The sequence below is a fragment of the Pieris brassicae genome, chromosome 11 (assembly GCF_905147105.1).
Source record: "Pieris brassicae chromosome 11, ilPieBrab1.1, whole genome shotgun sequence".
Classification (NCBI taxonomy): Eukaryota; Metazoa; Arthropoda; class Insecta; order Lepidoptera; family Pieridae; genus Pieris; species Pieris brassicae.
In genome coordinates, this window is record NC_059675.1 from 12,890,680 (window position 1) to 13,019,819 (window position 129,140).

Sequence of the window (129,140 nt, forward strand, 5' to 3'; positions counted from 1 at the left end):
GAACCACCGCGAAAGAGTGGGCCCATTTTTCATAGCATCTTAAGGGCTCGTAAAGCGAATACCTCGAATTTTTTCTTTAGTTCTTGTCTAAGTCAAAGGGCGCTAGGTCAGGACTGTATGGCGGATGACTCATTATCTCGACACTTGCCATAGACAAATAGTCAGCCAGTCAATGCGAAGTTGTTTCTGGTCGTCGGTTAAACTTTGGGGAATCCATTTCGTATAAAGCTTCCTGACGCCTAAATGTTCGTGGAATATTTTATGAACTTGACTCATACCAAGGCTTAGGCATAGGTCACTCTCTTATCTTCCTCTATCATGCTTCGCACACCACTGATATTATCTTCAGTAGTCGCTGTTAAAGGATGTTCCCCACACGGATCATCATTGAGATTGCTACGTCCATGATTGAACTTCTTAAGCCAATTGTAAAAAGTGGTACGACCTGGGGCTTCATTAAGAAATGCTAATTACAGCCTATGCAGCTTTGTTGTTGAGTAAGCCCACAACGAAAATCATAATAAAATATCATTTTCACGCGTAACAAGAGTTTTAGATATGCCGCCAATTCACAAAAACAAATGACAAATGAATGCAATATATTACCAAAGAGTTCTAAAATTGAAATTCAAAAAAGTTTACATTAGCAACGTTTCTAACTGGCCAGTTCTAAACATTTTCAGTGTTATCCACGTATATGAAGGTATCAAAAATTCTAAACAGTTGCTTTTCTCGTTACGTCCGGAGTGCTATAAAAATTTACTATGAATATATCAATGTGTGAATTATATCAACCTTAAAATTGTTAGTAATTCTGATTTATTAAAGGGAATATATAGAGCGTTTTGTCTTAACTGTTTTTCTATTGTACACAAGTATTTAAAATACATAATACTAATGCTGTATGGGATAATAAAGATAAGAATTATATAAGACTCCTAATTGATATTACACCAAGAGATCTATTAAAACATCTGTAAACTTAAGGTAAAATCTGAGGTCCTTGATTTGATTCCTGGTAAAAATCTGTCTTTTATCTATGTAACACGAATTACAAATGATACGCGCATCAAATGTTTGGCCTTTCCTCTCTACACATTCTGATTGTAATAAAAGTTGTAAGGTTGAAATTTCCGTGTATCCAACTATAGAGGGGAACGGTCGGTGATCGCTGAATTTAATTACATACATCACAAAACACAAAAATGTACAGTATTTACAATATTCTTAACCTACATAGTGATAATAATAATAAAAAAGTTTGATCCCAGTGCCAGTGTATAACGCTCAAAATAATATTTAATTTAAAAGTAAATAATAAAAGACGGTTTTTTGATCGGACATGAAAAACCTTTGTGTGTTATGCTCCCAATGCCAAAATTACCCTTTCATCGACAGATGCTTCCATCTATATTTATTTATGCGGAATGAACGTTGGAACTCTTTATACGCAGTCAAACAAACCTATTTCTGAATAAAAAAGCCCGTATAGCCTCATAGTGAATATTCGAGCGACGAGTCTCGCAAGACAGTACAAAATTCACTCCGTAGCGATCGGACGTGTAGAGCTTAAAGCTTATTTTTGTGCGTAACTTTAAAATTGTGTATTACGTGTTGTGTTTTAAAAAATATTGTTAAGTTTATGTGATTTGTCGTGGATGTTTCATGCTAATTGGTGAGTTTTAAGGTAACTATTTTTTGCGTGTTGCGTTGATTTAACGTGTTATTTATGATTTAATAAAATTAATACGGAAGATGTTTTGACGAAAAAATTGCTTGTTTTACAGTTTATTATTAATATATAATACATTTTTATCACCCAAAATAACATGAAGTAGTGAAACTCGTTTTATGATTTATTTTATAAAAATATATTTAAATACTAGAATTTATGATGGAACCTACAAATGATATTAATAAAACAAAGGTTGTTTTAAAGAATTTAGTATTCCATAAAACTTGTTTATTGAGATATATCCGAAGAATGCTAATGTATTCGTATTTATTATACTTTAGTTTAAATATTTTAAATTATACGTTTCTACGTCCACTCTTAATTGCTATAATTATTGGCAGGTTTCATGATTTATTTGTGTTTATAATTTTGCAAGTTGCTTACCTAAATAACCTTCGATGTCATCTGTATTCTAGTTTTACCGAGAATGTAAGCCGTCCTCTGATAGGTCTATCACAATTAACTTCGTTAATAGATAGGTGCAGATTTGACATTAGAAAAGGACATTTTAAAGTAATGTTTAAAATTAATAAACGACTCTGAGTTTGCGTCATGATTGGTGCTCGCCCAATTAACAGTGTTTGTCGATGATTCAGACACACATTTTGCGTTTCTTTACATCTTAGTTTGGATATCAATTCCGAGACATCCGGGTTCAATGCATAGAATTGCCGCTCATGTTTCATTTCTATCTTCTTAATTCATCTTATATTAGGTATGGGATCTCATTACTCTAAGGGTAAGTTGTAGTTAAAACCAGATATTTCTTAGATTAGGATTAGGCCTTTTGGAAATTCGTGGAATTTTAAAGCACGCTGAAGATTTGGGTATTTGTTTAAATTAGTTTTTACTTCGGGAAAACGTTTGCAAACAAAGTGAGGTCAGAACCGTTAATAGGTTTGGTGTACATTTAAAATTATTTACGATAGGTAAAGATGCATATCATCTTGTATATTAACTAACTTACTGTAGAATAATAATAGTAAAACCTAAATTATACAAATAATTCTATTACTTTTGCCTTGTTTTGACATTTTTGATGATCAAAATAAAACCAGTATCATAATCGCCTGCATAGGTAATTTCAATCGCTTTAATTCTTTGTGTCTGTTATTTTTCGTTTATCCAATTTCTCATATCACCATCTTGGCCATGGCATGGTTGCCTAAAAAAACAAATTTGTCATCTACTTGCTGTAAAAGCTCCTCTCCGTAAAAACTTTGTCCGCCCCATGCCCCAATACATTAAAAGTCTGTGAACTATGGTACCTTAGACTTGGTTCAAACTTTTTCGACTGACAGTTAATCAGCTGAAATCCAACCTTTATTTTTGAGTTGATTTGCGAGTTAATCACACTCACTCTCTGTTTAACTATATGTTATTTTTTTTAATGAAGAATAATGTTAAATCTATAGTTGAAATATTTGTGAATATTTGTATGTATCTACATGATAATTTAGTTATCTGCTGCATTTAAATCACCATGCGTATTATACATAATTGATATTATTATTATCAAATCAATGTATACAAAATATTTTTTATTTAGTTTGCTCCATTTTCTCCTTATGAAACTTCCCTTTGGAAGAGGTAACTAGAGTCATTTTTTTACTTTGTAATTTTTACTTTCAAAAGTGCCTTTGAATAATCCTAATTGAAAAAATGATTGAAATAATTTATTTTTGAGTTGATTAACTCACAGCTCACACTCTGTTTAACTATATGTCATTTTTTTTAATAAAGAATAATGTTAAATCTATAGTTGAAATATTTGTGAATATTTGTATGTATCTACATGATAATTTAGTTATCAGCTGCATTTAAATCACCATGCGTATTATACATAATTGATATTATCATTATCAAATCAATGTATACAAAATATTTTTTATTTAGTTTGCTCCATTTTCTCCTTATGAAACTTCCCTTTGGAAGAGGTAACTAGAGTCATTTTTTTACTTTGTAATTTTTATTTTCAAAAGTGCCTTTGAATAAGCCTAATTGAAAAAATTATTGAAATAATTTATGAAAATCATGGTTTCACAATATTTGGTACTTGCCCGCCATGGCCGATAAACATTAGATTTTACTTCGATATACGATTGCTATCCTTTTATTATTCTAGATAAAGGGATTATCGATTGCTTTGTTTCTAAATAGCATGGCAGTCTTGATATTTATAAAACGAGCCATTGCAGATGAATTAATTATAAGTTGGGAAAGGACTTAGCAACATTAAAGAGTATTTTGTTAACATGGCTTTTACAACTTAAGAAAACACTTTTTTAAACGGATTGAAGCTATGTATTATTATTATAAACTTATAATTATGTATATAATTTTAAATTTTTTCGACGTTACGCGCGCTTTACGTGCGTGGTCATCGGTGGTGTAACTTAACATTAACATTAGTCTTCTTTTCTTTGATATCTCCGCTTAGCTGTTAATTTGATGCTGCGTTTTCAATTTCTACTGGCATTTAAATTAAAACAGATGCATCACGCACATAAACTTACAAATGAACTGCTTAATGTGTTATTGAGGTCGAGAAATCGAACCTAAGACCTCATGATCAGCAGTAGATCATTCTAATGCTAACAAATGTGTTGCCTATAGCCTTCTACGGTTCCGAAGAATTCAACGAAACAAACAAACGAATGAACTTATCAGCCTTACGAAATTTTTGCGCGTTTAAAGTTATTTGGGGCAAATGTAGGTCATCAGGTGTTTTATTGGTTCATCCAATAGGTATGGACCTATACGGGGTCTTCTAAAATTGGTGGTCGGATATTATAATTCTACCGTTAACGTAAACATAGTTATTTAAGGATAACAGAAAATTTTATTTTCGTCGCTTCCTTATTAAGTGCCGGGTCCTAAATTTAATTACCAGTAAGCAATAGGTGCTTTATATCGACACAGGCTGATCGCCTTTTGTCTTCTTAAAACCCTTCGAAAAATCTTATACAGCAATAATGCGCAAAGGCGATGAGAACTCGGAAAGATCGTGGTTGGTCAAAAGATCACGTGGCGGTTCACCCACCAGATGGACCGATCAAGTGAAAAACTCATCTTCCTTAACACTGTAGGTAAGAGAGACGCTGGACAGAAACTGGTGAAAACAGATAACGCTCTCGATGCTTCATTGGTGACTCAGAAATGAGCTTGATGAATTTTAATTAAATTACTTCTGGAGACGGACATAAAAATCTTCAAGCAGAACTGTTCCTATGTCTTAGCAAATGTCGCAAGTTTTCTTTGTATATATTAAAGTAGTTAGTTGCGTGTGTCGTAAAAAGTAAAATGTCGCACACAAACATTTCTTTTTTATATTATCTGTATAGCGTGGTATGGCTTTATTTTACCTTAGAAATTGATAGTGGCTATATTTTTAGGACGCAACTTTTTGCATGCATTTGCGCATATTCTGCCCCGAAGAGGACACGGGTATAACCTTCGGGAAGTTCCGCCAAGGCCAAGTTAAAGAGGGTTGCTCTTGCATTCTACCGAGGCCTTAACAGTATAACTCATACACTCAAATCCTCCGGTACACAGAACGAGAACGAGGAACGAGACAGAGGGGAGAAATCTCTAGGGTCACAAGATGAGGATAAAATAGAGAAGATATACATAGGTATACAGGATAGATACCACTTATGTAGCGTGTACACTATACCTATGTATATCTCCTCTATTTTATCCTCATCTTGAGACCCTAGAGATTTCTCCCCTCTCTCTCGTTCCTCGTTCTCGTTCACTGTCTCTTTCTATAGCATTATTGTGGATCATTTTTTGGATAACGAAAAGAAATAGATATTTTTCTTTCGATTGCCTGCGTCCTTAAATCACGTTAAATATACAGTACTTATCTGGCACGCGATACCGATAATTGTATGTTTACAGGTGTGTAGCTCCCCTGTTTTGATACTGTGTCAGATTACATGTAATTAGCCAGTTAACTAAGCAGGAATAATTTATGTTTAGTTGACTTTTCATGTGCTTCAGTATACCTTATTAATTAGAAAGTTTAATATTAAATACCTTTTCTAAAATAGTCGTGAACTGATCGACTGAGTTTAATATTAATATTGTGTTCAGTATTCCATCAAGGGCGGATTCATGGCTGATAATGACACCTGGTGAGCACGGTTGGGGGTTACTATCTTAATAAAGAATACTAGAGTACACAATGTTCTTAAACTTCTAATGACTTTGGCTGACACCAAGGATTCCGGCCGTGATAAATGTTTTATTTTTAATTCTTATAAATCACTTTTGAATCGTCAGCTATCGGTTCAAAACATATGTTTTACCGATTAGACGGTGTTCTATTATTATTAATGTTGTATTTCCAACCTTGTAAAAATCGATTTTTACAAACGTGTTCAGTAGTGAAAAGGTTAGTTTAAGGATTGGAACTCAAATCTGGGTAAATACGTCCTTAGCTTTAGGGGGTTCCTTTCCATCGGATTGCCTTGTGCACTTTTATTATAATTAAAGTTTTATTATTCATATAATAATGGTTTTGATTATATTAGTTGTGATAGTGTAAAGTAGGTAGCGACATCATCTCTTGCCTACATCAATGTCCCAGCCATTTTAAAGCCAGCGGGCTTCGCTAGAGACGATGACAAGCGGCCGGATGGTATGTCGTTGATCCAATGAAGGATGGGACGGGCTTTGGTATGCGACGCTACTTGTGTGGATACTTTAGTACTCTCAGATCCCTGGGACAAGCAGAAAAGCTGGGGCAGCCGCAGAGCAGGCGGAAAAAATAAACGGCTCAAGTACGGCGGTTGTAAGAGTCTTGTTCGTGGGGTTCAAGTGCACAGGCGCTAAATAAAGATTTAAGTTGGGGCCTGGTACCGCTGAGCTTGTGCTTTCCTCCCTGAACGAATAAGTATCGCAATAAATGGTGCCAGCGTTAAAGGTACACTGCCACGAGGACCAAACTTTTAAATGTATTTTAATTTCCTATTCAGTTCTAAAAATAGTTTTTAGTGTTTTATGTCTATGACCTCTTTTAGCGTGAAAGCCTCCTCCATATTTTTCCATTTCTCTTTGTCTTAAGGAATATTCATCCAAATTGACCGTGATAGTTATATTACGTCATCCGTCCATCTTTTCTTTTGTCGTCCTATACATCGCTGTCAAAAAGTCCAGTCCATTTTGTTGTTTCTGTCCATCTTTTATCCCGTGCTCTAGATATGACCATCCCCTTATGTTCCTTAGCAATATTTTATTATATGTTTTACTTAGTGACATATCATTTGAAAATGAAGCTTTGAGAGAATTTACGTCCTATACATCGCTGTCAAAAAGTCCAGTACATTTTGTTGTTTCTGTCCATCTTTTATCCCGTGCTCTAGATATGACCAGCCCCCTATGTTCCTTAGCAATATTTTATTATATGTTTTACTTAGTGACATATCATTTGAAAATGAAGCTTTGAGAGAATTTACGTCCTATACATCGCTGTCAAAAAGTCCAGTACATTTTGTTGTTTCTGTCCATCTTTTATCCCGTGCTCTAGATATGACCAGCCCCCTATGTTCCTTAGCAATATTTTATTATATGTTTTACTTAGTGACATATCATTTGAAAATGAAGCTTTGAGAGAATTTACGTCCTATACATCGCTGTCAAAAAGTCCAGTACATTTTGTTGTTTCTGTCCATCTTTTATCCCGTGCTCTAGATATGACCAGCCCCCTATGTTCCTTAGCAATATTTTATTATATGTTTTACTTAGTGACATATCATTTGAAAATGAAGCTTTGAGAGAATTTACGTCCTATACATCGCTGTCAAAAAGTCCAGTACATTTTGTTGTTTCTGTCCATCTTTTATCCCGTGCTCTAGATATGACCAGCCCCTTATGTTCCTTAGCAATATTTTATTATATGTTTTACTTAGTGACATACCATTTGATAATGAAGCTTTAAGAGAATTTATTACACAAAATTGCGAAGATTCATTTGGAAAGTTTTATATTGTGTTTTACACCTGTTGAGGAAAAGCACTCACCAAACATTATCACTCTGTTTCGCCGTCAGATTACATTCGAAAAGCTTACTTTTAATGGAGCTTTTATCGGTTTATATTCTTATATCTGTTGATGAAATATACAAAACATATTTTTAAAAACAAAATAAATTTAAACCCATATATATGTGTTCAGTTGCATAGCTGTGTAAAACTAGTCAAACATTATACAATTATAATTTAATATGTGCGTGAATATACGCGACTCAATCTAGTAGTATTCTGTTTACGTGAAAGACTATTTATAATACAAAACCAACTGAAAAATATTTAATAATTTAATTAATCTTTACAATTTACACTGATGAAACATTTTAATTATACACGTCCGTATTGCGTACAATTCTAAAGGTGTATGTCTTTTGAAAGTCATAAGCTATTACAAAAATCTCTTTTTATTTCGAGACGCTACTTAGTAGACGACTTAGGAGACTCGAAGCATGGATAAACGCAGAATGAAGCTTGTTTTTGTATTGTTGTACGTAGCTGTGATGCTGGCCAGTGATAATTAGTATAGCCATAGATATAAAAAGAAACCATATTACTACATTTGAATTTAGAATCTATATTGACTAGTCATTATTTATATTAGCGCCAATATTATTTCGTGAATTGTTTTGGGGTTCGCAAAATAAGGCAACCAGTGTGTCAGTTATAAATGTTGTTTGTTAAGATGTGTGTGTACCATACTGATTATAATAATTAGTCTTTAATTGTATTCAATATTCATACGTGTTCAATTTCAAAAATCAAACATTTGAATATGCAATCTGGAATTATTAAATAGTCCTGTTTTCTTATTATAGTAAATCAAATAATTTTGTGATTTATGATATGAGTGGTGTTTGGTGACATGGAAAGTACATCTACATTAGTACATTTAAAAGCAGGTATGGAATTGTTATTTTTGTTATATTTCTTTTATCGCGTTAGGGAACTATTATGAGAGTAATTTTTTACGATCCGTGCACAGACAATTACAAAATACCAACACCCTGAAGTTAGCATAGTCAATATGTTAAAATAAAAAAAAATCCATTTCTTTAATATACAGAAATGATATTGTGATATTTAAATGAACTTTATTCAACTAGAAAATGAAACAATTCTTTTGTTAGTGTAGTTTTATTCTACAAACGTAGAATAAGGCGAAACATAAAAAAAAAGATTTCTATCTTATTACGCCAAAGAAGTACAACTTCTAACGGGTTAACATAAGTACACACACATGTTTTTTATCATATACGTCATATAAACCGAATGCTTATGTAAATAGGTACAATGAAACAGTGGCAGAACAGACAGTGCCACCTAATGTGTAGGGACATTAAAAATAATCATGATTTCAGAGAAACTCCATATGAACGATCTCACGTATTAAAAAATACTTGGGAGTTGCAAACTTTATTGCAAGCTTTACAATGCCTATTCTTAAAGCCTTAAGGTCTTTAAAGCCTTTCATAAACATTTTTTCATAGTTAGGACAACAAATAAAATAGAAGTTTGTTTGCTAAGCAAATCACAATTTTAACGCGGATTTTTATTTTTTTATTTCTTGACAACCAGTATTTTCATACAATTTTCGTGGTCGATCTCTTTGGTGGAACAATATCGACATTCCAAATTCAAATGGCCTAGGATTCAAAAAGCTATTTAAATCATTTATAACCACCGATGCTCTTTTGAATAGATGTCATAAAAATAAATTAAGGTAGACAATTTTTTAAAGTCCTAATATAGTTTAGACAAAACACTAGTTATTTATAATTAAAAGCTAACCGGTATACTTGCACTCGAAACGAGACATTTAAACAAACTTTACATTAATGAAATTGTGACTGTAGTGTACGTTTAATAGAGTCGGTGTTCTGTTAATGTATTTTATTTTATTATTTGTATTTTATAAAGTATTCAGCAACAAAAGACTTCGGTAAATTTGTCGAATCACGGCTCAGCGTTAAAACAGCTCATGGCTCATGTTCTTTAACCCTATAGAAATTAATTAAAACATCATGATTTGTGAAATTAATGAAAGGTTTTTTTTTTGGCTTTTACCTAACTTCGTCGCAAACGCCTCTTAGAATTAAAATAACCTAATGTAATGTAATTCACTCGGAGACAATATTATTTATATCATGCATGTAATATTATTAGTTTTTTAAATCTTTCCAAAGCCATGCGCTTCCTTCAAATTATTACCCACCTACCTAGGTAGGTACCTACTACAAAAAACTCGTAAAGAACGATGGAAAAAAAATGATTTAAGATACAGCCCTGATTCGACAAATTTACCAAGACTTATTTGCCAATTATCAATTAGATTTAATTTAAATATATTTAATTGTTTCATAATAAGCAGTTAAATTAATTGATTTTATATTAACAAATATTGATGAACTGTAAATTATCAAATATTCACTAAACAGTAGGACAGATCATCTCACATATAAGAATTCATAAATTGTCCAACACGATGAGGGCATGTTGTGGCCGGAGGATCCGTTCACAAAATGTCTAACAATTTCTTGCAATAATTAATTATATACTATTATTATTATAATATATATATACACACTTGGTTAAGTAACATAACCTAACTTAATCTAATTCGTCAGTTTTACCGATTTTGGTTATCAGCGTGTCCTTTGACACGTCGGCCTCTTCCAGCTGCTTCCAATCTTTTCTAATGTTAGCTCTTCTTGACCAAGTTGTGCCTCCTATTCTCTTTATATGGCCTGTCCATATTATTCTCCGTCTCATTATTTTCCTCGTTGTCATTCTGTAATAATTTTAGTCCATTTCATCCTGCTATCTCTCGTCATGTGCTTGGTCCAGCGTTTCAATTGCCTTATTTTCTTTATAACGTCCTCTACTTTGGTCGTTAATCTTATCTCTTCTGATCTTTTGCGATGTCTCATTGTTATAACATATGTTATATATAATATTATACAAAAATAATATTACATATAACACATAGAAACGGATTGTTACATTAACAAATAACGAGCAGTGTTGTCCTGGAATCATCAGCGTTCGACTCTCATCGCTGAGGCCTTCCTTAGATCCCTCCGGCTCTGCACCAACATACTTTTTTTCTATGTTCACAACTTACATTGACAAATAGTGAAGGAGAACATCGTGAGAAAACTGCCTTGCCTTAGTTCCAAAATGTCGACGGCGTGGCACAGACCTAAAAAAATTACATATATGTAATTTTTATTTAATTCAATAAATGTATTTTTAATGTGAACTTTACGGCATTGTATATCACCATTACTACCTATGATTACCTATATTACATTGTAATGTGATATGACACTGTAATGTTTTCCTTTAATTTTATTGTATACAATATTCTCACGCGTGTAACAATTTTATTGAATGACAACTTATAATTTGTGTAATTATTTTGTATGACTCTACCGATATGGGTGACCATATACACAGGAAACATAATAAATACTACAGAAGATACAAAGACCTCGGTTTGTTTGTGTGGGTGTGTGTAAATAAGCAAGTAAACTTATGTTTTTTATCAGATGTTTTTAACTTTATGTATTCAAGTTCAATTCCTATGTTATATAACTGTAACGAGAAGGAAAATATTTATTTTTATCCGTCTTGATTGGGTGTGGCCTTTCATATGCATCACTTGAGGTGGTTCAAGGCTACAGGTTAATGTAGATGTATAACGAATGAATAAAAAATAATTACAATATTTCCGAAATTTGTATTATAAGTCTTGGTAGTTTTTTTAAAATATTATCTAATATTTACCTTAAATAATATGAAATTCATCGATTGATTCACAGATTAAGGTACTATTGATTTTTTGACACCGTCATGCCAGATGCAAAATATTAACGTAACATACCATTTTTTAACAGTTTAACGTAATCTATTTAAATTTTAACTAATCCTATTCTATCAGAAAAGGTTCTTCGGATATACATTTATATTCCCCATTTACCCAAGGAAGTTAAGACAAATATTTTGATAAATATGTTTACGGTTTCGGTGGAATGATGGCCGGGAAAACCCTACTTTAGAATTTTAGTTATTGCCTTAACGAAATATCCTACAACCTCCCTAATGAAAGTTTAGTAGGTTAAAGCTTATATATATTATTTTTCTTGTTATTCTTCCTACCATTTATATATACTAATTATGTAATTTTTTTTAACATTTCCATACGAATTTAAAAACCTGTTTATCATATATAACTAAAGTCTTGCAAGCTAAATCTAATCTCTAATGTTTTAAAATTTTAATTTTAGAATTGTAATAGTTGTTTGTTTGTTTTTTTGCAAATAACAACATAAGATCCTCGGAAATTGAGTTCCCGGACTATAAATATATGATAATCAAAGGCTGAATAAAAAAAATATCAATTAATCACACACAGAAATGTTTGCTAGTTGCTAGGAACTGTACAACATAGACTCTTAGTGTTACACATATAATGTGTTAATAGGTTTCCTTATCTTTTAATAAGAGACAGTTTTTACGGGCTTAAAAGCCAATGCAATAATTTAAATTAACTCTTTTTACTAATGCGAAAAAATAACTTTATAATTAATGCATAGTATCACTTTACCCCACAGACAGATACCTGTTTGTTGTACTAAAGCAAATAAAGTGATTGCAGCATACACCTGCGCATTGTGAACATTGTTTCCTAGATTTGAGCAGAAAAGTTTTTAAAAATATCTTTAAAAATTCATGAAATACTGCCGCTGCAATGAACGGACGATTGAAACGAAACCGAATTTTTTTTTACCCATCTGCAATCAGGTTCTTGGCTTTTATTAGATTTTATGATTTTGAAGCAATTTGGCATGCAAATACAATAATTTAAGAAATTTTTTTTAAACGGATTGAAGCTATGTATTACTATTATAAACTTATAATTATTTCCGACGTTTCGCGTGCTTTACAGCGTGCTTGGTCACGGTTTAAAAAGTGTTTTCTTAATGTCGAAAAGCTATGTTAACAAAAGACAATACTAAATACAATAATTTGTTTTCCCTCCGTATCAAACTATCATAGTGCGGCAAGTCTGGCCCTTCTCAGCAACACGCAGTCCGCCGTTTCCAAAATACCCGAAGCTAGGAGGTTGACGTGTTGCTTAAGTCTTCTTTTGTATTGGTCGGTTGGTCTTTTCATATCTTCCTCAACAGTCATAATTCCAAAATAAATAGAATCGACCTCAAAAACACATTATACTGTAATAGTTTTCATCTTGTACTTATATTAATATGAATTTAAATTACTATGTCTGGAGATAAGATTATTAATTACTTCGCGGAAGAAATATTTTTTTATAGAAGTATGGTTGGACATCGTCAGGTCTTTTTTAATAAACGTTTGTTATCGCAACGTAAAATTAAACAACACGTCTTAAAATGTGTATGTTTTCGACTATCATTTCCTTTCAGTCGTTTAATCATCATTTACTCTCTCGATACATATACAATACTTTGATCTCATTTATGTTGTAGCTGTCAGCTGTTGATTCCGGAATCTAAAGGTAAACGTCATGTAAGATCAAAAGATAAAATAGTTATTTGACAATGTTTACGTTACGTTATGCGTTCCCGCATAGACCTCCCCATTTACCTATATAAAAGTAGTAGTAATAGAACCAACCTACTGGGGAGACAGCGCTATGGTAATACTCGTAAATATTACGCTAGTTTACGTCACGCCTCGTTCGCCCGCTATACGTCTTAATAAGCTCTTTATCCCATCCATCAATGTTAATACCCTAATCAAGGTATAGTCAAATATACAATGCCACCAAATTGAGAAACCGGAATAAATCGAGATAGAACGAGATACACGAAACATGACCCAAGAATTCGCTGGAGATTCTAAATATGATTACGTAACAGTAATACGGGAATGCATTTTCGTTATATACACTCGGGCTTCGCACAGGTTGAAAAATAGATGACGATCTCTTAACAGACTTTTTAGAATTTTTTACCTTCGATATAAAGACACACATACATAAGAGCTAGAACTGGTGTGACAGACATTCTGACTAAGATAGACAAAATGAAATGGAGATGGAGAGGTCATATGTTATGCAGCCCCCATGAAAAGTGGAGCAAAATATTGACGGTATTAGAGACGGACAATGAACAACAGGCCGACAACGCATAAGAAGGGAGGACGAACTCAAATTAACAGCAGTCTGCAACCGGAAAAGAGTAGCAAAGAATAGTGAACAGTGGAAAAGGTTAGAGGAGACCTTAGCCAAGAGGCTCACCGAACTCCGAGATACACTGTAATGAAAATATTAATAATTATAACATATCACCATATTATACCTTCGACATTTAGTAGACATGTTTTGTTGAACGGAAGATTTATATAAAGATAAAAGCTAGTATAATTTAAAAAATATGTCCGTCATATTTTACGCCATTTACGAACAGTAATAAAAATCTCGAAACTGACTCAGATAGGCTAGACTGTCAGAAACCCATTGGGAATCCAAACCAAGGCTTATGACTTAGTTCCCTACTACAAAAAAATTATATCTTTGGATATAATAATAATATTATACCCAAAGATATTAAACATACTAAGATATAAAAATCATATCTAGGTTATGATTTAGCAATAATTCATAAAGATACAATCCAAATAAATAATATTGACTCTCCCGAGTTTACTCAACAAAATTGCTTATCAAAATATAATGTGAAATACAAACTCGAAATGTAAGCAAATTGAATTGGGAACATGCTTTTAAGGTATCAAAGTTGAGATTTAAATTATGTATTTGGTATGCATTAGAGGTACTTAGAGGAATTATTCGTTGGTACGGTTTTCGGATCGTTTGCTTGGTTATCCTGTCAATGCCAATTATATAAATTTTCATGTTTTTGGAAGAGCGATTCGAATCGTCAACGACCAGTCATTTTCTGTACGACTTGATCCCTTGGCGTTGCAAAGAGATGTAGGGTCTTTCTGCATCTTCTACCGCATTTACCTTGGAGAGTATTCAAAGAAGTTGTACGAACTAATACCTGCATTTGAGTTTAATCATCGGACGTCAAGGCAGAATACGAAATTAAACCCGTATCACCTCGTCGTCCGTCGTTCAACTGAGCGTTTCTTAAGGCAGTTGCACTTGACGCGCGCCACCACTATGTGGAATCAGCTGCCCACTGCAGTATTTCCGAACCAATTCGGCTAAAAATTATTGATTCACTATCCCATTGCTTAAAAAAGATTAAGTGGAAATGGGGGGGGCGACACCGTTTGGGCCACACCCTTCGCATGAACAATGGCAGATGGACAAACAGGATAACAAGGTGGAAGGCCTACCAGGGAAAAGAAAGAGACGTCGCCCTCTTACACGGCGGGCTGACGAGGTTAAAGAAGTTGGTGGGGAAGATCGGGAGAAATGCTCAAGATAGCGAGAGATGGAGCCAGTTTGCAGACTCTTTAAGAGGTTCTTGAAAATATAATATTTTTGTAAGTTTGTAATCTACATATAATTCATCCATATTTACTTTTCAGCCACAAATCTACCTGATCGCGTGCCTACTATGTCTCCTACATATATCCTATAAATAAAAATGGATCGATGGACTTTTTAAAGTGCCTAAATGAAATGGTCATACGGTGAAGGAAAACAACGGTAATTTAGCGAAACGTGTCCGAGGTTTAACTGTCAGAATTAGTTTCTTTCTCTCTTTCAATGACCTTTAACAAATTACTTTTTGCGTGATATAAAAAGTTGTGGCCTAACGGTTTTAAAATCGTTACTTGATTGGTATAAAATTGCCGATTCAAATCATTACACAAAATTGAAAGAAAAAGTTCCTCGCAAAAACTAATTTACACGATGAAAGCGCGATGGGGACAATTTAGATTTATTAGCTGTTTGATGTTGAATAATTCGTTTAATATAATTAGTGAACAAAGACAGGATCTGCTTATCTATTGTGTTTTGTATTGAGAAGATTTAAATATTTGTGATAATGCTGGGTATATTTAATCATATTTTTTCTATAAAGACAAGACGGCAGGAGGATCTCCTGGTTGTTAGTTATATCATCACCCACTCTCAACGGCAGAAGGCGCGCGAGTGCGTTGCCGGCCTTTTAAGAATTGGTACGCTATTTTCTTAAAGGATTTGGTTCGAAAATACTTCAGTGGTCAGATAGTTGTTCATAGCGATAGTACGCTCTCCCTTAAAAACGCTTTGTTGTGAAACAGCGGCGGCGGATGATGAATCTTTAGCGCAACAGTTTTTTTGCCAATCTTGTTAATACCAAGTAGTTCATAGCTTTTTAGTTGACCCAAGAGAAACAATATGAAAATTCATTGCATTAGTTTAAACGCACGATCGTGGACTATAGTATACGAGTATAGTATAGAGTACGCTTGCAGGAGCAGGCGATATACTTACTAGGAAGTAAAAAACTGTTTATCCTAATTGATTCATACACACTTAGCCGTAAGTAAAGGTGAATTGGTTTCTCTAGAAGTTCGTTTTCCAACCATGGTCCTATGTAAGTCACGTGAGTTATGGAAGATATTTTACATAACAACAAAAGCATTATATTTGACAGCTATTGTGTGTAAATATACAAAAACTGAATCAGGGAAATCCGATCACAATTTTGAACACTTACCCACCATTAATCATTCGCTTAATAGAATTCGCTGACTGCTTACGAACCTTTGTTAAATTGGACTGGATCGTAGATTTTCATTGAGTTGACGTTCTTAATATAACTATTTAAAGCGGGTATTTTAATTGACTGCTTATAGTTAATTGGTCAAGTTAATATTTTCATACGTCATACGGGCAATTCCAACTGAATTATTTTTGCTCCTGTCATTCTTGTTGACGTTGCATTGGAATAACATTAGTATAATATTGTTATAGTAGAAAGGCAAAGGATCGATGCCTTTAAAATGTGGTGAACGATTAGAATACCATGAACTTTGAAGTGCACCAACCAATACGTCGATCTTGACCAAACTTCGCATTCGGACTCGCCTGTCTACTAGGCATATGGCCTACAGCGAATCGTTTCTTATTTCGGCTATACAATGCGCAGAGGCAATGAGAACTTAGTGAAACTGATCGTGGTGGGTAACACAGAAAGCAAAAGATCACGATGAAGAGCACATGGACCGATGAAGTGAAAGACGCATCATCCTCAAAACGAGGCGTTGGACAGAAAACGGTGGAAACAGATAGTCCACTCTAGATGCTTTGTTGCTTACCCAGGACGCTCTGAGCGTTCATGAGCTGTCAATTAAAGAGAGATATTGTTATGCTGCTTCATTGTTATATTATATAAAAATAAAACACTTAGTTGTTGAATATTAAAACTGCATTGACTTTATATTTACTTTTTAAATTGAAGGCTAATGAAAACTATTCACTTTTAATTAGATTGCTGTGTTACTGATTTTTGTCTTAAGACGCTCAATCTTATTTAATTAATTATACTTCTTAAATTTAAATTAAAAGGTTAAAGTACACTTAATAAGATAAAAGCCTATTTATAAATATATAATTTGTGAAGATTTATTTCTATCAAGGCGACTAGACTTAAATAAACGTTTGGAAATCTATTTCAAGTAGTTCAAATCCATGTAACACTAATTTAATGGAAATATTTATGAGTGTGTTTTTAAGCACCTCAGCAAAATATCGGCTTTTGAATTAAACACTTTAGAAAACGAAACGTAAAAACGTTTAATGAAATAATTATTACGTAATGACCTTTACGTTAAAGATAATAATTATATTCTTATTTATTAGCCTACGATTATATACTTTTTACTAATTTAAATTATTGTATCCGAATTTACTTATAAATATAAAACATTGATTATATATTCAGAATTATCATTATTTAATAGACTAGAAGTTAGACTGGTAGTTAGAACGATACTTTCAACTAATTCGTCAACTTAAATACAAATTATAAGATTTTGTATTCCTAAATATGACCTTAGTTAAATGACCTCTGTCAATGATGTAATAAGGTTTAACTTCAACAAAATATTTTTTGCTATAATCATAGAATTGATCACCCACCCACCTAATATGTCTTGTCAAGTGGAATCCAAAGTAGACACCAGTCATTGCCCAATGAGATCATCAATGGCTCATCAAATTTTGCCCAAAGGCTGGGTTTTTAGATTGCGTCAGATTGCGTCAAATTTGATAAACAATTTTTGACAGATGTCAACACGATTAAGAGTACTTAAAGTCAAATTGACTTTATTGTTTTTATTAAAATGAACATTGTTTGAGTCATACACTATACTAGAGTAAGTTGAGAAAGTTTGAAAAAATTGGTCCATATATTGTATCATTGTTATTTAGCCTTTGTACATTAACGATTTGCAGGTGGCCAACGAATTATAGTCATTGTGTGTTTTCGTTAAATTTTGTTTAAATTACAAATAATTATTCAGATCAATATTTTAAAGATTAAGCGATAGCAATAAATATCCCATGGTCAATATTGTTTATAAGCGTTTTATTAGGACGCCATTTAACGTTGAAATACGACTAAGTTCTTGAATATTCTAATCGGTGATGTCCCACTTGGTCACGTGGTATAAATACTCAATATTGTAGTTATAGAGTACAGGCACTGTTCTAAATTTGAAATTTCACCTACTTTTATACACTAAATGCGACTCTTGAATATTTAGTCAAAATCTCGTTTCGAGTGACAAAACTTATTAAATTGGATAAAAATAGCACGCTTAAATAAGTATAAGTTTCCATTCTCGATTTTAAATATGGAATTTTCTGAAAACATGAGTAATTGATAGAGTTCTCGACACACTGATCACAAACTAACAAAGTTTCAGTGAAAAACTCTACTAAGAGCTTTTGCAGAGCTTTAAAAACCGAGTCGTATTCTCCTATGATGTCTACATTATATCTACGTTATTATTAAACTGAGAGATGGCATTCAGTCTCAACCGAAAGACTAAATTACGCAACTCTATTTAAATGCGCTTGATCTCTATCTCCCTCAGCCAAACAAATTCAAAGTATAATTATCAATTACTATTATAATAAAACAATATTCCCAAACCTGTTCTAAATATATTGAGAGCTGGCGTGAAATAGCCAAATCATACACGAGATTGATGTCTCCTGAGCGCACTTAAATAGTAGGGCATACCTATGAGATCTGCAACCATTTTCAGGCACAAACAATGTGTGAACAGGCCAAAGAAGTATGTTTTACCCTTTAAAACAATTAGTTCAATTTTAATACAAAGGGACGATTCTGTCTTCCGCTTTAGCTTCTTATCAATCAGATATATCCCTCCAAAATTTGAATTAAGAACAAATAAAATTCAATCAGTTGTTTATTTAATTAAAGAGACTTCATCTGGCCCTTTTCATCTCACCGTAAATCAAATTTTATGTATAGATACGAAATAGTACTTTAGTTTAAAGAGTAATGTAAGTGGCACTTGAGAACCTTCCCAAAATTATTATTTATTCAATGTTCCTAATAAAATTTAAAAAAAATCAATGTCGCTACAACCTTTTTTTTTTAGGTCTTGGGCTCAGATTCTGTATCTGTTTCATGATCATTTGTTAATCGAATAGGCAAGTAGGTGATCAGCCTTCTGTGTCTGACGCACTCCGTCGACTTTTTGGGTCTAAGACGAGCTGGTTTCCTCATTATCATCCTTCACCGTTCGAGCTAATGTTAAATGCGCACAGAGAAAGAAAATCAATTGGTGCACAGCCGGGGATTGAACCTACGACCTCTGGGATGAGAGTCGCTTGCTGAAGTTACTAGGCGAACACTGCTCTAATAAATAGCAATAATTAAATTATTATAATTGTGTATAAAAATGAGTCGTTAATATTTTATTTTGCGTTAAAGATAATACAGTTCTTGTCTAGGTATTCATTAACCACTTCTGTGGCAGCTAATCGAAATTTAGTAGTTCAACGAACTGTATATATAGGGTATTTTTTCCGCGAAAAAAGTACGATATATATATATATTTTCGAAAACACTCTTCTTGAAGCCACAGCCAGCATCGGAATACTTGGCGTTGACATATCGAACGACGTTCAGTTTCGCGGTCATTTGGAGGGAAAGGCTAAATTAGCCTCCAAAAAGCTTGGTGTGCTCAGCAAGGCGAGACGGTACTTCACTCCGGGCCACCGCTTGCAACTCTATAAAGCGCAAATACGGCCCCACATGGAATACTGTTCTCACCTCTGGGCGGGGGCTCCCCAGTACCAGCTCCTTCCACTTGACCGTATCCAACGAAGAGCGGTTCGAATCGTCGATGACCAATCCCTCTCCGAGCGGCTCGATCCTTTGGTGTTGCGTAGAGTTGTGGGGTCACTCTGCATCTTCTACCGCATTTACCATGGAGAGTGTTCAGAGGAGTTGTTCGGATTAATACCTGCAGCTGAGTTTCATCATCGGACGTCGAGGCAGAATACAAAATTCCACCCGTATCACCTCGACGTCCGCCGTTCCACGACTGAGCGTTTTTCAAGGCAATTTTTGCCGCGCACCACCGCTATGTGGAACCAGCTGCCCACTGAAGTATTTCCGAACCAATTCGACTTAGGGTCCTTCAAGAAAAGAGCGTACAAATTCTTAAAAGGCCGGCAACGCACTCGCGAGCCCTCTGGCATTGAGAGTGCCCATGGGCGGCGGTATCACTTAACATCAGGTGAGCCTCCTGCCCGTTTGCCCCCTATTTTATAAAAATAAATAAATAAATAAGTATACAGTTGTCAATATACTTAACCAAATTCTCAAATATGAGCGTTGATTTATCATACGTTAATTTTCTTGTCAACATTTTAGAATGTTAGTAACAATTTGTTATAAACCTAAACATAACAATCAAATATACAATATTTAAAATTTTCATAACCTAACATAGTAGTAATAATTAAAAATTACCAAAAATAAAAATTGAAACAATTTAAAAAGTTTGCTCCCTGTGGCAGTGTACCTTTAACGCTGGCAGCATTTTCTCACAGTATTGAGATACTTATCCGTTGAGCGAGGAAAGCATTATCTCTATGGTCACTGGTACTATCTACCAAGCGCCAACATAAATATTTAATTAGTGTTCACTTAACCCACGGCACAAGAATAACTCCAAAAGGAACAAAAAATAAATAAGTTTATTTGAATTTCATAAAACTACTAAATTTAGTTTTCTTAACAAAAACATTTTATTAGATTTTTTATTATTCTACGACAATATTACTTAAGTTAGTACAATCCAAAAGTGCTTTCTAAATAGTTAAAGGCGCTCATAACATTTTCATTAAATTTTTTATTGACTTCAATTAAAATTTAAAAAAACAATGTATTTTAAAATAGGAACAGTAACCACTCTGCTTTAGAATTAATCCAAACGTAAATGTACTATTTAGAATCTGTGTTAGAGAAATTTGTTTTAAAATATTGATTTATCTATAAAATATTGATTCAAATGTTTATATAGCCGATCTGTAGCTGCAGTCTCCATAGACTTCTACAAATACAATTATTTATTGCTTGACAATGTGTTTTAATATGAGTAAAGTTTATGCACGAGCCCTATGTTTAAACAATCTGTAGTTGTTTGTAAAAAGAGTTTTCCTTAGGTTTTTTATTTGTAGAAAGACAAATGAAATCAATTATTTCCAGCTAGGAATAGTTTTTATGCAACTCAATTATCATTATAAGTATTTTTTTATGTTTCCTTACCTGTACTACCACAAATATTTCAAAATCCTTATAATTATAAAAACCATGACGCGTATAGCTGAATTGTGATTGGTTAATTGGAACGACGGCATGTGTTGAGTGTCTGTGATTGGATTAGATAGCTGTTGATGCCGTATCATTGTTAGTTGATCTTCTAACCCTCCATGACCCAACGCGCTTCGGAAAATGGAAAAAATACATTACCACGATTGGCTATAACTCATTCGAAAAAAATTGTATGTGTTAGTTTTATATAGACTGAGAAACGTTTTGATGTTTCAAAAGAATACCACCGAGATTCGCGCCGGTTGTCGGTTGAAATTATTTCCCAAATTTGACGCTTCAAAACTGTTTTGTAAGAAGATTATTTGAATAAAGTTTGCTTTGGCTTCGACAATACAGCTGCATATGCTGTAAAGCTCCACAATTTCAAATTCAAAGTAAAGTGTAAAATTGACAATCTCAATTCGGTAGAGGAGCTTATTTCCTTTGAAATATTAAATATAATAAATTTAATTTTGATATATTTATCAGCCACACCTGGCTGGAAGTATTCGACTGTACGCTTTACAAGCCATTTTCTTTTGCGAACTAGCGAACTGTGGAATCGACTCCCGGTGGGGGTCTTCCCTGGAAGAAACAACTACCTATTGCTTAAAGAAAGAGGATATCTAGGATCCAGTCTGGATTGTGGCCCCCTATCATATAAATCTTTACTTAACGCAACTTTTCTTATTTACAGAAGTGGTCATAATTTTATTAAGTAACCTTAAAACATAACCTTTACATAGCAAATTACTTAACCACTATACATTTTGTGTTTCGTGCTAAAGTTCAATAAATATGTCTGTGTCAGCTCAAAGTGCTCTCCGCAGTCCATTAGACGTGTCTCGAAGGTTACATTACGTTCCACCATATCATCTATTGTTATTTATTCTGGACTTAATATTTTGTTACATAATTATTATATACGTCCTCTTTCTACAAAATATAAAAGCGTTATGATGTACATAAATGTAGCGTAGAGGAATTCTCAATAAATTATACAATTAGTTAATTGTCGTGTTATAGTATTGTCTTTTGTTCGTTTCTTCGTTGTTTGTTTCGTGTTATTCCAAATTACTTCTGATTCTTCAACAAATATGTTAACCTGTTCGTGTTTCTATGTTCTTTAAAAACCTTTTTATAATGCATCACAATCACCAGGAAATATATTTTAGTTCAGTGTAAAAATTTTACGTTTTAAATCATTTTACGCTTGTTATTTTATAATATGAAATTAATATCAAGTAACATATGTATTAATAAAAAATATTCGCAATACTTCGCGTGAAAACGGGAATTTCAATAATTTGAAGATTAACTATCACTGAGGTACAAACTACAAACTTTTTAGGTCTGAGCCTCATTCTGTATTCGTGATCATTTGTCAATCTAATAGTCAAGTAGGTGATCGGCCTCCTGTGCCTGACACGCATTCGACTATATAGGTTTAAGGCAAACTGGGTTTCTCACGATGTTTTCGTTCACTGTTCGACCGAATGTAAAATGCGTACATGCGTAAGTCCATTGGTGCCGGGGATCGAAACTACGACCTGAGGGATGAGAGTCGCAAGCTGAAACACTAGGCCAACACTGCTCTTACTCACTGATGTAGCTTTCTCACTTAGCTTTATGTTGTGTAATATATATAAAAATTGATTCCAATTTTACAAACTCCATATTATCGCTTTAAATATGTAATTACGAATCTTATCAATAGCGTAATAGAGAAAGTATATATAGCTGTTCCGAAATCCGTGGAATTTTTCACGTAGGATCAGGCACTATTACTGTCCAAATTTAATCTCCCAGCTCAGCCGACTGATGAATCAATCAGGCAAGTCTTTTTGCTTTGCGAATCGGAAATTTCGCCTGCGCCTGGAATGGTTTTGTCTTTGTTCTCTATGAAGTGATTCTATGGAACTTTTGGTACAGGCTATTTGTAGTACACGTTCATAGAAATAAAATGAACAAAGCTTGTATTACTTACCAGATTTTTACAAGAAACATAATTACTTTCGTGTCAGTTAATTTTTTTGGTACTATTTTTTTTTAATTCTGTAATATCTCTTAAAAATCTCAAGCAAGGGAAATTCTGTATTTTAGTCAAAAAAACATCCTAAATATTAATATTATTCTTTGACCGCTTGTCCCTGGAAAATAAAAATCAAAAGTTTCACATCAAAACTAGCAGACGACCCGCACGTAATACATCATAGAAAAAGTTTATTATCATGATAAAACAGGTTTTATTTTAGGCTGATTTTTTTATGAAGCATTGTAATAGAATCACAAATCATATAAGACGAACCCAAGGCTGTCAATAAATCATCTCACTAGGGAGTGCACTGTTTGTCCCAATAAGTTTTATTTTTATAAAATAGGTTGAGAGCTTTCGTAAAAGTTCAAATCAAGGCTAAACAAACGGTATTAACGAGCTTTGGCCCCGTTACGCACAATTTGTGCCCTTTCATATCTTTGAATTTTAAATTACCGAGGATTTATTTGACAGTTTGTACATCAAGAGGTTACGTGGAACTAGCCCTTTCCGTATCTATCGTAACTTAAGTTATATAATAAAAAAATAATCATTTGTTTCAGGATAAGCACGGTGTTGACTACTAAGCTACGAAGGCCGTCTGCATATGTACGTAGAAAATTATTGTTACTAATTTATATCCATATTAACACTTTGACATAATTGCTCCACTGACTTCTTCGCGATGCTTATTAGTGAGTCGTACGGTATTAATTAGTAACAATTACAAAGATATAAATTGTGTTATAAGATTAGTGCGTTAAATTCGTAATCCCAAATGCGTTCTAACGGTTTTTATTTCTATATATACAATTATCCTGGTAATTACATCGTAAGTAGACCAACATGTCACACGACACAAAAGCTAACAAAAGCTATCCAATTTGATTATGAAAAAAATATGATTAAACAAATACAATCTGAAGCTAAGTCAAGAATAATAATATACATAACATAATTTAGTACAGTTGTATGATGATGTGTTTATCTATATTATTGGTTATGGTAAGGCAATCGTCTGTACTTCTTCGACGGTTCGACGCCCAGTCCCAACTGTTAATCTGTTATTATTTGTTTCTACCACGCCATAGAGGGTGTTAGCGTTCAGCTGATTTTCATCAAGTCAAGTCACGATACCATCCGTATCACCCCGTCTGTCACACCTCAACTGAGCGTTTTCACTATGGGGAACCAGCTGCCCAGTGTAGTATTTCGGAACCAATTCGACTAAGGGTCCTTTAAGAAAAGAGCGAACCATTCCTTGAAAGGCAAGTGTGTTACCGGTCAAGCATTCTGGCAATTTGAGTGTCTATGAGATATCACTTCAACATCAGGTGACCGTTCTGCCGATTTGCCTCCTATTACAAAAAATAAACACTTCAAACAAACAAAATTAAAAAAGTGTTCAGTTTGTATTTGATTGTCTTGTTTATATAAAATTGAAGTTTCTATAGAAGTGAAATCCGATTGTAAGCAATAATCACGATAGCGTGGAAAAACTTTTAACGCTCTGCAAGCTGTTTATTGAGTATAATCACGACAGCCCATGATAGTTGCGAATGATAAGAATGCGATGTGATTAATTGCGTTTCGTTCGTTTGTTTAGCAATAGCTAATAAAATATTACTACTGTAAGTTTAGATGTTTGTTTATTTATTAACACTTCGTTGCACGTAATATAAAAAGTTTACATAACTAAATTAAAAGGAGTGCAATTGGGGGCTTTATCGCTTCCAAGCGAACTTTTCCAGGCAACCACTGTGAAAAGAGAAAAAAAATTATTAAATTAAATAAGGTAGGCAAGAAGTGCAAAAATACATATTACACATAGTTATTAAGACAAAACTAAACAAGAACAAAAAAAAACGAACTAAACTATAAAAAGGATACATGAAAAATAAAAAATAAAAAGTGCATATGAATCACGATAATTTAAGATCAGTCTAATGTCAATTAGTAGTTAGTTAGTTAGGGATACGATGTGGACCGGTAATGTTTGTACATAAGAAATTTAAAGGAAGACAGTTTGATGTTTAATTAATATAATAAAACTTTTTTTTTGTCAGTTATAGAATATGAACTGCATATAATTTGATCTTCACCATTACTGCCCTGTACAGACCTACACGAGTCAGGATACAGGATATCACATCATCACATTTTGATAATAATCCTGGGGCCAGCTGAGAAATTTAAAACAAAGAAAGAATTTCTTAGCGCTGCTAGGAATTCCGTACCGTAATCTTTACCGATTAAAATACGTAACTATGAAATAGTTTATTTGAAACCTTTCCATCGGCTCTCATCCTATAAATTGTTACCCATAAAACCTTATCGTGGGCGTCTTAGCTCAATTTTTTTTTGGCTTTGGATATACCAGTTGGGCCATATTTTGCTCACGAAATAAAATAATAGTCTTAGATTACTGCCATTTTAAAATTTTATTAGCCAATACTGAAAAGCTGATCATAAACATCTAGAATTATCGTTTGACATTCTTTTATTCTATAAATAAATCTTGTCTCTAAATAGGTATAAGAAGCGTCCAAGGTTGTTTAAATTTTGACGTAAGACTCTCTTAAAGGTTAGAAGTATTTTTCGGTAAAAGGAATGTTTAAACTATTTTTAAAATATATGTTTAATAAAACATTCGTTACTTGGCCTCAACACGTCTTGAACGTGTTCAAGACATATTGAGGGACAGAAGGGCTTGACAAAGATGTATCGCAAATATAAATAATTCATAGTTCCTACCGTCATGAGAATTCAAATATTTTCAATTCTCGAATACTATTTATGCATATTTGGGTCAATATTGTCCGCATGATAATTTTTTTAGAAATATAGATAACAAGATTTTTTTACCTTAACAAGGTAAAAATCTAATGGAGGCGTCGAAACCACGTTTAGATTTTATTGATTCCCGTCGAAAAGGGTTTTTTAGTAAAGGGATCAATGAGCTACCTATAAAATGGCAAAACTGCATAGATAGTAATGGTATATACTTTGATTAATTAAATATTTATATTAAAAGTAGATTTTTTGAAATAGATTAAAAATATCTACTCTTCGTTTCTCCCATATAAAACGCCAAATTCATATGACCTTATATTTTTGAGTGACAAAGCAGTTTATTGAAATTTCTGCGTTTATTTATATTCTTTATAGGCAAGTATCAGCCTCCGCCTGACATCCGGTGGTTTTTGGATGACGATTATCTTGTATAAACAAGTGATAGTGTAAATAAAAATATCATAGTTGGGGTTTGAACACGTGACCACACGATTGACAATCTTAAAGACAAGGATGCGACATTTATTATAATCCCTGTGCAAATCCAAAATATCTATATTAGATATTGCTGTTTCCATATCATATTTATCGATATAGATTTGTGATAACGTTCCTCAACTCTCATTCACCAACGAATGGTGACCCATATAACCAGTGATCCTTACAAGATTGCTATGTAACGTAGGAAATAGTTAATATCGCTGTTGGAGTGGCTTCAAGCCCTCCGTTAGTGGTTTCAGTGATTGGCTCAAATCATAAATAACGGAATGAAATTGATTGAACCTTTTGGCAGGTTTAATTAAAAAAATATATTTTAAAATTAAATCAATATGCTGTGTCATGTATACAGTTGTAATAGTGTATGTAAATTAAAATAAATACTAAAAATCCTTTCGTCTTTAATCAAAATTTTCACTAACGTTTCAAAATGCACATTACATTCACTAAAAATCTTAAACAAGGTCCTATCAACCTTCCCTGAAACAGATTTTTTTTTGTGCAACTATAATTTGTTGTGTAGAAATTATTGTCAAGTACATTTAACATATCAAAAGAGAATGCCGTAAGACACAGTGGATTACCTAGGTACGGTTTTATTTTACCTAAATATCCCTTGCGTATAATAAAGTTATTTATTTCTTGTATCTAGTACATACAAACAATACATTTTGTAATGCAGTACGCAAAGTAAAGAAAACATATTAATATATGTCGTACAAAACTTAAAAGAAACTCTTTTCCCGAATTAAATTCGCATTTATTGTCAACTAGAGTTCCCGATAGCCTGAAGCAGGGTCTTCTCAGGGTAAGCACAGAGTCACTGTGTGAGTTACTATAATACAATATTATGATCACTATTACATTATGTATATTATTTGAGGAAATTTCAATTGGTTCTCAGTTTTCCCCGTACAATGATAATTAAAACTGGTTTCATTCAGATCCAGGTATTAAACTTAGAAGGTTGCTAAGTTCAAACAGAAATCCGGATTTGGAGTGGCTAATTTAAATCGATTTCATTTTTCACTACGACTTTCCGAGCGCATTGAGATAAAGAACATTTGCCAAAATCTGATGAAATTTATGAAGCTGACATATTCTAATTAGCTGTCAATATCATAGGTTTAACAGACAGAGCTCTGTCGTCATATTTTCAAAGGAATTACAGAGTAGCGATTAATTCCTATATTATAAATATTTCTATAATTATTATATATTCCATGTTTATTTTATAGAACAGCCACAAATGGGCTGGAGGCTCACCTGATGATAAGTGATACCGCCGCCCATGGACTCTCTCAAAGCCAGAGGTCTCGTGCGTTGCTGGCCTTTTAAGAATACCCTCTTTAATGAAGGACCCTAAGTCGATTTTCTTCAGAAATATATCAGTGGGCTGCTGGATCCATATAGCAGTGGTGCGCGGCAGAGACTGCCTTAAAAACGCTCAGTAGTGGAACGACGTGCTAATACGGATAGTATTTCGTTTTCTGCCTAAACGTCCGATGATGAAACTCTGCTGCAGGAAGATACAAAGTGACCCATATCTACGATGCAAACTTATGCGTGGTAAAAGCTTAATGAATGAACATCAAGATATCTAAATTCAATAGCTATTATGTATCAATATATAATAGCTATTGAATTTACAGGAAAGCCGTTTTTTATCCGAGTACGTCACACATTACACTGTATTTTAAAGTTGAAGGTAAAAGGTACCCATGATCTCAAGTGAAACATTATACGCTCATGTTAATTACTTAAGACGTCCATATGGGTTTTTATTTGTTTACATTTCACTATCCCTTAAAATATACGGGTAATAATAAAACCCGAGTCATGTTTGATCTAAAACAATACATTTTGTGATGCAGACGGCTTTGTAAAGCACTTTCATTCTTTCTAGAGAACTATTATGTTGCTCTCTGAAAATAAACAAAGGCGAGCACTTCTTAAGTAGGCCGGCGCAGGTGCTGTGTGAGAAATTTTTTTATAAATGCGTCTTAATTAGACAAATTATATATGAGAGAAAAGATTTAAAAAAGTATGCAATGTTTAAGTTTCAAATAGATTAGATGGAGGCGAGGCTTTGATTTCTAATTGAAAATGTTTATAGAAAAATAAAGGGTCTAAAATCAGCTTTTAGGTAACAAATGACGTTTTCTTCAAAAAATATTCTGAGCACGTCTTTATTATGTACAGAAAGAAAATTCATACAAATACAAAATATGAATAATGTACTTTGGCAGACAAAGACTCTCCATAAAGTTATCTTAGAGCACTTTCCCGACAAAAAGAAAAAACAGTTGAATAAACATCCAATGCCAATTTCCTCCTCTCATATTGAAGTCAAATAAATCATATCTATTATAATATAGTAGCGACCCATCTTAGCTTTCTGCGCTATTGGAAATAGACAAAATCTTTGGGGATTATCCTACTATTATATGCTATCATTAAGCTACTGTCCTTGGGATAAAACATGAATTTGTACTGGATGTATTCTACCACAATCATATAACAATCTACCATTAAATATAGTTTCGTTTGGTTCTGTTAATGAAGCAATAAGATCAAGATTCCGTCCTAATTAATTGAATATGTGCAACGTCTACATGGGTTAGTAGAAATTTTTAAAAATTCACGGCATCATGACGAAGTAGATTGGCTAACTATGGAACAAATTCTGGGGATACCACGAAGTACTGAAGGTACTAAAATCGCCAAGTCGCCCTTTTTTCATGGTGGGCTCACAAGCTGGTCAAAAATGCTCAAGATAGTGAGTGAGCCAGTTGAAAGAGGCTAGAGAATTGGCTAGCCTGAGTAGTGATAGTAACTACGTAAATTAAAGAAGTTCTATTAAAAATACTATTATATAATATAATGTCGCTTTAGAGAAATTCTGAAAGATCTGAATTAATATGGAGGTGTGATGTGTCTGCGTGAAGTCTAAAAAATCTAAAATTCGATAACTTTTTCTTATCATAAAATTAACCTAAAATTCATTCAGTAGCCTAAAACTCAGATTCGAGATTTAGCACGAAGTATCACAAAAACACATTGACCTTTGACAGGATCGCGCGCGCCAACTGTTAGATATTTAAATAGTGTAATAAATTAGCGATTAAGATAACTCAAATGGTGTTAACTAAAGACAATTACCGCTAAAAATTATTATTTACCAAACGTTTGCAACACAAATCTAATAATAACATAGAATCTGCTTAATATCAACTGGTTATAAAAATTCGTTTGACGACCTCATTTGTAAACTCATGGAACCGAAAAAAAATAACAAATATATTTTTATCATAATCAATTTCCGCTTGACACAGCTTTATATTTCACACAGCAATAAGTAAACAAATATTTATTCTTGCTAATATTTGGCTTCACATTAAAATTGCTCCACATTTTTTTCTACATATATTATATTAATCAGTCGGAAATAGTGTACCATGCAATAATGTGGTGGCGCACTCCCTTTAACCGCATATAAATTAATTAAAATGTAATGATTTGTGAAATTAATAAAAGAAGGTACCACAATTAAAATTAAATAGAAAAACAATTAAATGGTAATTAATTTTTTATATTTTTTATGGTGAATTTTAACTTTAACCAAACCTGATCGCAAACGCCACTAGAATAAAAACCTAACTTAACGCAATGTAATTCACTGGGAACTGAGACGATATCATTTACATCATGTATGTAATATTATAATTTTTTAAGGGGTTCAAAGCCATGCGCCTCCTAAATATTACTTATGAATTACATAGAAGGCGTAAAGAACGATTTTAAAAAAGCTCCAATTTTGTTTCTATCACCTTATTTACTTTTTTTCACCTTACGGTGGAGCCGTGATTCAACACATTTACCTTATTATTTTTTTTATAATATTTATTTAAATCAAACTCGTTTCCGGTGCTTTGCAGCATTCGCGGTCAGCTGGGATCTCATTGTAAATTAAAACCTCAGATACGACGTAACACATAACATTATATATGCACATTATGTGGAGGCATAACATATTCCAAATATAAATACAGGTACCGGCAAACTTCTTGAGAATTAAACATGGGAGTGGGGGAGAGTTTGGGCATTGTACACAGCGCGGGACACAAACGTCAACTGATTTCCAAATCACGCGATCGACACGTCACCATCCCGCCGCCGCTCAATTTATGCAATGTGCAGTCTTACCCTCAATGTTGTAAGGCAACCTTATCACTTAGTATTCACAAAGAATACATCAATCCAATTGTACATTTTTCACTAAAGCAATCATCTATCTGTTTTCATCACAGCGTAAACAGAATTTGACATAAATAAACGAAAGAGCGTTTTATTAAAAAAAATGAAATTGGACTGATTTAGCTGTTTTTATAAATAACTTAAAAATCGACTACGTGTGTCGGGCGAAAGAGTTATAAAAAGATGAATATATCAAAGAATCATTTTTACCTAATCCTTAGATATTTTTTGTGTAATATCATATCATATAAGGTTGGCTGGTGTCAATTATTAATACTGTTAAAGATATTTTTTTATAATAATAGTTACTATTATTTCTACTATTAATAATAATAATTATTATTATTTTTGGATTACGCGTCACATTTTTCCGTACCGTGCCATCTTTTTGTTGTCCCTACCACGGTTGATTCGAAGAGATTCGAAGCCATTAATAACAAAATATATAATAACGATAACAATGATAGTAATAAATCTATTACAATTAATCAAATTCTGTAATAATCTTCGTAGTAAGGTAAGGTAAAATGAAATAATTGTATTATTTGTATTCAAGTCTATGATAATAAACTTTTGTTAAACTTTATCTAATTTTATTTTATTTAACCAATTTCTGTACAGTTGCATATAGTAGATCATTTTACAAAAAAATAAGGTCATAAAGAAGTTTCACTCCTTACGTGTGTACACTAGTACACGCACACATTTTTTTTATTTACTACTGACTAGAGATCGAAGAAGATAAAGGACTTTAAAACATTTCAAAAAGTCGTAAGTGGAATCGTGTAGAAAGAGAAGGAATGTAGTGTACATCAAGTTATTGCTTATCATCTGGAGCTTCGAATGAATAAACGCCCAAAACTGATATCGGCCGTGGCGGACATAAAGATGTTTACTCAACGTATGCGTTATTGTATCATAAGTAATTTTAAGATAATTAAACGGTATGGACACTCCCCTTTTTACTATATTCTATTAGGTAGTGTAGTTTCATTCAAAGGCGGTATATGAAAGGCCATAATATTTGTAAGCACGTTACATAAAAGTTGTTTTGTGTTACGCTGTGAAACAGTTCGTCCCTTTGTTTCATAAAAACATTACACATGGATAAAATATTGTTTTCAGCGGTATGTAAACAGTATGTGAAAAAGTATGTCGAAGCTCAAAACAACATGCAAAATAAAAATAACCGGGAATACATTTTTGCATCACCCAAAAGTTGGAAATTATGTAAGCAGATTTATCTACGTTGAAGGTGTGATGGCCACTTTCAATTAAGTATATACTATAAAGAATTAAAATTTATATCTATACGGACATAGCTTTAGCAAATACACTTTAAAATCAGTCAATTATTTTTATAATTGTTTGAAGTCGAGTTAAGTATACTTTTGGATTTTTTATCCCTAATGAAATATTATTTAAATAAATTGATATAAATTTTTAATATATACGTTTAAAAAAAATGAAAAATTTTATAATTTTTTTCGTGTTAGATATTTATTTATTTATTAGTAAACTTAAGATTAACATACATGTCATAAAATAAAACACTTAGACAATATACAAAGCCAGAACATATTACATATATAAACAATATATATGAAATAGAAAACATAAGTAAGTACATTAATAGACATAAAAAAATTAAAGGAAATCTGAAATTTAACACTAAACAAACGACAATTAACACTTAATATTCAATGTAAAACTAAATTGTTACTGCTTAACAGATTATTAATATATATAGATATAAAAAAACTAATTTCTATTACTACACAAATAATCTATATGAGAAAAAACATTAGACTATATTATTAGCTACACTTCTTACTAATATAACAAAAAACAATATTGATTTTAAGTTGAAAAATTATTACATAAACAAAACAATTATAAATTATGCATAACAAAAATTATGCTAATCAGACATTATCGTCATTTAATTCATAATCGAAATACATCCTGTATTCGAATGAGAATTCTCGTCAAGAACAGGTTTCTTACATCGGCCATCAATGGAGCGTCAATGTTTCAATTGGTTTATGACGTTTTAGATGCAATTTAATGGTTATATTGTTAGAGTATATATGTCACTGGCCTTAGTATATAATTAAATTATATAAATATGTTCGACGTCCTGGTGGACAGAAAAACTGTGTCCAGTTTGTGTTTCCACCACACCAACTTCTTTTCTATTTAAGATTATGTATACAGTAACTAAGTTAAATAAAGTCAAAATCTTCCCGCCTCTTTTAATATATCCTCACTAGTGAGGTGGAAAATATCAACATACTTAGTGTTATAGTTAGATAAAACACGAAACATTAATGGCGAATTATGCACGTAATTCGTGTTCGTACGAGGCACATGGACCAATTGTGAGCATCTTGTCGTGTACGGTGGACGGATTCTAAGAGAAATTAACGACGAAACGAAAACGAAAAGATATGTCCGTAAATATACCTTAAACCCGTCGTTAAAATATATTAGCATTCCAGGCAACGTTGGCAAAGTTGCCAGTTTGTTGTTTTTCAAATAGTTACAGCGGGAAGCTTGGCAAATACTAGGGTTAAATTTAAACGCCATATCGATTACGTAGAGAGCCATTAGAGAAGCCAATTACCATATCAAGTTGCATCATTCCGGATACAGCCGAATGTCAATTGCACTGTGGTGCCGCAAATAAGCGGTTCGTTGCTGTGTTTGAAGCAGTAATTTGAAGCTTTTTTAATGTTATGTTAAATCAGTATATCATTTATTCATGAACGTCAGCTAATAATATTAACCTAGACCTATCAATAATCAATCCGACACCCCTTGTAATCGCTTCAGATAGATCAGTATCTCTGTTCTAACAATATGACAGACTAAACAGAAGTTGAAGGAAAAACAAATGAGTGTGATTTTAGCAGAGAACGAAGACAATATGAATAGAATCCCTTTTTACTCTTGTTTAAAAATTCCTTTAAACAGTGGTACAGTCAATCGTGTGATTCTCCACTCCAGGTCGTGCTTGCATGTCCTTGACTGTGCACAAATGAATCTTCTGGCATGATGTCTAAAAAGAATTATGAGAAACAAAATCCATGCAAAAATAGCAGTCTTTGTTAATATTCTTTTAAAATCGCACGAACAGAATATGTCAGTTCGTAGCGGGACAAAGCTTAAAGCGATTTAATAGGCAAAAACTGCAAATATTAATGGCATGTGAAATGCGGAGTCGGCAACATTAAACGTAGAAAGCATATCTCGGATGATGCTTTAAAACAATATTTCTAATTTTATGTTCGCATTCACAAAGACGACGTTATTTTTCAATATGATGGTATTCGCTGTGCAAATGTATTTTGAAGCAGCCGCTTATGCTTGGCTAAATAAACCAGGTATGTAGTTTTATAAGGTGTCGTAATGATAACACAACTTTAAAATAGTTTTTGCTTGAACATATAAGGACGCGGCTAGTCAATAAAAATACACAAAAAAAATAAAGGTTTTTTGGGTACAAACAAGGAATTACTTCGCTATTTTAGCTAGACCAGCGAGTGAGCAGTCTTGATTTTAATTTCAAAAGTAGCAGCTCCGACGGATGCTATGTTATCTTTTTAATATCGGCAACAACCTCATACAATACTAGCAATATTTTATTATTGAAGCGTCGACGACCAATGCCTTTCAGAGCGGCCTGATCCGTTGGCTTAAAGATGTTGGGTCTCTCTGCATCTTCTTCATTTAGCATGGACAGTGTTTAGAGGAGTTTTTCGGATAAATACCTGCAGCTGAGTTTCAAGATCGTCAGACGAGCAGAATACGAAATACAACCCGTCTTGACGTCCATCGTTCCAGAACTGAGCTTATTGTTAAGGCATTTTTTGCTGCGCACCACCATTATGTAGAACTAGCTGCCCACTAAAGTATTTTCGAACCCATTCGACTGAGGGTCCTTCAAGAAAAAAACCAATTCTTAAATAGCCGGTAACGCACTCGCGAGCCCTCTGACATTGAGTATGTCCATGGGAGGCGGTATCAATTAACATCGGGTTACTTCGCCCCCGTTCTCGTTTAAAAAGAGAGTAATTCGGTGTGATTCTAACAATTTTATTTTGTCCTGAAATTTTACTGTTAATAATCTTGAAATATATACGATTATTTCGACAATAATTATGGATTAGATACCTTATAAATCTATAATGAAAATTCATCTTTTGCAAGCTTGTACCGCTACTAAATTAGTCGATTTTTCTCCTATAAAATTAATGAAGTATAAACGTATAAGTTAACGCAACTTCATTGCAAACGGAATATCACGAATACCAGCTAAATGTCAACAGATGGCGATACCGAATACCTCACAACTTATGTGTGCCTATCACAATTACTGAAAAGCACTTTTCTCAGGTCTACTTATGTAAACAACATAATAACAATATAGAAAAACACTTTTTTAACCGGATTAAAGCTATTTGTATTATATTATAAACTTATAAATATTTACATAATTTTAAATTAAATTTTTTATGCTGTTAAAAATCGACTAAAAGATGACGATATCAACTCCGGGGAAACAAATTCAGATTCAGATAAAATCAACTTTCTCTACTGCTGTGATACTTTTGACATTCAACGCCTTTTGTCTTCAGTCACCGTGACCACGCACGCTGTAAAGCACGCGTAAAATTATGTAAATAATTATAAATTTATAATAATGCAAATAGCTTTTATCCGGTTAAAAAAGTATTTTTCTTTCAATGTGTAAGAGCTATGTTAACAAAAGACAATAATAATAACAATAAAATTTTTAAATCAAATGAAATACTCAAAGTTTTAGAATAATACATTCCAAGCAACTTAGACTAATCGTCGAAAATACATAATTCCTAGCGAAAGAAGCCTACTTATTTATGTTGTTAAAAATACCACATATATATCCGGTTGTATCCGGTTTCGGTTAACCCTAAACGTGTCGGAAACGGAAACATTGAAATGTGGACACGACTTAAGGCTTTAGACACTTTTACATTTATTGGCTAAAGGCAGAAATATTCATAACAAAACCAAGTAGTTCTACGACATATATATGTAAATCACGTCAAATTTGCCTTGAATGGTTGCCTAAAATGTAAAATTTGGCCCCTCAACTTAGATGGATTCATATTTATGAATATAATTATGAAAATTTTATGACCTAGTACGTGTGACCTCCGTTTTATCATTAACAAATACCAGTTGCAACACATAAATGTGTTATATATATAAATTATTTTTTTGCACGTGAAATTAGTTTAATTTTGTACTTTATTATTATCAATTCCACAATTATTCAATGTATTGAATGATTTCCCCAGTATTCATTTTGTCAGATGGTATCATATTAGGTTAGTAATCCTGGGATATAATTGAAACTTCATTAATTTCATATGGACAAGGAAGAAAGTTAGTAAATATTACTAAAGTTGTTACTTTGGTGTAGTCCAGTGTCTCCATAAGTCCGAGCGCTGTACATTGGCTAACAAAAGCCAAACACACACTTATGCTTCTAAATCGTGGTGTAGGTATTTTAGTCCTTGCGTGGCTTGGTTTTTAAATCCGACATCTATAACTATAAACTGTAGAAGACAAAACAATTTGGAATACTAAAACATACATAGCAATTAATATTAGAGCAGTGGCTTCAGTGCGACTCATCCCTGATGTCATAGGTTCGAACCTCGGCTGTACCAATGGACTTTCTGTCGTTAACGCACGTTCGTACGGTGAAGAAAACCGCCATGTCAAACGGCAGGCACAAAAGGCTGATCAATGACTTGTCTATTAGAAAAAAACAAATTAATCACGAAACTGTTACAAATATCTCATACCTAGACCTAATTTTTTTTATTATTTTTGTCTTAATGACGAGCTATACGTCCGATGTTTAAAACTCTGCGATGAAAAAAAAAAAAATATATATATATATATAAAGCAACAGATATCATCCCTACACGCCGAGATGTCTCAGCACAATAACACTATCATTATACACTCGTAAAGCAAGTTTTTACAGCACAGATTAGTATTGACGCGAATGAGTTTATTACGAAGATTACACCTAGCCTTGCCGACCTAATGATGTACACGGTAATGACCATTATACGCTTATACGCTCATTCAAAAAAAGCTCGAAAACTGCGCCCGTACTCCGAACCTCTCAATCGCAATTGATACCTATAACGAAGTTAATAATTGGCAGAATGTAGTCAACCTTGGGATGTAATAATAATTGGATAGACGACATTGATATGTGCTAAGTTTATTTTTTTAAATCTTAACTATAAATATTAGACTATTTTTTAGAAAACCTTTTGCTATCTATTAATCTTTTCCGAGTACATTTTCAAATCACAATATATTACTCTCATACGCATCACAAAGAGTCGAGCAAACTTTGAAGCTGCAAGTAAGCAGGGAATGGGAGTTTATTAACACAATACACAACAAAAAGGTTATGTTTCCACGTGTTGTCCAATTGTCCAGAACATAGTCCCATAATCTCCAACAATTATGCGCTTTCATCATTTGTTTTTCTTAATAAACTAGGTGATAAAATTCCTGTGCCTGACAATATTAAAGACGTCGGTTTCAACGAGTTGTTTTTGCCCAAGCGCAATCTATTGATGCACAGCCGTGATTCGAAAGCCTTGAACTGAGTATTTAGAAGCGCATGTTGAAGCCACTAAACTAATACTGTTTGTGTATATCACGTGTTAATAGTCAAGTAACCGAACATCAACATATTTTGGTTATACGAGATAATATTTTATTAACATAAATGTTTTGAATGGTGTTTGAGTAATTCAAGTTACAGGTGTTTTATTTTAGGGATATTTCGGCCTGTGACGTGAGCTTTTATAACTTTGACGCTTACGTGTAGAAGTTTATAAAAGTTCGGTCAGGTTTTAAACGGAGTTTTAACACAAAAATAAACATAATTTTCACTTGTTTATTTTAACCAACAATGAGCAGTGTTCAGCGTGCGACTCTCATCCCTTAGGTTCGATCCTCCGGCTGTGCACCAATGGACTTTCTTTCTACGCATTTACCATTCACTCGAACGGTGAAGGAATACATCGAAGGGCTTGCCTTTTACCCAAGAAATCGAGGACCTGTGTCAGGCTTAGGAGGCTGATCACCTACTAGCCTATTAGATTGACAAATGATCATGAGACAGCTTCAGAAATCTGAGGCCCAGACCTAAAAAGATATAGCGCCACTGATTTATTATTTACTTTAATTGCCACCATCGTGTTTATTTAAATAATCAATTCTACCAAAACGTATCAAATATCAATACGAATGTTCTGTGTAAAGTGATTAAACATAAAAGGTTTTCGAATAAAAGATATGCCTAAACAAATATCGCCCTCACATACACGAATAAAAATACCTCTTTTTCATACATATACACTACATAGTAATTTACTGCAGTACGCTTGTAAATGCAGTTGGATCGGTGTTACTAATCTAGCAATTATTTGTTATGTATTCAACTTTGTTTCACTTGGGTATGATAGGATACAAGTTAGAGGTAAGGAGGGACCTTCAATCAAACTTTTTTTAAGTTTCTTAGAGGTGGAATATATAATGCGGAAATGTTAGACAGACTAGGGCTGCGGGTGCCAAATAATCACACTCGGCGTGGTAAGCGGTCGCAATTGCTTGCAGTGCCTTAAGCGCGTACAAATTTACTCAGAGAAGCACCATTTATGCGTGTCTTGCGCCCCAGAATGTTATTGCATGTGTGACGGACGGCTGAATTCACAACAATTGCATTATGTATAAATAGTTAAAGGTATACGTTTTATGTTTTCTTGTTTTGTTTATGTTATCTTTTGAGTTTAATTTTATATGAATACGGTGTCCGTTAGTTACTGTAAAAATAGGAAATAAATAATGAAAATTAAAATAAATTTGTCGCAAAAATAAGTCCCACACTAAAGTCACCTGAAACATTATAAAATAATAATAATTTTCCAAACCGTAACGTAATATCGTAACACCATTGCTCGTGAGTTGGCCTATACTCTTGCAATTCATTTCTTTATTTGCTTCTCAGTATTCATTCATTCATTAAACAAAAAAGCATCAATTATATGTTGTTATAAACTTTCTACAATTTATTTGTACAACGTATTTGGGATATTTTATGGCAATTCTGTACCCACGCAACGCCATTTCCTCGCCATACACAAACACTATTATATAAAAAATTTCAACACAAAAGTAATGCAGTGTAATCGATATTTTAAGCACACATTTTTTTGAAAACAAAATAGATGACACACATTACATCATAAAAACAATAAATTATATACCGCAGAGGACACACTGTTTGATATGATTTTTTTTATGACTACCAGTCGTAACTTTGTACAGCTGGCAATTTAAAATTTGTAAATACTATTTAGTAAAATAATATTGCTTTATATTTCTTAGGGATAAAGAAACATTCTAAGAATATTTTTTGTAGAATCGTAGTTTGTGATTATTCAATACAAATCATGAAATATTTAGACAATTTTAGTATAGATGTAGATTATGGTGTAAATGTCTCTTTTCCTACGCTTACTACTTAAAAAAAATTAAACAAAGTCAAAAACATTTATTCATATACGTAACACAAATGATTCTAATTTTACATATACGGCCAGTTCTCAAATCAAGGGCGTGAAACGAAAGAGAAGAAGTAGCAATGAACTCTCCGCCACTCTTTTTAATCGCCAAGTTTTTAGTTTTGTACAATGTTTGTAAGGCTGCAACCATTAAAATACCTAAAATAAATCTCTTTGCACCGATCTAAAATTGCACAACACATCAAAAGAACACAAGATAAATGATTACAAAGGAACAACAATAAATAATAATAAACAACACACAAATCTATAATTTCTTGTCAGCATACGTCTCTTAGAGGCGCCATCTTGTAATCGACGCAGGCAGCTCCCTCAAACGTCAGCATACTCTTGTCGTTTGTTCTCTTAAAAGTAATAAATAAACAATTAATAAATAACTAAAATTTATCATCCACTAAAACGACATGAAGACACGAAATATTAAAGATTTTTTATTTTAAATTAAATTTTAAAGACAAATGGGCAGGAGGCCCTTTCAAGAATTGGTACGCTCTTTTCTTGAAGTCGTATTGGTTCGGAAATACTTCAGTGGGCAGCTGGTTCCACGTAGTGGTGGTGCGTGGCAAAATTACCTTATGAAACGCTCAGTTGCGGAACGACGGACGTCGAGGTGATACGGATGGTACTTACTTTATATTTTGCCTTGACGTCCGATAATGAAACTCAGCTGCGGGTAGTAGATTCAATTCAACAATGCGAAACAGAACAGCCTAACCTCTAAAGCGATAAAATGTATCTCTCAAACAATAACAGATAGTTTGTACGAGTGAAATTGGTTTATCTTAATTGAATATGAACTTGTGGGATTGGGGAAATTAATGGAATCGATTTATACGTGGGTTAGTTTAATTAATGCAATCATTGTTTTAATACCTTTCGAACTGATGTTTGGTTTGAACCTATTCTAGTGTCTGTTAATACAGAATATTATCATATCATATTCTCAATAGAGCATATTGTTCTGAGCTAGGGGATCGGATAGAAAATGCCGTAGATTTCTTCAAGGGTTTATTTCTTGATAAATTAATGAGCACAAATTAATCGCAGAAATGCACTTATAAACACAAAAAACAGTCACTAATTACTTAATTTGCACAATTCACACAGTACTTTATAGCTTCACTTTATTTGCACTTTATCGCTTCGATGTTTATCTCTTGATATCGCATTCGAAACTAAACTAAAGCTGGTCGCTTTTAGGCTCGCTTATATATCTCTGGGAATAATCTTACTCGAGAACTCTCGATTGCACAATTCTAAAACGTCCGTACTCTTTGTCTCTTTCGCACATCGCTCGTTCCTTGGCGTACAGCGTTCTGGAGTGCTCGGCCTAGCTTCGATAACGTTCCGATCTTTCCTCTCTCTCGTGTATCATTCCGTCCTTAGAAGATTCGGTCTAGAATATTCCTTCATCAAAGGGGTATAACTAGGCCTGAAAACGAGTCTCCTGAAAACTGCACCATTCGACTACACATATTCTGAAACTGTCTGAAAAAATGTTTCAGCTTCCTGAAAACTAGGGTAACATTATTCAAATTACAATTTTCTAATATGTGATTGACCCTCTCCTGAAACGGTCAGAAATCATATTTCAGCCTGCTGATAAGCTCTCTAAGTAGTGGGAAAATCTAGAAACATTGCAGTCGATCCGTCTTCGTAACAATATTTGTATTCGAAACAATCAAAAATGCCAATACCACTTTGATGTCTTTGTTGTTTTGCCAAGGTTAATTTTATTAATTACTAGCTGCCCCTGTGAATTCGTTTCCTCAAAATGAATTTTTTTCTTAGACTACCTTTTTAGCTACATGTGAACAGTTTGCTATGTTAACACATAAACACTGTTCGCTATTTAACAAAAACATAAGTACTGAATAAAACTATACTTTATATTTTCCGATTGTTTCTAGTTTTATAACCCAAAATTAACTTAGTTACACATAAATATTTAGTTACTAATTAGAATCATAAACATAATGTAAACAATCATCACACTTGAAGCCAATATGCTTTTACCACACTTATAAATGTATTTTATCATTTTCGTTTCCGATAATGACCAATAAGTGTCATTTATACTTATGAACCCTTACATAAGTCAAGTTTGTTTTGTTAGCGACGCAACCACCCCTAATTTTATGTTAGTTATAAGCTTATATTTGAAACCATTACAGTCAGTTTGTAGCCAGCTTCAAAGAGAACTTAACTCTCTCCCTATTTTTTTTATCAGACTTCAAGGTATAAATACAATCAAATACTCGAATTGGTCCAGTCCAGTACAGGCGATTGACTACCGCGAGACGCCCATGCGCAAGTCGCGGGAAAAATGCCCATTCCGGCCGAGCTACGCTCGTAAAAACAGCCCGAGCTGCTGGATAATGGAACTTATGGCCAACAGCGAGATTCCATAAAAAAATCGTTAGCAACATATTTTGTGATTAATTTTTTTTTTGAATTGGTAACGTCTAATTCATATAGAGTTAAAGGTTCTGCGAACGTTTTGTTTTTCTTTAATGTAAGGCAAAATACATAATAGTGTGTTTGTGCAAACATAAAGTTACAGTTAAGATGCTCTTGTGAATAAAAGCTTAGTTTCAAGAGCTTTTCTTATAAATTCAAGACGATTGTGGCTTGAGATTGGAGGAATACCATTTGCTAAAATTCATTATCTGTTGGATCTTTATTTATAATTTTCTATATATTTTATTTGGGAAGTTACCCCTAAATTGTATTTTACTAACGATTTTAACAACAATTATTGATTTTCCGGTAAATGAACGTCGTACGCCACAATAGTGTTTTTATCTAAACACTAATTAAGGCGTGTCTGTGAATCCCATTTTCAAATATTGAATATTTATGAAGGCACTTTATGTTAACTAGTGTTCACATGAATCTGTCACGTTTTACAAGTTTATCTCTAACAGTATATAGATAATTATATAAAGTTGATAGAAAGAGGCGCTGTCTTTTAATTTTTATTTTATAGCCTGGTAACGAGACCTTTAAGCCAAATCTTATTTACGGTCACAATTTTTTTTTGCATATAATTTCACATATCATTCTAAGGTTCCACTTGTTTTCTTAAATCATTCCAACTGTATTTTTAAGGTTAATATAATGCAGAATAACACTTTTTATTTTTGAGCAAATCACCAACTGGCGGCGGGAACAAGAGGCGAAGTAGGACCTTTTATAGACATTAGAGGTTAATAAAACTAATTAGACCGTTAAAGTTAAAAGTTGTAGTCAGGGTCATTAATCGTTAACGGTTATAATTAATAAACATTTAAATTAGTACATATATTAAATCGGAAGCTGGTTACAAAGATGACACTCCCTTCTTAATTTTGTTATAACTAATTAGACATTAAATTCGTGAATTTACAAAATCGATACATACTTTATATACTTAACCTTAAGGTAGGGAGATAATTAATTCTGTCTTTTTGAAATATACCCTAAAGTAACCAGGAAGTGATAAGAATATAAAACGACGGGCAAAACGATTTTTCGCTCCTTACGGTTGTAATTTGTCAACAGCGTCTTGAGCCCAATACGCGTTAACACGGAATTTAATATGTCTTAATGATTGGACAAACTGACGTATCTTGACGTATTTAACTAGAGATGCTGGTGCATTTCAATCAAACTGAACGCACAGTTTAGTCTTTCGGATTATATTCTCAGCACGTATTTACTTTCATAAGTTACGCCGATACTTATTTATTTCGTAATCATACAGTTAACCACAATTATATTTAAAAACCAATAAAATTAAACCAATAAAATAATTTAGGTATATATAACTAAAATATCTATATTTTTAGTATGTATAATGATCCAATACATCATATTAATAAAAAGGTTCAAACATTTACATATGGGAACAAACAATAAAAATATTTAATATATTAACTAAGCAATGGTGTAAATGCAAATGTATGTACGTGAAGATGTGTATGTGTGGTATGCTCTTGATGCAGGTGATTTTTCGCTATGGATATTCTTAATACTCATTTTTACCACATTCCGCGATACTTTAAATAAGTCAAGGCTTAAATATTGGTCGTTGTATATCCGGGTTGCGCGATACAAAACTGAGTTGTTTCCATAGTTAGTGTTGATATAAGGAACATGAAACAAAACACGACTACGAATCTTGTAGGTAGGGACATGGAAGGGATTTTTTCTAGAAATAGGGTGAAATGAATTTTATTTCAGGTATTGTTATTCGTCAAGATTTTAGAGTATCAATTTTAAAATGTATATAATCCTATGTTTTATTAATTTACCATTATATAAATTTGATGGTATATTCTTAGGACAGCAAAAGTCTAATTAATAAAACTATAGTTATAAATTAGATAAACAATATTTATTAATAACGATCGTGTTCTTGTTGGCTCCAGACCTGACGCCCTTTTCCAGTAGGAATCGCTCGGCATTGTTCCGAAGTGCTGGAAGACCGTTACAATTGATCCCTAAAAAAAGCGATCAATCTGGTCCATCCAACTATTGCCTCTCTAAATTAAGCGTATCCATTATTAACGGCCAGCCCCTGAAATATCTACAAGATTAGTAATAATGAGTACGGCCTTCCTCGTAATCACTCAGCGTCAGTAAACGAGTAGGTCACTGACTGATATAGTGACGAGCTTCTGACGTTCAGTTTCGCGGTCATTTGCAAGGGAAGCTAAGTTAGCCTCTAAGGAGCTTGGTGTACTCAGCAAAGCGAGACGGTACTTCGGAACTCCGAAACTCCGGGCTACCGCTTGCAACTCGGCTGCGCTAATTCGGCTACACATGGAGTTATGTTCCCCTAAACCGTATTCCACGTACAGGTATTCAGATTTTCGATGCTCAGGCGTTATACGTCCTTCGTTCAGCAAATTAGAGTTTTAATGACAGTTGTTACCACTATGTGGAACCAGCTACCCACAAAAGTGACAACGTGAGTGATGGTATCACTTAACATCGGTTCAGTCTCCTACCCATTCACCCCCTGTTATATAAAAAAATAAATAAAATACTTCCAGCTTTTCATAAGTGAAAAGTTTTTGTAACTCGTCTAAGTCCAGAGAGTGTCTCAAAGCTAGCTTGAAAAGAACTTACGCAGATCAATATGGCAACAATAGAGATCTTAAAATATAAGTTTTTAAGGAAACAATACTTTCCGTATACTTAAAGCCTTTCAAGAGTTATAAGGAGACTACAACGCAGGCCTTCTTTGTACTTACGATAGTTGAGTCAATTCTATAATTTCAGATTTTGACATCTCGAACGTGTCGACATTCCATAGATTTTGTATGCACAGGTAGTCTATTACAACGATGAATTTTCGCGCTTTTTAATTCCAATTACGTCCACCGAGCGTATTTTAAGTTTTCTATATAAACATCTATTATGATAGGTTCGTTTATACGTGGTCAAAAAGTTAATTGCCGCTTGTGTATTTGGAATTATTTGACGTAAGAATAAAAGCCTTCCGAACAGTTTTTTTGTAATAAAGCTTGTGACGTTATCTTGATGTTAGTAGTTTAATATTACATTATTGGGGTGATTAACGACTGTTAAAAATAACTACGGTTTGTGTAAACAATTATTATGACTACGGTCTAGTGGTTGTGACCAATCTCAACGTGCACCAGTGGACGATTCTTTTGATATGCACATTAAGAATATAAACTACTCGAATAGTGAATCAAAATATCGCAATGAAACATGGTTAAGAAAAAATTTTCGGCGTATGACAGGCAAGAACAATAGTTATAGTATAAAATTAGTTTTCATTGATTTTATTGTTGCTTGAACATTACCTTGGTGCCCTACAGGGAAGGTCTACAACATTATATAAAAAATAAAAATCGAGCCTGCGTGATGCCCAAAAGCTGTCATTGCAGTCCATAGAAATCCATTCTAGTGGGTGCGTTGCCGGCCTTTGAGGGAGGAGTACACTCGAATTTTGAACATTTGGAGGTTGTATATCTTAGGGATATATCCCCCACCGGGAGTCGATTCCACAGTTCGCTAGTTCGCAAAAGAAAATTACACAAACATACATAAAAAGCGTTTTCTTACCAAATACATATAACATCTCATAACTCCGCCTTTCTTGGCGAATCATTTAAGGTCTCTGCAGTTAGGCTATGGAATTCACTTCCCGTCCCTATTCGCTCCTTCTCTATCATCCTTTTTCTTCTGTACAAATATTACCTGTCCACATCGTATCCCTAACTAACTAACTACTACCTGACGTGAGAGTGATCTTAAATTATCGTGATTCATGTGCAACTATGTATAATATGTATGTGTGCACTTCTTGCCTACCTTATTCAATTTAATACATTTGTTTTCTCTTTCCACAGTGGTTGCCTGGAAGAGATCGCTCGAAGGCGCTGGTTACCCTACTTTTAATGTTCACTTTTTATATTATGTGCAACGTGTTAAGTGTTTAACCTCCCAAACATCTCTTAAATGTATTCCACTCCTGTTTTTACAAAGTAATAACTTTAAAGGGTACTATTGCAATTTTTAGGGTAAACAATAGTAATACGGTAAACTATTTAAAATTATCCATACTCTATATTTGCTCGGACTGTCCAAAGTCTGCTTATAGCTCCCGTATGCGTTGAATGTTCGACACTGCTTCGAAGGGCGAAGTCGAAAAAGTATTCCTTGAGAAGCGAATATCGATCTTCTTAATGGATTACTTTTATTCCAAAGTGTCTGAGTGTACCAAGCATTATAAATTTAACTGTGCTTTATAAAGTTACAATCAAAACCGTTTAGACATCGTTTAGAAGAATATACCAGTAATATTCCCGGTCCCAGCTGAATTCTATTGTATTAGGTACAAGTCTATATTACTGTGTCTATTTCAAGGGCTGTGCGGTTCCTGTCTCAATGAGATGCTTTAACTCATTTTCACTCACCCACAAAGAAATAGTAAATGCTATGCTATGCTTATAATACTGAATAGAGTGCCTGCGTCTGGATATACTCTCATCGTAACTCCAACGATTTAGATAATCGCCACGCTTATAAAACTAAGAAAGCCGCAGTAAGCAAAATGCCTTGGTTCGGTGGTTTTTATCACAGTCAAGTGGATAATTCCGTTTCAAAATATAACCTTCATCAGAACTCAAGGTGTTTTACAATTACCAAAATATAATACCAATTTATCTTTTATCCGCAAAAAAATGAGGGTAGTTATATAGAAGTATTAAGTTATTGTAATTATAGTATAAAAACTTTATACTTCTTTAGAAACATAGGTCATAATGACTCTAGATATTTTATTTATAATTGAAAACCACATCATCAAATAACGCGCCTTGGCACTTCCTCTTGCTATAAATGCAATTATTAACGTTAATAAGAATCTTTTATGAATCATTGTATAAGGAAATCGGTGGTAGTAAAATATTTTTATGATAAATTGTATGTAATATTCACGTTGGTTTACAATAATAGACATTTTAAGAACATAACAGATTAACAAGAATTTATTTAAATATTTTCATAATAAATGTTTCTAGTGATTTTCAGCAATTATTCGTCAAAATATTGTCTAATCTGATTTATTTGAAATTAATTAATTTAATTAAAAATTTATTTGTCTTGCGTTCCCGGATACCAGGAACTGAAAAGTTGGGTAGTTTTGGGAGTGTTAATAATAATTTTATACACGTAATTCTTTCAGGGTTTTGTAATTTGTTAATAAAGGAATATGTATCAGAGTTACTAAGTGCATAGTTACGGAACTGAAGATACCTTTGTAGTTCTTAAAATAAATATTTAGGTAACTCACGATTCTCTTACGATAAGATCTAAGTCAAAAACATGCCATACCATGTATTGTAAATGTGTATAATGTTATCTGATTAACATTTACAAATAGTAATGTCATTGGGCGTACATAAAAATATCATAAAGCCAAAACAAAACATGCATGGTCATTAATAAATTTATTATAGCCTTTAAATTCAGATACGTTTACATTTAAACACGTTTCTATTACAATCTTGTAGGTATCTGTGTTCCGTAAGGCCTCCTCAAATTCCCGCCATTCCTTTCTACACTGTGCCACTCTCTGCTTTTTCTTTAATTTGGTCTAACCACCTACTGTATCTTGGGCACCAGTTCCGTACTTTTTTCTGTTCCTCTTGCTATGTGCCCCGCCTTTTTCCACTGTACTTATTTATATTCATTGTAATATCTGTTAGTTGTTTTTCTTAAAGCCGTATTGTGCTGTACGTCGTTGTATGGTGCGCTTTAGCTCCTGTTTGAGATCCATATGTTAGTACTAGGAGTATACGAGAATTGAAGAACTATCTTTAGTCTATAAGTAAACGAACTCGCAATATGTAGATTTTGTTTTATAATATTGATATATTAAACTCACACTTGATATAAATTTAATAATTAATTAAATAAAAATTTACACTACAGCCTAGTTCTTGTCTAACGATTTTAGTGTAACTGAGCGGTCACAACCACTACAGCAAAGGTAATAATTACTGTTTACACAAACCACTTATTAGGTATCGTACTACGTCGTAGTTATTTCTTAACAGTCGTTAATCACCTCAATAATGTAGTAGGTATTAAACTACAAACAACAAGGTAACGTCCAAGCTTTTTGTATTACAGGAAACCAATTCCTTTTATTTTTACTTCAAATCGTTGCTAATAATTAAAATTACGTTACTAACACTAAACAGGTAAACGTTTGTAATAATATTCATTTATAATTCCAAATATCTAGAGGCAATTAGCTTTTTGAGGTCTGAGCGAGGACGAAACGTATAAATGAATCTATCTCTATGTTTGTATAGAAAACTTAAGAAGCTGTACGGGATGTATTAGGAGACGAACGAAAACAACGAGATCATAATTAAGACTGCCTTTTATTAATGTTAAACATTGATTAAATAGGTTTTATAATTAGGTTACACGTGTTACATAAAATATGACCTTAAAAGATACATGGATTATTCATACACTACAAAGCGTTCGGTGGTCGTAATTGGAATTAAGTAATATCAATAGTAAATGTAGGGCTTACAGACAGTACTATTATACTTCTAATTATTAATAAATTAATTTGTTCCTTCGATGTTTAGCCCAGGATACTCCGAGTAACAATTATTCGCACTATTCTTATCATTGGTTTTCGATTCATTTAGCCAGAGCAGTGTTGGCTTAGTGGCTTCAGCGTGAGACTCTCGTCCCTGAGGTCGTAGGTTCGATCCCCGGCGCTGCACCAATGGACTTTCTTTCTATGTGCGTATTTAACATTCGCTCGAACGTTGAAGGAAAACATCGTGAGGAAACCGGCTTGCCTTAGACCCAAAAAAGTCGACGGTGTGTGCCAGGCACAGAAGGCTGATCACCTACTTGCCTATTAGATGGACAAATAATCATGAAACAGATACAGAAATCTGAGTCTGAGGTTGTATGGCCATTGATTTTTTTTTATTCATTCTGTATGGTATATATACAACACGTATTCTTCTCGACCGTTTCTATGTATTGTCTGTTCATTATACATATCGTCCCTCCTTAGAATATAGATATTTCTCTTACTTAAAACGTCTCATACATTCTTAATACCATTCAATTAACAGAACAATCTTGTTTTAGATCCGCAATAAAAGAAATGGGCGGTCATTTCCCCTCATGAGATAATAGTGCAAAGGCATGGATGGACCGTAGAATGCGCGTCTCTTCGGCGCTCTTAATCTTCATCGCCACATTGTCTGTGATAGCTGCCTTCGTGCCTGGAGCTGATGGTAAGAATTTCTCGCCATTTACAGATGTACCAATTCGGTACAGTAGAATAATTAATGTTTAAGAATTCACCACCAAAATCAATATCTGTTTTACTATTTAACACATCAAAACCATATTTTGTTCAATTTGGTTACTCTTATGAACGTCAAACAAATACATAATGAATTCTTCTAATTTTACATCTACTGCCAGTTCTCAAATCAAGGACGTAGAACGGAAGAGAAGAACTGGCGATAAACTCTCCGCCACTCTTTTTAATCGCCAAGTTTTTTGTTTTACATAATGTTTGTAAGGAGCTGCAGCCATTACACCATGTTCCACAAGACATCTTAAGTAATTAATTGTTAATCAATAATAGTAAAATAAGTTTTGTTTATTATTTTTTTGTAACGAAATATGATGATGTGGGGTGGGACAAAAGCAAATACAAAGACAATTGACGGATAAAAAGGCTAAAAAAGACAAACTGGATAGGGAAGGAGAACTAGAAGCAAGGAAGCACGATCTGCATTAAAAAAAAACAGAAACTGCAGATAAATTTCGAGTCCACTTTATAATGCTTTTGCATGGTTCGACCGCTCAATCCAACTGAGGTTGTCACGAGGTTTGTTAAATTCGAATATATGGAATCCTTCTTTATCTTATGAAATTAAACATTATCTAATCAGTTTGTAGGCAGTGTACTGCATGATATATTGTAGATGTCAAGTCTCTATAGTCAAGGATAATCTATATAACTATACCACCAAAGTTATACGAACAAGATAACAATGCCGTAAGTTGATTAAAGTATGAAGTGCAAAGGAACTTCAAAGTCGTTACGTTATACAGAAATGCAGGACTGTATGACATTATTAACCACAATTTGACATTCCGCTTCTTACTTGAACTGCCATTGCAAACTTGTTCAATTATGACTCTCTTTGACACAAGTTATATTAAAGCGTTGAGTGCCAGAAATTAAGGAAAATATCTCTAACATTTTGTTGATTATGAAGCATTATTATAAGATTAAATTATGTAAAGCCTTCCTAAACTTAGATACTTATTTTATTTTTTGAAGTGAAATTTCTTTAGGCGCATGTGAGTAAAATTTTGACGTAAACGTCACGAAGATGTGCAGCGTTTTTGTCGAAGAAAAGGGAGAGAGCGATTGAGACCGATTGCGAGAGAGTGAGAAATGGCGAAGGTAGCATGAAGCAAATAGCCATGAAGCGAGAGTAGGGAACAAGCAAGTGAGAAAGAAGAGAGAGAGAGAGAGTAAGGGAGATCGAGAAAAAAACACGCTATTGGTTGATGTATTCATTTAGAAGTTACATATTAGAACTTTAGATGGCAATTCTGTCGCATTACGTCTTGTACAGTAAATAAATCCTGGTACATAATTATCTATTGGGGCTTTTTTTACCTTCTGAATAATTAATTTACAAAGAAGTTTCACTGCTGACATGTGTACTTTGTATGCGCGCACTTTTTTATACTTATTTTATATATTAAGTAACATGAATACAATTAATGCACAAGAGCATGTTGGCCTAGTGGGTTGAGTGTGTGACTATCATCTCAGAGGTCGACGGTTCAAACCCTTGCGGTGCATCAATGGACTTTTCTTGCTGTGTGCGCATTTAACATTTGCGCAACGCTGAAGGAAACCCGTCTTAAAAATCCACGACCTAAAAACGTCGACGTAGTCGCACGTCAGGCAGTTTCATTACAAAAAGACTGTGAGGCTGACATCTGAATCTAAACCTAAGGATTGTAACGCCACTGATTTTCTTAAAAACAATCGTAAGATTTTATTCAGCTCTTAGACTAAAGAGAAAGTACTCAGCAAAGTCAGTCATTACAGGCTTGCAAAATAGCAAATACTGAAAACATACGATTGTCCGTAAATGTTGTGTACAAAGATATATAGTTATTTCCCATATATTTCACAGGGCCAGTGTCAAGGCAGGATGCTCTGGAAGGCGGGAACACCACGTTGTATTGTGACTCAACTCCAGATACGTCTGATGATGAATTGATGCTCCTTGTCTGGTATAAGGACAATTCACCAATTTACAGGTGAGTCTAGATGAACTGTCACGGCCAGTGTTTTTTCGCTTCAATGTTCGATTCCAAAGAAAAAATCTAAATCATTTATTGATATGTATCAATTGTGTATTTAATAATACGTCTTTAAAAATACTTAGAGAAGAAGGCCAGAACGTAGACCGGACGAGAAGAACTGCACTCTCCGTCACTCTTTTATACCATGTTTGTGTAAAACGTTTGTATCATGCTCCTCATCAAATCTTAATCCTCATCCATCATCTAACTTTTCAGCTATGACGCCCGTACCGGAACTAAGTGGTCGAGTATCTCCTTCAACACCAGCAACAGGCTGCAGGCGGATATACATCAGCAGCCCACTAGCCTTTTGATAACTGACTTGAGAGGGGATGACCAGGCACTCTACCATTGCCGTGTGGACTTCTTACTAGCACCCACCAGAAATGTTGGCGTAAATTTAACTGTTATTGGTAAGATGCTATTTTATATACGTATGTGTTTTTTTGTAAAGAGTACAGAGTAAATTGGTATTGTATAGGTCGTGAAATCTCAATACATGTTACAGCGGATCTGTTTTATCGTGTAAATATACAACAACGCATCGACATAAAAAGTGTAGATTCACTATAACTTTTTGAGTTTTTATTTAACAGTTTATTGACAATCCACAGATTTTAAAGATTATTTAGAATGTTATACATATATACAAAGAACTACTAAAACATTATGTACCAAGACACATATATAATTATAATATAGGTTTTATATTTCGAAACTGTGATCTGTGATCTTTATTATCTTTTGTCGGCTTCTTCTTCGTTTTCCATCTGTAGGGTACCCACCACTCCGTCGATTTATCTATTTACTAATAGGTTATTGGTTGAGGCGAGTGTTGGTCTGTGTAATGTGTAAGGGTGTTTTTAAGTGTTTTTATGTGATCTTAAAAATCCATTCGATTCGCTTATCTCTTGTTAAAAGACGCGTTTGGAGATAATATGGAATAAGTCGAGACTCGCGTATTATATATATTAAAATACCAGTTTATACCAAGGTATATGGAACAGGTCAGAATGACGAGAGATCGGGTACATTTCAGTTTAATATTTTAAACAATTCAGGGCGGTCAATTATTCTATAAACAAAGAGAGTTGAATGTGTTTCCAAAATAGTTTTTGTTTAACTAGACGGCGTGTACAAGGTGTTCATCCATCTACAGCATAGTAAAAAATTAGGTAAAAGAGTTATATTACGGAAGAGAAACTGTCGAAGACAAATGCTTTATCAAGTAAACGTCAAACCTTCTTCTATTTTCTTAATATTTAAGTTTAGATATTTTAGGCTAATCATCAGAATTGATGTAAATATCACCTAAAAGCTATAATATATCGTAAAGTGCTATTATTATCTGGCGCCTTGGAACTTGTTTCGTTTTAACCTCATTTTCCCTTTAAATAGTTTCGTTTACATAAACTCGATTGCTCTAGATTTATTGTTAAAGCTAAAATCTTATAACGTAAAAGTTTGTTTCTTAAGTAACTTTAAAATTTGCACGCGTATAAGCACATTATACTTGACTAATATAGATACGAGAAAATCAAAATACGACTGGTAAAATAGCTGATCAATCAACACAAGATCAAAACCCCGGGCTTGAGCCAGATAGACAGACGAAACTGTGATGATGGCGGGGATAGGATGGGGGTAGCTATAAATTAAAAAAAAAAAGAATTGGAGTCCTTGGAGGAGGCTTTTACCTCAATATAAATATAAATACAACATTTTATTACCCGCTTTTGATGTCTTGTGTTGTATATAAATTAAGTTCATTCAATGATTTTTTATTCACCGCTATTACATTAAAGGCAGACAACATTATCACACGACGCACAAATTAGCTTGACGACAGCTATATCATGAACTCTCTGTCACTGAAACTTCATATACTGCCCATACAAACATAATTGCACAAATACTTATAATTTTCTTTTGTTAATTCCATCGTTATATGGAATTGAAACTTCTTAAACACGGTAATAGAAATTATTCTCGCGTTTGTAATTTCAGCACGCTTAAGTTGCAACGGAGATTGCGGAACTTCTCAAGTAGACAGAATAAAGCAGAAAATTTATAGACTCGCTGTATAATAATTTAATTACGAATAAAATCTTGGTCTTGATTTTTGTATCTGGCAAGCAATTCTATGCCTTTCGATTTTTAGGTTTAAGACAGTGTCCTAACGATGTTATCCTTCACCGTATGACTGTTTAATACGTTCTTAAAAAGACATTCATGTAACCGTGATTTGAACGCACTGCTTAAGATTTGAGACTCCAACGTCCATACCACGTTGAATACACTGTCCGATCACCGAAGTTAAGCAGCGATCACTACTTTTGCTCTAGTTTAATTATAAAATAAATGTAGAGTTGTTTTGAATGCTGGGCTCAATGAGTCGTATTGATTTATAGGCATAAGCCTTCTGGGCCTTCCAATCGTATCTAGGATACGTACCGGGTCTCGGTTATTTAAAAATATCTATATAAATTTTATATGAGTCATACAAAAATCACGCATCAAATATGGATCTTTCAGCGCATTTTAAATTTGAGCACTCAGAAACCCATGGCTGCTATTTAGGCAAACAATAACTTCGACTTCTTCTAAATACCTCAAGTACTTAGAAGTAGAAAAGTCAGTTTTAAGAGCTCCAATTTCACTTCATATGTCTTCTGATATTTCACACTTTGAAACTATCTAAACCATGCATTACGTAAATAAAAATTTTCGCTTAGCACTTCATACAAAATAGAGCTTCTACAAAATTCAGCGGGCTGTGAACCCCGAGGGAACACCTTGCCAATTATATTCTAAATGGGTCAAGACCAAACTGCTTCCTACAATTTACAATTGTTTTAAATTGCAAGGGTTAAACAAAACTTGGAAAGAGTGTCCTGAATGTCAAAAAGATTAGTGTAGTTTTAACTCTGTACTATTAACGGCTTTTTTAAGAATACGTTAATAGGAACACCAATGGCAGATACAAATACAGCCTTTTAGGCCTGGGCCTCAGATTTATGTATTACGGTGATCATTTCTAATAGACAAGTAGGTGATTAAGTTTTCCTCACAGTGTTATTCTTTATGGTTAGAGCGAGTGTTAAATGTGCACATAGACAGTAAGTCCATTGGTGCACAGCCAGGGATCGAACCTACGACCCCAAAGATAAGAGTCGCACGTTGAAATCACATCTACTGCACAGGAATACAGGCACATTATTATTGCATTATGTGTGCATGACTCAGTTAACATACCGTTAAAATATAAATGGCAATATTCAAAAACACTGCATAAAATCCAGGTTAATATGAATAATTAAGTGGCTCTATACCTCTCGACACATTAATTACCAACAAAATGCGATAAAATTTGTATCTTCAATCTTTATGCTAAAACTTCGCTATATTCCGCATTCAAATTTCGCGCGAAATTATTTAATATTTGAAATTTGATTAATAAAGACAATTTATTATTATACTGATTTATTTCAAGTACGAGGAGTCTATTAAAGATACTGCTTCTCTCGTCCAATCACAGACAATCGTCACGACCTAAATTTGACCAATCACAGACAATCGACATGTGGCATTTTCTCGTTACATTTCATATTCTCAATCATGACTTGTAAAGAGTATTTAATAAAGCAAGCTATAAATGTATAGCTGAGTTGTACGCGTATAAAACTAGTCTTACATATTTTAGTTTAATTATACACTTTACACGTTCTATAGGTTAAAATAACTCGTAATAGGTTGTTTCAATCACACTGGATCGATAAACATTACTCGGCGATTTTATATCCACTTAGGTATTAATTGCTTTGATTACAAATGAAAATGGCCTAAATATTACTTTACAATTCAGTCATAAAAAGAGACACATCATTTGATTTGTGAAAAATTTGGTACTTTCATTTCCCGTATTTAAAGAAAAGCGATTCGAATCGTCGACATACAGTCACTCTCCGAGTGGCTTGATCCCTTGGCGTTACGTAGAGATGTCGGGTCTTTCTGCATCTTCAACCGCATTTACCATGGAGAGTGTTCAGAGGACTTTTTCGGTTGAATACCTGCAGCTGAGTTCATCATCAGACGTCTATGCAGATACGAAATACCACCCGTATACCTTATTCTAGTCCGTCAGTTTCACAACTGAGCGTTAAGGCTGTTCTTGCCGAACTAATTTGACTTAAGAAAAGAGGTGCTAGTTCTTAAAAGGCTGGCAACGTACTTGCGAGCCTTTTGGCAATAGGTAAAGATGTAAAGAAAAGTAGTTAAAGAAGATGCCATGTCTGTCTAGGCCCTATTGGAGATATCATTTATTGCTAATAGTTTTTACTGAATTTCCATAGTTAATAATTATTTGAATGACTCAATTACATAGGTACGAGACCTTAAATGCATGAAGGTATTTGTAATAGGTTTTTGATTATGGCATAAATGTACCGCGTTATTATATTCGCATAAAACAAACATTAATTTTAACATTCTCGTGTGTATTATTCATATGATGTATTTATAAAATACGAAAATGCATATTTCGACTTCTGAAACCGAGCGAAGTGTTATTGAGGTAGTTCCAACTTATACCATGTTTAGATATTATCATCAATAACTATACAACCCCTCGTGGGCCTTAGCCTCCTCAAGTACATTTTGCCATCGCATTTGCTTCTTGCGTCGAACTTCGAACCCCTATTGTTTCGATGTCCTTGACAATTCCATCCCACCAACGCAGCCTCGGCATTCCAGGTTTTCTCTTACCACCAAGTTTTTAGTTCAGTAAGGACTTTAGGGTTCGGTTTATAATACTAATAGTAATTATAATACCAGCAATTACACCAGAATGGTTAATATTATGAACAAAAATAATTACAAAAGTTTTGATTCTAAACAGAAACAGCTGTCTCAAATCAATTTCCGTTGTTCATCCCACCCAGTGTGATGATTGACACGACAAAGAATCTATAATGATTCGTTTTCCACGTTCATGCGATATCCAATATCAAAATCCATCATAAAATAAAACAAACAATAGTAGCACTTCCAGAGTTCCCTCATCTGCTCACAAATCAAGCAGTCTCGTAACTCCTTTTATCTTTTTCTGCAAACTACGAGTTTGCGGATTTAACAGATGCGAGAAATCCGTGGTCTGCTTGAATTTCAAAACTTATTAGGCCAAACCTAAATTACAGACCGCGCAATCTAGGAAAGCCGGTTTTTTTCTTATCCTTCGTGGCACCGTTTTGAACTCGGAATCACCTCGTTTTGCCATCAGCCTTCACTTACTCCCCTGCTAAATAATAATAATGCTGATAAAACTGCTAACTGTCCATGTTTGGCTTTGAAATAAGTAGGCTTGGAGACCATAGGCTCCATTGCCGAAAGAGTGTAGATCGTTTTTCTCACCACGCCGCTCTCTTGCCTCTGTCAATGCTCCAGCTATTTTGGAGCCAACAGGCATTGCTAGAGACGAAGGTAAGCAGCCGGATGGGACGGGCTATGGTATGGGATGTTACTGTTTGGATACGTTAGCATCTTCCCTCCCTTAGACAACTACAAAATCTGGCGCGGCCGTAATATCGCTCCATTTTTGATTTGTTTCCCTTTGATGTAGAGACGGGACCAAAACGCTAGTTAAAGATTTAAGCCGGTGCCTGGTACCTGGATGGTACCAGTGACCCCAGAGCTGGTGCTTTTCTAGCTCAACAAATAAGTATCGCAATACATAGAGGAAATGCCGCCGTCAAAGGGACATGGACTAAACTATTTAAATTAGTTAAATTTTCCATTTATCGACTTTTTTAATATATAATATTAATTTTAGTACATTGTTTCGCGAGTCATCTATAGAAACGTTATAAGCCCTCGGCCAGTCAAAAATGTACAAATGTTTTACAATATTACCGAACAATATAAATGTGTTTTGGGTTTATATTGTGCTTAAATGTCATTCTTTTTTCAGTGTTACCAAGTCAACCGTTTTTTCTGGACGAATTAGGGAACAAAGTTGAGAATAAAATTGGCCCGTATCACGAAGGTGACACTTTGGTGTTAAGTTGTCTCGTTATTGGAGGTAAGGGATTTTCATGCTACATAGAAAGTTGAAATGTTTTCTTATATGTCAATCATTTCTGACTAATCACTAGTTCTTTGATAGTAATCATTGTAATTAGAATCAGATAATACATCTAAGAGTTTTAATTGTTTAAGCGCAAATGCAGTGAAGTATTGCATACAGTTTTAGGGTAAGATTCATAAACAAGGCTTGGACCGAACTATAAATTCCGTATGTTTGGTAGGTATATACGGATCCGTTTAAACATACATACTTACTAAATAAAGCGTGCATAGTTTTAATTACGTAATTATACATAACTTAGCGCTTTGATAGGACAATCTTTCCATAGCAGAGTGACATATGAATTTGTTAATCACCAATCAATCATGAAAAATCATCGACATAAGTTTAAGCGCGAAAATTAATCTAAGACATGCCTTTTTGGGCGTTTAGAGCCGTTTTTGTTCTGAATACAGTTACTTTAACAATTTTATGGGTTTTTTAATATTTTGTAAGTCAGCAGAACATTATCGATCAAAGGCAGATCGTATCTCCTTCCGTTTGGTCTTTGTGTTATAAAATCCGCAAGTCATAAATAGCGAAGTACTTTTGGACCGTGAACATAATATTGTAATGGCACAGTAACCTTACAAAAAGAAATTGTTTTCAAAGAATAATACTTAGCGTATAAAAATAAGCGAATTTACACGCTCATTTTCCCTGCAAGTTCGACCGTAATTTATCTGTTAATTAAGTAAATTAAGGGTTAAATTTTAAATAATCTAAAATGCCAAATAACATCTCTTATTGCCTGCAAACTTATACGTGTCTGCGTCTGTGTGTACAACTACATTTCAAAATATACACAAAACTGACAGGGCGTTTTAACAAAATGGTTATAAAATTATAAACGAAAATGGCTAAAAATGTTTACGCATAAAAAACTGTATTAAGCTATGAAATTCACTTTTAACTTTAAATCTTCAGGCAGACCTCCACCTCGTATTAGTTGGTACTCCGGCGAGGATCTAGTGGACGCATCAGACGGTGTCAGCGACATACCTGGGGTGAGGGAGAACGAACTCTATCTGCCTCTCACTCGGGACAACGCTCGGTCTCTCTCTTGCAGGGCAAGCAACACGCATCTAACACAACCTGTGATATCTGGTCTTAAGATTGAATTATATTGTAAGTAAAATAAAGAAAATTTTCAGAAATCGATTAGTTATATCGCAACCGGATTATTATTGTATAGACATAATAATATTATCATTCACTAAATTTACTTAAGATAAAACTGCTAACAAAAAATCCGGCAGCATACTGCAATTAGCAACATCGTGACAATACCATGATATGGCAACATGTTAATACGGCAATGACGTTAATATGGCAACGTGTTTATACGGCAATGACGTTAGTATGGCAACATGTTAGTACGGCAATGTCGTTAATATGGCGACGTGTTAATACGGCAATGACGTCAGTGTGGCAACATGTTAATACGGCAATGTCGTTAATATGGCGACGTGTTAATACGGCAATGACATCAGTGTGGCAACATGTTAGTACGGCAATGTCGTTAATATGGCAACGTGATAATACGGCAATGGCGTTAGTGTGGCAACATGTTAATACGGCAATGACGTTAATATGGTAACCATGTAATACATTAATTAATGACAATATCAAATATCAGCACCACACACAACAGTATGAAGCACTCTCTCGCTGACTACGATTACTGTCGCTGCGCAGTTGAAACGTAGTTACATAAATAATGTAATAAATTTGCGTTATTATCCAATAAAGCAATTTAAAAACTTTATTGAACTTTTATATCTCTTTACATTAGCCCAATATTCTTTTCAAGTTTTAATCAAGGTTATCTCTGATATAGAACAGTATTGGCCTCGTGGCTTCAGCGTGCGATTCTCATCCCTGAGGTTGTTGGCTCGATCCCCGGCTGTGCACTGCCACTGCACTGCAATGGATTTTCTTTCTATGTGCGCATTTAACATTAGCTCGAACGGTGAGAGAAAACATCGTGAGGAAACCGGCTTGCCTTAGACCCGAAAAGTCGACGGTGTGTGTCAGGCACAGAAGGCTGATGACCTACTTGCCTATTCAATTCACAAACGATAATGAAACAAATACAGAAATCTGCGGCCCAGACCTAAAAAAGGTTGTAGCGCCATTGATTTTTTTCTATCTCTGATATATCACTTAATGATAAGGCCACATATAAATTAAGTTAATTAAAGATGGGAATATCTGGTTTCTGGCAGAGGCGATGCCCTTGACAATTTAATCTGTAAGAGCTTCTAATGTCGTCAATCAAGTCATTAATAGTGTAATTATTGATTGCACCATTGGCCTAATGGCTTCAGCATGCGCCTCTCATACCTGAGGTCGTAGGTTCGGTCCCCGGCTGTGCACCAATGGAATTTCTTTCTATGTGCACATTTAACATTCGCTCGAACGCTGAAGGAAAACATCGTGAGGATATCGGCCTTAGACCCAAAAAGTCGATGGCGTCTGTCAGACACTTGCCTACACAGATACAGATATCTGAGGCCTAGACCTAAAAAGGTTGTAGCGCCATTGATTGTTTTATTTATTTTAATTATTGATTGCATAATTAAAAAATTACGAAAATCATACAATAGCACAATCTTCGTGAAACTCAACGTGTCATGTAATGGCATTAAATACATAAAGGTGTAAATATTTTCAGTGCCTGCCTTCAATGTTTCAATACACTGGGTTCGTGGAACCAATGGTGATGCTTTGCAGGCCGGCAAAACCGCGGTCGCGAGGTGTATAGCACATGGGTCCTACCCGTCCCCGGATATTATTTGGTGGCTGGACCATCGACACTTGTCACAGCATAGTAATCAGGTCAGTATATACTATAACAATCACCTATACTAGTTTTATAAAGAGGAAAGAAGTGTATAATTATAGCAAACAAACTACTGGTTCGAATCGAATGCTTGATGATAAAAATTCTTTCATGGGAATGCGTTGAACGTTTATTGAAAATTGTATTAGCTTATGTTGTACTACCAATCTGCCCCGAATTTGCACAGGTAGAGTTTTGGGTGTTGTTGAATCGCAGTTTGACGCGTTGAACATCTTGGCAAATACCTTTTTCAGCTAGGGGTATACATTTTTGGGGTTTCAAATATGAAACCTCTATAATATTAATGCAGCGGCCACCTATTACAACAAATATATATGTACCTATTTAAGTATTATGACCCGATTATAGTTACATTATTATATCGGACATTTTGTTATTGAGATCAATAACATTGTCGCATTTTTCAAACAAGTGTATAATGTTTCTCTAATGTTTATTTGTATAACTGTCAACTGTTTAGTAATACGTTATTCATATAAAAATATACGTTAATCTGTATTGTAGGGGAACATTTATACTACTTAATAAATGTCATTAAACTGATTTAGTTTTTTTTGGTATGTAGATCATATGTACATAATAACCACAAGTTATTAAAATAATCTCAGTGTATAATTATGTCCAATAAGAAAGAAATAATGTTTTTCAGAGCGTCATTAACTCGTCCCGTACGGCTGTGTCGTATTTAGAATTAACGCCATCTCTCGGCGACCACGGCGCAACGCTTGCTTGCATCGCAACGAACAATGCAATGGCGCCTGACAGAAATTCCAAAGCTGATGTGGTTGTGTTAAATGTTACCTGTAAGTATTTTCCCCAAAAGATGTCGCTAGTAACCATCTGAATAAAAATGCTTGCACATTGTCTCTTTTGTTCATGAGAACCTGTAGTAACTTAGCGGCCGACAACTAAATGTAACTGTAATTAAGAGCTCGAGTTAAACTGGCAATTAAAACTGGCAACTATTATGATAAAGGAAAATCTATATTTTTTTTATTTAAAGACACGTAAAAAATTTCAAATCGCAAACGTAACTATATAAGTCAAACCAACAGTAAATCACTAATGTACACTCACAATACCAGAAGGCTTCTATCGTCTTTACAGATATTGGCACCTTTCTTTACGATAAGAGTGATACTCAGAAACGAGAATTAACGCTGATTGTGACTACCGTATGACAAACGCTTTTGACGTAGGGGAATTTAATTTCCGAATATTACTCTAAGTTACGTTTACGTGGTCGATGGCCTATAGTTCAGAAAACGGAGCACAATACTTGTACAATCGCTAGGTGGAGGCACATTCACAACAAGAGCCATTTTTTTTTTACAAGATCTTGCCAACGCTCGGCAAACTCATATATTGCTGCATAAGAAAATAATGTGTGCGTGTACTAGTGTACACACGTATGACCGTATGACCTTATTTTTTGTAAAATGATCTACTGTATGCAACTTTACAGAAATTGGTTAAATAAAGTTGAAATTAGATAAAGTTTAACAAAAGGCTTTTATTCTCATAGACATGAATACATATAATACAATTATTTCATTTTACGTGATTACTACTAAGATTATTACAGAATTTCATTAATTTTAAAATATTTATTACTATCACTAGTACACGTACACATTGTTGTTATAAATCGCTTCGAATCTCTTCGAATCAACTGTGATAGGGACAAGAAAACGTGTAACGGAAAAATGTGACGGTAATTTTTTTTCCAACGCCGATAAAGAAGTTTCAATAAAATACAATATCCAATATCTAATAAAATAAAAATACGTCAATTAATAAAATATAAAAAAAAACTACTGAAAATTGGATTTCAAAGTGTTAAGCAATTTATCAGAATAACAAAAAATTAGGAAATTGAAACTTTTGCAGATAGTCCATTAGTAGAAGTAATAAAAGATGGAGATGGAAGACTGAATGAGGTTTCAGAACTGGACACTTTGCATTTGACGTGCGAGACGAAGGCAAACCCACCGGTTGACAATTATACATGGTATTTTAATGTAAGTATTTTCGTATGTACATTAACCTTCTTAACCTTAGAAATCCTGACGGTCGCTGCACTAGTTGATATGGAAATTCCAATACTTAAGGAAATTCCAATATTGTTGAATGGTATTCCCGTATCTAAAGATAAAGGCAAAGTTTTGTATTATTTAAGTATACTTATATCATTTCCACGTTATGACTGAATGATTAGAACTGTGGCTGAAGAAAGGTGTCGTGCTGTTCTTCCAACCCAAAGGTAGAATCGTCAATCAGTCGACTACTAACTGGCCCGAATACCGATAAGTTTTATTAGCAGTCGAAATACCTTCCTTTTGAAATCATCGTATTGATTGTAGGTGAAGAATTTTTAAACAGTAGAAAACCCTGCAGTCTTGGTGATTTGGGTTTCAACACTCACATATAATACTGTAATATATACACTTAATTTGCCAATGCTTTTGATGTGAAACATCTATAGCCGCACGTAAAACCGATTTCTGGCGTGATGACGCATCGCCTTTTTTTTTTTGAAGAAGGAATCTCGCTGTTGGCCTTAAGGGCCTTTACAGCTCAGCTCGGGCTGTTTTGGCGAGCGTAGCTCGGCCAGAATGGCGTTTTATCCCGCGGCTAGCGCAAGGGCGTCTCCTGTGAGACTCGAACCTCGGCTTGGGCCGTCGAGGGGTGGTCAATCGCCTGAAGGGCAGGACGGAAGCTCACTGGAGTGAGCGAAGTGCGAAGTAAAGGTCCTCGCCTTCCCCGGTGAAGGCGGTTTTTTACCCTAATCTGTGATTGGCTATTTTTATTATTTTTGGCCGCGCGGGCGGCTTTTAATTTATCGTTTGCTACGGTAATTGGATCATCCGGATCCGTTAGTATGTGTCGGGGCCTCCTGCGAGCCTTTTTTGTCGGGAAGGGGTAATAGTTGATGCTATTACGCACCAGCGGATTGGGATGGTGTTTAGCCTTGTCAAAGTGGCGTGTGGACGCCAACTTCATCCATTGGGCTACGCATCGCCACGCTATACGATGGTATATATATACAGTCTATATGCAGTAGTGTGTACGGTGTGGCGACGCGTCGCCATGCGCAATCGACTGTGCGATTCTCTCCCACTCGATCTGGCGTAAGCCATCTTTCTCGCTATACTGAGCTCCAATACCTATAGTGTATACTCCGTAGTGTACACAGCGTTGTTTACTACAGTAAACATAACCTGTGTTTTACTTGAAAACATATTATTTTTCTGATAATAAAATGTCTGACCGTGATAATTTAGAGAGTGAAAGTGTCAATCAAGTCATCAGTAAGATAATTAAATTTTTATAATTAAAGTATGCATTTATCTGTGCATTAAGCATAAGTACCTAGTACAAGTTAAAAAAAATCGTAATATTTTATTTTATCATTATGACATATTTAGTTCCTATCACAATATGTTCTTTTCTGCATATTACCTTTAATAATGTCGATGTTTCACATCTGCCAGGCGTCCCGTGACGGCGCACATTTTTTTGTCCTTAAATATCTTTTATACAAAACCTAAAAACAACATCTCCCATGGATGAGAGATATTTTCCGAGGAAGAGAGGGTTTTCCCATGGAAAGAAAATGATAGTAAGACGGACACACAGTGTTCTTTTGGGGTAAAAGCAAGAGTTTTAACGCATGCCTTGAACAGTATAGCTACCAGTTTACATTGTTTATCACTAATATTTTCAGAATATAGAAATAAAATCAAATAGTATATGGGGAAGCCAAACCAAAGCCCAGAGTCTGACAATAGTTGAGACTGAGAGGAAGCATGCGGGACAATACTCTTGTGCAGCCGCTAACGGCGTCGGTGAAACCAGATCTGAAGCGATTACCATTATTGTTTATTGTAAGTGTTATAAAGAAGTTGCTTTTATTTCACAAAAAATAACCTCAATGTCTTAACACGGACGACTTCTGAACGGAAAGTTCTGGGTTCGATTTCTGGTAAGAGTTGTGTATCGGGATTTGCGAGACTTCCGAATTGTTGTCTGATATTGTTTTTTTAATTTAAAATTGTTTAGTCAAGGCACATTATATTTGTCTAATTGAAATATAGGGTACAGTATCAAAAACAAATATTTCTAACATACAAACACTACAAAATAAATGAATAAAAACACAATGAATCTACCAAAATTAACACGATTAAACAACTATATGTTTATTACATACATTAAAAACATTTTAAATATATCTCGCCATTCAGGTTATTTTATAATTGAAACCCATCACTGGATGCAACTCGTCTAGCGTTGCTTATGTTGCGAAGACGCGAAAAAAATATTTGAAAAAGTCTATTAAGTATAAGGATGTGCAATTATTTCATAAATAACCGTTTAAAATGTCTAATGTAACCGTATTTTACCAATTCAAAAGGGCATTAAAATACACATCAGAATGAGCTTAGTGGTTTAAAACTAGAACGACTGTTATGACTGACTGACTGACTTTTAAAAACATAACATTTTAGAAATGAGAAATAAAGTTCTTTAAACATTATTTTACTTTAGTTCCCTTAAGCCATGGTAAACTGAGAGAGATCTGTATTGTCAAAACTCAGTTTTACAACGACCAATATTTATGCCTTGTTTAAGTTGTCGCGTAATATGGTTAAAAGGAGTATTAAGAATATCCACAGAGCAATTTTACACCATCACACAACACATCAAAATTAGGTATTACTTAATGAAATGTATTGAATAATTTTTGTTTCTTCCCCTTTGTAAATGTTTGAACCTTTCTGTAGGCAACATTATGTATTTCATATTTGGTTATATTTTTTGTGTACTTGTTTGTTATTATATATAATCTTTGTTAGCTGTAGGATTACTAAATAAATAGAAGAAACTTTGAAAGTACCTATGTAAGGATATTGTTGTCTCGAGTTCGCCAACAACAATCAATCCGTAGTTTAAAATATCTTAGGGGGAGACTACGGTCTTCTTTACTATTAATCAAAACTTCAATATCATTGGAGATTAACCTACGGACAGCGTAAATAAATTTGTTTTATAATACATACATAATAACTTTACCGGGTAAGACTAATTATGATTTTACAGATCCTCCCGAATGCACAAATAGTGGGATCACATTGGTCAAAGAAACTCTCAAATGCAGCGTACGAGGTTTACCAGAACCAGATACGTTTTTCTGGCACATTCAAACATCTGGCGAAGATGTACAGCACCTTACAACTGGCTCAGCCATTCTTCCCTTAAGCCAGCTAACGGGAAGCCTTTCAGGGCTTCTGGATGCCAGTTGTGAAGCTGGTAATGGCGTGGCATCCCAGGAGAAGCCGTGTAAGAAGGTCTTTTCGCTGGAACAGCTAAGACCACCACAACCGCAGCAGTGTGACTTGGCCTATGAGTATGAGGAGTTTCAAATGCGATGTGTGCCAGGTAGTTACTGATTAATATAACACAATTTTTTTAATCTTTATAATTAGGGTCAAAAATAATCATAAGGAAGTTAAATATACTAAGAAATACCAATTAAACTCAATGTTTATTACATAACATTTTCATTTTTAGTGGAAAATGCAACCTACTATGAAGTATCAGTCTGGAGAATATCCACATCCAACGCCTCAATGTACTTGGAGAAGCGTGGTTCTATGGGGTTTGGAGTAAGCCAAGCGCTGGCTCAAGGCGGTGGAGTCCCTTGGCTGGTGAGAGGTCCTCTCGGTACCCTGAAAATGGGTGACGAGGCTGCAGCATCAGCTTGCAACAGATATGGATGCTCAAGAGCTCTGCTTTTAAAACCAACTGAAAATTTACTAGACGCAGCAGAAACACCGTGGTGGAAATGTAAGTGATATATCTTTTATGAGACCCGGTGCTTTTGTTCTTGTATAGAACTAGTCTGGCCATAAATACTGTTACATACAAACTCTTCTTTTCTTCAACTTTTTAAATATTTTCAACTTGGGACACGTCTATTATTTTTTAAAAAATATTTCGAGTTTGCCCCATGCCACACATTTGCTCATTATCAAATTACAATATGGAATGGGGAGTTAATAGGTATGGAGCCGTCGGTCATATTCTAGACACTTGGTATCAGCCGAATGTTCGTATATCGTACCTACTATCAACTCATACAACAACACTTCGTCTGTCGAAGACCAGAAAAGATCAGGGCGGGCCCGTGCTGTTAGAACTACAATGGCTGTTAATGATGTTAAAGCCAAATTTCGTCGAAACCAAACAAAGTAAAAATATCGTGACAAATGAAGATCTGTCTGAAGGAAAAGAAGATGGATCGATCAAAACCCCTTCTGTCACGATACGCAGGTAAATAGTACAAAAGTATCCTCTTTACCGATGAAAAAAAAATCACGATTTAAGAACAATAAGCATAAAGATAAATGTATGCTCACAGTCGTAAAAAAGCTGCTCAAGTGGTCGGAAAAGTATAATCATCCTGCGTAATGGTTTAATGGGGCGTGTCTTATCAAGGTGTCACAAAGCAGCACACAGCAGGACCTAGTCACAAGGCACGAACTACACAAGTCTGGCTTGAAACCAATGCTCTGGACTTTATATGAGCTGAAGACTGACAATCACAAGATGATTTTACCAGTTTCCCAGTTATTAAAATAAATTTTTGAATATAAGAGTGACTTGGCATTTAACCTGCATTGAAGGAAAATCAAGCAGGAAACTGGCATGCCTTAAACCTGAATCCCAATAGGCAGATCAGGCACGTAAGGCTGACGTACAATATGCTTTTTAAAAACTTATTACCAAACCGATACAGAAATTTCAAAAGACTGTAGTGTTTTTTTTTAATATAGCAGTTATATTATCCTCTTTGGAGAAAGCAGAATTCGTATATAATATAATAGAATCAATATGTTCGTTATGATCAGAAACTTTAAGTACCTAATAATTGGTTTCATTAGACTAAGCTAACACACGTTGCGTATATAAAAATACCGTAGTCTGTGCTAAAGAAAGGTTTTATTGCTGCACTTATACTATTGTCATTCTAGATAAGGACGTCGGAATCTCAATAGGTGCCCTACTTCTGGTTATCGTCTTCATAACCTCCACGGTACTTCTGGTGCGGCTGATTCAAAGATCCAGACGTAAGCCAGTCCCTGTTATACAGGTCTTGCAGCTGGATGATGTCGCAAGAGATTACTTGGATACTATAGGAGGTAGGTAAGGACTTAGCCGGTGTATGTTGGTGGTTGGGTTGTAGATTTGATCATTTCTTTGTTAAATAGCGGCACAGATTAAGTACACAACTCAAACCAGCAGATTGGTTAGTAGGCTTTCTAAAGAGCTTTCTTTGAGCTTTTTACTATTGTCACTTTGTATATGTGAATACGATGATATAATTGTGTATTGTATTTGAGTATTTAGTATGCTTCTATTTCGTTCCATACTAATTACGTTTACGTTAATCATTATGTTAGGATTTGACGTATTGTGCTTCATAATACCACAAACACCAAGCAAACAAATAGATTAACAATTACACAGATAAATAATTCTGATTTAGCGTAAGTGGAGTTTTTTTTAGTTTATAAATGTATTGTTATACCTACTATGCTTACGGTTAGCCATCAATACAATAGTATGTGTACGCATAAAAATAAAAATAAATTTATAATCCTATAGAACTTTTTATAAACAATGAATTCAATCCATTCAAAAAATGTATGATTGACTCACTCTATATTTTAATTGAAGTTAACAAAAGCAATAGTCATGGTCAGAGTCCAATATAATGTAGAAATATCTTTTATTTAATTGCAAGACCACCTCAGAAGCTTTTTTTTTAATATAAATTTCCCAATATCCTCGACTCTTGTGGTGTATATATATTAGTATTCCCATTCTGTATATATTTATCTTATTTTCAGAACATAAAATCCAAGCATCGCGAAGTCTTCGATCCTGCAGTAGTGGATACTCGGACGGTTCCACCGAGTCGGGGCCCCCCGTAGACCGACGATCTAAGGCACGACTGAATTGGGAGTGGGAGCCTCCACCTCCAGATGTCACTTTAACCCTTCATAGGGAAAGTGCTGTTTAGTGTCAAAACATGAAAGAGTTTACAAGGAATGAAGTGAAAAAGTGTAAAATATTTTCAAAGTGTCACTGGGCTGATATGTCACCGTTAAATTGTATATACATATTTATCTGATCTATCAAATTAAATGAGTAGATATTTTTTAATTACATATTATTATTTTACTGTATATATTTGTATATTGTTGATTGAAAACTTTTTGTGGCAATGCTCTTTTACTATTTTGCCCCTGTTTTTAAGTTCTACCGTACGATTAGCAAAATATTAAAACCTACATTTGTAAGAAAATACGGTATGAAGGACTTAACTAAGAATTACATAAAAGTAATTAACGCCAAAGCTACTTTGACGAATTTACATAATTTATGACTTTTTGGTAGCTCGTTACAAAGAGAATTGAGAAAAGGTTGAATATGCTATGGTCGGTTTATATTTTGTACGCAGATCCACCATGAATTCTGTATCACAGACTTGTAGCTGTGGCGCATAACATGGCGTTATGCTGGCGGCCCATATGGGCCTATGGGTAAAGCTCTGATTCAAGACTAGGTGCTTAGTATGATTATCACACATCAAAAACTTAGAACAACGAATATCTCTGAATAGTCCTGTGTGTTCCAATTGTTGATTCCTTTTCAAAGCTTCCGTATAATAATAGTAGAGAGTTGCTGTCTTTGTAGAGCTGAACACTGAATGCTTCAGTGCTTTGATGCTTCTCGAAAATTTGTCAGATTTATTTCATTTTTCATCTTGTATTTGTAAGATTGTTAGGATGGAAGAGTATAATATTGTATAAAGTGTGAACTTCATAGTCAAGTCAAGACCACACTGAACAGAATTCTCATCTTTCAACGTTTTTAACTAATTGGTGGCTTAGTCTTGTGAAATATTATTAACTTAAAATGTCTCAGCCCATGGGACCTTGTAAAAGAATTTAATATTATATTTATTATAATAAATTGTTGAACTGCTTTTTGTCTTTTTTTCAATATTAATACATCCCCCGAAAAGTCTAAACAATATTAGTGATAATCTGATTTTAGGATGTATTTTAAATTATTAAGTTGACCAACACAAATTAAATGAAAAACAAATGAAATAGAAAAAGCCAATGGTATGACTTATAGTATAGTAGTTTTTTAACTTTAGAAAACCAAGTACATATAATATATAATATGTATATTTGAAAAACTCGAACGTTTTTTTATATTTCAACACAAAAAATATGTTTTGGAACCCCAATAATATATGACGATAATTGAAACTATTTCCAAAATATTAACGATGTAAACACTAAATAATAATGACTTCGAATCAACCGTGGTAGGGACAAAAAATATGGCGCGTAACGGAAAAAATGTGACGCGTAACCGAAAAACGTGACGGTTAATTTTTTTTCGAACGCTGATAAAGAAATTTCACTCCAAATAATTTAAACGGGAAAATAAAATGTATAATGATTTATGAAAAATCAAGTGCACCAGTAAAAAGCTGTGTAGTAAATTTGAGGTCAAAGTGGCCAATACGAGATAACGTCAATTTCATATTTAAGTATTTAAAATTTCTTTAACACCTCGATAATAGAAATTATTCTCACGTTTGTAATTTCAAGCTTAAGTTGCAACGGAGATTGCGGAACTTCTCAAGTAGACAGAATAAAGCAGAAAATTTATAGACTCGCGGTATTAAAGAATATAGTTTCTTTTTTTTGAGAAAGAAATTAACTTTGTCACTTTGTATCTACTTAATAATTTATTGTTGATCTGAGTACATGGTCTTATAATTATTAAATCAATGTCAACAAAATATTATAAAATCTATTTTAAAAGAGAAAGTTTGGAGTTTCTAACCCATTCTTGTCCATATGAAACTTCCTTTTGGAAGAGGTAACTATCTTTTTTAAATATTTGTAACTTATAATTATGACGTTAAAAGTGCAGAACTCTTTGATCTAAGGTGTGTTGCCAGTTTCCTCACCACGATCCTTCACCGTATGACTGTTTAATATGTTCATAGAAAGACATTGGTTCTACCCATTGGTGTTTTTTTTTTAATTATGATTGGAAATGATTCTAGGTACAAGGGAAGGCTTTTTGTTTGCCTTCAGATTATTAAAATTCGCCGCATTATTTTTGTAAATAGTTCTCTATTCACTTACAATCATTTTTTACCCACTTGTCTGTCTTGTACGTTAGGGAATCATGAGGTATCAGATTTAAATATAAAGCTGCACATTCCTCGTCAAATATCGGGACTCTTCGTTTGTACCTACAATTTATGGTTATGTTATTTCTGAATAGAGATACGTCACTGGTCACAATTGAAAGCATAAATAATGTACGGATGATTATAATTTATGTAAATCCGCGGAATCCACAAATATTTAATAAAATAAGTATATATTATTTGATACAATTTCCAAGTCTTAAACATAACTTTAAGCGGTATTAATTGCCTCTAAGGTGTCCTGAAATGGTAAAACCGTGATTACGGTCACCTCCCGATAGCATAAGCGATTGCGATATTGACCGAACGATCCGATGTTGAGGAAACACCTTCATCCTTATTAAAAGATCGTGAGTACGGGCGAAAAGCTGATTTGACAATTATTAATGTAATTTAAAATCTAAAAACTTGATAGACCCAAATGTATTTGGTGTCCCCAAATACATTATATATTACATATTATAATTTAGATAACATTATTATTGCCCCTATATCAATAAATATCACGTGTGACTCAGGTTCCGAGAAATTTATTGACACACAAAACTTACATAAATGGATATTTATTAAATATATTTCTTTATTTTAAATAAAAAAATAAATTTACTCACATACATATGTACCTACTTTTAATGCTTTACATAAACATAAAGTTAGCGGTTAATTAATAAACACGACTGATGAATCTTATTTATATTTATTTTCCTCAAAATATTGTAAACATTTTATGTAGAAAATTTATTCAGTATGACACGTTTAGAAAATAAACAAACAAAATTCCTTTTTATAATTAATAATTTTATTTTGTTCATAGTAACTTTATTTCCTTTATAACTTTATTGTTATCGTAAAAAAAATATAGCTTTTACTATATCAATAACCAAAACATATAATTATATCCATCACTTTAATTTAGTATTATTAACTTTGAAATGTTTGAGAACTTTCATTAAAAACGTTCGTGAAATTGTGTAACTGAACGACGATTCTTTGTTATAGAACTAATCTGTAATATTGTCCAGTATCCAATGTATATATTTCGTTACATCAGTGTAATAGCCTGGTGTATCAGAACCGCATCTCTTAGGTCCATGAGACACGACTCCATATTGGACATAGCGGCTCACGTCTTTATAGATGTTTTTAATCATTAATGGACCACCAGAGTCGCCACTGCACGAGTCTTTCCCTGATTCTCCTCCACAAATCTGATTCTTCATAGTTTTCATAGTTTCATTCCATTGTGCATTAGGATACTGGTTCAGCATGTTTCTAAAGTACATCTTGCAATCTGAGTTGGATTTTACAGGAAAATCGACTTTCATCAGTTTTGTAGCCTCTCTGCCAGTTTCCGTCATTCCCCAGCCAGCCACTGTACCAGTCTTATGGTCCAAAACTGTATTTTGAAGTTCAGGTGTTATTGGTAGACAAATTGGTTCAACATTAGCTGGAAAAATACAAATATAGCTTATTTATGATAACAAAGAGAAAGATGTTTGACGATTTCCCTTAACCTTGACTTTTATCACCACGTGAGTAAAATATTTAATTAATTTAAAAAAAAACCTTGTTTCAACTTACTAAAACTAAGGTCGATCTTGTCTTCCATTCTTAGCAAAGCAATGTCATTTGTCGGTGGCATCGGGCGATACTCGCTATGGGGTATTGCCATTTTTACACGCATGTCCTGCGGGAGAACAAGTAGCATAATTATCGGATCTCGATTTTTATCAGTAACCTATTGTCAGCGGTTTGTTACATGAAGGAAGTCATGCAGGCTAACTTAATAATTTATTGAAATGTCGTAATAAAACAATGTATTTTATGTCGCAACCAACTACCTTAATTAGACGTTCAATTAACAGCCTAGCCGTTTAACTAAACGGCGCCATCTAACTAACTACCACCGTTAGCAGTACCAATTTCAGCCGCTAAGAAAAGTATTTATATTATATACGTATATTAAGACAAAACCCCTTTATTTTCTACTAAATGGGATCGTCTATTTTAGTGTATCCCTTTATTTATATTATCGCGATTAATCTTTATACATTTTGTACGAGTGAAGTTTGAAAGTGAAAACATTGTTACATCCAATGAATCCCGATGAAGTGAAGGTTATGGTTCAGGTCACCATCGCTTTCGCTAATGTAAATACAAAGTCCTATCACTCTTTTATGAAAACATAATAAGATAGTTCAAACATTCAGATTTAGAAATGAATTATCGTTATTCACCTGAATATGCTTCTCACAGACAGGGGATAAGCCAGGTTCATACTCGCAGTCTTCATCGCTACTGATATCGAATTCTCCTATCCTCACGCCCAGAATAGTTTTGTCCACAACACAGTGAGCAGCCGTCAAGATGTATTTTGAGTTAATAATCGTCCCGGAACATTCGAATTGCGGACCACTCCCTGAAACAAGTCAAGGTTCAACTGTTATAGAGATGATTTCTTATAACAGTAAATCTATGAATAATTTAGAAAAAAAACAATAACTAACCTTAAAATATAGTAACTAAAGTACATTATTATAAGGGTCTCTTTATGAAAGGTTCCGAAGATACTGGCAGCATTCCTCCATTGAATAGCTGGACTAATTCTTTGTCCGAGGTAGCTGCCAGCTCTTCGGTCTCCTTTGATATTTTTAGTATATTTACAATATAAATTAATTTATACATATAAACAGTATAAGGTATAGTTATTATTCAACACAATTATATTGATACATAAATCGGTCCAATCGCATCCTTTAAAATAAAGTTCTCTTTCGTGTTTTGACGAAGTTGTATTTTCGCAGATGAGATTTCAAAGATGTAGATGAGTTATTTTAGTTTAGAAGGAACGAAAATATTTTATTATGAAAAAGTGCTTCATTCAGTATTAGGAATGAAATCTGACAAAGAAATATTTAATAATTATAAACAACTCTGATTAATCTACTAATAATAGTTGTTATTATTAGATTATTTAGTAATAAATAGTAAAATAATCTCCCATTAACAATAAAGGTCTGCTCTGTGTATGGAATTAAAAACTTACTTGTATTATAAGAGATAAGGGCCATCCAAGGGAATTCGTAGAGTTTAGCGTATTGACCTCCAAAGATACGATTTCCCAAAATACTTCCACACGTTTCTGGTAGAAGGTGATCTTTGCTTATTCCACTCCTGCTGTCCATCGAAGTCATCATATGAAGTGATGGGAAAAAGGAACAGCACACCTAGATGAATATTACTGTTATACAGACATGCTCCACAACTTGTCGTCAAGAGGCGAACTAGCCAAACAAACGGAACACAAGCACAATCTTGCGTCGTTCAAAAAAAAATAATGGTAAAGGCCTTTTTTACACGTCGCATAGCACCTACTTTACATGTCGGAGTTTTCATTATACGACGTATTCGAACCACGCTTTCGTTTAGTTCCAAATGGGACTTTTGAGCCTGACACACATCGTGGTCTACGGGCTTCCTCATGATGTTTTCCTTCACCAATCAAGTGAGTGCTAAATGATCACATTGAAATAACATTTTATAAACAACAGCAAGACCAAGTTCATGCTACTAGTACCTTATGTATCATTTCCCCATTTTCATTCCCCATGCCACAATAAGCTTTAGAAAAGAGTTGCATTGTTTCTCTGTCTCGCTTTAAGGTCGCGTGATCAAATGCCGCCTTGCATTTGGTATATTCCATACAATCATTACAAATACCTGGAATGTTCAATCTTGTTAACCAATATAATTATATATATGTCATTTTATGGCCTTTTTTAGGAATCAGCCTCTCACAAATATGTAAACTGTGTTGTACGACGAATATTGTAAATAATAATATTGCCGATGTAGCCGGTCTCGTAGAGACGCGTGACAGGAATAAGTATGATTTTAATTCAAATATATTTTAAGTAAAAATGCTAGGGATATAAAAAGTCCCTGGACATAATGGCATGGGTTTAGAGAAAAAAATACATTATTTTTGATAAGTTTTATGAGTACCTATTAGAATTTAAATATTATACGTACCATCACCCAAAACGACACATATGTGTATCACTAACCCACAAAAAATTAACTTTTTAATCATATTTACAATTCTCTGTTGTGGTCTATACGACAGATTTTAGCAGACTGGAATCTGAATCGTTCAACGCCGTTAAATATTTGCGATATAAAATACGTCACATATTATTGGGTTTTCAATATTTAACTTTTGTAAAAAATGTTCGCGTTTTACAAAAATATAACTACTTGGATTTCTAAAGTTGAAAAACTGCTGAATAAATTATACCATAGACTTTTTTCATAGAGACATTCAAGCAAAAAAATCTTCTGTGTTATTAATAAAAAGGCATAAATTGGCAAAATATCTATTTTACACGAAGTGTGGCAGTGGAGTCTAGGGAACCCTATTGGCTTCATTGGCTTCATGCGTACCCTTCGGAAAAAGCAGGCACTCCATAATTGCATCCTGAATCTCTTCCAATTGCCATCCGCCTTCGCGAAGAATGTGGGCAATTTGTGTATCCCACGTGTCGCTTGGCATTGAACATCAGGCCCTCCATTTTCAAAATTTTTGTGCTACTCCGCGCTCATATCCCGTTGTCTTCGGTCCATCAATATTCCAGCCACTTTGGATCCCATACGCAAGGGAAAATAGCAAACAGCTTGATGGCATGTCTTTGATGCTTCTTGTCTAGCCCCGTCAAATGCTGGCGCGGCCAAAAATATGCCATGTATGGCTAAAGGATAAGAGACTTTCCTCCTGCTTTGATTTTGTTTCCTTTCTAGTATGGACTCTTGGGTCGAGGGGTTCCAGTGCACAGGCGCTAATTTTGAAAAGGATTTAAGGTGGCGCCTGCATCGGTGACAACAGAGCTGGTGCTTGCTCAACGTATAAATATCGCAATTCAGCAAGGAAATGCTACCACCATTAAAGGTACACTTCCATGGCGTCTAAACTTATTCAATTGTAATTACTATGTTGGTTAAGAATATTGAAAATAATATTTGTGTATTACAAATAAATATTACGTGATTTTTTTGTATTATTCCAGTCCGTATACAATTTTTTTACCCACTTGTCTGCCTTGTTCATCTGGGAAAATTGAGGTATCAGATTTTAATAAACCACAAATGATACATCTATAGTTTTTGTAATACGATTGTGAATCCATACAATGCTGTATATGACGAGGTACAGATGTAGCACGGGTCCATAATTTATATTTGGGCAATTCGCGGTCAATCTTACTGACAAACGTGGCTGTTGAAATAAATAAAAACAAATAAATCTAAATTGGAAAACAAATAAATATTAATTAAAATCAATTAAAAGCTATCTTTATAAAATTTCAAAAAAAAGCAGGAACTTTTATTGAATAAACGCGTTTTCCTCAATAATTTATCATTTTGTTTATTCTGATAATGTTTGAAATAGAACTTAGCTTATCTCTTAATAAACTTTAATATAATTATGCATAAAAAATACAATTTTAATACTTTTTATTTTATTTATTGTTGTTATTGTATTCCTAACCATAAATCTCAAATAGCTATTTTAATTTATCCCTATTGCTCTGAGGTTGTTTTAAAGATTTAAATTTTTAATAATTAATATTTTCAAAAGTTGACTAAAAAATATATCAATGATCGCAATCGAAGAAAAAGGTTAAAAAAGTTTGTTCAAAAGCAGGTTTCAACAAATCTGTCTGAAGAGCCATAACAACCCATCCAACCTACCTACCTACCACGCACTTCTGAAGTAGGCACTTAATTATTGCTGCTTTATGTTACATTGATCTAATAAACTGGCAATAAATGAACTTTGATCCACCTATTGTTAGATATCAGACGAATGACGAACTTATTCAGTTGTTTATTAGGCTGCCTTGCCATACAAAAGCAGTTGAACGAAGTGTTAAGATAGTAACAGAAGCTGCAACGTCAGCATGTAATAAGAAACAAGGCCATGCAAAACTTTAAGGAAAATCATACCGAAATTCGATAGTTGGCGGGTTGTTTGTATAAATATTAATAATATTTTGATAACCTCTATATGTTTTTGATTCAAACGTTGATAAATGTATTTCACTTAATATTTAGTAATACATGTTTTTCTCAAAAACATATAATTTAGAAGCGCATGCAAGATATATGATTCATTATCCGTTTTTACATTTTATAGCACTCTACAACCTAATATTATTATTACTATTTGATTCATCAACTATTTCTTTTTAACAAGAGTGACCCACCGTAATGGGCACTACTCGCTCGCGCAAACAATACAGCTGTAAGTTGGAGTTTGCGAGGGTTCAAAATTGTTATCTGATATAGTTATCTTACTTTAGTTCCCTTAGGCATTGTATTGTCAGACTTTGGGAGTACCTATAATATATTATTCTCGATAACGATAGCACTATAATAATAAAGTTGAGATATAGTTGTAAATACAGATCAGATGTATCGCTAATCTCGAGTTCGTCAACAACCATGTCAATATTGGGTTTATATACCGATGCAGATCCTTCCCAATGTACAGGTCAATGAAACAAATCAAATGCACAAGAGTTACAGGGTACAAGGGTTTCCAAAACCAGACACGTTTTTCTGGCACATTCAACCATTTGGCGAGGATATACAGCACCTAACAACTGGATCGCCGATTCTTCCCTTAAGCCAGCTGAGTCTTTCAGTGCTTCTGCATGCCAGCTGTGAAGCTGAATATGGTTAACAGCTAAGACCAGTACAACCTCAGACCTGGCCTATGAGTATGAGGATATCAATTGAGATGTGTACCAGGTAGTTACGGCTACTGATAAAAATTACAAAACAATTACTTTTTTCTCACTTGCCTATATAATTTAATTACTTTATTTTTTTCCGTAACACGAAATAATAATAAAAATAAAAGCCTTTATTGTTATAATCACTTATACTAGTACATAAATATGTGAAGTACTAATAGATCAACACAAAAAAATATAAAATAAACACTAATAATTATTCAACAAGCAGGTTATTTTCTGTTATACAGCTTGTCCTTGGACATATGCCTCCTCTAAGAGCTGCAACTCTTCTATGTTTGCAGCTTTACGCAGAAACATAGGTCCAGCTGCTTTCCGCACATCATCTTCCCATCTTTTTATTTGTCTTCCTCGTTTTCTTTTTTCATATCGTGGAAGCCATTCCGTCGCATTTTTCGTCTATTTATCTTTATCCTCTCTCATAAAGTATCCTGTCCATTTCCATCTTTTACTAGAAGTAAAAGCAATTCTAAACTTTGTCATGTTCTATATTTCTTCAAGTATCTTTCAATTTCAGAACCTTTCGATACTATTCTAACATACAAAGAATATGCGTAAGACGTAATACTTTACCAAAATATATAAAAATTCGGATAGAAAAATATTTTTTAAAATTAGAATTTCAACGTTAACAGACCGAAAAAAAGGTTATCAGATAATTTCCTCCAGTCTAAACTAAATGAGCGTTTTAACTGTCAACAACACCAAAAGTTATAGGGTGTCTCAGTAAGAGTGCACTTTTTAAAATTTGACAGCTGTCAACTCTGTTTATTCCGGTTATTAAAAATTGAGAGCTTTCCGAAAGAACAATGCGTTATAATTGTGTAAACACATTACAAAAATGGGGAAAGTTACGCTGAAACCGCTTGCAAACTTTTCTAAGCCAATTTTTCAGCCTAGAAAGTGCAGTGTGTCAACCATTCGTAGAGTGGTCAAATATCTGAAGGAGTAAGGGTCAATTATGGATAATTAGAATCCTTTGCATCAACGTACCGTTCGGTCTCTTGAAAATGATATAACTCGAAAACATCAATTCGATATCGTTCTCGATAACTTCAAATTTTGACTATAGACCTCCACCTTCATGATTACAAGATTCAGTTAACTCAGGAGCTCAAACCAGCAGTGAATTATTCGCATAAACCCGAAACAGTTCGGAACAAATCGGAAATCCAACGCGTCATCGGTGAGATACAGCCACATCTCTGTGCAAAAGTCATGGAAAATTTCATGAAAAGCGTATTGTCCATGGGTTTAATGGCATTTGCCGAATATTTTATTCCATACTTAATCAGAACATGTCTTCTTTACAATACAATAAAAATATCACAGCTCTGTCATAAAATAATTGTTTTTATTTTAAAATGAAAAAATGCACTCTTACTGAGACACCCTATATTTATAAAAACCGTGACGTATGTGCGATATTTTATTTATCGCAAATATATATATCGCGTCGAACGACCGAGATTCCATTCTGCTAAAATATGTCGTATAGACCACAACAGAAAATTGTTAACATGATTAAAAAGTTATTTTTTTGTGTGTTAGTGCTACATATATGTGCCGTTTTGGGACATGGTACGTGTATACTTTATATATAAGAATAATTATAAAACTTCTTTCATTAAATAAAATTTACAGTTTCGTTATGCAAAATACTTGATTCCTTCCGATTCTTCTTCGAGCTTTCGAGGATTATAGTTTGAATTCATTATTTACATTTACATTGAAGTTTATTTAGAGATATGATAAACAAAGTTAAATATCACTAAAAATGATAAAGCTCAAATATTTTCAGCATAAACAAAACAATTATCGAAATAATTAATTAAAGAGGAAACCGCGAGTAAAATCAAATGTGATATAATATTTATACAATGAAAGTTACAAGTAATACCGGATTCCCACATACATAACTTTCTTTACCTTTCTACTTATTGTGTGTCGTAAAGTGCATATTATAATTAAAGTTATTTGTGAGAAATATATCTTTATTTCAAAAGTAATACTACTGATTTCATTGTATAAAGATCAACAAGTTTTATCCAAATTCCCGACGTTCAAAGCGTCGTCTTAGTTACATTCACAATTCTACATATACTAGTTAGTATATTAAATGGGTTAATATAGATTGAAAATTCCAGGCATTGATACGAGACATAAGTTTGACACCAGGAGCGGAACCAACAAAGATCATCTTCTACCAGAAACGTGTGGAAGTATTTCGGAAAATCGTATCTTTGGAGGTCAATACGCTAATCTCTACGAGTTCCCTTGGATGGCCCTTATCTCTTATAGTACAGGTAAGTTTTTAATTCCATACACACAGCAGACCTTTAATGTTAATAGTAAAACAATCTTTACTATTTATTACTAAATAATCTAATAATAACAACAATTATTAGTAGATTAATCAGAGCTGTTTATAATTATTAAATGCTTCGCGATGTTAGATTTTATATCTAAAACCGAATAAATCTTTTTGATAATATAATATGTTCGTTCTTTCTAAACTAAAATAACTCATCTTTGCGAAAACACAACTTGTCAAAAGACGAAAGAGGACTTGATCTTAAAGGATGCGATTGGACCGATTTATTTATGAATATTAGGGTGGAATAATAACGATACTGTTTCTATGTATTATATATGTTTTATAATAAACATATATATTTATAATAGTTTAACATCGACTTCGTTCTTCCCTTGTTTCAGGGAGTGGTCCGCAATTCCAATGTTCAGGGACGATTATTAACTCAAAATACATCTTGACGGCTGCTCACTGTGTTGTCGGCAAAAATATTTTAGGTGTGAGGATGGGAGAATTCGACATCAGTACCTATGAAGACTGCCAGTATGGACCTGGCTTATCCCCTGTCTGTGAGAACCATATTCAGGTGATTAGAGATAATTCATTTCTAAATTTGAATGTATGAACTGTCTTACTGTGTATTCATAAAAGGTTAAAAAGATTTTGGATTTTGCTATAGATCCAGCGCCAGTATTTCCATTAGCGAAAGCGATGATGATCCGAACCATAACCTTCACTTCATCGGGATTGCATACAAAAACGTCACGCTCGATATCGTTATTGGATGTAACAATGATGGCACTTTGAAATTTGAGATTAAATAGGGATACACTAAAATGTACGATCGAATTTATTATAACATTTATTTATTTATTTATTACAGAAATACACTATCCTTACAGACTATGCCAATACGATCATGTCGAGATACATTATAATTCAAACTAACACTGATCGACGTTGATATCATTCGATTCTTCCACACGTCGCAACCGCAATTCACGCGTGGCCACTAGAACCACCTTGTTTTCTTCTATCCGTCCGGTCGCTTCTTAGGATTTGATACCATAATAAAAGGATTTCGTCCTTATATTGGTCATGGGACATAATATGACGTACGCCAAGGTAAAGTGCCACATACTTTTGTAGAAAAAGTAAGTCTTGGCGGTTGAAATTGCTACTACCGTTGCCATTTTGAAATGTCAGACTGACATTGCCGGTAAGCTCTCAATTTCTTGGTGAGAACAATAAATAATTTTACCATCTAACAACATCTAAAGGAAATCCAACTAAAATGTATTTATTTTTTATTCATTGCATTATTAATTACAATGGCTAAGTTTTAATTATCGAACGGTTCTGATTGCTAGGTATCTAAAAAGATATTATATTAATAGTACACAAAACAAAACTTTTTATTTAAGTCTGGAACTTTATTTTCTAGATAGACCTATACATTTTTTTATTAAGACATTTCAATAAATTATTAAGTTAGCCTGCATGACTTCAAATTAATGGTTAATTTTGAATTCTGGCAATACTAATATCCATGACCGGCCAAGAAGAGTATGTGGCACTGTATGTATCACAGGCGTGAATAGCTTAAGACACGTAATAGACTAAGTCTCACTCCCGTACGACAAAAATGTATTATATTTTAACATACAGGAGTCATAAACCACCGACAATAGGTTACTGATAAAAAGCGAAATCCGATAATTATGCTACTTGTACTCCCTCAGGACATGCCTGTAGAAATGGCAATACCCCATAGCGAGTATCGCTCGATGCCACCGACAAATGACATTGCTTTGCTGAGAATGGAAGGCGAGATCGACTTTAGTTTTGGTAAGTTGAAATAACTTTTTTTTATTAACCCAACATTTTACCCATGTTGTGATAATTCATTCATTTATTGAATTCGTATAACAGCTTTTTCTTCGCTAACAAGATTTATCTTTTTCCAGCTAATGTTGAACCAATTTGTCTACCAATAACGCCTGAACTTCAAAATACAGTTTTGGACCATAAGACTGGTACAGTGGCTGGCTGGGGAATGACGGAAACTGGCAGGGAGGCGACAAAACTGATGAAAGTCGATTATTCTGTAAATTCCAACTCAGATTGCAAGATGTACTTCAGAAACATACTAAACCAATATCCTAAAGCACAATGGAATGAAACTATGAAGAATCAGTTTTGTGGAGGAGAATCAGGGAAAGAGTCGTGCATTGGCGACTCTGGTGGTCCGTTTATGATTAAAGACATGTATAAAGATGTGAGCAGCTATGTCCAATATGGAGTCGTGTCTCATGGACCTATGACATGCGGTTCTGGTACACCAAGCTATTACACTGATGTAACGAAATATATAAATTGGATACTGGACAATATTACAGATTAGTTCTATAACAAAGAATCGTCTTTTAGTTACACATTTCACAACGATTGTCAAGAAACTTCCCCAACATTTCAAAGTTGATAATATTAAATTAAAAAGATTAACATATTAATATGTTTTTTTTATTATTGATATAGTAAAATCTAATTTTTTTACGATAACTACATATATTTAGAAAGAAAGGATTTTATTTTATTTATTATGAAGAAAATAACAATATTAATCCTAAAAAGGAATTTTGTTTGTTTGTTTGGTTTCGAACCGCGATACAATTAATAAATTTTCTAATCTTTATTGAAATAGGGACAATAATAACTAGCTGCTGTGGTCTCTGGCAGATTGACCAGCGCTGTGGAACGACTCTGCTCCTCAGCATAATGCTGAGCCAGGGCCAATTACAACCACAGCACACACGCATTACACAATTAAACCATTTTTTATTTATTTTATTTTTTGATTATTGTTAATTTATGTGTCTGTCTGTGTGTTTTGTTAGGAATAAGTGTTATGTCTATGTTATCTATATTAAAATATGTCCCCAAATACATTTGGGTCTTTCAATTTTTAGATTGTCAATTACATTCAACTTCAAATCAGCTTTTCGTCCGTACTCACAAACTTTTATTAGGGGTTGTGTGCCATTTTCATGTAGTTCTCTCAACAATGGATCTTACGGTCAATATCGCAATGGCTTATGCTATTGGGAGGTGATCGTTATCACGGTTTTACCATTTAATGACACCTCAGAGGCAATTAACACCCTTAAAATTTTGTTTAAGACGTGGAAATTGTATTAAATAATTCCCCCAATGTTAACATTTGCAAATAACTGTCCATTAATCCCAGTGACGTATCTCTATTCAGACATAGCATTCAGAGGAATGTGCAGCTTTACGTAAGACAACATCGTTAATAAGATTGAAATGTGGTGTTGGAACTATTTTCTATTCTCTATTTTGGGTCTACAATTGAAAACTATTACCGTCATCTTATTACAAAAACTGTAGATACCTTTTTGTTTTTTATTTAAATCTGATACCCAAACGTACAAGACAGACAAGTGGGTAAAAAATGATTGTAAGTGAATAGAGAACTACTTACAGAAATAATGCGGCGAATTTTATTGCTCCTTCGGTTATCTGAAAGCAAACAAAAAGCTTTCGCTTGTACCTAGAATATTGCTACGTGAACAGAAAAATTACCAATCATTGTTAAAAAAAAACAAAAAGCCAAAATCATGCTGTGTTCCCTGGCGGTAACCCATACAAGTACTGACCGTGATTCGGCGATCGGACGGTGTATTCAACGTGGACGATGGGTTGAACCAATGTCTTTCTATGAACATATTAAACAGTCATACGAAGATCAAGAAATATGATGATGCTTGCCAGATACAATGTCAAGTGATTTATTTCGATTTCGTCTAAAAAAAAATATAAGGTAAAAATATTTAAAAAAAATAGTTGCCCCTTTCAAAAGGAAGTTTCATATGGAGAAGAATGGGCAAGAAACTCCAAACTTACTCTTTTCAAATAGTTTTTCAATCTTTTGTATACATTGATTTAATAATTATAAGACCATGTACTCAGATCAAAAATAAAATACTACTAAAATAATATAGGGGCATGGTTTTTAAAAATAACAAAAGGCAACTAAATTATTATGTAGATACAAAATGCTCACATATTCACAAATAATGCAACTATAGATTTTACATAATTCTTTATAAAAAAAGAAATAGTTAACATATAGTCAAACAATGTGTGAGCTGATTTCGTCACAAGTTTGATTACGTCAAAGTTGATTTCGTTTACAAAAAAATAATATTATATTATTCGTTAATACCGCGAGTATATAAATTTTCTGCTTTATTCTGCCTACTTGAGGTGTTCCGTAATCTCCGTTCTAACTAAAGCGTGAGATTAATTTCTATTATCGAGGTGTTAAAGAAATTTGATATCCCTACATATGACGTTTTGTCGTAATGGTCATTTTGACCTCAAATTTACTACACAGCTTTTTTGCTTACTCGTACATTTGATTTTTCGTAAACTATTATACATTTCCTATAAAATGGAAAACATGAAATATCGCGTTATATACGAGTACGAGTTCCAACGAGGCACCAGTGCTGCAGCGGCTCGAAAGATCAATGATGTATATGGAGGCGGTGTTCCAACGGTGTTCTGGAAATTTCGACATGCACAATAAGCCCCTTGGACTGCTAGAGACCAAAGTAAATAACGAAGAATTAAGGCCTTTGTGGGTCCAGAACAAACTACGTCTAAGTTATCTGCAGGCTGTTTTTTTTCGAAATTTGGATAACTTCTTGCAAGGTAAATAACTTAACACTGATGTTGCAGTCGAAACCGCCTTCGCAGATTTTATGGCCCATACGAATGTTTTATTTGGTATTTATTTTTTAAAAAATCCGTCCAATTTTCTTCTTTGCATTCAAAATATCAGTTCAGTTGTATCAGTATCAGTTTCATATGTAAGGTTCTAATATAATATAAGTCTTGTCATTTTATATAGTTTAATAACTTATAATTTTTCAAATTTATGTTTATGATAAAATTAAACATTCTACACACTATGTAAGTCATTCAAATCCAGCCTCACTTAGATTATTAGACTTAATAATAACGTCTATTTTTATTTGTAGAAATCTAGGTAACACTAAAGAGGTTTATAAAATGAAAAACAGCTTAATGTCAACTATCTACATTAAGCTGTTTTTCATTTTAATACTTTTATTGTTTTTCGAAGTAATCACCGATCCTCTCTACACGTCGTCGCATTCGATGGAACCACTGTGAAGAGGTGTGGGCCCATGCTTCATTTAGTTCTAGGGAATAAATGAAAGACGCAGGGCGCCAGGTCAGGACTGTATGGCGACTCATCTCGACACCTGCCATACTCAAATATTCAATAGTCTGTTTTGCGGAATGCGCTGAAGCATTGTCGCGATGAAGGAGGATCCTGTTTTGAGGGCGCTGCTGTCGATTTTTTTCATTTCCATCTTTTACTAGAAGTAAAAGCAATTCTAAACTTTGTCATGTTCTATATTTCTTCAAGTATCTTTCAATTTCAGAACCTTTCGATACTATTCTAACATACAAAGAATATGCGTAAGACGTAATACTTTACCAAAATATATAAAAATTCGGATAGAAAAATATTTTTTAAAATTAGAATTTCAACGTTAACAGACCGAAAAAAAAGGTTATCAGATAATTTCCTCCAGTCTAAACTAAATGAGCGTTTTAACTGTCAACAACACCAAAAGTTATAGGGTGTCTCAGTAAGAGTGCACTTTTTAAAATTTGACAGCTGTCAACTCTGTTTATTCCGGTTATTAAAAAATTGAGAGCTTTCCGAAAGAACAATGCGTTATAATTGTGTAAACACATTACAAAAATGGGGAAAGTTACGCTGAAACCGCTTGCAAACTTTTCTAAGCCAATTTTTCAGCCAAGAAAGTGCAGTGTGTCAACCATTCGTAGAGTGGTCAAATATCTGAAGAAGTAAGGGTCAATTATGGATAATTAGAATCCTTTGCATCAACGTACCGTTCGGTCTCTTGAAAATGATATAACCCGAAAACATCAATTCGATATCGTTCTCGATAACTTCAAATTGCACGAAGCAGCCTACGCAGCAAATTTTGACTAAAGACCTACACCTTCATGAGTACAAGATTCAGTTAACTCAGGAGCTCAAACCAGCAGTGAATTATTCGCATAAACCCGAAACAATTCCGAACAAATCGGAAATCCAACGCGTCATCGGTGAGATACAGCCACATCTCTGTGCAAAAGTCATGGAAAATTTCATGAAAAGCGTATTGTCCATGGGTTTAATGGTATTTGCCGAATATTTTATTCCATACTTAATCAGAACATGTCTTCTTTACAATACAATAAAAATATCACAGCTCTGTCATAAAATAATTGTTTTTATTTTAAAATGAAAAAATGCACTCTTACTGAGACACCCTATATTTATAAAAACCGTGACGTATGTGCGATATTTTATTTATCGCAAATATATATATCGCGTCGAACGACCGAGATTCCATTCTGCTAAAATATGTCGTATAGACCACAACAGAAAATTTTTAACATGATAAAAAAGTTATTTTTTTGTGTGTTAGTGCTACATATATGTGCCGTTTTGGGACATGGTACGTGTATACTTTATATATAAGAATAATTATAAAACTTCTTTCATTAAATAAAATTTACAGTTTCGTTATGCAAAATACTTGATTCCTTCCGATTCTTCTTCGAGCTTTCGAGGATTATAGTTTGAATTCATTATTTACATTTACATTGAAGTTTATTTAGAGATATGATAAACAAAGTTAAATATCACTAAAAATGATAAAGCTCAAATATTTTCAGCATAAACAAAACAATTATCGAAATAATTAATTAAAGAGGAAACCGCGAGTAAAATCAAATGTGATATAATATTTATACAATGAAAGTTACAAGTTAAGTAATACCGGATTCCCACATACATAACTTTCTTTACCTTTCTACTTATTGTGTGTCGTAAAGTGCATATTATAATTAAAGTTATTTGTGAGAAATATATCTTTATTTCAAAAGTAATACTACTGATTTCATTGTATAAAGATCAACAAGTTTTATCCAAATTCCCGACGTTCAAAGCGTCGTCTTAGTTACATTCACAATTCTACATATACTAGTTAGTATATTAAATGGGTTAATATAGATTGAAAATTCCAGGCATTGATACGAGACATAAGTTTGACACCAGGAGCGGAACCAACAAAGATCATCTTCTACCAGAAACGTGTGGAAGTATTTCGGAAAATCGTATCTTTGGAGGTCAATACGCTAATCTCTACGAATTCCCTTGGATGGCCCTTATCTCTTATAGTACAGGTAAGTTTTTCATTACATACACACAGCAGACCTTTAATGTTAATAGTAAAACAATCTTTACTATTTATTACTAAATAATCTAATAATAACAACAATTATTAGTAGATTAATCAGAGCTGTTTATAATTATTAAATGCTTCGCGATGTTAGATTTTATATCTAAAACTGAATAAAAACTTTTTGATAATATAATATGTTCGTTCTTTCTAAACTAAAATAACTCATCTTTGCGAAAACACAACTTGTCAAAAGACGAAAGAGGACTTGATCTTAAAGGATGCGATTGGACCGATTTATTTATGAATATTAGGGTGGAATAATAACGATACTGTTTCTATGTATTATATATGTTTTATAATAAACATATATATTTATAATAGTTTAACATCGACTTCGTTCTTCCCTTGTTTCAGGGAGTGGTCCGCAATTCCAATGTTCAGGGACGATTATTAACTCAAAATACATCTTGACAGCTGCTCACTGTGTTGTCGGCAAAAATATTTTAGGTGTGAGGATGGGAGAATTCGACATCAGTACCTATGAAGACTGCCAGTATGGACCTGGCTTATCCCCTGTCTGTGAGAACCATATTCAGGTGATTAAAGATAATTCATTTAATTCATAAAAGGTTAAAAAGACTTTGGATTTTGCTATAGATCCAGCGCCAGTATTTCCATTAGCGAAAGCGATAGTGATCCGAACCATAAGCTTCACTTCATCGGGATTGCATACAAAAACGTCACGCTCGATATCGTTATTGGATGTAACAATGTTGGCACTTTGAAATTTGAGATTAATCGTGAATAAATAAATAGGGATACACTAAAATGTACGATCGAATTTATTATAAAATGTATTTCTTTAATTATTACAGAAATACATACACTATCCTTACAAACTATGCCAATACGATAGTGTCGAGATACATTAAATAATTAAAATATAATAAAATACGTATTTAATATTAAACACATAATTTATACAATATCGCTACTGTGAATTCACCCTGCGAACATAGTGTCGGAGACAGCATTCAGTAGTTGCAACGTCCTGTATAACGGAGATCTGTGGAACAGACTGGTGTTTGCCCTAGGTTTCGCAAATAACCTTTGCCTTCGCCGTCGCACATATCCCATAGGTACCAAGAAACCCAGTTCTTGGAGCACACTTGGATTGCACACTACACCCCTCAAGACTTTCATTACGCAGTAGGCCAATTGTAAGTCCCGCCTGGTTTCCGATTTATTGTACCCCACCATCCCTTAGACAAATAATGTTGGGTACATTAACGGATAGTAGGTATAGATGCCATACAGTCTGTTATAGAGGTGTCGTGCAAATTTATTCTGTATGCGCTCCAACATAAGGCAGTATTTAGCTTCTTGCGGAGCCCAAACAGACGAGTTACACTCCAACATACTTCTAACCAAAGCGTTGTACAAGCTTGAGATGGCTTTAATATTAGTGAACGTTGTTGCCCTTCGAAGCACAAATCCCATCTTTGCGTAAATTCAGTTGGGTATCCAATTCATTTCCCGCTTGAGTATCACCTCTGTCACATTGTTCTCATGGTGACGAGGCAATTTGGCGCGACTAAATGTCACCATGGTACATTTGGTAAGATTTAATTGGAGCTTATTTTTATTGCTCACTCACACTCACATACTCTTTCTATATCTTCTTGCAAGGGTTCACAGTCGTCCACCTCTTGGATTGACAGGATTAATTTTAGATCGTCTGCATAGAAGGTATCTAGCATGTCTTATTACCTCTGATAAATCGTTCACCATTATTGCAAACTGCATTGGCCCTAGATTGCTGCCCTGACTCTCGCCCGATTTAGTATAGTATGGTTCCGACTGACACCCTATGTACTCTACATACTTCTGGGATCTCTCAGATAATTAGCAAAAAAAAATTATAGTTTTGGAGTGAATCCATTGATTGCTGTAATCAAAGCATTCAGTATCTACCTGCAATCCGGCGTCCATAATAGGGATTACATAATTAATTGCCTTCAGTAAGTTGCTGCTTGTACTACGCAAGGGTCTAAAACTATGCTGGCAGTCTGACAAGTACGGTTCTACAGTACGGTTGTTCTACGGTTTGTTTTAAAATGCTTTGGTACAGGGCTCCTTCGAATATTTTAGCGGGAGTCGATAATATAGCTACCGGTCTATATGCTTCCACAGAGTCTTTTCTATCGCTTTTGGGTATAGGCATCACTTTTGTGATTTTCCACCGATCTGGAAAGTAACCGTTGTCTAGGCATAGATTGAACAAATAGTCAAGGGGCTCAGCAAGTATAGATCGGCAGTCCTTCATAATATATGCTGGTATGCCACCTGCGCTTCGGCTTTAGACGGACAAGCGCATCTCTTACCTGCGCTGATGTCAGTTCAGATAGGTGCACATATGAGCCGCTCCCGGTACCCGCTACCATCGCCTCCTCCACATTCAGCCGCGCGATCTCCGAACTGTAAACTCTCAGTAAAAATACGCCGCAAATTCAGTCGCACAATCCATATCTGACATACTCACCATTTTTTTAAATAGAATTTTGATGTGCAGAATTACTATTCCGCGCCGTTATATAACAACATTAACTAAATTATTTTGTATCCTCTCTTCATAACATTCAAACGAAAGCTTACTATTCAATTTAATTCCCTACAAGCACAAAAAACAAGGTACGCGTTTAGTACATTTATATTTCTTGTGTAATTTTGCTCTCAGCTGCAGGTTACTTATAATTTCCTTATACCATTCAGGATAGCAATATTTACGATAATTACTATATCAACTAGGGTTTAACCGCTTTTTAGGAACACAGTTCTTAAGGTACCAATGAATCGTCCGCTTCAAAAACACACACCCCGTCTCTCATACCCGACGTCACAATTAAACACCCTGCTTACTTGAGTGAATTCACAGAACGACAAGAAAATTCAAAATAGTGTTTAACATTTACACTACTTGAATTTACGTTAAAAATCCCCTATTAATAACACATTTTTATATTTAACACACAGCAAGTCAACTATCCGGGAAAATAACATATATTCTGTATCACACGTGTTCGGGAGTAAATACACCGCACAACATATGAATAAACATTTGTCGTTTAAGTGAACTGACGCGCAAATAATTCAAACTAACACTGATCGACGTTGATATCATTCGATTCTTTCACACGTCGCAACCGCAGTTCCACTAGAACCACCTTTTCTTCTATCCGTCCGGTCGCTTCTTAGGATATGATACCATAATAAAAGGATTTTGCCCTTATAATGGTCATGGGACATAATATGACGTACGCCAAGGTAAAGTGCCACATACTTTTGTGGAAAAAGTTATTAAGACATTTTAATAAATTATTAAGTTAGCCTGCATGACATCAAATTATTCCCCTTATAATGGTTTATTTTGAATTCTGGCAATACTAATATCCATGACCGGCCAAGAAGAGTATGTGGCACTGTATGTATCACAGGCGTGAATAGCTTAAGACACGTAATAGACTAAGTCTCACTCCCGTACGACAAAAATGTATTATATTTTAACATACAGGAGTCATAAACCGCTGACAATAAACCTATTGACTGATAAAAAGCGAAATCCGATAATTATGCTACTTGTACTCCCTCAGGACATGCCTGTAGAAATGGCAATACCCCATAGCGAGTATCGCTCGATGCCACCGACAAATGACATTGCTTTGCTGAGAATGGAAGGCGAGATCGACTTTAGTTTTGGTAAGTTGAAATAACTTTTTTTTTATTAACCCAACATTTTACCCATGTTGTGATAAGTCATGCATTAATGAATTCGTATAACAGCTTTTTCTTCGCTAACAATATTTATCTTTTTCCAGCTAATGTTGAACCAATTTGTCTACCAATAACGCCTGAACTTCAAAATACAGTTTTGGACCATAAGACTGGTACAGTGGCTGGCTGGGGAATGACGGAAACTGGCAGAGTGGCGACAAAACTGATGAAAGTCGATTATTCTGTAAATTCCAACTCAGATTGCAAGATGTACTTCAGAAACATACTAAACCAATATCCTAAAGCACAATGGAATGAAACTATGAAGAATCAGTTTTGTGGAGGAGAATCAGGGAAAGACTCGTGCATTGGCGACTCTGGTGGTCCATTTATGATTAAAGACACCTATAAAGATGTGAGCCGCTATGTCCAATATGGAGTCGTGTCTCATGGACCTAAGACATGCGGTTCTGATACACCAAGCTATTACACTGATGTAACGAAATATATTAATTGGATACTGGACAATATTACAGATTAGTTCTGTAACAAATAATCGTCTTTTAGTTACACATTTCACAACGATTGTCAAGAAACTTCCCCAACATTTCAAAGTTGATAATATTAAATTAAAAAGATTAACATATTAATATGTTTTTTATTATTGATATAGTAAAATCTAATTTTTTTACGATAACTACATATATTTAGAAGGAAAGGATTTCATTTTATTTATTATGAACAAAATAACAATATTAATCATAAAAAGAAATTTTGTTTGTTTGTTTGTTTTCGAACCGCGATACACTTAATAAATTTTCTAATCTTTATTGAAATAGGTACAATAATAACTAGCTGCTGTGGTCTCTGGCAGATTGACCAGCGCTGTGGAACGACTCTGCTCCTCAGCATAATGCTGAGCCAGGGCCAATTACAACCACATTACACAATTAAACCATTTTTTATTTATTTTATTTTATGATTATTGTTAATTTATGTGTCTGTCTGTGTGTTTTGTTAGGAATAAGTGTTATGTCAATGTTATCTATATTAAAATATGTCCCCAAATACATTTGGGTCTTTCAATTTTTAGATTGTCAATTACATTCAACTTCAAATCAGCTTTTCGTCCGTACTCACAAACTTTTATTAGGGGTTGTGTGCCATTTTGATGTAGTTCTCTCAACAATGGATCTTACGGTCAATATCGCAATGGCTTATGCTATTGGGAGGTGATCGTTATCACGGTTTTACCATTTAATGACACCTCAGAGGCAATTAACACCCTTAAAATTTTGTTTAAGACGTGGAAATTGTATTAAATAATTCCCCCAATGTTAACATTTGCAAATAACTGTCCATTAATCCCAGTGACGTATCTCTATTCAGACATAGCATTCAGAGGAATGTGCAGCTTTACGTAAGACAACATCGTTAATAAGATTGAAATGTGGTGTTGGAACTATTTTCTATTCTCTATTTTGGGTCTACAATTGAAAACTATTACCGTCATCTTATTACAAAAACTGTAGATACCTTTTTGTTTTTTATTTAAATCTGATACCCAAACGTACAAGACAGACAAGTGGGTAAAAAATGATTGTAAGTGAATAGAGAACTACTTACAGAAATAATGCGGCGAATTTTATTGCTCCTTCGGTTATCTGAAAGCAAACAAAAAGCTTTCGCTTGTACCTAGAATATTGCTACGTGAACAGAAAAATTACCAATCATTGTTAAAAAAAAACAAAAAGCCAAAATCATGCTGTGTTCCCTGGCGGTAACCCATACAAGTACTGACCGTGATTCGGCGATCGGACGGTGTATTCAACGTGGACGATGGGTTGAACCAATGTCTTTCTATGAACATATTAAACAGTCATACGAAGATCAAGAAATATGATGATGCTTGCCAGATACAATGTCAAGTGATTTATTTCGATTTCGTCTAAAAAAAAATATAAGGTAAAAATATTTAAAAAAAATAGTTGCCCCTTTCAAAAGGAAGTTTCATATGGAGAAGAATGGGCAAGAAACTCCAAACTTACTCTTTTCAAATAGTTTTTCAATCTTTTGTATACATTGATTTAATAATTATAAGACCATGTACTCAGATCAAAAATAAAATACTACTAAAATAATATAGGGGCATGGTTTTTAAAAATAACAAAAGGCAACTAAATTATTATGTAGATACAAAATGCTCACATATTCACAAATAATGCAACTATAGATTTTACATAATTCTTTATAAAAAAAGAAATAGTTAACATATAGTCAAACAATGTGTGAGCTGATTTCGTCACAAGTTTGATTACGTCAAAGTTGATTTCGTTTACAAAAAAATAATATTATATTATTCGTTAATACCGCGAGTATATAAATTTTCTGCTTTATTCTGCCTACTTGAGGTGTTCCGTAATCTCCGTTCTAACTAAAGCGTGAGATTAATTTCTATTATCGAGGTGTTAAAGAAATTTGATATCCCTACATATGACGTTTTGTCGTAATGGTCATTTTGACCTCAAATTTACTACACAGCTTTTTTGCTTACTCGTACATTTGATTTTTCGTAAACTATTATACATTTCCTATAAAATGGAAAACATGAAATATCGCGTTATATACGAGTACGAGTTCCAACGAGGCACCAGTGCTGCAGCGGCTCGAAAGATCAATGATGTATATGGAGGCGGTGTTCCAACGGTGTTCTGGAAATTTCGACATGCACAATAAGCCCTGTGGACTGCTGGAGACCAAAGTAAATAACGAAGAATTAAGGCTAATGAAAGGCCTTTGTGGGTCCAGAACAAACTACGTCTAAGTTATCTGCAGGCTGTTTTTTTTCGAAATTTGGATAACTTCTTGCAAGGTAAATAACTTAACACTGATGTTGCAGTCGAAACCGCCTTCGCAGATTTTATGGCCCATACGAATGTTTTATTTGGTATTTATTTTTTAAAAAATCCATCCAATTTTCTTCTTTGCATTCAAAATATCAGTTTCATATGTAAGGTTCTAATATAATATAAGTCTTGTCATTTTATATAGTTTAATAACTTATAATTTTTCAAATTTATGTTTATGATAAAATTAAACATTCTACACACTATGTAAGTCATTCAAACCCAGCCCCACTTAGATTATTAGACATAATAATAACGTCTATTTTTATTTGTAGAAATCTAGGTAACACTAAAGAGGTTTATAAAATGAAAAACAGCTTAATGTCAACTATCTACATTAAGCTGTTTTTCATTTTAATACTTTTATTGTTTTTCGAAGTAATCACCGATCCTATCTACACGTCGTCGCATTCGATGGAACCACTGAGAAGAGGTGTGGGCCCATGCTTCATTTAGTTCTTGGGAATAAATGAAAGACGCAGGGCGCCAGGTCAGGACTGTATGGCGACTCATCTCGACACCTGCCATACTCAAATATTCAATAGTCTGTTTTGCGGAATGCGCTGAAGCATTGTCGCGATGAAGGAGGATCCTGTTTTGAGGGCGCTGCTGTCGATTTTTTTCATTTCCATCTTTTACTAGAAGTAAAAGCAATTCTAAACTTTGTCATGTTCTATATTTCTTCAAGTATCTTTCAATTTCAGAACCTTTCGATACTATTCTAACATACAAAGAATATGCGTAAGACGTAATACTTTACCAAAATATATAAAAATTCGGATAGAAAAATATTTTTTAAAATTAGAATTTCAACGTTAACAGACCGAAAAAAAAGGTTATCAGATAATTTCCTCCAGTCTAAACTAAATGAGCGTTTTAACTGTCAACAACACCAAAAGTTATAGGGTGTCTCAGTAAGAGTGCACTTTTTAAAATTTGACAGCTGTCAACTCTGTTTATTCCGGTTATTAAAAAATTGAGAGCTTTCCGAAAGAACAATGCGTTATAATTGTGTAAACACATTACAAAAATGGGGAAAGTTACGCTGAAACCGCTTGCAAACTTTTCTAAGCCAATTTTTCAGCCAAGAAAGTGCAGTGTGTCAACCATTCGTAGAGTGGTCAAATATCTGAAGAAGTAAGGGTCAATTATGGATAATTAGAATCCTTTGCATCAACGTACCGTTCGGTCTCTTGAAAATGATATAACCCGAAAACATCAATTCGATATCGTTCTCGATAACTTCAAATTGCACGAAGCAGCCTACGCAGCAAATTTTGACTAAAGACCTACACCTTCATGAGTACAAGATTCAGTTAACTCAGGAGCTCAAACCAGCAGTGAATTATTCGCATAAACCCGAAACAATTCCGAACAAATCGGAAATCCAACGCGTCATCGGTGAGATACAGCCACATCTCTGTGCAAAAGTCATGGAAAATTTCATGAAAAGCGTATTGTCCATGGGTTTAATGGTATTTGCCGAATATTTTATTCCATACTTAATCAGAACATGTCTTCTTTACAATACAATAAAAATATCACAGCTCTGTCATAAAATAATTGTTTTTATTTTAAAATGAAAAAATGCACTCTTACTGAGACACCCTATATTTATAAAAACCGTGACGTATGTGCGATATTTTATTTATCGCAAATATATATATCGCGTCGAACGACCGAGATTCCATTCTGCTAAAATATGTCGTATAGACCACAACAGAAAATTTTTAACATGATAAAAAAGTTATTTTTTTGTGTGTTAGTGCTACATATATGTGCCGTTTTGGGACATGGTACGTGTATACTTTATATATAAGAATAATTATAAAACTTCTTTCATTAAATAAAATTTACAGTTTCGTTATGCAAAATACTTGATTCCTTCCGATTCTTCTTCGAGCTTTCGAGGATTATAGTTTGAATTCATTATTTACATTTACATTGAAGTTTATTTAGAGATATGATAAACAAAGTTAAATATCACTAAAAATGATAAAGCTCAAATATTTTCAGCATAAACAAAACAATTATCGAAATAATTAATTAAAGAGGAAACCGCGAGTAAAATCAAATGTGATATAATATTTATACAATGAAAGTTACAAGTTAAGTAATACCGGATTCCCACATACATAACTTTCTTTACCTTTCTACTTATTGTGTGTCGTAAAGTGCATATTATAATTAAAGTTATTTGTGAGAAATATATCTTTATTTCAAAAGTAATACTACTGATTTCATTGTATAAAGATCAACAAGTTTTATCCAAATTCCCGACGTTCAAAGCGTCGTCTTAGTTACATTCACAATTCTACATATACTAGTTAGTATATTAAATGGGTTAATATAGATTGAAAATTCCAGGCATTGATACGAGACATAAGTTTGACACCAGGAGCGGAACCAACAAAGATCATCTTCTACCAGAAACGTGTGGAAGTATTTCGGAAAATCGTATCTTTGGAGGTCAATACGCTAATCTCTACGAATTCCCTTGGATGGCCCTTATCTCTTATAGTACAGGTAAGTTTTTCATTACATACACACAGCAGACCTTTAATGTTAATAGTAAAACAATCTTTACTATTTATTACTAAATAATCTAATAATAACAACAATTATTAGTAGATTAATCAGAGCTGTTTATAATTATTAAATGCTTCGCGATGTTAGATTTTATATCTAAAACTGAATAAAAACTTTTTGATAATATAATATGTTCGTTCTTTCTAAACTAAAATAACTCATCTTTGCGAAAACACAACTTGTCAAAAGACGAAAGAGGACTTGATCTTAAAGGATGCGATTGGACCGATTTATTTATGAATATTAGGGTGGAATAATAACGATACTGTTTCTATGTATTATATATGTTTTATAATAAACATATATATTTATAATAGTTTAACATCGACTTCGTTCTTCCCTTGTTTCAGGGAGTGGTCCGCAATTCCAATGTTCAGGGACGATTATTAACTCAAAATACATCTTGACAGCTGCTCACTGTGTTGTCGGCAAAAATATTTTAGGTGTGAGGATGGGAGAATTCGACATCAGTACCTATGAAGACTGCCAGTATGGACCTGGCTTATCCCCTGTCTGTGAGAACCATATTCAGGTGATTAAAGATAATTCATTTAATTCATAAAAGGTTAAAAAGACTTTGGATTTTGCTATAGATCCAGCGCCAGTATTTCCATTAGCGAAAGCGATAGTGATCCGAACCATAAGCTTCACTTCATCGGGATTGCATACAAAAACGTCACGCTCGATATCGTTATTGGATGTAACAATGTTGGCACTTTGAAATTTGAGATTAATCGTGAATAAATAAATAGGGATACACTAAAATGTACGATCGAATTTATTATAAAATGTATTTCTTTAATTATTACAGAAATACATACACTATCCTTACAAACTATGCCAATACGATAGTGTCGAGATACATTAAATAATTAAAATATAATAAAATACGTATTTAATATTAAACACATAATTTATACAATATCGCTACTGTGAATTCACCCTGCGAACATAGTGTCGGAGACAGCATTCAGTAGTTGCAACGTCCTGTATAACGGAGATCTGTGGAACAGACTGGTGTTTGCCCTAGGTTTCGCAAATAACCTTTGCCTTCGCCGTCGCACATATCCCATAGGTACCAAGAAACCCAGTTCTTGGAGCACACTTGGATTGCACACTACACCCCTCAAGACTTTCATTACGCAGTAGGCCAATTGTAAGTCCCGCCTGGTTTCCGATTTATTGTACCCCACCATCCCTTAGACAAATAATGTTGGGTACATTAACGGATAGTAGGTATAGATGCCATACAGTCTGTTATAGAGGTGTCGTGCAAATTTATTCTGTATGCGCTCCAACATAAGGCAGTATTTAGCTTCTTGCGGAGCCCAAACAGACGAGTTACACTCCAACATACTTCTAACCAAAGCGTTGTACAAGCTTGAGATGGCTTTAATATTAGTGAACGTTGTTGCCCTTCGAAGCACAAATCCCATCTTTGCGTAAATTCAGTTGGGTATCCAATTCATTTCCCGCTTGAGTATCACCTCTGTCACATTGTTCTCATGGTGACGAGGCAATTTGGCGCGACTAAATGTCACCATGGTACATTTGGTAAGATTTAATTGGAGCTTATTTTTATTGCTCACTCACACTCACATACTCTTTCTATATCTTCTTGCAAGGGTTCACAGTCGTCCACCTCTTGGATTGACAGGATTAATTTTAGATCGTCTGCATAGAAGGTATCTAGCATGTCTTATTACCTCTGATAAATCGTTCACCATTATTGCAAACTGCATTGGCCCTAGATTGCTGCCCTGACTCTCGCCCGATTTAGTATAGTATGGTTCCGACTGACACCCTATGTACTCTACATACTTCTGGGATCTCTCAGATAATTAGCAAAAAAAAATTATAGTTTTGGAGTGAATCCATTGATTGCTGTAATCAAAGCATTCAGTATCTACCTGCAATCCGGCGTCCATAATAGGGATTACATAATTAATTGCCTTCAGTAAGTTGCTGCTTGTACTACGCAAGGGTCTAAAACTATGCTGGCAGTCTGACAAGTACGGTTCTACAGTACGGTTGTTCTACGGTTTGTTTTAAAATGCTTTGGTACAGGGCTCCTTCGAATATTTTAGCGGGAGTCGATAATATAGCTACCGGTCTATATGCTTCCACAGAGTCTTTTCTATCGCTTTTGGGTATAGGCATCACTTTTGTGATTTTCCACCGATCTGGAAAGTAACCGTTGTCTAGGCATAGATTGAACAAATAGTCAAGGGGCTCAGCAAGTATAGATCGGCAGTCCTTCATAATATATGCTGGTATGCCACCTGCGCTTCGGCTTTAGACGGACAAGCGCATCTCTTACCTGCGCTGATGTCAGTTCAGATAGGTGCACATATGAGCCGCTCCCGGTACCCGCTACCATCGCCTCCTCCACATTCAGCCGCGCGATCTCCGAACTGTAAACTCTCAGTAAAAATACGCCGCAAATTCAGTCGCACAATCCATATCTGACATACTCACCATTTTTTTAAATAGAATTTTGATGTGCAGAATTACTATTCCGCGCCGTTATATAACAACATTAACTAAATTATTTTGTATCCTCTCTTCATAACATTCAAACGAAAGCTTACTATTCAATTTAATTCCCTACAAGCACAAAAAACAAGGTACGCGTTTAGTACATTTATATTTCTTGTGTAATTTTGCTCTCAGCTGCAGGTTACTTATAATTTCCTTATACCATTCAGGATAGCAATATTTACGATAATTACTATATCAACTAGGGTTTAACCGCTTTTTAGGAACACAGTTCTTAAGGTACCAATGAATCGTCCGCTTCAAAAACACACACCCCGTCTCTCATACCCGACGTCACAATTAAACACCCTGCTTACTTGAGTGAATTCACAGAACGACAAGAAAATTCAAAATAGTGTTTAACATTTACACTACTTGAATTTACGTTAAAAATCCCCTATTAATAACACATTTTTATATTTAACACACAGCAAGTCAACTATCCGGGAAAATAACATATATTCTGTATCACACGTGTTCGGGAGTAAATACACCGCACAACATATGAATAAACATTTGTCGTTTAAGTGAACTGACGCGCAAATAATTCAAACTAACACTGATCGACGTTGATATCATTCGATTCTTTCACACGTCGCAACCGCAGTTCCACTAGAACCACCTTTTCTTCTATCCGTCCGGTCGCTTCTTAGGATATGATACCATAATAAAAGGATTTTGCCCTTATAATGGTCATGGGACATAATATGACGTACGCCAAGGTAAAGTGCCACATACTTTTGTGGAAAAAGTTATTAAGACATTTTAATAAATTATTAAGTTAGCCTGCATGACATCAAATTATTCCCCTTATAATGGTTTATTTTGAATTCTGGCAATACTAATATCCATGACCGGCCAAGAAGAGTATGTGGCACTGTATGTATCACAGGCGTGAATAGCTTAAGACACGTAATAGACTAAGTCTCACTCCCGTACGACAAAAATGTATTATATTTTAACATACAGGAGTCATAAACCGCTGACAATAAACCTATTGACTGATAAAAAGCGAAATCCGATAATTATGCTACTTGTACTCCCTCAGGACATGCCTGTAGAAATGGCAATACCCCATAGCGAGTATCGCTCGATGCCACCGACAAATGACATTGCTTTGCTGAGAATGGAAGGCGATATCGACTTTAGTTTTGGTAAGTTGAAATAACTTTTTTTTTATTAACCCAACATTTTACCCATGTTGTGATAAGTCATGCATTAATGAATTCGTATAACAGCTTTTTCTTCGCTAACAAGATTTATCTATTTCCAGCTAATGTTGAACCAATTTGTCTACCAATAACGCCTGAACTTCAAAATACAGTTTTGGACCATAAGACTGGTACAGTGGCTGGCTGGGGAATGACGGAAACTGGCAGAGTGGCGACAAAACTGATGAAAGTCGATTATTCTGTAAATTCCAACTCAGATTGCAAGATGTACTTCAGAAACATACTAAACCAATATCCTAAAGCACAATGGAATGAAACTATGAAGAATCAGTTTTGTGGAGGAGAATCAGGGAAAGACTCGTGCATTGGCGACTCTGGTGGTCCATTTATGATTAAAGACACCTATAAAGATGTGAGCCGCTATGTCCAATATGGAGTCGTGTCTCATGGACCTAAGACATGCGGTTCTGATACACCAAGCTATTACACTGATGTAACGAAATATATTAATTGGATACTGGACAATATTACAGATTAGTTCTGTAACAAATAATCGTCTTTTAGTTACACATTTCACAACGATTGTCAAGAAACTTCCCCAACATTTCAAAGTTGATAATATTAAATTAAAAAGATTAACATATTAATATGTTTTTTTATTATTGATATAGTAAAATCTAATTTTTTTACGATAACTACATATATTTAGAAGGAAAGGATTTCATTTTATTTATTATGAACAAAATAACAATATTAATCATAAAAAGAAATTTTGTTTGTTTGTTTGTTTTCGAACCGCGATACACTTAATAAATTTTCTAATCTTTATTGAAATAGGTACAATAATAACTAGCTGCTGTGGTCTCTGGCAGATTGACCAGCGCTGTGGAACGACTCTGCTCCTCAGCATAATGCTGAGCCAGGGCCAATTACAACCACATTACACAATTAAACCATTTTTTATTTATTTTATTTTATGATTATTGTTAATTTATGTGTCTGTCTGTGTGTTTTGTTAGGAATAAGTGTTATGTCAATGTTATCTATATTAAAATATGTCCCCAAATACATTTGGGTCTTTCAATTTTTAGATTGTCAATTACATTCAACTTCAAATCAGCTTTTCGTCCGTACTCACAAACTTTTATTAGGGGTTGTGTGCCATTTTGATGTAGTTCTCTCAACAATGGATCTTACGGTCAATATCGCAATGGCTTATGCTATTGGGAGGTGATCGTTATCACGGTTTTACCATTTAATGACACCTCAGAGGCAATTAACACCCTTAAAATTTTGTTTAAGACGTGGAAATTGTATTAAATAATTCCCCCAATGTTAACATTTGCAAATAACTGTCCATTAATCCCAGTGACGTATCTCTATTCAGACATAGCATTCAGAGGAATGTGCAGCTTTACGTAAGACAACATCGTTAATAAGATTGAAATGTGGTGTTGGAACTATTTTCTATTCTCTATTTTGGGTCTACAATTGAAAACTATTACCGTCATCTTATTACAAAAACTGTAGATACCTTTTTGTTTTTTATTTAAATCTGATACCCAAACGTACAAGACAGACAAGTGGGTAAAAAATGATTGTAAGTGAATAGAGAACTACTTACAGAAATAATGCGGCGAATTTTATTGCTCCTTCGGTTATCTGAAAGCAAACAAAAAGCTTTCGCTTGTACCTAGAATATTGCTACGTGAACAGAAAAATTACCAATCATTGTTAAAAAAAAACAAAAAGCCAAAATCATGCTGTGTTCCCTGGCGGTAACCCATACAAGTACTGACCGTGATTCGGCGATCGGACGGTGTATTCAACGTGGACGATGGGTTGAACCAATGTCTTTCTATGAACATATTAAACAGTCATACGAAGATCAAGAAATATGATGATGCTTGCCAGATACAATGTCAAGTGATTTATTTCGATTTCGTCTAAAAAAAAATATAAGGTAAAAATATTTAAAAAAAATAGTTGCCCCTTTCAAAAGGAAGTTTCATATGGAGAAGAATGGGCAAGAAACTCCAAACTTACTCTTTTCAAATAGTTTTTCAATCTTTTGTATACATTGATTTAATAATTATAAGACCATGTACTCAGATCAAAAATAAAATACTACTAAAATAATATAGGGGCATGGTTTTTAAAAATAACAAAAGGCAACTAAATTATTATGTAGATACAAAATGCTCACATATTCACAAATAATGCAACTATAGATTTTACATAATTCTTTATAAAAAAAGAAATAGTTAACATATAGTCAAACAATGTGTGAGCTGATTTCGTCACAAGTTTGATTACGTCAAAGTTGATTTCGTTTACAAAAAAATAATATTATATTATTCGTTAATACCGCGAGTATATAAATTTTCTGCTTTATTCTGCCTACTTGAGGTGTTCCGTAATCTCCGTTCTAACTAAAGCGTGAGATTAATTTCTATTATCGAGGTGTTAAAGAAATTTGATATCCCTACATATGACGTTTTGTCGTAATGGTCATTTTGACCTCAAATTTACTACACAGCTTTTTTGCTTACTCGTACATTTGATTTTTCGTAAACTATTATACATTTCCTATAAAATGGAAAACATGAAATATCGCGTTATATACGAGTACGAGTTCCAACGAGGCACCAGTGCTGCAGCGGCTCGAAAGATCAATGATGTATATGGAGGCGGTGTTCCAACGGTGTTCTGGAAATTTCGACATGCACAATAAGCCCTGTGGACTGCTGGAGACCAAAGTAAATAACGAAGAATTAAGGCTAATGAAAGGCCTTTGTGGGTCCAGAACAAACTACGTCTAAGTTATCTGCAGGCTGTTTTTTTTCGAAATTTGGATAACTTCTTGCAAGGTAAATAACTTAACACTGATGTTGCAGTCGAAACCGCCTTCGCAGATTTTATGGCCCATACGAATGTTTTATTTGGTATTTATTTTTTAAAAAATCCATCCAATTTTCTTCTTTGCATTCAAAATATCAGTTTCATATGTAAGGTTCTAATATAATATAAGTCTTGTCATTTTATATAGTTTAATAACTTATAATTTTTCAAATTTATGTTTATGATAAAATTAAACATTCTACACACTATGTAAGTCATTCAAACCCAGCCCCACTTAGATTATTAGACATAATAATAACGTCTATTTTTATTTGTAGAAATCTAGGTAACACTAAAGAGGTTTATAAAATGAAAAACAGCTTAATGTCAACTATCTACATTAAGCTGTTTTTCATTTTAATACTTTTATTGTTTTTCGAAGTAATCACCGATCCTATCTACACGTCGTCGCATTCGATGGAACCACTGAGAAGAGGTGTGGGCCCATGCTTCATTTAGTTCTTGGGAATAAATGAAAGACGCAGGGCGCCAGGTCAGGACTGTATGGCGACTCATCTCGACACCTGCCATACTCAAATATTCAATAGTCTGTTTTGCGGAATGCGCTGAAGCATTGTCGCGATGAAGGAGGATCCTGTTTTGAGGGCGCTGCTGTCGATTTTTTTCATTTCCATCTTTTACTAGAAGTAAAAGCAATTCTAAACTTTGTCATGTTCTATATTTCTTCAAGTATCTTTCAATTTCAGAACCTTTCGATACTATTCTAACATACAAAGAATATGCGTAAGACGTAATACTTTACCAAAATATATAAAAATTCGGATAGAAAAATATTTTTTAAAATTAGAATTTCAACGTTAACAGACCGAAAAAAAAGGTTATCAGATAATTTCCTCCAGTCTAAACTAAATGAGCGTTTTAACTGTCAACAACACCAAAAGTTATAGGGTGTCTCAGTAAGAGTGCACTTTTTAAAATTTGACAGCTGTCAACTCTGTTTATTCCGGTTATTAAAAAATTGAGAGCTTTCCGAAAGAACAATGCGTTATAATTGTGTAAACACATTACAAAAATGGGGAAAGTTACGCTGAAACCGCTTGCAAACTTTTCTAAGCCAATTTTTCAGCCAAGAAAGTGCAGTGTGTCAACCATTCGTAGAGTGGTCAAATATCTGAAGAAGTAAGGGTCAATTATGGATAATTAGAATCCTTTGCATCAACGTACCGTTCGGTCTCTTGAAAATGATATAACCCGAAAACATCAATTCGATATCGTTCTCGATAACTTCAAATTGCACGAAGCAGCCTACGCAGCAAATTTTGACTAAAGACCTACACCTTCATGAGTACAAGATTCAGTTAACTCAGGAGCTCAAACCAGCAGTGAATTATTCGCATAAACCCGAAACAATTCCGAACAAATCGGAAATCCAACGCGTCATCGGTGAGATACAGCCACATCTCTGTGCAAAAGTCATGGAAAATTTCATGAAAAGCGTATTGTCCATGGGTTTAATGGTATTTGCCGAATATTTTATTCCATACTTAATCAGAACATGTCTTCTTTACAATACAATAAAAATATCACAGCTCTGTCATAAAATAATTGTTTTTATTTTAAAATGAAAAAATGCACTCTTACTGAGACACCCTATATTTATAAAAACCGTGACGTATGTGCGATATTTTATTTATCGCAAATATATATATCGCGTCGAACGACCGAGATTCCATTCTGCTAAAATATGTCGTATAGACCACAACAGAAAATTTTTAACATGATAAAAAAGTTATTTTTTTGTGTGTTAGTGCTACATATATGTGCCGTTTTGGGACATGGTACGTGTATACTTTATATATAAGAATAATTATAAAACTTCTTTCATTAAATAAAATTTACAGTTTCGTTATGCAAAATACTTGATTCCTTCCGATTCTTCTTCGAGCTTTCGAGGATTATAGTTTGAATTCATTATTTACATTTACATTGAAGTTTATTTAGAGATATGATAAACAAAGTTAAATATCACTAAAAATGATAAAGCTCAAATATTTTCAGCATAAACAAAACAATTATCGAAATAATTAATTAAAGAGGAAACCGCGAGTAAAATCAAATGTGATATAATATTTATACAATGAAAGTTACAAGTTAAGTAATACCGGATTCCCACATACATAACTTTCTTTACCTTTCTACTTATTGTGTGTCGTAAAGTGCATATTATAATTAAAGTTATTTGTGAGAAATATATCTTTATTTCAAAAGTAATACTACTGATTTCATTGTATAAAGATCAACAAGTTTTATCCAAATTCCCGACGTTCAAAGCGTCGTCTTAGTTACATTCACAATTCTACATATACTAGTTAGTATATTAAATGGGTTAATATAGATTGAAAATTCCAGGCATTGATACGAGACATAAGTTTGACACCAGGAGCGGAACCAACAAAGATCATCTTCTACCAGAAACGTGTGGAAGTATTTCGGAAAATCGTATCTTTGGAGGTCAATACGCTAATCTCTACGAATTCCCTTGGATGGCCCTTATCTCTTATAGTACAGGTAAGTTTTTCATTACATACACACAGCAGACCTTTAATGTTAATAGTAAAACAATCTTTACTATTTATTACTAAATAATCTAATAATAACAACAATTATTAGTAGATTAATCAGAGCTGTTTATAATTATTAAATGCTTCGCGATGTTAGATTTTATATCTAAAACTGAATAAAAACTTTTTGATAATATAATATGTTCGTTCTTTCTAAACTAAAATAACTCATCTTTGCGAAAACACAACTTGTCAAAAGACGAAAGAGGACTTGATCTTAAAGGATGCGATTGGACCGATTTATTTATGAATATTAGGGTGGAATAATAACGATACTGTTTCTATGTATTATATATGTTTTATAATAAACATATATATTTATAATAGTTTAACATCGACTTCGTTCTTCCCTTGTTTCAGGGAGTGGTCCGCAATTCCAATGTTCAGGGACGATTATTAACTCAAAATACATCTTGACAGCTGCTCACTGTGTTGTCGGCAAAAATATTTTAGGTGTGAGGATGGGAGAATTCGACATCAGTACCTATGAAGACTGCCAGTATGGACCTGGCTTATCCCCTGTCTGTGAGAACCATATTCAGGTGATTAAAGATAATTCATTTAATTCATAAAAGGTTAAAAAGACTTTGGATTTTGCTATAGATCCAGCGCCAGTATTTCCATTAGCGAAAGCGATAGTGATCCGAACCATAAGCTTCACTTCATCGGGATTGCATACAAAAACGTCACGCTCGATATCGTTATTGGATGTAACAATGTTGGCACTTTGAAATTTGAGATTAATCGTGAATAAATAAATAGGGATACACTAAAATGTACGATCGAATTTATTATAAAATGTATTTCTTTAATTATTACAGAAATACATACACTATCCTTACAAACTATGCCAATACGATAGTGTCGAGATACATTAAATAATTAAAATATAATAAAATACGTATTTAATATTAAACACATAATTTATACAATATCGCTACTGTGAATTCACCCTGCGAACATAGTGTCGGAGACAGCATTCAGTAGTTGCAACGTCCTGTATAACGGAGATCTGTGGAACAGACTGGTGTTTGCCCTAGGTTTCGCAAATAACCTTTGCCTTCGCCGTCGCACATATCCCATAGGTACCAAGAAACCCAGTTCTTGGAGCACACTTGGATTGCACACTACACCCCTCAAGACTTTCATTACGCAGTAGGCCAATTGTAAGTCCCGCCTGGTTTCCGATTTATTGTACCCCACCATCCCTTAGACAAATAATGTTGGGTACATTAACGGATAGTAGGTATAGATGCCATACAGTCTGTTATAGAGGTGTCGTGCAAATTTATTCTGTATGCGCTCCAACATAAGGCAGTATTTAGCTTCTTGCGGAGCCCAAACAGACGAGTTACACTCCAACATACTTCTAACCAAAGCGTTGTACAAGCTTGAGATGGCTTTAATATTAGTGAACGTTGTTGCCCTTCGAAGCACAAATCCCATCTTTGCGTAAATTCAGTTGGGTATCCAATTCATTTCCCGCTTGAGTATCACCTCTGTCACATTGTTCTCATGGTGACGAGGCAATTTGGCGCGACTAAATGTCACCATGGTACATTTGGTAAGATTTAATTGGAGCTTATTTTTATTGCTCACTCACACTCACATACTCTTTCTATATCTTCTTGCAAGGGTTCACAGTCGTCCACCTCTTGGATTGACAGGATTAATTTTAGATCGTCTGCATAGAAGGTATCTAGCATGTCTTATTACCTCTGATAAATCGTTCACCATTATTGCAAACTGCATTGGCCCTAGATTGCTGCCCTGACTCTCGCCCGATTTAGTATAGTATGGTTCCGACTGACACCCTATGTACTCTACATACTTCTGGGATCTCTCAGATAATTAGCAAAAAAAAATTATAGTTTTGGAGTGAATCCATTGATTGCTGTAATCAAAGCATTCAGTATCTACCTGCAATCCGGCGTCCATAATAGGGATTACATAATTAATTGCCTTCAGTAAGTTGCTGCTTGTACTACGCAAGGGTCTAAAACTATGCTGGCAGTCTGACAAGTACGGTTCTACAGTACGGTTGTTCTACGGTTTGTTTTAAAATGCTTTGGTACAGGGCTCCTTCGAATATTTTAGCGGGAGTCGATAATATAGCTACCGGTCTATATGCTTCCACAGAGTCTTTTCTATCGCTTTTGGGTATAGGCATCACTTTTGTGATTTTCCACCGATCTGGAAAGTAACCGTTGTCTAGGCATAGATTGAACAAATAGTCAAGGGGCTCAGCAAGTATAGATCGGCAGTCCTTCATAATATATGCTGGTATGCCACCTGCGCTTCGGCTTTAGACGGACAAGCGCATCTCTTACCTGCGCTGATGTCAGTTCAGATAGGTGCACATATGAGCCGCTCCCGGTACCCGCTACCATCGCCTCCTCCACATTCAGCCGCGCGATCTCCGAACTGTAAACTCTCAGTAAAAATACGCCGCAAATTCAGTCGCACAATCCATATCTGACATACTCACCATTTTTTTAAATAGAATTTTGATGTGCAGAATTACTATTCCGCGCCGTTATATAACAACATTAACTAAATTATTTTGTATCCTCTCTTCATAACATTCAAACGAAAGCTTACTATTCAATTTAATTCCCTACAAGCACAAAAAACAAGGTACGCGTTTAGTACATTTATATTTCTTGTGTAATTTTGCTCTCAGCTGCAGGTTACTTATAATTTCCTTATACCATTCAGGATAGCAATATTTACGATAATTACTATATCAACTAGGGTTTAACCGCTTTTTAGGAACACAGTTCTTAAGGTACCAATGAATCGTCCGCTTCAAAAACACACACCCCGTCTCTCATACCCGACGTCACAATTAAACACCCTGCTTACTTGAGTGAATTCACAGAACGACAAGAAAATTCAAAATAGTGTTTAACATTTACACTACTTGAATTTACGTTAAAAATCCCCTATTAATAACACATTTCTATATTTAACACACAGCAAGTCAACTATCCGGGAAAATAACATATATTCTGTATCACACGTGTTCGGGAGTAAATACACCGCACAACATATGAATAAACATTTGTCGTTTAAGTGAACTGACGCGCAAATAATTCAAACTAACACTGATCGACGTTGATATCATTCGATTCTTTCACACGTCGCAACCGCAGTTCCACTAGAACCACCTTCTTTTCTTCTATCCGTCCGGTCGCTTCTTAGGATATGATACCATAATAAAAGGATTTTGCCCTTATAATGGTCATGGGACATAATATGACGTACGCCAAGGTAAAGTGCCACATACTTTTGTGGAAAAAGTTATTAAGACATTTTAATAAATTATTAAGTTAGCCTGCATGACATCAAATTATTCCCCTTATAATGGTTTATTTTGAATTCTGGCAATACTAATATCCATGACCGGCCAAGAAGAGTATGTGGCACTGTATGTATCACAGGCGTGAATAGCTTAAGACACGTAATAGACTAAGTCTCACTCCCGTACGACAAAAATGTATTATATTTTAACATACAGGAGTCATAAACCGCTGACAATAAACCTATTGACTGATAAAAAGCGAAATCCGATAATTATGCTACTTGTACTCCCTCAGGACATGCCTGTAGAAATGGCAATACCCCATAGCGAGTATCGCTCGATGCCACCGACAAATGACATTGCTTTGCTGAGAATGGAAGGCGATATCGACTTTAGTTTTGGTAAGTTGAAATAACTTTTTTTTTATTAACCCAACATTTTACCCATGTTGTGATAAGTCATGCATTAATGAATTCGTATAACAGCTTTTTCTTCGCTAACAAGATTTATCTATTTCCAGCTAATGTTGAACCAATTTGTCTACCAATAACGCCTGAACTTCAAAATACAGTTTTGGACCATAAGACTGGTACAGTGGCTGGCTGGGGAATGACGGAAACTGGCAGAGTGGCGACAAAACTGATGAAAGTCGATTATTCTGTAAATTCCAACTCAGATTGCAAGATGTACTTCAGAAACATACTAAACCAATATCCTAAAGCACAATGGAATGAAACTATGAAGAATCAGTTTTGTGGAGGAGAATCAGGGAAAGACTCGTGCATTGGCGACTCTGGTGGTCCATTTATGATTAAAGACAGCTATAAAGATGTGAGCCGCTATGTCCAATATGGAGTCGTGTCTCATGGACCTAAGACATGCGGTTCTGATACACCAAGCTATTACACTGATGTAACGAAATATATTAATTGGATACTGGACAATATTACAGATTAGTTCTGTAACAAATAATCGTCTTTTAGTTACACATTTCACAACGATTGTCAAGAAACTTCCCCAACATTTCAAAGTTGATAATATTAAATTAAAAAGATTAACATATTAATATGTTTTTTTATTATTGATATAGTAAAATCTAATTTTTTTACGATAACTACATATATTTAGAAGGAAAGGATTTCATTTTATTTATTATGAACAAAATAACAATATTAATCATAAAAAGAAATTTTGTTTGTTTGTTTGTTTTCGAACCGCGATACACTTAATAAATTTTCTAATCTTTATTGAAATAGGTACAATAATAACTAGCTGCTGTGGTCTCTGGCAGATTGACCAGCGCTGTGGAACGACTCTGCTCCTCAGCATAATGCTGAGCCAGGGCCAATTACAACCACATTACACAATTAAACCATTTTTTATTTATTTTATTTTATGATTATTGTTAATTTATGTGTCTGTCTGTGTGTTTTGTTAGGAATAAGTGTTATGTCAATGTTATCTAGATTAAAATATGTCCCCAAATACATTTGGGTCTTTCAATTTTTAGATTGTCAATTACATTCAACTTCAAATCAGCTTTTCGTCCGTACTCACAAACTTTTATTAGGGGTTGTGTGCCATTTTGATGTAGTTCTCTCAACAATGGATCTTACGGTCAATATCGCAATGGCTTATGCTATTGGGAGGTGATCGTTATCACGGTTTTACCATTTAATGACACCTCAGAGGCAATTAACACCCTTAAAATTTTGTTTAAGACGTGGAAATTGTATTAAATAATTCCCCCAATGTTAACATTTGCAAATAACTGTCCATTAATCCTAGTGACGTATCTCTATTCAGACATAGCATTCAGAGGAATGTGCAGCTTTACGTAAGACAACATCGTTAATAAGATTGAAATGTGGTGTTGGAACTATTTTCTATTCTCTATTTTGGGTCTACAATTGAAAACTATTACCGTCATCTTATTACAAAAACTGTAGATACCTTTTTGTTTTTTATTTAAATCTGATACCCTAACGTACAAGACAGACAAGTGGTAAAAAAATTATGATAAGTGAATAGAGAACTACTTACAAAAATAATGCGGCGAATTTTATTGCTCCTTCGGTTATCTGAAAGCAAACAAAAAGCTTTCGCTTGTACCTAGAATATTGCTACGTGAACAGAAAAATTACCAATCATAGTTAAAAAAAAAACAAAAAGCCAAAATCATGCTGTGTTCCCTGGCGGTAACCCATACAAGTACTGACCGTGATTCGGCGATCGGACGGTGTATTCAACGTGGACGATGGGTTGAACCAATGTCTTTCTATGAACATATTAAACAGTCATACGAAGATCAAGAAATATGATGATGCTTGCCAGATACAATGTCAAGTGATTTATTTCGATTTCGTCTAAAAAAAATATAAGGTAAAAATATTTAAAAAAAATAGTTGCCCCTTTCAAAAGGAAGTTTCATATGGAGAAGAATGGGCAAGAAACTCCAAACTTACTCTTTTCAAATAGTTTTTCAATCTTTTGTATACATTGATTTAATAATTATAAGACCATGTACTCAGATCAAAAATAAAATACTACTAAAATAATATAGGGGCATGGTTTTTAAAAATAACAAAAGACAACTAAATTATTTTGTAGAAAAAAATGCTCACATATTCACAAATAATGCAACTATAGATTTTACATAATTCTTTATAAAAAAAGAAATAGTTAACATATAGTCAAACAATGTGTGAGCTGATTTCGTCACAAGTTTGATTACGTCAAAGTTGATTTCGTTTACAAAAAAATAATATTATATTATTCGTTAATACCGCGAGTATATAAATTTTCTGCTTTATTCTGCCTACTTGAGGTGTTCCGTAATCTCCGTTCTAACTAAAGCGTGAGATTAATTTCTATTATCGAGGTGTTAAAGAAATTTGATATCCCTACATATGACGTTTTGTCGTAATGGTCATTTTGACCTCAAATTTACTACACAGCTTTTTTGCTTACTCGTACATTTGATTTTTCGTAAACTATTATACATTTCCTATAAAATGGAAAACATGAAATATCGCGTTATATACGAGTACGAGTTCCAACGAGGCACCAGTGCTGCAGCGGCTCGAAAGATCAATGATGTATATGGAGGCGGTGTTCCAACGGTGTTCTGGAAATTTCGACATGCACAATAAGCCCCTTGGACTGCTAGAGACCAAAGTAAATAACGAAGAATTAAGGCCTTTGTGGGTCCAGAACAAACTACGTCTAAATTATCTGCAGGCTGTTTTTTTTCGAAATTTGGATAACTTCTTGCAAGGTAAATAACTTAACACTGATGTTGCAGTCGAAACCGCCTTCGCAGATTTTATGGCCCATACGAATGTTTTATTTGGTATTTATTTTTTAAAAAATCCATCCAATTTTCTTCTTTGCATTCAAAATATCAGTTTCATATGTAAGGTTCTAATATAATATAAGTCTTGTCATTTTATATAGTTTAATAACTTATAATTTTTCAAATTTATGTTTATGATAAAATTAAACATTCTACACACTATGTAAGTCATTCAAACCCAGCCCCACTTAGATTATTAGACTTAATAATAACGTCTATTTTTATTTGTAGAAATCTAGGTAACACTAAAGAGGTTTATAAAATGAAAAACAGCTTAATGTCAACTATCTACATTAAGCTGTTTTTCATTTTAATACTTTTATTGTTTTTCGAAGTAATCACCGATCCTCTCTACACGTCGTCGCATTCGATGGAACCACTGAGAAGAGGTGTGGGCCCATGCTTCATTTAGTTCTTGGGAATAAATGAAAGACGCAGGGCGCCAGGTCAGGATTGTATGGCGACTCATCTCGACACCTGCCATACTCAAATATTCAATAGTCTGTTTTGCGGAATGCGCTGAAGCATTGTCGCGATGAAGGAGGATCCTGTTTTGAGGGCGCTGGTGTCGATTTTTTTCCAAGACAACAGGCAAACAGCGATTGACATACCAGACTGCAGTAACTGTCCTTCCATCTTCTAGCACAACTGTCGCGAAATCTAATCTGTATTTACAACTATATCTCAACTTTGTTATTATAGTGCTATCGTTATCGAGAACAATATATTATAGGTACTCCCAAAGTCTGACAATACAATGTCTAAGGAATAACTCTCCGTAACTTTTATATTGCCAAGGAAATCCTTGCGTAAATATGCACACAATCAATACATCATCACGTACAACCTCAGGGTTGAGTTGCACCCTTAAGCATTGGTCCCACATTCGTTGGTGTGAAACAATAATGACAATGTGTAAGTCGTAAAATGAGTTTCTAGTGAGAAACACTTTTAAGGTAAATGTAAGGTTGTTCCAGTGACATTTCATTCCAACCCAACCACTAATGAATAGTAACTCACCGTCCACGGTATATACTTGTAAGCACATAATGATTTAGAATTAATCCCTAATACACAATATACAAAAGTTAGAATAAAACTAATAAATACATGTGAAGATGTACACCGGACAATAACTCAATAGCTGCAGTAGTAGACTTTAGTCTAATATCAATTTTATAACAAGTATTTTGAGAACCTCGTTAAATGGTAATAGATTATCATTATTCAATTGTTTACATTTACATTTTTAGTACGTTGTTTACTGGACGACTTTGTTTTTGCATGTTGTTCCCACGAGAATGTAAGTGCGTGCTCCTATTTATATTATATATTTTTAATCATTAATTACTTAAGATGTCACGTGGAACACGATGTATAATGGTTCCAGCTCCTTACAAACATTGTGTAAAACAAAAAACTTGTTTATTTCCAGTTCTTCTCATCCGTTCTACGCTTTTGATTTGAGAACTGGCAGTAAATGTAAAGTAAGAAGAATTTAGCATTTCATATGTATTTCTTTAATGACGTTCATAAGTGTACATTGTGTTACCTTAATGAATAAATGATTTTGAATGAAAACGTATAACGATATATTGTCTTAAAAAGGGAAGTTATTGTTTAAGTAGGTATGATATTTTATGCTTCTAAGTGTTGAATGACATTTATGTCTAAAACTAAACTTTATATAAAAAAAACTATATATATATATATATATATATATATATATAATACAGTGATATACAATAGTGTCAAAGGTTACGTTGATTCACTTAACATACCTGGTTACCCGGTTATATTTATACAAACCACATCGGTTTTCTAATGTTACTTTTATTATATAATTCTGAAAAATAAATTAATAATTAAAAAGAAAACAACTGTGTGTAAAGGCACTTTTTTCTGATGGTTTTTGAGGCGAAGGTCACCAATTTAAATGTGGTGGAACTGTCCAAATATATTCTGACAGCGGCTCATTGTGTCGTTAATATGAATGTCGAAGGTGTCAAGGTAGGAGAGTATGATATTAATTTGGATAGAGATTGCTAATATGAACCCGACAGATTTATCTGTGAAGATCATATTCAGGTAAAAACTACGCTACTTCAGATGATTTAAACACAAATTCGAATCATAACGAAAATACTGGCAATGTAGTCAATTGGATATATGTTTGCTATTTGCTATTTATTCAAATTTCATGCCAACATTTAGGCGTTACATCATTGGAAACGACAAATCTATAGTTTGGCGCGTTGATAAGTATAACGCTAAAAACGAAGTATCAGTTCTTAAAGTCGGTTCTGCATAAACGCACAATTTAATTAAAGTTAAAATTTAGTTGTTTGTTATGCATCATGCATTGCTGTTGTTTACAATAAACTGTACCTTAATATTAATACGCACTTTTAGGATATAGATGTCAAAAAACCAAAGAAAACCGACCTCGAATGACATCGTACTGCTGCGAGTAGTAGTTGTTCTTTAATTACAGTAAGTATTATCTAATACTATTTACATTTTTTAATTAAATATTTAAACGCACTGAAAGCCGATTAAATAAACCTAACGTGCCAAGGAAATGTGACCATAGAATCTTTAGTAGCAGACGTATATTTAATAACAATATATCATATAGAAAAGTAGAAGGAATGTGTATTTTACAATTAACCATGTTCATAATATTACAGCAAACGTGGAACTAATCTGTTAACCGCTATCCTCTTCACTACGTAGCATAAAATAATACGAGAATCTGCAATATTATTGAGAGTCGAAGTTCCTGTAAAAACTGACGCTGAATGTAAAGAATGTAAACAATTCTGCACAGGAGAACTCAAAAAGTACTCTTATAGTGGTGATTCTGGTGGATCTCTAATGATGAAAGCTAACTACAACAGTTGTGTTAATAGTTATGTCCAGTATGGGATCGTGTCGCACGGTCCAAGGCAATGTGGTTCGTCGTTCCCAGGCGTGTACACAGATGTCAAAGAATACGTCGATTGGATATTAGATAATATTAAAAAGAATTAATTTACCTTCACCTATAGAATAAATATTTGTATTAATTGCAATAAAAAATAATTTTTATTGCAGGTTTTTCTGACTATAGCTCAATTAGAACGGTAACTGTTTTATAGCTCAAGTAGAACGGTCGTGTAAGAAAACATTGTATTTTTAATTATGTATTTTCTATATATTAAAATAATACACATAAAGACGTTTTAAGGCAAGATCTGTACGAATGTTTGTTATTTAAAAAAGTATAATTTCAATACAGTGATATGATGAAATCCATATTTTAATATTTTATGAAAGTCAGACCCAATAATCGGTATAATTATTGTATTCAATATTTTTCTATATGAAAATGCATTTTTTAGCGTTCAATTTCATCGACTTAAATATACTTCATCGAGTTTTTGTCTAAAAAACTATCACTTATATTGGAAACTATCAATTTTAGCCAACTGTGAACCTTAATTCACTTAAAGTCGACAAGAAATTTTATTTCCACAATTTTTTTCATTTAAAATACAAGTTTTGTTTCAAAGTAGAATTTCACGATAAAATCAACACTAATCTGATTAAGTCATATCAATAATTAATTTGGATTTCCCAAATCATCTGATGAGGTTCACATTTGCAATAAGAAATAAGTGTTGTTTGCCATAGTCACCTTGTGATAATTTGCTATAAAGGAGTACTGAGAATTTTTTACGCCAGCTTTTTCTCTCGGCCTACATCCTCTGTCTTTTTTGCCGACGGGTAATTATGTCAACCGATTCAAATTTAATGACGTGAAATAAGACTAACTAAGTGTAACTTATATTCCATAATCCACATATTTATTTTTTTATTTAGCGATGTATAACTATTGTGAAATTGTGAAACTAATATGCGTTATTAATGGATAACTATTGAATATACTTCTTATTGAAAATCAAATATTTAATTTACTTAGATAAAACACGTCAGGTTTGCGATAGAGTACGTAAATAAAAATTACTAAGATGAGTTTTAATTACTAGAAATGACTGTGATCGAGAACATTTCTAGAAATTTATTGTCAGTGTGTCACGGTTCGAAAACAAACACACAAACAAAATTCCTTTTTATGATTAATAATTTTATTCTGTTCATAGCACATTTCTTTATAAATATACTCGTATATTGTAAGACATATTGATATATCCATCACTTTAATTTAATATTATCAACGATGAAATGTGTAGGAACTATATTTGACAATGGCTGTGAAATGTGTAACTAAAAGACGATTCTTTGTTATAGAACTAATCTGTAATATTGTCCAGTATCCAATTTATATATTTCCTTACATCAGTGTAAAAGCCTGGTGTATCAGAACCGCATCTCGGAGGTCCATGAGACACGACTCCATATTGGACATAGCGGCTCACGTCTTTATAGATGTCTTTAATCATGAACGGACCACCAGAATCTCCTTTGCACGAGTCTTTCCCTGATTCTCCAGCACAAAACTGATTCTTCATAGTTTTCATAGTTTCATTCCATTGTGCTTTAGGATATTGGTTTAGCATATTTCCAAAATACATCTTACATTCTGAGTTGGATTTTACAGGAAAATCGACTTTCATCAGTTTTGTCGACTCTCTCTGCGTGTCCGTCACTCCCCAGCCAGCCACTGTACCAGTCTTATGGTCCAAAACCCTATTTTGAAGTTCAGACGTTATTGGTAGACAAATTGGTTCAACATTAGCTGGAAAAAGACAAATCTTGCTTTTTTATAATGAAGAAAAAGATGTAAGACAATTTTCCTAAGCCGTGACTTTTACCAGAACGAGGGTAAAATATTGGGTTAGTTAAAAAAAGAAATATATATACTTACTATAACTAAGGTCAATCTCGCCTTCCATTTTCAGCAAAGCAATGTCATTTCTCGGTGGCATCCGGATAAACTCGCTATGGGGTATTGCCTTTTCAACAGCCATATCCTGAAGAATTACAAGTAGCTTTATTGTGAGATCAAGCTTTGTATCATTAACCTATTGTCCTGTATGTCAAAATATAATACATTTTTGTCGTATGGTATACATTTCTCGGTAAGACCCTTAGACTATTTAAAATATATGTATGTCTATGTCCCATGGCAAATATAAGGACAAAATACTTCGTTAATAATTAGTGTATCCCTATTTATCTATCGCGACTACAATTTAATCATGTGCCGTGTTTAAGCTTTATAGATTTTTTACTTTGACTGTTACATCCAATAACGACAATCCCGATAAAGTGAAGGTTATGCTTCGGGTCACAATCGCAACCGCTAATGGGAATACTGGCGCTGGATCTATAGCAAAATGCAAAGTCCTTTCAACCTTTTATGAGTACACTATAATATAGTTAATTCATTCAAATTTAGAAATTAATTATCTTTAATCACCTGATAATGCTTCTCACAGATAGGGGAGCCAGGTTCATAATCGCAGTCTTCATCGCTACTGTAGTCTAATTCTCCCATTCTCACACCTAAAATATTTTTGCCGACAACACAGTGAGCAGCTGTCAAGATGTATTTTGAGTTGATAATCGTCCCGGAACATTCGAATTGCGGACCATTCACTGAAAAAAATAGCATTTTTTATCTGTGATGGTTTAACATAGCGCCCTTAGGGATGACGTTAAACTAGGTCGATGTTAAACTGTTATAGAGATGATTTTATTATAATATACGTATAGTATATAGAAACAGTATAATGCGTCGTTATTATTCCACCCCAATATTCATAAATAAATCAGTCCAAATGCACCTTATAAAATAAAGTTCTCTTCTATCATTTGACAAATTGTGTTTTCGCAAAAGAAGCAGATGAGCTATTTTAGTTGAAGTTTGAATGAACATATTATATTATCATAAAGTGCTTCATTCCGTTTTAGGTATAAAATCTAACATTTAATAATTATTAAAAATAATAGTTGTTATTATTAGATTATTTAGTTATATATAGTAAAATCACCTACTATTAACATTCTCTGCAGAATGGAATTAAAGGTATGCTCTAAATCGGTCCAATCGCAACCTTTAAAATAAAATCCTCTTTTGAGTTTTGATTTTTTTTATTTTCGCAGATAAGATTTCAAAGATAGACGTTGTTTTTCTAGTTTAGAAGGAACGAAAATATTTTATTATGAAAAAGTGCTTCATTCAGTATTAGGAATGAAATCTGACAAGGAAACATTTTATAATTATAAACAACTCTTAATAATCTACTAATAATAGTTGTTATTATTTGATCATATGGTAAAATAATCTCTATGAATGAAATTGTAAACTAACTTGTATTATAAGAGATAAGGGCCATCCAAGGGAATTCGTAGAGTTTAGCGTATTTGCCTCCAAAGATACGATTTCCCAAAATACTTCCACACGTTTCTGGTAGAAGGTGATCTTTGCTTATTCCGCTCCTGCTGTCTAACGAAGGCATCATATGAAGTGATGGGAAAAAGGAACAGCACACCTAGAAGAATATTACAGTTATACAGACATGCTACACAACTTGTCATCAAGAGGCGAACGCCAATAACAATTATTGAAAAACTCGCAAAACCAAAGTAAACTCAAGTGAGAGCTAAATGATCACATTGAAATAACATTTTATAAACAACAGCAAGTCTAAGTTCATGCTACCAGTACCTTATGTATCATTTCCCCATTTTCATTCCCCATGCCACAATAAGCTTTAGAAAAGAGTTGCATTGTTTCTCTGTCTCGCTTTAAGGTCACGTGCTCAAATGCCGCCTTGCATTTGGTATATTCCATACAATCATTACAAATACCTGGAATGTTCAATCTTGTTAACCCATATAATTATTTATTTAAGTAATATGTCATTTTATGACCTTCTTATAAGAATAAACCTCCTACAAATACGTAAACTGTGTTGTACTATGAATATTTTGAATAATATTGTCGATGTAGCCGGGGCGTAACTCGTATAAGTATGATTTTATTTTATGTATATTTTTATTAACAATGAGATAGAAAAAGTTCCTGGACACATATTATTATGAAAATGTTAACTGTACACATAATTATATGTACACTTAAAATGATAAATAGAAACGTATTTAAAACGACACTTTAAAAGTCGGGGATTTGGATTAAATTCGAAAAATAATGTATATTTGGGCTTGCGGTCAATCTTACTAACAAACGTGGTTATTGAAATAAATGACATCAATACAATCTTAATTGGTAATAATTAAAATCAATTAAGAACTATCCTTATAAAATCAGACTTGCTTTTAAAATAAAGTTTATTTCCAATCGAGTCTGTATAGATTTTTCACCATGATATTTTTACGACGCACAACAAGCGAATAGCCATTGTCGCATTTTCCGTGTCATCAGAAATTTCTGTATTATTGGAAGCAGGAAGTATTATTGAATAATTAATTTTAACACATTTAATATTGACGATTTCCTCTACAATTAATCATTCTGTTTTGTGTACTGATAATTTTTGAACTTCATCACACATTGTGGTTCATAACTAAGCTTATCATGTCTCTAAATAAACTTCCATGTAATTATGCATAAATAAATAAAAAATACAATTTTAATAGTTTTGATTTTAATTATTGTTTCTGTGTTAACCTATTTATTCCGAACTTTAAATCTAAAATTGCTATTTGGATACTTCTGGTCTACTCTAACACTTTGAGGTAATATGTACAATCAACACAATCAGAGTAAACTTGACGGGCTGACTACAAATCTTTGTCTCTTCTTCCATTGTACCGCTATATAAAAAGCACACAAGGGAAAACTTTGCTTTCGGATCTGGATATGTTATTATATAGATGTACAATAATGTCCTGCAGCAATACAAAAATATCAATTAATTATACGCAAATTGAATCGAGTGTTTTACAAAACGAAACTATTTTTCTTAAATTAATCAGTTTTATGAGGAAAGAATTTAAGTATATACATACTATAACCCAAAACGGCACATATATGTAGCACTAACACACTAAAAATTAACTTTTTCTTCATATTTACAATTTTCTGTTGTGGTCTATACGAAAGATTTTAGCAGACTGGGATCTGAATCGTTCAACACCGTTAAATATTTGCGATAAAATGTACGTCACATAAGTTTTACAATCATATTTACGCACACACGAGGCTGGTATAGCAACACTTAGCAAACGCGACGATAGCGTCCCGCCTTCCGATTCTGTAACTCACTCTTCAAACTCTCGCAAATTCCGGCCTCAAATCACTCGGGATGGAGCCATTTTACAATTAGGATACATTCTTATAAACAATAACCGCAACAAAAGTGCCGCTCAAATGAGATTGGTTTCATTTGGAACTAAAATTAATAATAATTTTTAAGCAATAATAATATTGTAAAGATGGTGACACAAGCTGCAATGTCGGTATATGATAAAACAAGGTAGGGCATGATTCGTGCTAAACTTGCTTCAAGTAAAGTCATACCGAAATTCGATAGTAGGCGGGATTTTTTGATAACCTTTATATGTTTTTGTTTTATACGTTAATATAATATATGTATTTCACTTAATATTTGTAATGTTTCAATATTATTTTAAGTAGTTTCTAATAAAGTAATACATGTTTTTCTCATAAACATATAATTTAGAAACGCATGCGCATGCATATATGTTTAATTATCCGTTTTTAAGCTAGACCTACATTTTATAGTACACTACAATGTAATATTACTATTACTATTTGATTCATCAACTTTGATTCGGCAACAAATTTTTTTTAACAAGAGTGACTCTAGGCAGTGCATAGTGGGCACTACTCGCTGTCCAAACAACAGAGCTGTAAGTCGGGGTTTGCGAGCCTTCAAAATTATTCTCTTACTTTACTTTCCTTTACGGAGTACCTATAATATATTGTTCTCGATAGCGATAGCACTATAATAACAAAGTTGATATATAGTTGTAAATACAGATCAGATGTATCGCTAATTTCGAGTTCGTCAACAACCATGTCAATATTGTGTTTATATACTGATGCACATCCTTCCCAATGCACAGGTGCTGGGTCAGTGAAACAAATGAAATGCAGAGGACGAGGGTTTCCAAAACCAGACACGTTTTTATGGCACACTCAAACGTCTGGCGAGGATGTACAGCACCTAACAATCGCTCGCCGATTGTTCCCTTAAGCCAGCTGAGCCTGTCAGGGCTTGTGGATGCCAGCTGTGAAGTTAGATGAGGTGTGGCAGCCCAGGAGAAGCCGCGTAAGAAGACCACTCAACCTCAGCAGTGAGACCTGGCCTATGAGTATGAGCAAACACTAATTATTAATAAGCAAGCCGGTTATTTTCTGTTATCCACCTTGTCTTTAGATATCGGCCTCCTGGAGCTTCAACTCTTCTCTCTTTCTATCTTTACGTCTTGCTCTCCGCACATCATCTTCCCATCTTTTTATTTGTCTTCCTCGTTTTCTTTCGTCATAGCGAGGGAGATATTCCGTCGCTTTTTTGTCCATTTATCTTTATCTTCTCTCATAATATGTCCTGTCCATCTTATAATTAAGGAAGGATATTAATTGTCCAATACAACAAACCCATCAACAATGTTATATCCTGAAAATTACACAGAACACTTTCAAAATGGCATAATAACTTAAACTTTTTGCTTAATTCTCGCTCGAAACATCCTACAAATTCTAATACGTTAACAAACAAAAATGGTTATCAGATAACCTTCTTCAGTCTTCAATAAACTCAGTGAGCGTTTTAACTGTCAACAACATAAAAAGGTATTTATAAAAACCTAATGTTATGTGACGTATTTTATATAACTGTAGTTAATAGTTCATATTTTCATCATCATTTTTGTGTGTTAGTGCTAAATATATGTGCCACTGATATCATTATATTAGGTCCTTACATAGGAAATTGGCGTTTTGTATCGGAGGAACAAAAAGTCGAATATTTTTAAATATAATATATTTAATTAATAAAAGTATGAACCATTATTTCTATGCACTTTTGCCATCTCATGTTCATTGATCCCTTTACTAAGAAAACCAGTCGGACGGGAATCAATAAAATCTGTGATGGCGATTTGGAATGCCCCATCAGAGTTAATTTTTTTCCCTTGCAAGAAGTTGTCCAAATTTCGAAAAAAATGGTAATCTGTTGGAGGTCCAATGTCCGGGGAGTACGGAGGATATCTTAGACATTCCAATTGAAGTTCTTCTAATTTGGTAGCCGTCTGTTGTGCAGTGTGTGGTCTAGCGTTGTCGTGAAGTAGCAGTGGCGTGGAGCGATAGACCAGCCTAGGTTGTTAAGCAGCTAACTTTTCCATCATGGTTTGCAATTGCTGACAATAGACATCAGCCGTAATAGTCTGGCCAGATTTAAGAAAACTGCAATGAACAATACCGGCACTAGTCCACCAAGCGCTTACAAGTAACTTTTTTGGGGTTAATTTTCGCTTGGGGCAGGATTTGGCTGGTTGGCCAGGATCTAACCATTGCGCTGAGCACTTTCGATTATCGTAAAGAATCCATTTTTCATCACAGGTAATGATTCGGTTTAAAATTCCTTCATTATTGTGCCGGTTCAGTAATGTAACGCAGCAGCCGACGCGCGTTTGCCGGTTTGCTTCAGTCAATTCGTACCTACTGGGTACCTACCCACCTTTCAAGCTTTTTAATCTTCCCAATTTGCTTCAAGTGAATTAAAATAGTTTTATCACAAACACCGCAGCCTGCAGCTAACTCGGACGTGGTTTATGATGGATCCGCTTCCACAATAGCCTTCAATACTTCATTATCAACTTGGGTCTCCACGTCCGTCCACGTGGCTTGTTCTGCAGGTTGTAATTTCTAGAACGAAAACGTTGGAACCAAAAACGAACTGTGTTTTCTTTTGCAACATGTCCGCCATACACATCATTCACCCTTCGAGTCGTTTCCGCAGCACTAGTGCCACGGCGGAAATAATGCGATACTTTAAGTTTTCCATTTTGTAAAATGAGTGACGCAAACAGAAAAAAACAAATTAATAACGGTCATTGAAACACAAATACATGAGTAAATAGCTGTAGAAATTTGAATTTGATTCCCAACCAAAGAGGATGTATTTGAGGTCAAAGTGGCCAGTACGACAAAACGCCAAATATGTAAGGACCTATAAACATCAATTTTTACCCGGAATATAAACATCAATTTTCCAAGTTTTATCCAAACCCCCCACGTTCACAGCGTCGTTTTAGTTACATTTATCTACATAAATACAAAAATAAAATAAATATAAATTGTATTTGTATACATCTTCACAATTCTACATATACTAGTAATTATGCGTAAAGATTCCTAAAAAGGCCATAAAAAGACCCGTGGTACATGTACACCAATTTATATGGGTTAATATAGATTGAAAATTCCAGGCATTGATACGAGACTTACGTTAGACAGCAGGAGCGCAATAAGCAAAGATCACCTTCTACCAGAAACGTGTGGAAGTATTTTGGAAAATCGTATCTTTGACGGCAAATACGCTAAACTCTACGAATTCCCTTGGATGTCCCTTATTGCTTATAATACAAGTACTTTAATAATTTCATACACAGAGCAGACCTTTTATGTTAATAGTAGATTATTTTACTATTTATTACTAAATAATCTAATAATAACAAGTAGAATATCATTAGAAGATTATTTACAGTTGTTTATAATTATTGAATGTTTCGATGTTAGATTTTATATCTAAAACTGAATGAATAACTTTTTGATAATATAATATGTTCGTTCTTTCTAAACTAAAATAACTCATCTGCTTCTTTTGCGAAAACACAATTTGTCAAAACACGAAAGAGGACTTGATTTTAAAGGATGCTATTGAACAGATTTATTTATGAATTTTAGGGTGGAATAATAACGATACCTTATACTGTTTCTATGTATTATATATCTTAAGTAAATCATATATATAAATATATAATCATAATCAAATAGTTTAACATCGACATAGCAAATATGACCCTTCATCTTTACGGGCGCTATCCCATTTTTTAGGCATTGGTCCGCAATTCGAATGTTCAGGGACGACGATTAACTCAAAATACATCTTGACGGCAGCTCACTGTGTTGTTGATAAAACTATTCTAGACGTGAGGTTGGTAGAATTCGACATCAGTACCGATGAAGACTGCGAGTACGAGTATGATGAACCTGGCTTATTCCACGTCTATCAGAATCGTATTCAGGTGATTAAATATAACACATTTTTAAATTTCAATGAATGAACTATCTTATTGTGTATTCATCAAAGGTTGAAAGGTCATTGGATTTTGCTATATATCCAGCGCCAGTATTCCCATTAGCGATAGCGATGGCGTCTCGAACCATAACCTTTACTTCATCGGGATTCCATACAAAAACGTCTCACTCGTTATCGTTATTCGATAACAATGTTCTCACTTTGAATTTTCACTCGTACATAATGGAATGAAACTATGAAAACTATGAAGAATCTAAAAACTCGTGCAAAGGAGACTGGTGGTCCGTTTATGAATAAACAAATCTATAAAGACGTGAGCCGCTATGTCCAATATGGAGTCGTGTCTCATGGACCTACGAGATGCGGTTCTGATACACCAGGCTATTACACTGATGTAACGCAATATGTAAATTAGATACTGGACAATATTACAGATTAGTTCTATAACATAGAGTCGTAATTTAGTTACACAATTTCACAACGATTGTCAAATAAAGTTTCTAAACATTTCAAAGGTGATAATACTTAAAGTAATGGTTATATTTATATGGTTTTGGTAATTGATATAATGAAAGCATTTTTTTACGATGACAATATATATTTAGAAAGAAACATGCTATGAACAAAATAAAATTATTAATAATAAAAATGAATTTTGTTTGTTTGTTTTCGAATATGACACTGAATAAATTTTCTAGAAAAATGTGCGTTTAAAATGTCTCTGAAATATATTCAATAATAATTTCAAATCATTTATGACGCACACTAGTTTGGATAGAAAAATATCATATAAATATCATTTCATACTTGTATGCTAAGTTTCGTGTGGCCATAAATTTCTTGGAACCTGAGTCACACGTAGTTCTCGATTGAAATAGATACCTTCGAACGGGAACAGTCAAATTCTATTAAAACCAATGAACAATATTAGGGTTATGGTTAATATCTCGAAAATAATACTAATTCCAAGCGTTTGTGGAGGGGAAATATAATATTATCTTTATTCATTCAATTATTTAATAAAAAATCACCATTAAATAAATACTAGAACAAGAAACCTTAAGTTAAAAAAATATAATATAATAACGACATATATTATCAAAAGGATTAGGCAAGGTTCTGAAAATACTGGCAGCGTTTCCCCTTTAAATAGCTAGACTAATTCTTTGACCGAGGTAGCTGCCAGCTCCACGGTCTCCTGTGATATCGACTCTTTCCCTAAAAAGACTTATAGCGCTAGGACTCCACGGACGAGGAGTCTCGACACCCAATGGGACAAAATCATATGCATTGTATACGCAAGCCCTGTATTTGCAAGCCTTAGAATTTTCAGCCGCAACAGCTCTGTTGTTGTTATTATATTGCATGCTGGTGGTCTGCCCACAGCCGCAGCAGAGTGACATGTCCAGTGGCCTATGAGTATGAGGAGTTTCAAAGGAGAGTGTTTTGTTATTTGCAAATTTATAATTCAAAATAGTCCTAATAATAATAAACCTTTTTATTTCCTGTTTTACAATAGTTGGTAGTTGCTATATTACAGTCACCAAAAAGTTAGTAGGTTAGCTTAAATTATGTAAGTAATATATATATATATATATATATATATTTATTTATTTATTTATTTATGAATTAACAGGAACCCCGGTTTCGGTAAAGGCCTCCACCAAAGATACCCATTTTTTTCGGTCTTATGCTATGGAGTGCCAGTTTATGCCAGCTGATCTATTCAGATCATCTTCCCAGCGGTCTAAGGATCTCCCCTTCCGTCTCTTACCTGGTGGTCCGTTCTATTGAGTAACTCGTTTGGTCCACTTTCTGCTAGACATTCTCGCTACATGGCCAGCCCAATACTATGGTAACTTTGTAATTATTACTTTGTAACTTTAGTGACGGCTCTTATTTTGTCCATTTTCTCTTTATGTTTAACATACTTCGCTCTTAACCTCTTTGACATACATTGATTTTATGTCGCAGCTCGTGAAGAGAATTTCCAGGTCTGACTTCTATAAGTTAAGCTGGGTAGTAGACACGAGTTCATAACTTTAGCTTTGAGGGCTATTGGTAAGTTACTCTTGAATATTTCTTTTAGGTTCCAATATTTATTCCAGGTTTGTTGAACCCTCTTCTCTATTTCTATAATGTTACTGTTTTTCTTGATACTTATTCTTTTTCCCAGGTAGGTATAATTTTCTACATATTCTAAAGGGTTACCATTGATAGTTATAGGTCTTATTCGTGTATTAGTCATTATCTTCGTCTTCGTTAGATTCATTTCCAATTCCTTCCGCACTCGCTTATTGAAGAGATTCTATCATGAATTGCATTTCGTTGACTGTCTCTGACAAATGTATCAGGTCGTCAGCGAACCTCAGGTGACTTAGGTAGGTGCCTTTTATAAAGAGTCCTGTTTTACTCCAATCTAACTTGTTCATGATGTTTTCGAGTTTGGCTATAAAAAAAGGGGGTGATAGTGGGCCCCCTTGTCTTACCCCTCTTTCTATATGGAAGGGGGGGGGTAAAGTTTCAAGCTTTATTCTTCCTTTGTTGTTATTGTATATGCTTAATCACCTATGTATTTATCTGGCACCTCTTGTTCTTTTAATCTTTCCCAAATACTTATGTGTGTGACTGAATGGAAAGCTTTTTGATAATTAACAAAAGTTATGTAAAGAGGTTTGAAACTCTTGATGTTTCTTTATAACTAACTCAATGGTGTGGATGTAGTCAATAGTAGAGTACCCTTTTCTGAAACCTGCCTGTTCTACAGGTTGTTTTACCTCTATTATCGGGCTTAGCCTATTAATCATAATGGATGCGAAAAGTTTGTATATATTTGGTAACAAACTGATTGGTCTTTAGTTGCTGATATTTTTTGCATTGCCTTTTTTATATATAAGTACGATATCTGCTTCAGACCATTCTATGGGCGTTTCAGAACTTAAAAGTATAGAATTAAACAGTTAATGGTTCTGGCAAAATTTGGTGAGCATATTTTAGCGATTAAATTGTGATGTTGTCAGATCCGGATTTTTTTTCGAATTTCAGTTTCTTTATTGAGTTTATAACTTCGGATTCATGGATTGTTTAATATTTAACGATGAATTATTTGAGCCTTCAGCCACGGTCATTTAATTTTGTATAAATTCACCACATTGTCGAAAACTAAAACATATGAGTTCACATTTTTGGACATAAATCAGTGCTTCAACTTCTATTTTTTTATAGGATATATAAATAACGTTAACATATATTTGAATTTGATTTCCTTATTGGTTTCTCTAAATCAACCACACGCGAATGATAACAACAAAACATTGTATAGATATTTTATTAATTAAAATTCGTTTCTAAATGTAACAGTAATTAGTGGCATATAATATTTGGTGAAGGAAAACTGAGCAGGAAAGTTGTAAACCATATTTCAACCCGTATGGTATAGGTATCTGAGGCACATGAGACTGTAAACCTACATGCCTTTTAAAAACTAATTACTAAACGTATACAGAAATTTCGAATGACTGTTCGAATATTATTTTCTTTGGAGAAAGCCAGAGTTCGAAAATAATATAAAATAAGCTATATGTTCGTTATTCATTAGACTTACTTTAAAAATACTGTAGTCTTTGCTAAAGAAAAGTTTTATTGCTGCACTTATACTATTGTCATTCTAGATTCAATAGGTGCCCTTCATCTGGTCTTCATCGTCTTCATAACCTCCACGGTACTTCTGGTGCGGCTGATTCACAGATCCAGATGTAAGCCAGTCCCTGTCATACAGGTCCTGCAGCTGCATGAAGTCGCAAGAGACTACTTGGATACAATAGCAGGTAGGTAAGGACTAAGCCGGTACACCGGTACACCGACATACATATCGTGGTTGAATTGTAGAGATGATAATTTTATTGTTAAATAGCAGGGCAGATTAAGTACACACCTCAGACCAGCAGATTGGTTAAAAGGCTTTCGAAAGAGCTTTCATTGAACTTTTTAGTATTGTCAATTTGTATATGGAATACGATGATCTAATGTAATTGTACTAAAGTACTTTATATTTTTAAACGTTAGGATTTCACGTATTGTGCTTTATAGAGACCAAACAAAAAAATAGATTTAAAATTAGACATATAAACTATACTGATTTAGTATTGTCTTTTGGTAAAAATAGCTTTTACATATTAAGAAAAACACGTTTTGAACGGATTAACGCTAATCTAAATTTTAAATTTTTTCCGACATTTGCGTACTTTTCAGTGTGCGTGATCACGGTGACTGAAGAAAAAT

The 129,140-nt window shown here is 33.9% G+C and overlaps 7 protein-coding genes across 9 annotated transcripts; 5 read left to right on the top strand and 2 right to left on the bottom strand.

Moving 5' to 3' along the window:
* The first annotated feature begins 1,545 nt into the window (after positions 1–1,545).
* LOC123716613 (hemicentin-1-like) lies at positions 1,546–69,754 on the top strand. Of its 3 annotated transcripts, none has more exons than XM_045672446.1 (15): positions 1,546–1,687; positions 24,177–24,222; positions 49,479–49,627; positions 51,566–51,692; positions 51,954–52,150; positions 57,703–57,813; positions 58,786–58,986; positions 60,536–60,699; positions 61,374–61,527; positions 62,615–62,745; positions 64,452–64,611; positions 65,828–66,166; positions 66,299–66,574; positions 67,762–67,929; positions 68,641–69,754. In XM_045672446.1, the coding sequence occupies exons 3-15, from the start codon at positions 49,540–49,542 to the stop codon at positions 68,811–68,813; spliced, it is 2,289 nt and encodes a 762-aa protein (XP_045528402.1). In that variant the 5' UTR covers positions 1,546–1,687; positions 24,177–24,222; positions 49,479–49,539; the 3' UTR covers positions 68,814–69,754. The 3 variants fall into 3 exon arrangements, with proteins under 3 accessions (XP_045528402.1, XP_045528401.1, XP_045528403.1); XM_045672445.1 differs by having other exon boundaries at positions 1,546–1,675; XM_045672447.1 differs by having other exon boundaries at positions 1,546–1,675; positions 67,762–67,933; positions 68,641–68,693.
* A 2,176-nt stretch (positions 69,755–71,930) lies between these two features.
* Positions 71,931–75,146, bottom strand: LOC123716172 (serine protease easter-like). The gene is made up of 6 exons (XM_045671779.1): positions 75,069–75,146; positions 74,614–74,756; positions 74,083–74,263; positions 73,274–73,455; positions 72,618–72,723; positions 71,931–72,483 (listed from the first exon to the last, which is right to left on the bottom strand). Exons 1-6 carry the CDS (start codon positions 75,127–75,129, stop codon positions 72,038–72,040), a joined length of 1,119 nt encoding a protein of 372 aa, XP_045527735.1. The 5' UTR covers positions 75,130–75,146; the 3' UTR covers positions 71,931–72,037.
* A 4,181-nt stretch (positions 75,147–79,327) lies between these two features.
* LOC123716609 (melanization protease 1-like) lies at positions 79,328–82,678 on the top strand. The gene is made up of 5 exons (XM_045672441.1): positions 79,328–79,432; positions 79,999–80,157; positions 80,570–80,751; positions 81,908–82,013; positions 82,133–82,678. The coding sequence occupies exons 1-5, from the start codon at positions 79,339–79,341 to the stop codon at positions 82,567–82,569; spliced, it is 978 nt and encodes a 325-aa protein (XP_045528397.1). The 5' UTR covers positions 79,328–79,338; the 3' UTR covers positions 82,570–82,678.
* Positions 82,679–86,657: 3,979 nt separating this feature from the next.
* Positions 86,658–91,902, top strand: LOC123716649 (melanization protease 1-like). The gene is made up of 5 exons (XM_045672493.1): positions 86,658–86,752; positions 87,324–87,482; positions 87,896–88,077; positions 91,132–91,237; positions 91,357–91,902. Exons 1-5 carry the CDS (start codon positions 86,659–86,661, stop codon positions 91,791–91,793), a joined length of 978 nt encoding a protein of 325 aa, XP_045528449.1. The 5' UTR covers position 86,658; the 3' UTR covers positions 91,794–91,902.
* Positions 91,903–95,859: 3,957 nt separating this feature from the next.
* Positions 95,860–101,104, top strand: LOC123716658 (melanization protease 1-like). Its single transcript, XM_045672504.1, has 5 exons — positions 95,860–95,954; positions 96,526–96,684; positions 97,098–97,279; positions 100,334–100,439; positions 100,559–101,104. Exons 1-5 carry the CDS (start codon positions 95,861–95,863, stop codon positions 100,993–100,995), a joined length of 978 nt encoding a protein of 325 aa, XP_045528460.1. The 5' UTR covers position 95,860; the 3' UTR covers positions 100,996–101,104.
* A 3,958-nt stretch (positions 101,105–105,062) lies between these two features.
* On the top strand, positions 105,063–110,310 carry LOC123716566 (melanization protease 1-like). The gene is made up of 5 exons (XM_045672368.1): positions 105,063–105,157; positions 105,729–105,887; positions 106,301–106,482; positions 109,540–109,645; positions 109,765–110,310. The coding sequence occupies exons 1-5, from the start codon at positions 105,064–105,066 to the stop codon at positions 110,199–110,201; spliced, it is 978 nt and encodes a 325-aa protein (XP_045528324.1). The 5' UTR covers position 105,063; the 3' UTR covers positions 110,202–110,310.
* A 6,409-nt stretch (positions 110,311–116,719) lies between these two features.
* On the bottom strand, positions 116,720–120,695 carry LOC123716650 (serine protease easter-like). The gene is made up of 6 exons (XM_045672494.1): positions 120,580–120,695; positions 119,276–119,418; positions 118,919–119,099; positions 118,025–118,203; positions 117,470–117,575; positions 116,720–117,340 (listed from the first exon to the last, which is right to left on the bottom strand). The coding sequence occupies exons 1-6, from the start codon at positions 120,638–120,640 to the stop codon at positions 116,895–116,897; spliced, it is 1,116 nt and encodes a 371-aa protein (XP_045528450.1). The 5' UTR covers positions 120,641–120,695; the 3' UTR covers positions 116,720–116,894.
* Between the last annotated feature and the right edge of the window lie 8,445 nt (positions 120,696–129,140).

Bases quoted from the DNA above. Each gene is read 5' to 3' on its own strand.
- LOC123716613 (XM_045672446.1), top strand. From the start codon at position 49,540: ATGGACCGTAGAATGCGCGTCTCTTCGGCGCTCTTAATCTTCATCGCC. The intron at 57,814-58,785 runs GTAAGGGATTTT...TTAAATCTTCAG, and splicing joins AAGTTGTCTCGTTATTGGAG to GCAGACCTCCACCTCGTATT. The intron at 62,746-64,451 runs GTAAGTATTTTC...TAATATTTTCAG, and splicing joins ATTATACATGGTATTTTAAT to AATATAGAAATAAAATCAAA.
- LOC123716172 (XM_045671779.1), bottom strand. From the start codon at position 75,129: ATGATTAAAAAGTTAATTTTTTGTGGGTTAGTGATACACATATGTGTC. The intron at 74,264-74,613 runs GTACTAGTAGCA...ATATTCATCTAG, and splicing joins ATGGGGAAATGATACATAAG to GTGTGCTGTTCCTTTTTCCC. The intron at 72,724-73,273 runs GTGAATAACGAT...GTTCTCCCGCAG, and splicing joins TCTGTGAGAAGCATATTCAG to GACATGCGTGTAAAAATGGC.
- LOC123716609 (XM_045672441.1), top strand. From the start codon at position 79,339: ATGTCGTATAGACCACAACAGAAAATTGTTAACATGATTAAAAAGTTA. The intron at 79,433-79,998 runs GTACGTGTATAC...TGAAAATTCCAG, and splicing joins ATGTGCCGTTTTGGGACATG to GCATTGATACGAGACATAAG. The intron at 82,014-82,132 runs GTAAGTTGAAAT...ATCTTTTTCCAG, and splicing joins CGAGATCGACTTTAGTTTTG to CTAATGTTGAACCAATTTGT.
- LOC123716649 (XM_045672493.1), top strand. From the start codon at position 86,659: ATGTCGTATAGACCACAACAGAAAATTTTTAACATGATAAAAAAGTTA. The intron at 86,753-87,323 runs GTACGTGTATAC...TGAAAATTCCAG, and splicing joins ATGTGCCGTTTTGGGACATG to GCATTGATACGAGACATAAG. The intron at 87,483-87,895 runs GTAAGTTTTTCA...CCCTTGTTTCAG, and splicing joins CCTTATCTCTTATAGTACAG to GGAGTGGTCCGCAATTCCAA.
- LOC123716658 (XM_045672504.1), top strand. From the start codon at position 95,861: ATGTCGTATAGACCACAACAGAAAATTTTTAACATGATAAAAAAGTTA. The intron at 96,685-97,097 runs GTAAGTTTTTCA...CCCTTGTTTCAG, and splicing joins CCTTATCTCTTATAGTACAG to GGAGTGGTCCGCAATTCCAA. The intron at 97,280-100,333 runs GTGATTAAAGAT...GTACTCCCTCAG, and splicing joins TCTGTGAGAACCATATTCAG to GACATGCCTGTAGAAATGGC.
- LOC123716566 (XM_045672368.1), top strand. From the start codon at position 105,064: ATGTCGTATAGACCACAACAGAAAATTTTTAACATGATAAAAAAGTTA. The intron at 105,888-106,300 runs GTAAGTTTTTCA...CCCTTGTTTCAG, and splicing joins CCTTATCTCTTATAGTACAG to GGAGTGGTCCGCAATTCCAA. The intron at 106,483-109,539 runs GTGATTAAAGAT...GTACTCCCTCAG, and splicing joins TCTGTGAGAACCATATTCAG to GACATGCCTGTAGAAATGGC.
- LOC123716650 (XM_045672494.1), bottom strand. From the start codon at position 120,640: ATGAAGAAAAAGTTAATTTTTAGTGTGTTAGTGCTACATATATGTGCC. The intron at 118,204-118,918 runs GTTAGTTTACAA...TATTTTTTTCAG, and splicing joins CCTTATCTCTTATAATACAA to TGAATGGTCCGCAATTCGAA. The intron at 117,576-118,024 runs GTGATTAAAGAT...GTAATTCTTCAG, and splicing joins TCTGTGAGAAGCATTATCAG to GATATGGCTGTTGAAAAGGC.